The following is a 144,179-nucleotide window of genomic DNA, read 5'->3' as shown; positions in this document are numbered from 1 at the left end:
TTTGTAGCCTTTACTTGAAATTGTGGTCTGTTAGATTTACTAGCCATTTTTGCATGGAAATAGTTTCGTCCTTCCTTCGATTACGCAATGTTTCATTTATGCTTGGACAGATAGATGAAGACTACCTCGACTGAGCAAAAACTCACTGTGGCTCAATTTTAACTAAGCATACTGATAGACAAACCTGCGACAATGCTTCTTGCCATTCCATATTTCAACAGACGTAAATGCAAATGAGATTTGAGAGCTTCTGCGAAGGGTGTAAGTGGATAAAGACTTAAATCGTGGTCTGTTCCTGACCTTTTTTTGGCGTCTCAACAACCCCTGGTCACTATGCTTTCATTGTATGGAGAATAAGAGCTTAGAAATCTCTGCAAAACATCTTTTGTGTTCCACAGAAGAAATAATCAAGTCATACAAGTTTGAAACGATTTGAGGGTGAACTATCTCTTTAAGTGTTCTATAATACTCTGTTGCTTTCTTAAAAACACACTAGAACTTCTAGCGATCAGTTGATGCGTTTCAAAGTTTGAATCTGGTCTCCCGCGCTAGCTGTGGTTGTGATTGAATTGGCACAACATGTGACACAAAATAGATCCTCATGGTCCCGTGGTGACCCCGTATCTTATCGATGTCTCGCAGGGATGTGTCTTGCGAGTTCACCCAGCTCATGCCTACGGCATCCTCAAATCAGTGTGATGAATTAAGTATTGTATGTGTGAGAGTCATGGTCAGACCACTGGGCGGCCAAACGCTATGCTTGAATTCCAGTCATGAGTTCAGCCGGCCGACTAAACATGACTCCAGATCTGTTGTACAAAAATGTTTGTCTGTGATCAATAAAACAGGTTGTTGAGGACGGAGTTGTGAGGTTTCTGCATTGAGAGACTGTTTTGTTGGTATCTACTGACAACTAGTGGTGATATTTTGCTTTAGAGGAGCAATATTTAACATTGACATCAAGCATTTAAAATGGGCACTGCAGTCCACATTCAAAATATTGGAGAGAGTTGTCTCCCCCGCCCCCTCCTCCCCAGACTCAAAGCTCAGGCGGGTTTCCAGGTTGGATTTTTATGGTTCCTTTTGGTTGACTGTTGCTGGCCCCCTCTCACCCCGGCCCTAAGGCGGCTGCCCACCCTGCCCTCCCCTTGTTAAGTGCCTTACTGCAACTGTGATTTTTGGCTTCTTCTTTTTTTTTTTTTTTTACATATAAAATAGTAAAAACGGTAAATGGTCTGCACCTATATAGCGCTTTTACACTGTGTCCCATTCACCCATTCACACACACACACTCATAACCAATGATGGCAGAGCTGCTATGTAAGGCGCTAGCCTGCCATTGGGAGCAACTTGGGGTTCCGTGTCTTGCCCAAGGATACTTCGGCATGTTGAGTCAAGTGGGCCTGGAATCAAACCACCAACCCTGCGATTGGCAGCCGACCCGCTCCACCACCTGAGCCACAGCCGCCCCAATATATACCCAATAAACATGGGACATTGCACCATAGACGTCCATTCAAATGCATTACTGTAAATGTTTTTGCTTGTTTTTTACGAACTGAAGAACAAGTCAAAATGCATTTTTGTGGTCATCGACCGCACGCTAGAGATGTATTTATAGTTCTACTCTAGTCTCGGAGGCTGTAGAAATCTTTCTAATATACTGGAAAAACGTTCTAGTTCGTGTATAGACTCAAAATCATGGCGTCGTTTGAAATGTGTGTCGTTCAGCATTAGTAATGTGTGTCTGATTTTCTTCACAGGACCCTAATGCCTCTGTTTGATCCAGACTCTGGACTACTTATAGTGTCCGGAAATGTATGTAACCATCTATGTACATTCTTTATTAATGGCTTTAATTCTTTAGATGTCATTTTAATATGATATTAATGATATTTTGTCAGGGTGAGAGCGTAATCGACAGTTTTGAGGTAGCTGCCAGCGAGCCCTACCTGTCTCAAGGTAACAACATGATTTTCCGAGCTGTTCTGATGCTTTGGTATTGCTTTAAAATAATAATAATAATTATAATGTAACTTTTCACTCTTTGTTGCTCTTTTGGACTCAGTGAGTCACTGTTTGACAGACGCGTCGACCCGGGGCGTGGCCCTGGTTCCCAAACGCGCTCTGGACGTCAGCGTCTGTGAGATTTTGCGCGTGATGCAGCTCACGGATAACTTCATAGTGCCCATCAGCTACCAGGTGCCTCGCAAGGTGAGAATTAACACACTGCTAACCTCAGTGAAAATTCTGTCCTCTTTTACTCACCCTTATGTTGTTCAAAACAAAAGGGGAAGTTAGGCAGGACATTCACGCTAGTGATGGGAGAAACAAAGCTTTCCAAAACTTTGATCTTCGAAGTGCTCTGACGCTGAGGATATCTGCTGGTCACAGGCGAGTAAATGCAACGGGAAGAGTCGAGTCAGTAATGCAGCTGCAATGACAACATGCTTGGAAAAGTCATTTATTTTTAATGGTAATTTACGATATCCTGGAATACACAGATCTGAATCTTCTGCATAAATTGCAGACATTCATGTATAAGTTGGCCTTTAATGATTATTATTATTAATTCGTTTTAAACACTATATTAAACGAAACGACACAGGATTTAAACTCAAATATGGAAAATGTTCAGTTAATGGTTCAATAGGTTACCCAATATACTTAGCAGCATTTGAGTGAACACAAAGAATCAAAGTGTTATAATGAACGATTCACTTTCTGTAAAGAAAATGGATCTCTTTAAAGGTGCACTCAATAACAATTTCCCCATTAAAAAGATTTACTCCTAAAGAAATGGTCTGTAATTTGGAAACTTATGAATAAAATTATAGTCATATCGGTGACCTTATAAAAGCTGTTTTACTCTACATGGGGCGCCCTCATGGGGCGGCCATTGTAGAATCACATGACCAGCTGAATTCTACTCGTTTAATCTCAGTAACTGTCTTGTTTCTGGACACTTTCATTCTTGGATTACATCTTTGATTTTTATGGGAATTATAATGAGGCTATGAGGGATAGACTTACAGTCTCTTCAATGGGCTGTACTGCAGTTTAAAGTGTTTTTGGATCGTTCCATTGACAAATCATTGGTAAAATATCTGTCTAAGAACATTTAGTAGACAAAGAACTCCAGACAACACGAGCTGTGGAAAATCTGATGTGATCTAGGAGCTTTATACCGTTCATGCCATTGAAGAGATGGTAAGTCTATCCCTCACAGCCTCATTTTCATTCCCATTAAAAAGCAAAGATGGTGCTAGCATGAATAAAGTCTATTGATTTTTAATGATGCTGCATCCACACCACTAGGTGTCACTGTAAGTCGAAGATAACACAAGCAAAAAGTTACTAAGTGCACCTTTAAATTTCTTTTTTTTTCCAGTGGAAACAACTCAACAGGAAAATTTAAATGACTGAATTAGAATCAGCAACTCTTATTTGAATATAGATGATTTTATGGATCTACGTTATTGCTAAACTGACTCAGAATCAGTTACAGTCTGTATTTGATACATATATTTGGTTCACTGTGGAATCAACACCTCATAGCGTCCAACCACGAAAGTTTGATTTGAGCTCCGACGCACTTTTATTCGAAACAAATGATTCAGAAAGACTTAGAAACTTCGTGAAGCAGTGTTTCAATAGCGGCCATCACTAATTCGCACTGTTATTTTACATACATGAAAGTGAATTGGGGCTGTCGAGGACGAAAAAGCACCATCATTGAAGCTTATATACTTGAAATATTGGGCAAAATGCAATAACTGCACATTTTGTCAATATAGATAAAAACAGTTGATGCTGATTTGGATTTGCCTCAAAGTGTTTGAATATGTTTAATTAGATGGATTTTTTTTTTTTGGTATGTGTGTGAATTTCAGGCAGGACAGGACTTCCATGCAGACTTGTATCCGGACACTATAGGTCACACTCCGGCCATGATGGCAGCTGAATGGTGGACAGGAGAAAACAAACAGGTACTGACCAATCAAAGATGTAAACCAAACATTTACGGTCAGAAACTTGACTGTGGTGGCGTTTTTGCAAAATGATATTAGAAGGTTCATTACAAATATCGCGGCAGTTCTGAGGTGAAATGTCCGGTGTGTGGTGCTAAAAGCCAATAAAATGTTCTTGCAAACAGATGAGCTTATTAATGGTAATGCTCTATCGAGTTTTAAATCAACAAACCGAGCCCCCCTACCCTAAAACTTAAACTAACCGATTGTGTCAGAAAAAGCAAAGTGAGATGAAAAATGCAATTGCTGAAGCAACCACGTCATTTTGTGGTGCTCCTAGGACACTTTCGGGGTCACGTCAACTTGTGCGCTCTTCAGGACTCTTACCCCGGTCTTTTGTATCCTAGGCACAACGCTCATTCGGTTGAGTTACTGCACAAGTTGATTGCACTCGAACATGCTTGTAAATGTAGTTGGTTATGTAATGTTAAAATGTATCACCTCTCAAGTTATGCGCTAGTAAAAGTTTTTAGAAGTTGTAAGATAGCTTTGTGTGAGGAACAGGGCGAAAAGTACATGTTTATGGCCGTATAATGTGCCGTTTTACTTGTGATTTGTTTGGAAGTAAATAAAGATCATTGTTGTTGTAGCACCTCTCGTGTTCATTTCACCAGGAAGCCGTTGCGATACATGCATCAAGCCACGGCAAAATTATTTAGCAACAATGCAGGTATGCTAACGTGCGTTTATGAGACCAGAAAAGAATGGCTAAATTTCCTTCTCTTTAACAGGTGGAGAGAGTCAGTCTACACCCAAACAAGAGGCCAAAGCCCAACACTGCACCAACTAAAGAGACGTCGCCAAAGGATCTGCCCTGTGGCAAGAGCAAAGAGGTCCGTTAGAGGAACATGAGAAAAAATCCAAATGTTTTCTCTTTAGAAATGATCGTTGAGGATTATTATTGCTTTCTCTATTGTTCTCAGAAGGATTCGACCTCCAGCAGTCCCTTGAGCACCCCCAGCAGCAGTGCCGCCCCATCACGTTCTCCATCCTCAACCAGCGGTCTGTCGTCTGGCTTCCTACCAAGTCCAAGCCCAAGTCAGAGCGCCCGTGCCATCCAGAGCATGCTTGGTGAGTCCTGTAAAAATTACTGTTCTTTAAATTTGAAACCCAAACCTAGTAAGTCAATTAAGTCATTTTAGTTGTATCGCCCAGTTTTAGTATTGAACGCCCCTATGTCATTCTCAGGTCCGAGTTCGAAGTTCCGGCACATCCAGGGAAGCGTTCTGCATCGAGACACCCACATAACCAACCTGCGGGGACTTCACCTGACCACACCAGGAGAGTGTGATGGATTCTGTGCTAATGGGCAGCGTGTGGCAGTTCCACTCGCTATCACCGGAGGACAGATCGCTGTGTTTGAGGTGCAGTACTGCATTCAGATCTGTTTTCAATGCCAACTTTGATGGATTTATCTTATCGCTTCATCTGTTTGTTTCATGCCTTTGTAGATGTCCCAGCCAGGGAAGCTGCCAGACACGGCCCTCCCTACTGTCCAGAACTCAGTCAATGTGGCCGACTTCTGCTGGGACCCGTTTGACCCATACAAACTGGTCGTGGGTGAGTTTTTGTTGACTATTTCAGAATTACTGCACTGAAAGAAAAAGAAAATGTTAACCTAAACAAATGCATCTAACATCTAAATTGACTGGTTTTATTCAAGTCCAATATTATTTAACATCACTGTTTCAACCTGAATAGATTAGGTTACTCCAACAAAACTAATTCTGACAGTTGAATCAGGTAAAAATAGCTCCTAATCAGCTATTCAAGTGCTCGCAGAAGTGCTGTCCTCAGGCGTTTCATGAAAATAGACCTAATTGCGTAATTATATGCTGCCTAATACTGCAAATTAACTGTCAACTCTTCTCTGATGTATCTCTCTAAAAGCTGGCGATGATGCCAAAATCCGCGTGTGGCAGATTCCTAAGGGAGGCCTGACGGAGACCTTGACCGAGCCGGAATGTATTTTGCGGGGTAAGAGAGCTCCACAGATCATCTCTGAACTTCAAAAGCAGTGATTCTATATTGTTGACATGTATCTTGACCAATGACAGGACACACTGAGAAGATCTACTCCATCAAGTTCCACCCTCACGCATCTGGCCTGCTGGCATCCTCGTCATATGATCTTACAGTGCGACTGTGGAACCTGGAGACCGGAGAAGAGGTCAAACGACTCAGTGGACATCAGGATCAGGTGAGCACTGCACTAAAAACCACAAAGAACACCTTAGCAACCACATAGCAATACCCTGGCAACCACCCACAACATCCACAGCAAAAAACCGGGCCACTCACATTTTCTTGGGTTAGTTTTTTTTTCTCAATCTTGTTAAATGTACTGCTCCTTGAGCTTTCGAGCTACATCCTCTTAACTCAGCAATGTCTTTGTCCGTCCATCCATTCATTCATTATTCTATCCATCCATCTGTCAATCCAGCCATCCTTTCATCAACCCATCCATTTATCTATCCATCATTCATCCATCGATCCGTCAGTCCATCCATCCTTCTTATAATCCATTTATAAATCCATCCATCCATGCATCAATTCACCCATCCATCAGTCAGTCAATTTATTAATCTATCCATCTATTGATTCACCAATCCATCCATAAATCCATCCATCCTTCCATTAATCCATTCACAAATCCATCCATTCACCCACCCATCCACCAGCTATCCATCAATCCACCCATCCATCTATCCATTCACCCATGCATTCAACAATTAATCAATCTATCCATCCATTGACTCACCAATCCATCCATCCATCCCTACATTCATTAATCTATCCATCAGTCCATCTACCCATTTATCCATCCACCCACCAATGCATCCATTAATCTGTCCATCATCAATCTATTAATCCATCCATCCATCAGTCATCCATCAATCCATACATTCACCCACCCATCCATACATTCATCCACCCTCCCTCCAATCCATCCATTGATCCATCCGACCATCCATTAATTATCCATCCATCAATCCATCCATTCACCCACCCATCCATCCATTAATCTGTCCATTAATCCACCCATCCATCCATCCATCTATTAATCCATCCATCCATCTATTAATCCACCACCACCCGTCCAACCATTCCATCCATTAAGCTATCCATTCATTCACCCATTCATCCATTAATCATACATCCATCAATCCATCCATCCATTAATCTATCTATCCATCCATCCATCCTTCCATCCATCCATCCATCCATTCTTCCTTCATTCAACCAATCGATTCTTCCACCATCCAATCCATCAATTGATCCAACCATCCATTAATCATCCATCAATCCATCCATTCACCCACCCATCTATCAATCATCCATCTATTAATCATTCCATCAATCCATCCTTCAATCACCCCTCCATTAATCTATCCATCCATCTATACATTAATACATCCATCCGCTAATCCATCCATCCATTCACCCACCCCTCCATCCATCATCAGTCCATCCATCAGTCCATCCACCCCATTAATTCATCCATCATTAATATATCTAATAATCCATTCATCCATCCATTAAACCATCTATCAGTTAACCCACCCATCCATTAATCCATTAATCCATCAATCCATCCATCCATCTATGAACTATTTTTCCTTCAAACCATAACTTTCAAGCTTCTTAAACTATGTTAATCTTTCAGACAAAGTTTCAGAAGATGTCAAACTTTATTATCAGTAGTTATTATTGGATCGATTTGTTGGTGTGACAATTCTACTTAATGCATAAGATCAATTCTGTCTCTCTCAGATATTTGGAATGGCTTGGAGTCCAGATGGGAAACTGTTGGCCACTGTGTGTAAGGATGGAAAAGTGCGCCTGTACAACCCACGCGGATCCACTCTGCCTATCCAGGTTAGTTCAGTGTAAGGTTTTATACTTTAAATGCCAAAATAATTTTGTCTTTGTGACTTAGTGTTGTCCTCTCTGCTCCTCCAGGAAGGCCCAGGGCCTGAGGGCCAGAGAGGGGCACGTGTAGTGTGGGTACATGATGGCAAGAACCTGCTGGTGTCTGGATTCGACAGGTGAGCGGGATACCAGTGACACATGCACAATTTAACCAATAGTGTTGGTGTTTCCAGTGCTTGTCTGGCTCTAAAAATGTCTTAATATCTTATTTCTTTGATACCCTATGCAGTCGCAGTGAAAGGCAGCTGTACCTGTTCTCCGCTGACTCCTTGGCCTCCGGTTGTCTGGCTGCCACCCCCGCTGATGTATCTCCCTCCACCCTTATCCCGTTCTATGATCCCGACACCAGCGTCCTCATACTTACTGGGAAGGTAAGCTCATTGTGTGTTCATGTGGTGTTTATCATAACCTAATGTAAAACGTCCAGTGGATAACAGTAACAATACCATTAATTCAACTTTTGTCCCATAGGGTGACACAAGGGTGTATATATACGAGATTGTTCCAGAAGCGCCATATTTTATGGAATGTAGCAGTTTTAATTCCTCTGAACCACACAAGGTATTGTATTCATATTCCTCTTGCCTAGCAGCTAGCATCTTGGCAGGGACTTTTGTATGCACAAGCCCCATTCATTTTCTTCCAAAACTTTTGATCTATTGCACATTTGTTTAAGCATAAAACTTGGTTGCATCATCCGGATGCAAATTGAAGGAACTTTCATCCCTTGCTGAAGCGCAGACATCCTAGAAGTGAATCGTTTTATGTTGATCAACTGTTAAAAGTGAAAAGCCTCTTTAAAGCAGTTTTTACTGTGTCGTCACAGGGATTGTGCTTCCTGCCGAAGACTGAATGTGATGTTCGTGATGTTGAGGTTGCTCGAGCCATCCGACTCAGCAAGACCACCATTGAACCCCTGGCCTTCAGAGTGCCTCGTGTCAGAGTAAGACTCAATCCATTCAGCCACGCCTACATGAGAGAACAACATAACACAATACTGACATCTGGTGGATATTTGGGGAATATTTGTATATTTTTGGTGTGGACTCATACAGTACATATATGGGTGTTTATATCTTTTAAAAAATTTAAACTTTTTTGCAATGTTTTGTACATTTCGACAGTCCCACAGTTAATAGGCTCTGTGGTGGGACTTTCAGAAGAAAATTACAAAATGACATAAATCTCCTGTAATGCATGTGCTGATTTGATATGTCTCTATTTTATATTATATTTGACAACTTCAGTCTTTACCGTTATTGTTCTAAGCAGTTTATTTTGATTTGTATCTTCTCCTGTCACTGACCACATGGGATCATTTATGTTGTAGTATTCCTCATGTAGCCTTTAAGTCGCCATGGATCGTCATTTATCTCCTCTCTGCAGAAAGAGTTTTTCCAGGATGATGTGTTCCCTGACACTGCAGTGTGTTGGGAGTCGTCTCTGACCGCGGCTGCCTGGCTCTCAGGATCTGACGGACAACACCGCAAAATCAGCCTGAGACCCAAAAACATGACGCCCGGTACAGCTCAACCTCACCTCTCCGCCTATTGCATTCCTTCTCATGTTAAATACTCTCCTCCATCAGCTCATTTCTCTGTTTTGTTTTCGCAGTGAGTGAAGCACCAAAAGAGGCTCCAGTGAGAAAATATCTGCCCTCCTCCGTCTATCTGGAGGAGAAAACTGATGAACAGAAGAAAGAGGAGGTATCTGTGTGTCTGTCTGTCTGTCTGTCTGTCTACAGTATCTATCTATCTATATGTCTGTCTATCTATCTATCTATCTGTCTGTCTGTCTGTCGCCTCTATCTGTCTGTCTGTCTGTCTATCTGTCTGTCTACAGTATCTGTCTGTCTGTCTATCTGTCTGTCTACAGTATCTATCTGTCTGTCTGTCTGACTGTCTATCTGTCTGTCTGTCTGACTGTCTATCTGTCTGTCTACAGTATCTATCTATCTATATGTCTGTCTATCTATCTGTCTATCTGTCTGTCTGTCTGTCTATCTGTCTGTCGCCTCTATCTATCTGTCTCTGTCTGTCTGTCTGTCTATAGTATCTATCTATCTATATGTCTGTCTATCTATCTGTCTGTCTATCTGTCTGTCGCCTCTATCTGTCTGTCTGTCTATATGTCTGTCTACAGTATCTATCTGTCTGTCTGTGTGTCTATCTGTCTGTCTACAGTATCTATCGGTCTGTCTGTCTGACTGTCTATCTGTCTGTCTACAGTATCTATCTATCTATATGTCTGTCTATCTATCTGTCTATCTGTCTGTCTGTCTGTCTCTCTGTCTGTCTATCTGTCTGTTGCCTCTATCTATCTGTCTGTCTGTCTGTCTGTCTGTCTGTCTGTCTACAGTATCTATCTGTCTGTCTGTCTACAGTATCTATCTGTCTGTCTGTCTGTTTGTTTATCTATCTGTCTGTCTGCCTGTGTCTACAGTATCTATCTATATGTCTGTCTGTCTGTGTCTACAGTATCTATCTATCTATCTGTCTGTCTATCTATATGTCTGTCTGTCTGTGTCTATAGTATCTATCTATATGTCTGTCTGTCTGTCTGTGTCTACAGTATCTATCTATATGTCTGTCTGTCTGTCTGTGTCTACAGTATCTATCTATATGTCTGTCTGTCTGTCTGTTGATCTATCCATCCATCCATCCATTCTTCTATATGTCTGTCTGTCTGTCTGTCTGTGTCTACAGTATCTATCTATATGTCTGTCTGTCTGTCTGTTGATCTATCCATCCATCCATCCATTCTTCTATATGTCTGTCTGTCTGTCTGTCTTTCTGTTGGTGTTTCTATCTATCTGTCTGTCTTTCTAGCAGTTTATCTGTCTGTCTGTCTTTATCTGGCTGTCTGTCTGTCTGTCTGTGTCTACAGTATCTATCTGTATGTCTGTCTACAGTATCTATCTATCTGTCTGTCTACAGTATCTATCTATCTGTCTGTCTGTCTGTCTGTGTCTACAGTATCTATCTAGCTATCTGTCTGTCTATCTATATGTCTGTCTGTCTGTGTCTACAGTATCTATCTATATGTCTGTCTGTCTATCTATCTATATGTCTGTCTGTCTGTCTGTCTGTGTCTACAGTATCTATCTATATGTCTGTCTGTCTGTCTGTGTCTACAGTATCTATCTATATGTCTGTCTGTCTGTCTGTGTCTACAGTATCTATCTATCTATATGTCTGTCTGTCTGTCTGTGTCTACAGTATCTATCTATATGTCTGTCTGTCTGTCTGTGTCTACAGTATCTATCTATATGTCTGTCTATCTGTCTGTCTGTTGATCTATCATCTATCCATCCATCCATTCTTCTATATGTCTGTCTGTCTTTCTGTTGGTGCTTCTATCTATCTATCTGTCTGTCTGGCTGGCTGTTTATCTGTCTGTCTGTCTTTATCTGGCTGGCTATCTGTCTGTCTTTCTATCTGTCTGTCTACAGTATCTATCTTTCTGTCTATCTGTTGATCTGTCCAACCATCCATACATCCATCTATTCTTCGATATGTCTGTCTGTCTTTCTGTTAGTGTTTCTGTCTGTCTGTCTGTTTATCTGTCTGGCTATCTGTCTGTCTACTGGATCTATCTGTCTGTTTGTCTACAGTATCTGTCTGTCTGTCTGTCTGTCTGTCTGTTGATCTATCCATCCATTCATCCATCCATCTATCGTTCTGTCTTTCTGTTGGTGTTTCTATAAATCTGTCTGTCTGACTGTCTACAGTATCTGTCTGTCTATCTATCTATCTATCTTTCTGCCTGTCTCTCTGTCTATCTATTGTTCTATCTATCACTCTATCACACTGCCTGTCTGTCTGTCTGTCTGTCTGTCTTATTAATGTATCTGTGTTCTGCAGTTGCTCAGTGCTATGGTTGCTAAGCTGGGTAACAGAGAAGATCCACTGCCGCAGGAGTCTTATGAGGGAGTGGATGAAGACGAGTGGGTGAGTGGAGACCCATCCCAACATGGCACATCAACAAAACAGCTGATTCATAACAATTAAACACGGACTAAACATGATCTGATTCCTCTCTCTGTGTGTTTCAGGACGACTAATCACAAGCTTTGCCTCGCGGTCCAGTCAGGGTCCCAACAGCAGACAAAGAGCACGTCTGCTATATTTGAATTGTGCCATTCCAGGGTGCCAACAAACCTCTGAGCCACAAAAACAAACTCCTCAATGCCCCACAGCGTCACCTCCATACATCAGATTCACTCTCATACACTCCAGTGCCTCTGTTTGCCTTCACAACACTGTACACGAGATAATCACACACACACACACACACACACACACACACACACACACAACATCTTAACCAGTTGTTTTGTCCTGTGTCCCTTTTAAACTATCTAAACATCTTTCAAATAAAACAAGAAAAATGATCTACCCATGGGGTAAAACAAACCTTCATTTAAGAGATTTTCTGAAGTCTTAATCTATAACGCAGTTTTAGATGTTTCGATATTTTTAATGGACTCTTGTTGGCAAAAGAAATCTGTTATTACGGTTAAATATGACTCTTCACACATTTACCTGCATTCATATGCAAAGACATACGCTCATCTCAGATGCATGACGCACATACATCGATCCAGACTTATATTGTTATACAGGGTCAGAAACAACTGGACTTATTCTGTGACGTTTTTAATGATGACTTTTGTATTGTACATGTATGAAAACTGCACGATTCCTTCTTCTTTAACCCTAAAAATAATGGGACTGTTTTATCAGTGAAACCTGCACTTCATACTCCAAATCTGTATAAAAAAATACAAATAAATCTTTGCTTTGACGTGCCATCATTTGATTATTAAAGCGTGGTTGAATCGGTTCTTGTACTTTTATATTGTGGTAATTTGTAGGTTTAAATATCTTCACATAGCATAACTCTTTAATATGTGTGAAGCAGAATTTCTATAGAAATAATCAGGAAAATGCTTGTTTTTGTTAAATATCCTCATTACAGTATATCTTGAACAGTATTAACAGCCATCAATGCAATTACTTCATGAGATGTTTGCTTTCTCTTAATCGGGCGTATCATGTGCGGCAATACGACTAATCTAGTTTTGTTTCGTTTTATACTGAATGTTTACAAATGGCCGGAAAAGACTTCTGCATGTTATGGCACTCGTACCATGTGACGTCCTGTGATTGACATGCGATCATGTATTCAGTGGATATTAATACATATGTGGATGGTCTGGTATGTGATTTAATATGTGAGCTCATTTGTTACTGATCTGATGTTTTTTGGGGTGCTTTTTTCCCCAACACTTGTAATTGCATTTGTTTTAACACTTCGGATGCAATAATGTTTCTCACCTCTCTTGATTGAAATCTGTCTTGTGGGAATGTTGCCTCGAAATAAAATTTTAAAACTTTGAAAATGGTTTGCGTTTGATTTTTGTTAACTTTTGAAGTTTATGGGGGGGCTTTAGCACATTGCATAACTTCTGTTTGGGGTCTCTAAGAGCTCTAAAGTAAAACATGGATTTGCACATGGCACCTTTATGTGCTTTTTTGTGCTTCAAAGGTCTGGTCACCATTCACTTGCATTGTATGAACCAACAGAACTGAAATATTCTTCTAAAAATCTTCATTTGTGTTCATCAGAAGAAATAAAGTTCTGAGGGTGAGGAAATGTTGAGAGAAGTTTATTTTTTGGGTGAACTGTCCCTTTAAATGAATGTTTAAGTCATGCATATTTTATTAATATCTATAAAGGCACACAAGCAACTGGTAGAATAACCAATAAAAAAAGGATTTTTGATAACTTTGCAAATTTATTAAAAAGAAAAAACTGAAATATCACATTGACATAAGTATTCAGACCCTTTGCTATGACAGTTGAACTATAGCTCAGGTGCATCCCATTTCTCTGGATCATCTTTGAGATGTTTCTACACTATGATTGGAGTCCACCTGTCGCAAATTCAATGGATTGGACATGATTTGAAAAGGCACACATCTCTCTATATAAGGCCTTACAACTGTAAATACATATCAGAGCAAAAACCAAGCCATGAGGTCAAAGGATCTGCCCGCAGAACTCAGAGACAGGATTGTGTCAAAGCACAGATCAGGGGAAGGCTACAAAAAATATTTTGGCTGCATTGAAGGTTCCCGAGAGCTCACTGGCCTCCATAATTCTTAAGTGGAAGAAGTTTAGAACAACCAGGACTCTACCTAGAGCTGGCCGCCTGGCCAAACTGAGCAATCAGGTGAGAAGGGCCTTGGTAAGTGAGGTGACCAAGTTGGTAAGTGAGCTCCAGAGATCATGTGTGGAGATGGAAGAAACTTCCAGAAGGATGACCATCACTGCAACACGCCACCAATCTGGGCTTTATAGCAGAGTAGCCAGATAGAAGCCTATCCTCAGTGCAAGACACAAAAAGGCACCTGAAGGACTCTCAGACTGTGAGACAAGATTTTCCTCTCTGATCAAACGAAGATTGAACTCTTTGGCCTGAATGGCAAGTGTCATGTCTGGAGGAAACCAGGCACTGCTCATCACTTGCACAACACCATCCCAACAGTGAAGCATGGTGGTGGCATCATACTGTGGGGATGTTTTTCAGTGGCAGGGACTGGGGACTGGTCAGGGTTGAAGGAAAGCTGAATGCACAAAAATACAGAGACACCCTTAATGAAAACCTGCTCCAGAGCACTCAGGACCTCAGTCTGGACCTTCCAACAGGACAACGACCCTAAAGCATACAGCCAAGATAGCAAAGGAGTGGCTACGGGACAACTCTGTGAATGTCCTTGAGTGGTCCAGCCAGAGCCCAGACTTGAACCCGATTGAACATCTCTGGAGAGATCTGAAAATGGCTGTGCAGCGACGCTCCCCATCCAACCTGATGGAGCTTGAGAGGATCTGCAGAGAAGAATGTCAGAAAATTCCCAAATCCAGGTATGCAAAGCTTGTCGCATAATACCCCAAATATACTTGAGGCTGTAATTAGTACTGAGTTAAGGATCTGAATACTTATGTAAGAGTGATATTTCAGATTTTTATTTTGTCATTGTGGGGTATGGAGTGTAGATTGATGTGAAAAAGAAAAAAATATTTTTTGGGGGGATGTGATTAATTGCGTACATTTTTTACACTTTAATTATATTTAATGTAATTTATTTTATGCAGTAATTATAAATAATTAGCATCGTTGTTACTAAAAAAACAGCTAAAATAGCTCAAAATTAAATGACCAATTAAAAAAAGGACAATTTGACTCCTTGTTCTAAAGTGAAACATTTACAAGTTATTAATTAGTTTGACATGTGTTCGGTGATTACAGTATTGGCTGTAAACTTAAAAACATTTTGTAATTTAAACGTGCAAAGGTAACAATTAATAAAACCCAATGATAATTAGTCATGACAATTGTCTTAATATAGTTCAATAAACTTAAAAACGTATGTTAACAACTAACAATGAACTACCAATAACAATTGTGTTTGTATTAACTAACATTAGAATAAATAAATGCTAAATAAATATATAATTAATTGTTTGTTCATGATACCTAATGCATTAACTAATGTTAACGAATGGGACCTTATTGTTAAGTGTTGGCAATTTATTAGTAACATCTTCAAACTAAGTTTAAATATACTTGAATACCACCTAATAAATGCAAAACAAATGTGTATCATGAACAATCTTCACTTTAGATTAGAGGGTCCAGTTGTCTTTAACAGAATATTTTAATTATTTATTCATAACAGCTTTGATTAGTCTTTATTTCTGGCTTAATATTGTTCATTGATCTTGATATATAAGACGTCTGAGCATTAAGTACTTTAGACACAAAAATAAGATGTTTAATAAGATAGCATTAATCTACATTCAGTTAATCATTAATTAATCATTAATTACTGCTTTATTCATGCTTAACTAGTGCATTATTGTGGATCCCTAAAATAAAGTTTTACCAATAAGGATGATATAAATAAATTATAATATTATAGGAATAATAACATGTGCAAAATAATTAGGAAAAACAAAAATTAATTCAGCAGCTCTTTAGTGCCATCATTAAAAACCAACCCAACCTTCATTACACATTGTAACAATCTGTAATTAATTGTTTTGGTTCCTGGGTAGTAGGTGTTATTTGGTGTTATTACTAGTATGCCTCAAAAGTAACGAAAATGGCTATTATTCCACACAAACTTTGCTTTTGTGACCAGGACGGTGATATTTAGAAATTTACCAATTTTCCAGAACATTCCAGACAGATTCGGTGGCGTGTAAACTTGGAGTAACTTCTAGAACTTTCCATTAATATAAACAGTAGTATAAATACAGGGGCCTTAAGCCCACCACCTCATTTTAGTTCCAGCTGCCCAAGTGGATACATATTAAGACCTTGCTGGACACCTTGAAGTATGATGAGTACGGCTGGGAGGTCATAGGAGACTTCAAAATGGTGGCATTTCTGATGGGCCTCCAAGGAAGTTTTACCAATCTATGCTATCTTTGGGCCTTTGGGAAGGCGCATTAGCTCAGGCGGGAGTGGCCACAGCGGACAGAGCTCTCTGTGGGGAAGAACAACGTCAAGTGTGATCCACTGGTTGACCCCCGGAAGGTGCTGATGCCACCACTGCACATCAAATTGGGCCTTATGAAACAATTTGTCAGAGCTCAAGATGAGGAGTCGGCAGCCTTCATGTTCCTTCAAGACTTCTTCCCAAAGCTGTCTGAGGATAAGGTCAAAGCCGGTGTCTTCGTCAGACCACAGATAAAGAAGATCCTGGAGTGCACTGAACTCCCCAAGAAGCTCACTAGTAAGGAGAAAGCAGCTTGGAACAGCTTTGTCGCAGTGGTTCGGGGCTTCCTGGGCAATCACAAGGCCGAAAACTATATGGAGCTGGTTGAGACTTTGGTGAAGAACAACGGCACAATGCACTGTAGGATGTCCCTCAGAGTCTGTATACTTGATGCTGATCTTGATAAATTCAAGGAGAACATGAGAGCGTACTCGGAAGAGCAAGATGTATATTGACGATTCTTGGTTTGTAAGATTACGTGTGATTTCAGTGTTTTTCTCACAATAAAGTACCTGTTAAGATTAAATGGTAAATGTTTACAATGATTTGGTCATATCGTCTGTGTAGACACTGATTATCGAAATATGTGAATGGGAATACTCAGAAACGCTGTTCATTTACAAGGGAATCACTTTTTTAAATATTTTTTATTACTCAGGCAAGGATCAGGGACACCTCAAGCATAACCAAACAAATATAGTTAAACGTCTCGTTCAAGGTCCTGTGATAAAACCCTAAACTGAACGGTTTAAACGGGACCTTGTGACAAATGTAACCCTCTGTGCATGAACATTCAAAAAAGAAAAAGATGCTACAAACATGATATATCAAATGCAAATTTATTAAACATTTGTTTCCTTTATTTTCATTGACATCTTTATCAATATCGTAATAAAATTCCTCTAAAACAGGAGAACACACCTATGTTGTACCAACTGGAGACTTTTAACAGCTCTAAAATTCTGCATGTCCAGCGTCAGAACATGATGCTGGGAAAATATATATATATATATATATATATATTTATTTATTTATTTATTATATACTGTATTACATCTACATTTCAACTATAATAAAAGGCACTTGGAAAAAATTAAAATACTGATATTAAAATATCTCAAAATGTGCAACAAAAAAAAAGTAGAGAATAAAAAGGATACCGGCCTTTCCAGGCCATAGTCAATTTGTTAACCCTTTGTGCATTTCTGTGGCACTTTAAGAACCGTCCATGTTTGCTGAAGCTCAAATGAAATAATTTTACACACATTTACATACATGTTTATTCCAATGTGGTGCTTGATTTCTGTACCGTATATTTGCGGACTAAATGGATTTACTGCATTAAATATTTCAATTTGAATATCAAGCTATGACATCATCGCTGCCATTAAATGTATTGCTTAAGCATCTCCAAATTCAGAATCGTTCGATTGCACCGTCGTTTCGTTAAGGCTTTTGGATCTACTGCTTGACCGAGTTGGAAAAGTGCAGACGAATCCAGAGTGCTCAAAGGGTTAAAGGTTCAAACAGCTTATTTGATATTAAACATTGATGTAGACCTTATTGGGCCTGTGTCAATGTCAGCTTTATCCAACCAACAGTACAGAGAGAGGGGACGACGGGAAGATGCACAAAGACATTTCTTTGATTCCACGAACCACTTGTATAAAAGACATGTTGGGACAATCTTCAAAATGTTTCCTTTTGTGTTCTGGACAAGAAAGAAACTCATCCATGCTTGGAATGACATGAGGGTGAGTAAATAATGTCAGAATTGTATCTTGTGGGTCAATGTTCGGATTGTGTTTGTTCACTGCACATGTTTGAGTGTTTTGTCCCCCTGTCCCTTGTGAGAGGCGTTATAGAGCACAGTGGGTTCATCTTTCTTTGCAGTAGTTCGACACTAGGGGAGTCAAGGAAGCTCCATCTCTCTTCTGTTTTACCCAGTAAGCGCTCAGCATTTAACTCTCATGTGAACAAATAAGAACATTTGAGATGTCTCTTTTAAGGTACGGTTCTGAGATACACCCCAATTGAGACCTTGATTGGCCCCCCTGTTCAATCTTATTGGTCCAAAATCCTGTTCCCCATAAATCCTCAAGGATTATACGTTTGCACAGCAAAATTCCACAAGCTACAAAAGCATGGCCGGATGTTAAACGAGTGTAAAAGCCACAAAAACGACGAGAATGAAGTAGAAACTCACTACCAAACCAAGCAATCCCATAATGGTCAACGCAGCGAATTCGCATGCCAAAATGTACCTCACACTGTATTTGCGTTGCACATTTTTCGCCACTGAAAATCCATCAGGTTAAATTCCTGATTGTGCATATTTTGCCTCCGGAATTTCACCGTGCAAAGGTAACCATGACCGAGCCATAACTCTATATTAAATATAGAATATTTCTGAGCAGTGCGACATCATGCAACACTTTCGCATTTAATGCGTTCAGACGAATCGCTTTTGGAAGGTTGTCGCATTGTCTAGTCTCATCTCCCTCTCTCCTTTGGACTCCTCGGCTGGAGAAAGCTGACCATAGAGCAGCAATTGCAGAAACGAGAAATAAAGCAACTTCAACATCAGGAAATGTCACGTCCAAAATAAGACAAAACAAAACTGCAATAATGGTATAATTTCCACAAACAACAGAACAAACATTATGGAGTAAGACTCTTTGAAGGGAGGGCCGGGTACATGCTTAGGAAGTGTCATTAATGCAGTCGGAATGTCCTATTACATAACATTAGTTTATGCTAAATGATAGGCGGGACAATGGACAATTGTACAGAACTTCTCCAGAGTGGACAGTCCCTAAAACACGCCAGAGTTCTTTATCATAAGCGTGAATTAAATGTGAATGACATCTCGCGGAAAACTCAATGACTGCGATATAAAGTGACACAACTCACTAAAGTCCCTTACACGTGACTTGCGTTAATGCTTAAAAGCACCTCTAAACACAAGTGTTGTTTGCCACTTTGACCTCCACATGAAGCGCATTGCATGGAAGGACATTTTCACAACCTAGATATATGTAAACAATATAATTCACCTATGAAGCACCTATGACGCTATGTTGTACAACTTGTTAATGATAATAATAGTTGCTCCAATTTCTCGAAAATTTGCTTACCGTCAGATTACGCATGTATCTCAATGCACACAGAATCACTCTTCCATCTTTTGATTTACAATACGTAATACGTCATGTGGATTGTGCGTTAAGGCCCAGGGAATACTTCGTTTTTCTGCGGTCTGGATTGGATCGTGCCTGGCCGACCGTGTTGCCTTTCAGAGTATACTCTTCTGACCGAGAGCGAATATGAATGCATTCGACGCATGCCCACTACATCTGCTTTGTGATACTCTATTAGCACAGTCAATGGCCAGCGCATGCACCGACGATGTGCACAGATGAGGACCACGTCCATGGGACCGCACGGACTGTGCTGATGATTACATTTGCGTCACACATACTGTGCAAGAAGCGATCAGCAACGCGGACAACCGAAGTATACTTAGGGCTTTACACGTTGGCCATGCTCCGAAGAGTCATCGGTAAACTGGATCACAGATGTTGTAGCTTGATGCTTTGCTCCGTAGAGTTTGATGCATTGGGGAACCTTGAGCGAGTGTAAACACACAATCTTTAACCTATCCATTTGTTCTATGTAGGGTCACGGGTCATTTTAAACCAATTATGCATAACAAGCCAATAAAGTGTAAGGTCATATAAAGCCTTAAACTGGCTTTCCTTTATCGCGGTAAGTTAATAAACAGTTTAAGCAAAAAACTATCCCCCGATTCCATGTTGCATGTAAACACCTTTACCGGCATTCTTACCGGCTTATCCAATGTGTGCAAGTGTTGTGCACATGGCTGTTTACATGTTGATGTCAAAAGCAGAGAATAACTTCAAATCTCATGTAAATCAGATTTTTTTTTTTACAAAGCTAATATTTGGAAGTTATAAGCGCATTGTTGTGCATGTAACCACGCTCATTGACGCAAGTCATGTGAAAGGGCATTAATTATTGTATTTGCATTTAAAAGATGTGTCTTGGTTCCAATATTCTGCTTGGCTATCCGTTAGCTGCCTAAATTCCCTATTAAGTCCTTGCTTCAGTATTTGGGTATACATCTTCGATTTTGGCACAGTGTTTCTTACTTTTAATATGGGGCTGGGAAACTCTGAGAGCAAAGTTGCATTAACCAGGATAGGCCCTTAAACGTTGTGATACACCCATGCTAGTATACCGCAAAGCGGGGCAATAATGTTAAATCTGGGCCTTTGTTCAACCAGTAGTGTGCAGTACATCTGATGACCAGAAGATGGAACTATTTGCAACAGTGGCGTGTTATTTTACTATGAGCTTTTAGCATAACTGCTAGCTGAGTTTGTGCCCTTGTACTTGACACTCAGTTACTCTGAGCTTAGTGTCTGTAAATCTCTTACTCGTCAAAATAGAGCTAGTCAATGTTTCTGTTTCTTCCCAGTTAGGGTGCAGATTGTCATTCATACACTTTATCTATTCTTTATTCAAAGAAATATGTTTACATTGCAGTGACATAGCTAGCAGCAAATGCAAGGTTCATGTAGCTCGCAATAGCAGAAGGGAAGTTCACGTGTAAGGGTACGGAGGGTACCTGCGCCTGAGGTGGGACTCAGTGTTTTATTGTCTGATGACAGAAGCTGATTGTCATTGGAAACAAAAAAGGCTAAAAATCAAGCTCTAGTATACCTTAGTCTTGCATATTAGCACCCCTTAGCAAAATTGACCAAGATTCTACAAGAAGTTGCCAAATTTTCGCAATGAGAATATGGTATGCTTGAGCATTTTGAGTGCTTCAATACGGGATGCTTTACTGTCAGACTGGTGGAGTTCCCTTTGAGCATTTTGCCGCATCAATACAGGACACGAACAGCCAGGACACTCCCCCCCACCCACCCACCCAGGCATCCTTAAAACAAGAAAAGGTTGAGGGGAGGGGTTCCCCTTTAGCGACGTTTTTGTCTAGAATACAGGAAATATAGGTCATTTCGGACAGAATATGGGACAGCTGGCAACCCTATGTGAAAGTGAGTTTGCATCAAAGATTTCTAGCTTGCTATATGCAGTCTTAGAGGTCTTTTCATAGTGGAATGGCTTGAGGGTCCATTTCACAATGTTTTTCCCCAAAGAATAACAACACAAGATTTGTGTCCTCTGTCGTCCCAAATATCTTACTTAATCTTGCTTATAAATACATAGAAATGGTTTCTTGAAGCAAGGACACAAACTGCTAAGACTAGCGTATAGATCAGTGCTTTCAAGAAATAAGAAAAGTTCAAATTAAGTGTGAAATGAAATGAAAGCATAATGTTGAAGATGGTGTCACCTCTATGCAGTGCAGACTACATTAGCTTTGTGAAAACCCCCCATAGCCTTGCCTCTGTCCTCTAACCCCTGTTCCACCCCCACCCTTCCCTTTCCTTAGCATGACCCACCCCTGGCGTTTCTCTGGAATGTGGGGCTCAGTTGACCACAGCTGGCTTCAGCACTACTGGGCCAGAGGGGATGACCACCCAAGACAGGGGGTCATTAGACGCTCCGGTAGAGAGGTTGAGAACGCCCCCATGGATCTCATCCTTGCCCCCATCCTCTCCCCTGGCCTTGCGTTTGCTATGGTCCCTGCGCTCCGAGCCCAAAACTTGCACCATGGGTAGCCCAAATGTGGAAGATGAGAAGGTAGGTGACAGAAGGGGTGATTTGGCCAATCCAAGTGGTGAACCACTGAAGGACAAGATGGGCATTCCTCCAAGCCCAGCTGAAGGGGTGCTCGGGCAGCCCAGCATACTCAAGTCCAACGGGCGGGGATTGAGGGGTGACAAGGGGAGGGAGCCCCCCAAACCCTGCAGACCGTGACTGCCCAAGAGAGCAGCTGCAGCACTAGGGATGATGATGTGGGCCCCGCTGACGTAAGTGAACTCGGATTCTTTTCCCACTCCTGTGATCTGGCTCGGCTTCAACAGGGAGCCCACCCCACCTGGACCTCCCTGTTCCTGGGCTACAAAGTGCCCATGAGCCTTGATATGCTTCCTTAGGGAGCTGGGATCTGTGTAGCGTTTCGGGCAGCCCACCATCTTGCAGTAATAGGGCTTGTCCACATAGTGCGTGCGTGTGTGCTTGAACCGATCGCTGGAGTTGGAGTAGCGCTTGTTGCAGCCCTCGTACGGACAAATGTAGGGCTTCTCTCCTAAAAGACAAGCACTGAATTAGCCAGGACATTGGACTCTTACATGTATGGATGCATACTAGAGTGACACTGACCTGTATGTGAACGGTTGTGAATTTTGAGGTTCTCAAGGCGGGAGAAGCTCTTGTTGCAGGTGGGACATCGGTGAGGTTTCTCATTGGTGTGTGTGCGGATGTGGATTAGCATCTTGTACCTAACAAGGAAGACTGTTAGATTAAGAAAAAACTGCTTTGTAATACTCTCTAATATGGTCAATGGCAGGCACATTCTCTGACATCATACAAAGACGTGGTCTTTCCACACAAATATAAAAATAGTGGTCAACTGATATTAGTTTTTTTAATGGCCGATGCCGATATCCAGAGAGCAGGGTGGTCGATAGCACTATATTTACTCTTTGTAATCTTTGTAAAAAAGAATATTTTCATAGGTTCATGAATTAAATCTGTTTAAACTTGATATCAGTATACTTGCAGAATATTATATTTTCAGTATAATAGAAGTTTCATTGATATTTGCCTTTTATCATTAGAAAAGAAAGTTAAAGGTGACAGTGATCTGCTGAGGAGAGACGGTTAGATTACGTGCTTAAGAGGAAGATAAATGAGTGCTCAACATGAAGCCGGATTTGCTCAAGTTTTGTGAGGTTTGTTTATTACATCTGTTTAAACAAGATAAGCGCATATTTGTAGATGTATATGATATTCGTTTTATTGATATTTGCCTTTTCATCATTAGACAAAACAGTTAAAAGTTACAAGTTCAACTGTTGAGGAGAAAGATGGAGAATGAAACAGGCGAGCACTTTAACAGTCTGAGCTCAAACACGTCTTTCGCGACGGCTCTGAAATGCGGACCGTTTAATGACCGTGTTGCACGGTCTATTGGTCTTTTAGGAGTGGTGGTGGTTTAGTGGTCTAAGCACATAACTGGTAATCTGGTAATCAGAAGGACGTTGGTTCAAGCCCCACAGCCACCACCATTGTGTCCTTGAGCAAGGCACTTAACTCCAGATTGCTCCAGGGGGATTGGGGGACGCTTTTATCCAAAGTGACTTACAGTGCACTTATTACAGGGACAATCCCCCCGGAGCAACCTGGAGTTAAGTGCCTTGCTCAAGGACACAATGGTGGCGGCTGTGGGGATCAAACCAGCAACCTTCTGATTACCAGTTCAGTGCTTTAGCCCACTACGCCACCACCACTCCATCCAGAATATCAGCTGATTTATCGTCCTATGCGATATATCGGTCAACCACTTGTTACACGCACTGTGAGCAAGACATTGCGGCAAGTAGAAAACTAAAGTATACTTTGGCCTTTAGACTTATGCAGGGCTGCCGCTGGCCAAATTGATTCCCTATGCAGAGTTCCAGGTGGACGGACGCTATGAGTGTGAAGCGATCATCTGTGTTCTGCAACTGCTTTCGGGTCCTTGAATAACGTATAACGTGCGAGTAAGGGCACTATGGACTTTCTGGTGCCCTCCTAGGGTAAGATGGTGCCCCCTTAGGGAGTTGATGCCCTACGCAGACTGCATAGTATGCGTATAGGAAGCGGCGGTACTGGACTTAAGACATGCATTATGTTAAGACTTTTAAGGATAGTTTACATAAAAAAATTTATTCTGTCATCATGTCATTCAAAACTATGATTTTCTTTCTTCCCTAGAACATAAAAGGAGATGTTCCGCCAAATCTGTGTTAAGGGTAAAGTTAGTCCTGTCATTAAAAGATGGAAACAAGAAAATGCAATAAATGCACCTGGCATTGAAGCCCCGTCCTTTGCGTGCACACCCCTCCCAGTGGCAACAGTACCCAGAGTCCTTCTCCGGCTTCACGTGGAAGACATTGACATGGTCCACCAAATCTTGCAAAGAGTCAAAAAGCATGTGGCACTGCAACATGAAGACAAAAAACTAAATCACACACTTTGTAAGGAGAGAATATAGCCGTTCCTCTAATGAACTATCAATATGCTCAATTTGTTCAATTTTTATTTGTCACCTTCCTCCAATGACAGGCCAGCTGTTCATCTGCCGATAGGTCCGGAGAAGCTCGCATGTCCTTGGACTGGCGAATAAACATGGATGAAGGCAGGTGAAGCCCTCCTCCTCCTCCAATGGGCATGAAGTACTGGAAGGCCTGAGAACTAGCCCCTACCTCCATGTAACGGATATGAGTCGAATCCTGAGAGAACAAAATGAGGAAAGAGTTTAAGGCAAACATAATTCAAGCCTCTTATTTGTCTGTTTTACACCAGGCCAGCAATTGCAGTAATTGTTGTTGAACTGAGGGTAACAGCACGCTGCAGGAGGCTTGTGTTCAGTAATCACCCTCACAGCAGGAGATTCTTATGAGCGTTTTGCTGGTTATGGCAGCTCATCGCCCCTCTTTCTGCCCCCAGCTGTGCAGTTCTGAGCTAATGCCCCTCCACAGCCTATACATAACCACACATTTCACCCTTAAATGAGAGGAAGGCACGACACAAATAAACCTAACAGTACAAATCCCATGAACACAAAATCATATTCAACACATATGACATGATTATGCACAGATGCCCTCCTGTTTTTTATTTTATTATTTATTTGTATTAATTATTAAGAAAACAGGGATATATAGCTATAAAATAGATATTAACATTTTCTGAAGAATATGTTATTGGTGGTTGCCCACAAAGCTAGAGTGTTATGGGCGGTTCCAGGGCATTGCTATGTAGTTGTTAAGGTGTTGTGGGTGTTTCCAGGGTGTTGCTATGTAGTTGTTAAGGTGTTGTGGGTGTTTCCAGGGTGTTGCTATGTAGTTGTTAAGGTGTTGTGGGTGTTTCCAGGGTGTTGCTATATAGTTGCTAGGATGTTGTGGGTGGTTTCCCCAGGCATTGCCATGTAGTTGCTAAGGTGTTGTGGGCGGTTGCCTATGCATTACTATGTAGTTGCTAGGGTGCTGTGGGTGGTTTACAAGGTATTGCTATGTAATTGCAATGATGTTGTGAGTAGTTTCCAGGGGGTTGCAATGTAGTTGCTAGGGTTTTGTGGGTGGTTATAAGGGTATTGCTAAAGTATATAGTTGCTAGGGTGCTATGGGTGGTATCCAGGATGTTGCTATGCAGTTGCTAGGGTGTTGTATGTGGTTGCCAGGGTGTTATGTAGTTGTTATGGTGGTGTGGGTGATTTACCGGATGTTATGTAGTTGCTAGTGTGCTGTGGTTGATTTACAGGACATTGCTATGTAGTTGCTAGGGTATTAAAGGTGTTGTGGGTGGCTACCAGGGTGTTGCTATACAGTTGCTAGGGTGTTTTGGGCGGTTGCCAAGGCCTTGCTATTTAGTTGCTAGGATGTTATGGTGGTTTCCCCAGGCATGGCCATGTTGTTGCTAGGGTGTTGTGGGTGGTTGCATATACCTTGCTATGTAGTTGCCAATATGCTGTGGGTGGTTTCCAGGGTATTGCTATGTAGTTGCTAGGGGGCTGTGCATGGTTTGCAAGGTGTTGCTATGTAATTGGTATAACGTTGTGGGCAGTTGCCAGGGCATTGCAATGTTGTTGCTAGGGTTTTGTGGGTAGCTTCCCCAGGCATTGCCATGTAGTTGCTAAGGTGTTGTGGGTGGCTACCAGGGTGTTGCTATGCAGTTCTTTGGGTGTTGTTGGTGATTGCCAGGGCATTGCTATGTAATTGCTAGGATGTTGTGAGTGGTTTCCCCAAGCATTGCCATGTAGTTGCTAAGGAGTTGTGGGTGGCTACGAGGGTGTTGCTATGCAGTTGCTAGGGTGTTGTGCGTGGTTTCTCCAGGCATTGCCATGTAGCTGCTAGGGTGTTGTTGATGGTTGCCAGGGCATTGCTATGCAGTTGCTAGGATGTTGTGGGTGGTTGCCTGTGCATTGTTATGTAGTTGTCAAGATGTTAAGGGTCGATTTCCAGGTCATTGCTATGTAGTTGCTAGGATCTTGCAGGGTGGTTGTAAGGGCATTGCTATGTAGTTGCTAGGATATTGTGGGTGGTATCCAGGGTGTTGCTATGTATTGTAGTTTTTAAGATGTTGTGGGTGGTTTCCAGAGCGTTTCTATGTAGTTGCTAGGGTTTTGTGGAAAAGGTTCAGTGGCAAAGTTGACCCTGTTTAAAGAAAAAAAAGCTCAAACCAGTTTACTATGGTTTGCTGGTCTTAGCTGGTGTCCCAGCATGGTCTGACTTGCTGTTTTTTGGAGGGATGTTTTTTTCAATGTTGGGAATGTTTCAGCTACAGTATGTGAGAAATGTGCATGAAAAATCTTATAATGAGCTGTTTCGTCATCTCTAAATCTTGATGTTAACATGTTAAAGCCACTATGTTCCCTTGGGTATGTAGGAGAGGCCATGCATTTTGCCCTAGTGAGTAGGCACAACCAACAGGCTCCCAATATAATTTAAAGAAAATTGAATTATGCAGAGAGAGCTCAGTACTTCGCTGTAAATCTGATTTAAACCTCACGTCCTGCCCATCAGGCCATGGACAGAAAAAAGAGAGATGCTTGTGTGAGGAGACACAAAGGGCATTTGTTAAGAAACACTCCCTCACATTTGGGTCAGTGAGGCTAACACATCTGAATATCTCATGTTGAGGGAAGGGAGGTGCGTTAAATGTTCAAAGAATTATGACCTAGAAACAGAACGAGAGTCTTGGGCTGCTCCTTACCACTCGCTAAATTACTTATGGGGCCATGGTGAAAAGTGAGATATCTATTTAAAGGAATAGTTCACCCAAAAATAAATTACTCACCCTCATTAAACCAATCTTAATTTCTTCTGTGGAACGTATGATATTGGGAAGAATGTTAGTGTTAGTGGCCATTCATTGTATGGAAAAAAGATGCAATGAAAGTATATGGTGACTGAGGTTAACATACCTCATTTCTTATTTTTTGTATTTTTTAATATTTAATACATTTCAATTAATTTTCCAGGGCCTAAAAATAGCAATTCTACAATTCTTTAATATTTATTTTTAAAAGTCAGCAGATCTGGACCTAAAAAATGGCATTTAGTAGTGACAATGTCAATGTCAACATTATATATATAGCACTAATAAAACAACAGACATCAAATGAGATATATGTAACTCACCCCAGGGAAGATGGGAGTCGAGCTGTTCCCATTGGCGAAATCTGGAGAACAGGCGGTGTTGCGGGGCGATGGGGACATGCTGAGGTCCACAGCGGGGGGTGTGGGGGTCTCGTATTTGTCCTGCAGGTCACCTGCTAACATACAAACACAGATCACACACCAGATATCTGTTATACTCTAAGCTGTTGTACACTATCATATCCATACTACTCTATGCTATACTGTTAACATACTGAAGGCTCCTAATATAGGTTTTATTGAAATGCAACTTTTGAGCATCAATTTATCTGTCCTCACTGAAAGCAAAAGTGCTATGTAAAGTGATAAAATCAGCCAATCAGAACACACTTGATGATTACTATATGTGTAGTGGTCACATATACTTTACTATGGGCGGGGCTACCCAATGCATCTGGACAGAAATAGAAACCAAGCATTATTTAAAGCTACTTATGTAATTGATATTGATTTTGAAGTTACAAAATGCCCCTGAAAATGTATATGTCATGAATATATTTTTGTTTAGATCTGACACTGTCCAACATTGGCTCACTACGGTTGGACTGATTTATTTGTAGTTCTAGATCTGCACCTTTAAACCGAGTTGATCTTGTGTACCTGTGTGTGGAGAGGCGGGTGACGCAGGAACGATGACTGCGTTACTGTCGTCTGCCATGCACAGCTGCTCGGCCCCCTTGGCGTGAATGGGAGAGCTGTTGAGAGTGGCTGGGGACCTGGAGCCTCTGTCCCGCCCACTGACCCGCCTCCTCGGCACTTTCAGGTCCAGTGGCTCATCTAAGGACAGCATGGTGGCATGCGATCCAGAGCCGTCAACCTATACAAAAAAAATAGAGAGAGAGAGAGAGAGAGAGAGAGAGACAGAGAGAGAGAGAGAGAGAGAGAGAGAGGTTTTGGTTGGATTTTTATATATATATGAGGCTAGTCCAGAAATGCTCAAATATACACACAAATCTCACAAGTATAGCCACAAGATGTAATCATTATACGTGTTAACATGATTCTAGTGTGATAAAATGGCTTAAGCTTATCAGTTCTATCCAGCTATAAAGTTATATCCAATATTATAACGTCCTCGTCATACAGCCTCAAAAATAATGTCTAACATCTCAAACACCGAACCAGCACAAACGCTTGTTTTACCGACACAAATCAGCACGGACGGGATAGTTTTAGAGATAATATAACTATATGGGGTGCAAACTTCACAGTGGTTGTCATGACAACGTACCGCCGTAAATGTTATCGCACTACAATCGGGTAGATTATTGGCTATATCTTTACACAGAAAAGGCAAGTAAGTAAATTTATCTCACTAAAATCATGTTAACACGTGTAATTGTGGCTATGCTTCTGAAACAGAGAGTATTTTACATCACCTAGAACTTTGAACAAGACACAACCAATGAAGTTTTGCAAAGAACCTGCTTGGTGATCTTGTCCAAATCTTCACTCGCTTGTACAAACACAGCACACAAACGCAGGCGTGAGGTTCTTTATAAACTATACACAGTCAGCCCCTCTGAAAAAACATTGCAGATCTCACACAATTACTTCCACTAGTTCCCCTCATTCTCTCTGGCCTCCAACATGCACACACTGTCCACACAATACACACAGGCAATTGCACCAATTACAGAGTCCACATTCCTCCCTAGCACGCACAACCCTCAATGTGATATACAACATTTACAGAGCGCTATACATCTTGAACCCCCGTTTCACACCTCTTTCTGTGTGACCTCCATATGGACCCCCACATTTACACACATCGAGCGGCCTCCAGCCGTATAGAATGGCTGTCTTTGAAAGAGTTTGGCTTGTATCCACAGGAGGAAGGTCTGTGAGGTGAGGGCAGGGGGTCGCTGAGTTCAGCAACCCGTCAAGGGGGGTGCAAGTGTAACGGGAGCCAGCTGGTAGATAGCTGTGCAGTGTGTAAACCTCACTCTCCTGACCTCAAGAGGTGCATTAGTGACTGACGCTAGAGGTTGTAGCCTTTAGCCTCCTTGTTAGAGCACCCACCTCCCATGCCGGAGACTTGGGTTTGAGCCTCGTTCGGAGCGGGGCGAGCAGCACCGGTTACAATGGTGCCGTGACCCGGATGAGAGTGAGGTTTAGGGGGGTGAGTGTAACGGGAGCCAGCTGGTAGATAGCTGTGCAGTGTGTAAACCTCACTCTCCTGACCTCAAGAGGTGCACTAGCGACTGACGCTAGAGGTTGTAGCCTTTAGCCTCCTTGTTAGAGCACCCACCTCCCATGCCGGAGACGTGGGTTCGAGTGGGTTTGGAGTGGTGGTGGCGTAGTGGGCTAAAGCACATAACTGGTAATCAGAAGGTTGCTGGTTTGATCCCCACAGCCGCCACCATTGTGTCCTTGAGCAAGGCACTTAACTCCAGGTTGCTCCAGGGGGATTGTCCCTGTAATAAGTGCACTGTAAGTCACTTTGGATAAAAGCGTCTGCCAAATGCATAAATGTAAATGTAGTTATAAAGTTTGTTTTCGGCCCAACGATGGCACAATCAGAACACTAATAAAAACAAGCAAGTACAACCCCCCATTATTTATACCATGATCAATGGAAACATGTAAATGCCTCATGCCTCAACACCCCCCAACCCGCCAATGGGCCCCAATGTTCAAGCCAAATCTACGCCCTTGTGAATATGCCTGATATCAATTTCATTTAATCTTACATGCATATTGGGGTATTTCCAGAAACATTAGATGATATTAATAACCAATGTTTGAAATGCAACAGAAATTGAAATGAATAAATAGTTTATTTAATAAAGCAATTTTCATTTTATGGACCATGTTGGAAAAATTGGTCTTCAAAATAGAGCTATATATGAATATATACTCTACATCTAATTAAAATGTTTTTACAGTTAGTTATCTGTGTTAATGATTACATTATTTATGTTTTGCCAAAACATGTTTGGACAAATGAAATTCCTCTGTTGAATTTCTTTGAATTGCAGTACAGTGTCCTGAAGTGAACTGTCAACAGCAGGAGAGAATTCTTCAATGGGCCAATTTTTAGTCTTCAATGGCGTGCCAAAAGAAAAAGCCAACCTGTTACAGCAACTAAAACACAGGATGCATCATGGTAAGAGTTAATGTGTTATCTGTAGTATCGGCAGTCGTGTTCAGTGCGAGTGTCCTGAAAGGGCGAGGTTAAGCTTGTAGAGTGAACTTGTGCTCCTGGGGTAGGGTTACAACTATGAGATACCATATGTATGTCATGTTAAGGGCTAGGTTAATGATTCCCACACAGTTGTATGTCAATATTGAGGGAAAAGAATGACGCACTCCTCTGTAACTCTACTATGTGCTCATAAAAATAAAGATTTGAAGTCAACATGAAAAGACATTTGCTTTGAGTTCTCCGGTATATTATCTCCATGGATATATCACGCCTACGGTGGCAGAGTATATTTGTATATTTGTCTGAATGAACAGAGGCAGAGCTGTAAGGGCTTTATAATAGATTCGTGATTGAACATGACACATTTAGAGCGCACGCGCACGCACACGCACTCTCTGAGCGAGGGCAGGGAGATTTCATAGAGCAGGCCAGGGTATATTTGAGAGCGCATCCATGAAACAGGTACATGGATGCACTCTCACGTGCATTATGTGCTCTCGACATTAACAGTATTATAACACCATAGAGCTGCGTCCTATTAAGATGGAATATGGTCTGTAAAGTCTGTGCCTCCCCTGACATGCTCTGGCGCCTCCCAGTTTGAAAACATGGACATGGTGAATCGGCGTAAAGCAAAAACATGGCTTGGAAGACGGATTGTTGGTGTACTTTCTCATTAATTAATTGTTTTCATTTCTAGCAAATAAATATTACAGAGTGTAGCGTTAAGGAAAGGGTGCTCAGCCCTGGTCCTGTAATCTGGCTTCCTGCAGTTGAGTAAACTGCCTGTAATTTCCAAGTGAACCCAAAGACCTTGATTAGCTGCTTCAGGTGTGTTTGATAAGAGTTGTACTTAAAGTCTAGTATGCTATCTTCAAGTCATCCTGGGAAACTCAAAACCTTTCCATGGTAATATTCTGTGGGCGAAATCCAGTCATTTCAATGGGAATCGACATGATCAGGAATTTCACCTGATGGGCTTCCGGTGGCAGAGAAATTTTGATTTGGGTGAACTTTAACATATGCACTTGCAGTATTGACCAATAGGAACTTGCTTGGTTTGGCAGTGACCTGGGAAGTACTTCGTACATAGCTACACTGAGTAATCGCAATGGAAACGGAAATAATTTAACATTAAGGTTATTTTTTAGCTTCATTGTTCTCTTTCCTAGTATGGAACAAATATGCACTAAAAGCTATTCCAACATTCTGCTTAACATCTGATTTTGTGTCATAAAAAATGAGAGTGAGTAAATGATCACAGAGTTCAAATTTTTTGGTGAACTATCTGTTTAATGTCTATTTTATTGCTTCTCTACAGAAGTCAACCCACAGTTCCTGGTCTGCTAAGCATTCCCATAATATTCCTGAGCTACCACATGCCTCAGCCAGAAAAGACTCCAGAGGTTTCATAACAAAAGGCCTTCTCACACGGGTTACTGCTCCATGTGTAAACCATTACTGGTCCATGCCTAAGGGCAGCTGCAATAAATCATCCCTTCCCCATTTTAATTAGCCCCCAAAACCGTCCACATCCAGCCCCCCCACATTTCCGAGAATACTCAGGAATGGTACAGTCCAGCCAATTTGAGGAGTCTGACGGAATGTTGCAAGTACCTACGAAAGGGGGGATATCTGTAATTTTCTTTCTGCTCAAAGTTTCCTGGTGATAAATGGCTTTCGGTAATGGGACAGGTCAGGGTTGTGTTCTTTTTGACATGGTACTGATTTACAGCGTAAAACTATCAAGTGGATTCATGGTCACATGACAACATTAGTTCTTCTAGTTCTGCATGCATGCCACATCCCATCTGAGGTTAAAGATCATCCAAATTGTTACACAAATGTAATCCTTTGCAAAGTTGCACTAGAATGGAACTTCACATACACAGTTGATGGTCTTCAGGTTGTATTAATCACTGTGCTGACTGGAGAAGGTAAATATTAGCTTCAGATGCTATGGCGGCGTGACAACATCTTTCAAGCCGTATACCTTGAATGGGTTTGTTATGTCCAGATTATGTTTGAATATATTCAAACATTGCAGTTGTTTGTTCACCTCAGAAAACCTCAGAAAACCTCACTGGCTGTTAGACTAATAGTCCAACAACCAACTAGTTGATGTTTGAGGCTGGTTAGTTGTTTTAATTAGCCTGCTGACAGCGTGATGTGCTATGGCTGTTAGGCTCTAGGCTGTTGCTGTTGCATCTACAAATACATCCCCTTTAAAACACATTTAGGCAGACGTCTTTGTCTGTTGAGTCGCATCTTGTGATGTTTTTTTTTGAGCTACTTAAAAAGTAAATGGCTTTGGGAACCATTTCTGCGTTCTGTTCTGTTCCGTTGTGCTTGGTCTAGCTTTTGTTGAACGTGTCTTAAGTTGGGTTCACACCATAGACTGTAAAAAAAGATGGACGACGCCCCTTCGCTCTTTTCCACTGGTGAGAACTGAAGCCGCCAGTGTCCCGATATGGCGCTGACATCTTGGGACTTGAGTCTGCGCAGTTGCGATTTCGGGACCAGACCTGCGCAGTAGTGAGCAGGAAGTAAAGCCACGAAATCAAGGCCCCGCCCTCACTCCCGCTGAATCAATCGCAAGCACACGCCCCTGCACTTTTGACTTTTGACGGTGTGAAATAATTAAATTTAAAGCTCCAATCTCCTCAGTCCTCCGAAGATCCCGAAAAAAGTCTGTTGGTGCTTCAGTGACTACTTCGCTCAGAGAACCTGTCAATCACAGCTGTCAATCATGATGTCACAGCACCGTTTTTATAGCATCAAATAACTAAAAACAAACTTATTTTGAAAACAAACACTTGAAATGACATCAACGTGATAGAAACTTCAGTAAATGGCAGAAACTACCTTTGGAAAAAAGATATGTGAAGTGTAATTGAATTGTTTAGTCTCACGTCCATTTGAATAAAATGGGGAAGCGGGGTTTATGACCTATACTAGGACCAGTCACCGGGGGGCGATCGAAACGTTTTGGCTTCACTTTTGAGGTCTTGTGCGGCACACTTGGTTCACACAGTATGATTTTGCCGTCTGAGACTAATTTTGGTCATTGTAAAAGATTTCTCATCATAGGGCAAAACACTAATCCGTATTTGTTTAAAAACTCAATTTTCAGTTTTCTCACGTCATCGTTTTAGGTATGCGGTAAAGGAGAGCATTTTCTAAATGCTTCTTTTTCGGTGGAGAAAAACAGCATTCTAGTGTGGATGAGAGGAGTAAACGTAGCAAAATTATTGCATTTTCAAATAAAGACGTATTAGTGGCGAAGTAGCCTTGGGCTATCTCTACATTAATCCACATACATTTGAAAATGGCGTTTTCATTTTATATCACTCTCTGTCCACACTGCCATTTTTAAAACGTTTTCCAAAAGTCGCTTGTCCACACTTAAACGCATGAAAAGCCTTACAAAAATGGAGAGTTCGATGCAAATTTGCCACAAACTTGCCGCAAATTTGCCAATGATAATTTGAACATGCAAGTGAGCTTTGCTGCAAACTTTCTACAAATTGTCCATTGTAGTCCAAATGTGCCCTACTTTTGTAGGGACCAAAGTCTTGGCTATGGTGTGTATCATACAGTCTGACACAGTGTGCCGTGACACTCGCTGGGATCATTTTGTAAAGTTTGACAAGCAACAATTGTAAAGGACCATCAAAATCATACAGTGTGCACCTGGCTTTATGTAAACACTGTCTAATAAATGTTTCTGATTATGGTCTGGTGAACACAAAACCAGCCTGATTATCCTGCCCTAAAAAGCCTAAATCCAGTTACTACGCCAGCAGTGAAAATCTGAAAAATGGCTTCAAAGTTGTTCATAAAATTATAAAATAGTCTCACTATTTTCTCTGAATCGGAGTATACAGTAGTTCAGGCGTACCCATCCGTCACAGGACAGATCACAGTCTAAGAGACCCAATTTTGGCTATAATTCAGTTTTGACAAATGTGTAGTATACAAGACATACAATTAACAATAAGACTACTTTAAAGTATGTATGCACAATACTACATATTTTCAAAATGAACTAGTCAGTCTCTAAAGGCCAAAGAGTCCCTGAATGGCAAAGTGTACCCTAGCCTTTAAGTTCAACTTACTCAACTTCAAACTGTGGTGAAGGGTACAAGGGTACAAAGTTGTGTCGAATCTGCCGAGTGCCCTTTGCAGCGGAGGTGCTGGGGTGAGATGGAGCCAAGAGGTAGCGCTTCAATGTGAAGTTTTGGGAGAGGGTGTTGCTCTGCCCCATGCAGACATCCCCTCCCCGTTGTGGAGTTGGCAAGGCTTTAAAAGGCAGCATTGTTCCTCTCCCCCGCAGAGTAAAGACAGGCTGCTGAGGGAGAGTGTTTGGAACGGGATGCAGGGGATCCACATGATGCGGCGCTGAATGAAATGTTTGTGTCTTCACCGTGACCCTCACAGCCAGGGGCCACCTAACTGCCTCCTCGACCATACCCCACGCCTTTCTGAGGAAGTCACCAAATCTACCATTTCCTGGGTAGGGTGATGGTGGTAAAGAATGGGGCCGGGGAAGGGCAGGGTCAACGAGAGGGTATGGGTTTCACCGACCCCATGAGGTCAAACCTCAGGTCACTACTAAGCTGATCCTAATTAACCAAGTGTTTCAGCTCACCACAGGTAATGAAGTTCACAGTATATCGGAATAATCACATGAGTGCACATGAATGCTACCACAATGTTACATTTACCAGGAGACCAGCTAACCACCTTACGTTTCTTTAAAAAGAGAAAGACCAACATGCCCATTTATTCCTTTTATTCTTACCAAAATCACAAAGATTTCAGAAATCTTAAGTAGGACCTTTCCATGAGGACTTGAAGGAGCATATTGGCTCAAGATACTTATTGGTGTATGGTGTCTGGTGTGTGATTGTGTGTTTTATGAGCCAGCTGTTGGGTGTGAGTTTGAAATGCATATGTTATTCAGTGCATGTACCGAGCTGTGGGTGTAACTCAATATTCCCACCACTCCGGCCCTGGGAGGTCGACAGCAGGAGAGCTTTTCTTGTCTACAAACACACACACACCAGTTTGGCCCCATATCCCAACATCCATAAACCTGTGAGGTTACTAATTTCACATAGCCAGGCTCAAATACATGTCAAACCAGATAGACTACATTCACTCATTTTTGGTACACTATTTGTGCAATATTTGGAGGACAACGGACCTACGGGGGTTCAAGGACCCGGGCCTCCTCCACCTTCAAGTCTCCAGTTCAAAGAGAGCGAAGGCCGAACTCTTTCTGACTATATAGTGGCTATATAGTGTTTTTTATCCTTCAAATCCCTAATCCTATAAGTATCATTTCAATCATTAATAAACTAGAAATACCTGGCAATGGGGCAGTGGTGGCTCAGTGGTTGAGGCTCAGGGTTACTGACCAGAAGGTCCAAGCCCTAGCACCACCAAGATGCCACCATTGTGTCCTTGAGCAAGACACTTAACTCCAGGTTGCTCCGGGGGGATTGTCCCTGTAATAAGTGCACTGTAAGTCGCTTTGGATAAAAGCGTCTGCCAAATGCATAAATGTAAATGTAACTAATCATTATTAACTATGTAATTTAGTAACGAACCAACTGGATTGCATTTATATTCATCAGGCTACCCACACACTAATTCCATGTCAACATTGGCATTAGCACCAATGCTTTTTGGTTGGATTTAATGAGCATGTGGTCAGCTGGTTTAAATGCTGGTTTTAAAAGCAAGCGATCAGCTGGCCATGTTTTTAGTCATCTGTACATGTCCAAAATCATGAGCTCACATGGCGTTTTCATGAGCGACCACCTGCATGTGATGAAACCGACTGAAATTCAACACCACTGCTAAAAAATAGCTTTCCAGGAGGCTTTTCAAATATACCCCCACCTAAAGGGCTGTGTCTAGACTCGCTAAATTAACACGCTGGGGGGTTAAATGTGTGGCCACCGACGGGCTCGAACAAACACCTGTACATGCAACAAAATCGTGAGCTCAACACAAAAGGGTGGATGGATTACTCTACATTTGTAAGCCATTTTTGCATTTGAGATTTGTTTTTATTTTTAGGTGAATTATCCCATTACTTGGTTCTTTGGTTCTTTATAAAGCCATGTAGTTGTCCTGCAAAGTTCTTGTTCTTTCCTCTAGTAATAATGGATGATTTTGATTATTGATCTACCATTATTGGTTTTTCAATGGTTGGTTCCAATAGAACCAATAGAGTGTGACGGTACTTTCCCACTTTTTTAGCTGCCATAGTTCCGGAAGCATTTTTCCTATTCAAATCACAATTAAAAACCTTCATAAAAGAGTTCTAAGCCATTAGCCAAACCAGCCAGCTCTGAGGTGAATCACAACATTACACACTTTAATTTAAAGCAAAAAGACAAATGTACAAGACTGAGTCCTTAACGTCTTTAATGAGGGAATTAACTCAGTACAGCCAGCTCAAGAACCATATAAAGTGCAAAATGGTTCTCGATGTGAAGAACGTTCTAAAGTTGAAGAATCTTAATTTTGAAGAATGTACTCCTTGGCTTTATAGCTTTAATCATATTTCACTCACTCTCCTTTCCTGACCTTCCCTAAGGCAGACTGACCCCACCTCTCCTGACGCAGACATAGCCAAACCATAGTATGCATCCACCCCTACTCCGCTTACAGATACACACACAGTCCAGAAGCTGAGAGATATTTTCCTGCCCCCCTCCATCTTCAGCCCGCTGCCTTTACAGACAGGAAACCTCAGTTTCCACTCCACCTCCTCTCTCTCTCTCTCTCTCTCTCTCTCCTTGGGTTTTCTTTTCTCACCCCTGCTGTTTTCTCATCATCTCTCACTCCCTAAAGTGTTGCTTTCTCTGCACAGTTCACAGGGTGCACGCTGAACACAAATGGATGGTCTTTTTCTCCACCTCGCTTATTTTCAAGAACGCCAATCGATCCGTTTTCCTCAAAGGAGCTTCTGATAATGCAGCCTGAAATCCCTGCTGAAAATACAACAGCTTAAACAAGCCTAAGCTGGGTTGCTGGTCTCATCGAGTCTCTCAGGCGGGTCTGTTTGCTGGTTTTAGATGAGCTTTGTGTACTTTTCAATTTGTCAGACTGGTAAAATCAGAAAATAGACCAGTCTGGCCAGTTGAAAAAAGTGTCCAAATCCCCTATAAAACCATCAAACCAGACCAACTAGTTAAAAACTGCCCAAAACCCTTCTAAAACCATCAAACCAGACCAACTAGTTGAAAACTGCCCAAAACCCTTTTAAAACCATGAAACCAGACCAACTAGTTGAAAACTGCCCAAAACCCCTATAAAACCATCAAACTAGACCAACTAGTTGAAAACTGCCCAAAACTCCTATAAAACCATCAAACCAGACCAAATAGTTGAAAACTGCCAAAATCCTCTATAAAACCATCAAACCAGACCAACTAGTTAAAAACTACCGAAAACCCTTCTAAAACCATCAAACCAGACCAACTAGTTGAAAACTGCCCAAAATCCTTTTAAAACCATCAAACCAGACCAACTAGTTGAAAACTGCCCAAAACCCCTATAAAACCATCAAACTAGACCAACTAGTTGAAAACTGCCCAAAACCCCTATAAAACCATCAAACCAGACCAACTAGTTGAAAACTGCCAAAATCCTCTATAAAACCATCAAACCAGACCAACTAGTTAAAAACTACCAAAAACCCTTCTAAAACCATCAAACCAGACCAACTAGTTGAAAACTGCCAAAAACCCTTTTAAAACCATCAAACCAGACCAACTAGTTGAAAACTGCCCAAAACCCCTATAAAACCATCAAACCAGACCAACTAGTTAAAAACTACCAAAAACCCTTCTAAAACCATCAAACCAGACCAACTAGTTAAAAACTACCAAAAACCCTTCTAAAACCATCAAACCAGACCAACTAGTTGAAAACTGCCAAAAACCCTTTTAAAACCATCAAACCAGACCAACTAGTCGAAAACTGCCAAAAACCCCTATAAAACCATCAAACTAGACCAACTAGTTCAAAACTACCCAAAACCCTTTTAAAACATCAAACCAGACCAACTAGTTGAAAACTGCCCAAAACCCTTTTAAAACCATCAAACCAGACCAACTAGTTGAAAACTGCCCAAAACCCTTTTAAAACCATCAAACCAGACCAACTAGTTGAAAACTACAAAAAACCCTTTTAAAACATCAAACCAGACCAACTAGTTGAAAACTGCCCAAAACCCTTTTAAAACCATCAAACTAGACCAACTACTTCAAAACTACCCAAAACCCTTTTAAAACATCAAACCAGACCAACTAGTTGAAAACTGCCCAAAACCCTTTTAAAACCATCAAACCAGACCAACTAGTTGAAAACTGCCAAAAACCCTTTTAAAACCATCAAACCAGACCAACTAGTTGAAAACTGCCAAAAACCCTTTTAAAACCATCAAACCAGACCAACTAGTTGAAAACTGCCAAAAACCCTTCTAAAACCATCAAACCAGACCAACTAGTTGAAAACTGCCAAAAACCCTTTTAAAACCATCAAACCAGACCAACTAGTTGAAAACTGCCAAAAACCCTTTTAAAACCATCAAACAAGCCCAACCTGTGGTTTGGGCACTTATTCAGCCAAGGATACTGTTCCTGTTTGTTGGTTTTAGACGAGTTTAAACTAAACTCATCCAACAGACTAGCCTGGGAGACCAGCTAAAACCATTTATTTTATTTTTTTTGGACAGAGACAGTCAAACATCTGATTTAGCCAAAGTGGCAAATTTTCATCTGCTGTCCCTGGGCAGGTTGATGTTCAAAATTACACTAAAGTACAGTCTATCCACACAATGCATTATTTCAGCTTAACAAATCAAAACCAATCATCAAACCAATCCTAAAAACCTTTCATTCAAATACCACCTGTATTATGTACCATGTTGACAATAACCAGACTAAGAAAAAACCCCATTGACTTGTTTGATCTTTCAAATCAGCAGGAAGACCATTAAAAGCAAAAACTGACCAAAAGCACCCCTTGCACCAGTGACTTTTCCTTTTCTTTTTTTTTAAACTGTTTAAATATGGATGGGGTAATTAAGAATAAAAAATAATAATTTAATCACATTTCCTCAACTCAGGATATCATACTTTACTAGAACATAACTGTAAATGTGTCTTTTGTCCTGCTTTTGTTTTTCAAGCGCTTGTCTGTGTCTTCCAAATACTTACGCGATATTATGTAATAACCCAAAAGAGTTAAGGAGGGAGAAACCCAAAAGGATTTAGGAAGAAAAACTGGTGAGGAGAGAAAAGGCAGAGCCACGTAAATCCTTGAAGGATCTGAGGCGAGTGCAAGCGGGGGCCAAACGCAGAGAGCTGCCAAGCGACAAAAACAGTCCAATTTCTAAAAAAGTGTGGGAGAGAGGGAAAAATAGAAAAGAGAAATAGATGCAAAACAGAGAGAGAAGCTTGGTTCCAAATGCTAGTGAGCTGCCTTGGTGTCTACTGCTTACATATCCTAACCAAAATAAAACCTCACCCAGCCTAAGATGGATTTCTGGTCTTAGCTGACCACCAAGGTGGCTTCCACTACTCAGGCTGGTCTAGTCTGATGGTTTTAGAGGGGTATTGGGATGGTCAAGCTGGGAGCTAAGACCAGCTAACCCTCTTAATCTAGTTTAAACAGCTTTTCAGTCTAGCAGGGACACTGATTCCAACAGAGTTTGATGTTAGCATATTGCTAAGCTAAAGATGCGATACTCTACAGCACACACACATATTGGCTAAAATGTTTTTTAATCAAATTAAACTATTTTAGTGATATTTTCAGAATTGAATAAAAGAAAATACCAGTTGAAAAGGGCTTAAACCCCTTTAAATCCAACATACCAGACCAGTCCGTCCAGTTAGAAAGTACCCAAAACCCTTCTAAAACCAGCAAACACCAATCGACCCATCTTATGCTGGTTTAAGCTGGTCTTTTTCTCACAGGGACAATCGATTCCAACAGAGTTTGATGTTAGCATAATGCTAAGCTAAAGATGCGATACACTACAGCACACACACATATTGGATAAAACGTTTTTTTATTAGATTGAACTTTTTTGTGACATTTTCAGTATTGACTGAAAAGTGCCCAAAACCCTTCGTCTTTTTCCCACAGGGACAATTGATCCCAACATAGTTTGATGTTAAAGTTTGACGTTAGCATATTGCTAAGCTAAAGATGGGATATTCTGCAGCACACCAAAATATTGGATGAAAAGCTTTTTTATTAAATTGAACTTTTTTTATGATATTTTCATTATTGAAAGAAAGAAAATACCAGTTGAAAAGCTGATGTTAGCATATTGCTAAGCTAAACATGTGACACAAATTTGTATTTAATTTTTTAATTATTTTATATTTACTTTACTTATATATATTTTTAGGTTTTGAATAAAAGAAAAGACTTTATAGTCAACATATTTCGCTTCCGTCCATCATCTTGGATGTGCATTTTTCCACTAAAGTTGTCGCAGTTCTTCTCTCAAAAAACATTTTAGCCGATTTTTAAGATTTAAGAATTTCAATTTCATAACAAAATTCCATCAAACTGAACAGCATAATCTTTGACACAGTACACATGCAACGTGATGAATTTGGCCAAAACAAGGCATCTTAGAAGGCAACGTCACACCGCTATATACCATAATGGAGTCAGGTGGTTGGAGGGGAGGGGTTGAATAATTAGAGGCATTCATGATGTCATTCAAATAGGAAAGTCGTTTTAGGTAGAGCAAGTCAGTGTAAGTCTATGGGACGTTTTTTGCCTGTTTTATCATCTGCCAAATTGAGGCCGCTGTAACTTTAAGTAATATCATACAGCTCCTCATTTGACTCAGACTCAACAAAAACTGACCCAAACCCCAGGAGGCGGATCTATAATTACATTTTAAAATATTTTGAAAGTACAATTTGATCCATTGCACATATCAGATCATGCATCAACATTTATTTGCAATTATTTACTATTCATCTTCAGTGGCATGTTGAGTCTCCGCCCACAACAACAAGATTCAAGATAGTATTTGTAAAAGAGTGAACGCAGGCGTGTGTTTGTGGAAACGTTGATGTGTTTTAAGAGCTGTGTTACATACATTGAGTGAGTCCTTGTATTATTAAGGATCCAGGAGGCAGTGTGGGACATTGTGGGGTTCAGATCTTTGGCAAAAGGAACACAAGTGTTTTCCAAACAGCAGGAAGGATATTATATTTGACTCTTATGGTGGAGTTATGATATTTAAGTGTGTGTGTGTGTGTTGGCAGGAAGCTGTGGCTCATGCTGTTACCCTGTTTCTGTCATATTGGTTTCATCGCAATGTTGGCAAGAAAGTAAAGAATAATATTTTGCCATTTTTTTTACTTTTTTTATTATTTCAGTATTGTATTAAGAACGATAAAATATATATATATTTTATAAATGGCTTGTTTAGCATAAAAGGGCCGATATTACACAAATATGATTTACTGCTTACTAGGTAGGACCAAAATAAGTCCAAAAATATGATTCCTTAAAATTACATTACATACCTCTTAATGGCGACGTGTGCCATTTTTAAGTGTCAAAAAAAGTTTTTTTTAATTTTTTTTAAAATACTAAAATAAAAAATATTTTAAAGATTTACACATTTCAATTTCATAACAACATCCCGTTAAATTGAACTGCATGCTCTTTAACTAAATTAAATGAATGAAACTTAAATTATTTAGTTTTTATTGTATTTTGTAAAAGATTACTAAAAGACTTTGTTATGAAATAAACATCTAAATTTTAACATCTTATAATATATAATATGCCGAGACAACTAAAAGTAATTGGTAGGCCGAGTTATCTGGAAAGTGCGGCAATTTAAAAACATTGCTCTGTTTGTTTGAGCAACCCAACCAGCAAGACACAGCAACTTTGACTCAACCAATGGCGTGAGTTTGGGGCGGAGCTATCTATCTGTCTCACCGGTGTCTGAAATGAGCTTTTACATAAAGGCACAATAATTGCCCCTTGGATGTAAATACTTAAATACTTCAGTGCAATCATTTCATTTACATAAATTCTCAATTTGAATAATTAAGTTGATAATACATTGTATTACGCCCCACCCATAGAATGACATCATCAAATCATATTTAATGTGATCACAACTAATAGCTAAACTTAGAATATTAAGAACCACATCAGATGTTAATACAAAAATACAACTTATTTTTATGCTCTCATCACACAGCCATTAATTACCTTTATGATGTCATAAAGAGCCATCTTTGTAACACGGCTAATGTTAATGCTTCTTTAAAAGTCTTAATTTGCTTATTGCTCCAATCTGATTATTTACTATTCTCGTGACTTCATTTCACGAGATCATTTAGGTCGTTTATTATGCTTAGAAATAATGATAATAGTCAATGAGTCTCTTTAGAAAATGTTTTTTTTCAGGGGCATTTGGAAGATGAGGTGGGGGAGTTTGTAAAACCATTATAATTTCTGTAATTCTGTTGAATAACACATAAATGATACACTTCATCTTTAAGTGCACCCTCAACATTAAGACTTTCTCACTCCGCTTATGTAATAAACCAAATCTATCCATAAAAGTGATGGGATTACTTTGCGACTAATGCACTGCTCATCTTAAATGTATATGTGCTCTCGTTTTTCCTACTCTGTATTATTCTCTTTCTTTCCCCTCACATAACCCCCCCGATCCGTTCTGATTCCTGTCGCCTCCAGCCACAAGCAGTGATGCAATCCACAGACTCCTGCGTGCAACAACAGAGTATGGAGAGCGCAAGCAGGGCAGGGCGGTCTGAAACAAATAAAAGACGTACTGGAATAGAGCATGAAAGAGTTGGAAAAAGAAAGGGTTTGGAATGGTGAGAACCAGACAGAACAGAGACGCCTCACATTAAGAGGTCATTGTTTTGGTTTGTACTCTTTCAGTCATTTGCGCTGTTCGTGTTTTTTCATTCTTTCTTACAAGCGGTACTTTTCAGCATTAAGAATGAGGGTTGTGTGTTGTCAACGTGGTTCGTTTTTCTTCAAATGTTTAGGAATTATGACTATTGACGAAATCTTAAAAGGAATATAACCCCTATAATATTAATTATAAAACAATTCTGTCATCATTTACTCACCCTTATGTTGTTCAACACTGAGTGACTTTCTTACTTATGCAGAAAATGTTTTAATTTTTTTATGAATATCTTGGCCTTTCTTTTCAAGACAATGGCAGTGGATAGTGACTCTATTAAAGCTTAAAAAAGCACAGAAAAGTATCATAAAATGAATCCATGCGGCTCATGCATCATTTTCCAAGTCTTCAAAGGGAATACAAACAACTCTAAATTTTAGTCATAGAGCAAAAATCTTTAAAGCTTGTTCACAGTTGCCAGAACTTGTGCTGTTTAGCATATATATATTAGGGCTGTCGATTTAACGCGTTAATTCAGGGCGATTAATTTGACTAAAAATAACGCAATTAATCACAATGCCCCCGGACCGTAATAAGGAAGATTCCTGAGAAATGCAAGCCTGTAGTACCACCTATTTACTCCAGAGGGCAGTAAGTGAAGCTTCAGCTGTGTGAGCAACACACAGTATATACAGTGAAGAAAACAACCATCCAGCAGCAACAACACAAACATGCGTTACGTTCTTGCGTTCAAAACACTTGATGGAGCGCAAATCTTTAAAAAATGTAACATTTTAATTGATTGACAGCCCTAATATATATATATATAAAACATATTTTTGTAGTGTTTCCAAATTAAATTTTTTTTGTTAAACTATCACTTTAAGCTAGTTCCATTTTAACCTAATAAGCTAGTTTAAAATAGTTTGCCAAAAATTGAACATCTGTCATAATTGATTTGCAGGGAAAATCTTGTTGTCCGTTGTGCATTCATAAGCGCCTTGCAAGCTCGTTCAATGTGGTACGCATATTTATACACAAACCTGCATAGCTTTTAGTGCTAAAAACAACTCGTTTCTCTCATAACGCTCATGAATGTGCAACGGACGCTAACATTTTCACCACAACATTACTTCAATTTCAGGTTATTTCTCACTAAAACATCATATGACTTCAGAACACTTGAAATACACGTAGCAACACGTAGCATTGACTACTTTCATGATCCTTTTTATAACTTTAAAGTGAAGCTCTCGTAACTGCCATAGCATTGAGAAGACAGGCCGCGATATTCATTAAAACATCTCTTTCTGTGTTTCCGAGTCATGAAAGTCATATGGGTTTGTAACAATGTAAGGGTGAGTAAAATATTACAGAATGCTCATTGAGCTATCTCTTTAAGCTAGTTCCCCTTTAAGATAGCACGCTAGTATACAACAGTTCACAGAAAATTAACGTTTTGTCATAATGTTTGTTTTCACTGAAAAGGTCCTTGTTGTCTGTCGAGTGTTCAAGAGCGCAATAAGAGAAGCTTGTTCACAGTGGCGATGCGTTCATTGATTTTAGTGCTAAAATCAATGCAAGTTCGTGTGTGAACATGCTAGCCACAGTGAACAAGCTTTTCTCATAGTGCTCAAGAACATGCAACAGGCATCAAAGTACTGAAAAATGACTTAAATTTCTGGTTGTTTTTCACGAAAACATATCGTATGCCGTTAGAAGACTTGGAAAATGATGCACAAGTCTCAGGGGCTAATTTTATGATACTTTTGGGTCCTTTAAAGTGAGGCACTATTAACTGCCATTGTAATGAAAAGGCGGGCAATAATATTAATTCACACTAAGCCTTTTGATTTAATGCATTCATTCAGAGAGATTAATTATATAAAAAAATAACCTGTTAAAAAAAATGTACGCAATTAATCATGTGCCCGGACTGCAATCAGGAATATTCAAAGCATCTGAGCTAATCAAGCTTGAAGTACCATCTGTTTCCAGCAGGGGGCAGTAAGCGAAACTTAAGCTGTGTAGACAACACACATCTTATACAGAGAACAAACCACACTAGGCTTGCTCCAGACTAGCGACAGCACAAGATGAGGACGCGTTCTTGCGTTCAAACACGGATCTCAAGATGTGTTTTTCTTAGTTTCAAACTACGGCTAAAGCCATGAGATTTACTCGTCTGCCACAATAATGTAATGCATTTTAATTATCTGAATTATTATTTGTATAATATATATTATATTTATAGTTAAAATATAATTAACAATGTGTACAATTCAGTAATCATGACATTTTGAACACTTATTATTAGAGGGCCTTTCTCTGCAAATATTCATATATGCGATTATTTGCGATTTTATTTAATTAATCAGCATATCATGTAATTATTTACATTAAAACACCTCCTTTTGTGTTCAGCATATGAAAGAAAGTCATATGGGTTCGGAACGACATGAAGGTGAGTGAACTATTCCTTTAAAAATGTTGCGAATGTCCTTTGACTCAACAGAGCCAGTCTCTCCACTCACCAGTTAACTCTAATAGACCTTAGCGTAGATGGAGAGTGCGATTAGGGTCAGTTTATGGTAGTGTTTGTGCATATTTGTGCTGATTGTTCTTCAGATCCACCCCTCTACTCCACTCAGCCTGGTTGGCTCTGCTCAGGCAGACCTCCCCTAAAGGAAAGGCACTAGAGGTCAGCGAAGGAATTCCGGGGGATTGGCACCTGGTCGAAATCCTCTGAACATACGCTCGCTCACTTTATCCACAATCCCACTCTCTGCTGAGACCCTGTGTGGACCCTACCTATACAAACACGGCATTCCTGTGCGTGCAATTGAACGGTATTCCACAGACACTCGACACAGCTTGTGTAGACACGCAGTATGATGAGTGTGCCAAAGGAATATGATTTTAACCAAATCAAGAGGAGTATGAGGAGTAGTTCATCCCAAAATGAAAATTCTGTCTTCATGTACCAAAGTCCCTTTCAAGGCAAGTCAGTCCACTTGACACCCATTTTTGGAATGCTCCCAGGCAGCTATTGTTTCTAAGGATATAAGCGGCATAAACGTACAACTCCTATCTGCTTAAATGGAGAAAGACCAAAATCTCAAAAATGCTGATTTTGTTAAAAGAACATATTTCAAATCAGCAGATAATTCTGACAACAACAGTATCAAACATTTAGCTTATTTAGCTCAGCTCATGCTACAAAACACAATTTTTCAGGCTGGTTCAGCTAATGCCCATATGCATTCTCAAGTTGACTGACAGCCAATGTCTGTATCTAAAAAGTGATTGGCTCCTTCACCTTTAAGGCGGGACTTCCATTTCTACAACCGCCATATTGGGAATTCCAGTTTCTCCTATTCGTTTTAATACAAGTGAATGTTTGAATCAAAATTACTTCACAAATGGATTTATTTATAGCATATTGTCCAAGCTGATCTTTTCCACACAATAAAAGTGAATGGCGACTGCAGCTTATTTTTAAAGCAAAATGTTTAGTAAATAATCACTTCAGTCTGTTCTTCTCACAAAGCAGATTTTTCGATTTGATTCGATTCACATCCTCTAGATTTGATTAGATTCAATGTTATTTCAGTTATAATGTCCCTTTTGCTTATGTCAGCTGCACTAGCGACTGACGCTAGAGGCTGTAGCCTTTATCCTCCTTGTTAGTGCACCCGCCTCCCACGCCAGAGACGTCCGTTCGAGTCCCGTTCGGAGCGGGGCGACCATGATGGTTACACTTACAAATGAAAGAAATTCTCTCCCTGCTAATGCTGTTCATTATACAGGGGACCTTCTAACTAGGTACAAATAGTTTTATTCGTTTTTCCCATTTTGGACACATTTTAGCTTTTTAAAAATGAACAAATCCATGTATTCAATCAATAAATCTGATTTATATTGTATATATTACATTGTGTTACATGTTTATTGTTTAATTGCATAACTTGTGCTATTTACAAGTAATACTTTGATTTGTACATGCTAAAAAAAGTACTTTAAGAAACCAGCACTTCTGTAAAGACCGTCAGTAAATGAACGCATCTTAACTCATCCGTGATATGTGTAATTAGAATTAGATGTTTCTTTTTGTTGTTTTTGATAAGCAACTGTCTGTAAAGAACAGAAAGGGTATTACAGGAGACATTATTCAATGGAAAATGGGTTGCGTGGATCTTGTCTTTGGACAAACATTACACAAAACAAAAGGATTTTGCTGCTGAATTCTCCATTACTATCCTACACAATCACTGGTGAGTGAAATATCAACATTTACCAGCCAGTTGCCAAATATACATACTTTTAAGTCACATTTGCAATGAAATTTGGTTGCAAATATGAGTGATCTCCTTTCATTGTAGTGAAGGGTTGTGCGCAAAGAGTAAAAGATCGATCTTGGGATTTAAGAATCAATATCGTGATTTTGCCCATCCCTAATTTGGTCTATTTTTATTATGTTTTTATGGTGTTTTTTTGTTTTTGTTAGCTTGACCAGCATTGTATGGTAGAAAGCAGCTCATACATTTGGCCTAACATCTCCTTTTGTGTTCAACAGAAGAAAATGTAGTTTTGGTAGAACTGAAGGGTGAGTAAATGATTACAGAATTGTATTTTTATGGGGTGAAATTCTTTCCTTGAAATACAAATGAAAGTGTAAGAGAACTCAAGAGTCCCCACTTTTGGCTGGGGTCTGTTTGGGATTAGCCTGTCTGGAAAGCAGAACTGTGCCTCAACCCTTCGGCCATTGGGTGGGGAGGCAAATGTCTGGGGTCTGGCGTTCCTTCAACTCTACACTGTAAACAGACTATAGATTTACGGGAGCTGGCGAGGGCATGGAAACTCAGCACAATAGCACTGGCGCTCTGCCATGTTCCAGCATCACTGCGAGCAGTGGCGCCTGCAGCTTTACTACCGTACGCACTGTGCGTAACATGAGCGCTCTGACTGACCTGAGAAATATTTACTCTCAGAATATTTCACCAATCATGAAATGTGTCCCGTATTTCTGTTGGCTGTTTAAAAGAACTAGCAATGCCCAATTTGCGAATGAATAATTCTTTTGAGTCGGTTCTTTTCAGTGAATTGGCCCAACTGGCTTGCAAAACTGTCTGAATCGATTTGTGATTCAGTGCAGTTCATTCGGACCGCTCTATCACTGAATCATTTGGAGCAGTTTCTCACACGCCGTAAAACAGTATCGGGATGTTTACGAATACAGCGCTGGATACACTGTAATTTGTCCTGCAGTCAACAGAAATAAAAGGCTTTTTGAGAGTTATCTTTGAGAAACTTCAGTTAGTGCTCTGTCATGTGAACAAGGGGCTGTTCAAACTGAAATGGTAAATGCTCTGCACTTATATAGCACTTTTTTAACCTTAGCGGTATTCAAAGCTCTTTACACTGTGACTCATTCACCCATTCACACACACATTCATACACCAATGGTGGCAGAGCTGCCATGCAAGGTGCTAGCCTGCCATTGGGAGCAACTTGGGGTTCAGTGCCTTGCCCAAGGACACTTTGGCATGTGGAGTCATTTGGGCCGGGAATCAAACCACCAAGCCTGCGATTGGTGGACAACCCGCTCTACCACCTGAGCCACATCCGCTGAACAAGTTTTTCAATCATTTTTCATGTGTGATTGAAACTCTCTAGTTAGATGTCTTTTGACAACTGCCTCAAGTTTAACTGTGTTTTTAGCATCTCTCATGGGAGCTCTGCATTTTTAGATGCTGAGTCAAGTTGAAAAAACACATCTTTTTTTAGCACGAAAATGCGTCTGTCTGAATGGTTACTGGAAGAAATGCTTTAGCCAATAGATACATGAATGCTACTCATGCTCAGGAAAATAAAACAAATGCTTATTTAAAAGTCACCAGAATTGAACGATTTGGTGTTGTTTCTATGGGGGACCCCCTTAGATATAAGGTTAATCCTCAGATTTCTGTGTGTACCCTCAGATTAAATCCTGCAGGCATCCCTGACTGTACGTTATCGCTGCTGATGGCCGTGAATGCTAAGGATGACAATCCCTACACAGAGGCCATAGCGCATTTGAAGGGCCATTAAAAATAAAGCAGATGGCACTTTGAGTTCGGGCCGACATGGTGCACAGCGGGCATACTTTACATTTTGGGAGGTGCTGTCTTAAACTTGCAGTCATTTCCTGGATTCACATTTTCTAGAGTTTCCTTGACTAAAATAAATGAAACTTTGGCTTTCTTTTTCAACAACTGAAAAGCCCAAGCTGTATTCTTTTGGATGGCAAGAAACAAGTAAAGGGATAGTTCACCCAAAATGAACCCTCTGTCATCATAATGTCATCAAAGTGTTTACTCACCCTCATGTTGTTTCAAACATGTATGACTTCCATAAAATATATAAATAGTCAATATAATTTGAATCTGCCCATTTGATTCCTATTCTTAACTGAAGGTCGTCCAGAATATTATGTACAAATTTTAATCACAGTATGTCCACTGATTTAATGGCATGTATACATATACTTATATGATATAAGTAAATAATATCATACACGTAAATATTTGCCTAATTAACTCTATCCAAAAAAAAAAAACTATTTCTTGCAGGCTCTTTGAGTAAATATTAAGTATTGTAGCTAAAAGAGTAGTGTAGCTAAAAGAGTAGTGTAGCTAAAAGAGTAGTGTTGCTAAAAGAGTACTATAGCTAAAAGAGTAGTGTAGCTAAAAGAGTAGTGTTGCTAAAAGAGTACTATAGCTAAAAGAGTAGTGTTGCTAAAAGAGTAGTGTAGCAAAAAGAGTAGTGTAGCTAAAAGAGTAGTGTTGCTAAAAGAGTACTATAGCTAAAAGAGTAGTGTAGCTAAAAGAGTACTATAGCTAAAAGAGTAGTGTAGCTAAAAGAGTAGTGTTGCTAAAAGAGTACTATAGCTAAAAGAGTAGTGTTGCTAAAAGAGTAGTGTAGCAAAAAAGAGTAGTGTAGCTAAAAGAGTAGTGTTGCTAAAAGAGTACTATAGCTAAAAGAGTAGTGTAGCTAAAAGAGTACTATAGCTAAAAGAGTAGTGTAGCTAAAAGAGTAGTGTTGCTAAAAGAGTACTATAGCTAAAAGAGTAGTGTTGCTAAAAGAGTACTATAGCTAAAAGAGTAGTGTTGCTAAAAGAGTAGTGTAGCTAAAAGAGTAGTGTAGCTAAAAGAGTAGTGTTGCTAAAAGAGTACTATAGCTAAAAGAGTATTGTTGCTAAAAGAGTAGTGTTGCTAAAAGAGTACTATAGCTAAAAGAGTAGTGTAGCTAAAAGAGTAGTGTAGCTAAAAGAGTAGTGTTGCTAAAAGAGTACTATAGCTAAAAGAGTAGTGTTGCTAAAAGAGTACTATAGCTAAAAGAGTAGTGTAGCTAAAAGAGTAGTGTAGCTAAAAGAGTAGTGTTGCTAAAAGAGTACTATAGCTAAAAGAGTAGTGTAGCTAAAAGAGTAGTGTTGCTAAAAGAGTACTATAGCTAAAAGAGTAGTGTTGCTAAAAGAGTACTATAGCTAAAAGAGTAGTGTAGCTAAAAGAGTAGTGTTGCTAAAAGAGTACTATAGCTAAAAGAGTAGTGTAGCTAAAAGAGTAGTGTTGCTAAAAGAGTACTATAGCTAAAAGAGTAGTGTAGCTAAAAGAGTAGTGTTGCTAAAAGAGTACTATAGCTAAAAGAGTAGTGTAGCTAAAAGTGTAGTGTTGCTAAAAGAGTAGTGTAGCTAAAAAAGTAGTGTAGCTAAAAGAGTAGTGTTGCTAAAAGAGTAGTGTTGCTAAAAGAGTAGTGTAGCTAAAAGAGTAGTGTAGCTAAAAGAGTAGTGTTGCTAAAAGAGTACTATAGCTAAAAGAGTAGTGTTGCTAAAAGAGTAGTGTTGCTAAAAGAGTACTATAGCTAAAAGAGTACTATAGCTAAAAGCATAGTGTTGCTAAAAGAGTACTATAGCTAAAAGAGTAGTGTAGCTAAAAAAGTAGTGTAGCTAAAAGAGTAGTGTTGCTAAAAGAGTAGTGTTGCTAAAAGAGTAGTGTAGCTAAAAGAGTAGTGTAGCTAAAAGAGTAGTGTTGCTAAAAGAGTACTATAGCTAAAAGAGTAGTGTTGCTAAAAGAGTAGTGTTGCTAAAAGAGTACTATAGCTAAAAGAGTAGTGTAGCTAAAAGAGTAGTGTTGCTAAAAGAGTAGTGTTGCTAAAAGAGTACTATAGCTAAAAGAGTACTGTAGCTAAAAGAGTAGTGTAGCTAAAAGAGTAGTGTTGCTAAAAGAGTAGTGTTGCTAAAAGAGTAGTGTTGCAAAAAGAGTACTATAGCTAAAAGAGTAGTGTTGCTAAAAGAGTAGTGTTGCTAAAAGAGTAGTGTAGCTAAAAGAGTAGTGTTGCTAAAAGAGTAGTGTTGCTAAAAGAGTACTATAGCTAAAAGAGTAGTGTTGCTAAAAGAGTAGTGTTGCTAAAAGAGTACTATAGCTAAAAGAGTAGTGTAGCTAAAAGAGTAGTGTTGCTAAAAGAGTAGTGTTGCTAAAAGAGTACTATAGCTAAAAGAGTACTGTAGCTAAAAGAGTAGTGTAGCTAAAAGAGTAGTGTTGCTAAAAGAGTAGTGTTGCTAAAAGAGTACTGTAGCTAAAAGAGTAGTGTAGCTAAAAGAGTAGTGTTGCTAAAAGAGTAGTGTTGCTGAAAGAGTACTATAGCTAAAAGAGTAGTGTAGCTAAAAAAGTAGTGTTGCTAAAAGAGTAGTGTAGCAAAAAGAGTACTATAGCTAAAAGAGTAGTGTTGCTAAAAGAGTAGTGTAGCAAAAAGAGTAGTGTAGCTAAAAGAGTAGTGTAGCTAAAAGAGTACTATAGCTAAAAGAGTAGTGTAGCTAAAAAAGTAGTGTAGCAAAAAGAGTAGTGTAGCTAAAAGAGTAGTGTAGCAAAAAGAGTAGTGTAGCTAAAAGAGTAGTGTAGCTAAAACAGTAGTGTAGCTAAAAGAGTACTATAGCTAAAAGAGTAGTGTTGCTAAAAGAGTAGTGTAGCAAAAAGAGTAGTGTAGCTAAAAGAGTAGTGTAGCTAAAAGAGTAGTGTAGCTAAAAGCATAGTGTTGCTAAAAGCATAGTGTTGCTAAAAGAGTAGTGTTGCTAAAAGAGTAGTGTAGCTAAAAGCGTAGTGTTGCTAAAAGCATAGTGTTGCTAAAAGCGTAGTGTTGCTAAAAGAGTAGTGTAGCTAAAAGAGTAGTGTTGCTAAAAGAGTAGTGTAGCTAAAAGAGTAGTGTTGCTAAAAGCGTAGTGTTGCTAAAAGAGTAGTGTAGCTAAAAGAGTAGTGTAGCTAAAAGCGTGGTGTAGCTAAAAGCATAGTGTTGCTAAAAGAGTAGTGTAGCTAAAAGAGTAGTGTAGCTAAAAGAGTAGTGTAGCTAAAAGCATAGTGTTGCTAAAAGCATAGTGTTGCTAAAAGAGTAGTGTAGCTAAAAGAGTAGTGTAGCTAAAAGAGTAGTGTTGCTAAAAGAGTAGTGTAGCTAAAAGCGTAGTGTTGCTAAAAGCATAGTGTTGCTAAAAGTGTGGTGTTGCTAAAAGAGTAGTGTTGCTAAAAGCATAGTGTTGCTAAAAGTGTAGTGTTGCTAAAAGAGTAGTTTAACTGTAGTTCAACTACTTTAAGTTACGAGTAGATTGTAACTTGGGAGGTTTTGGGTAAAGTAGCTTCTTCAACACTAGTCATTACACATTGACGCAAGAACCAATTTTGACGCATGACGTTTTCAAAATAGCCGTCTTATTTGATTTCAGCGCTTTATTAATTATTTGATTCGAGAGTGAATAACAAATTACATTTGTTGCGTTCATCACACAAAGCTTCAGAAGACTTGGAAAATAGCGGATGACTCGTATCGACTACTTTTACCCTCCCTTTTTCAAGCTTCACAGACCAAAGTCACTATTCACTTGCATTATGGAAAATAACCCATGTGAAGACATATGACACTAAGGTGAGTAAACAAATAACACAATTTTAGTTGTTGGGTAAATAATACATTTAAACTTAAATGAACCGTAATTGAATGGGAGATGTGTCTCTTTGCAGCTTTGCCTCAGAGAGTTTCTGAGCTTTACACAAGATCTGCTGCTCCTGGTTTGTGGTATGTTGATGGACACTTGCAAACAAACTTGAAGGCTTCAAAGCCACATGTGGAGCAGGAGCTCTAGGAGAACACAGGGCGGGATTTTACATAATGTTACAGAATTACATGTTACATAAGAACATAATTTGTTGAAGAACATCACCAATAGGGTTATGTTAACTTGGCATGCCAGTGCTAAGATTTGAAGGAGGTGATCGATTAACCACACTGAGCACACAACTTATTTTAACTAATACTACCCGGGTTGGATTATGGACCTGGCACCGGATTCACTAAAGGAATTATGAATGTTTAGACATTTTACATATTTTAAGAATGTTTAGATATTTTTTTTTACAGGAAAATAAGACAAAATAGCCAACTGATTATAATTCCATGTAGTGTATTATCACATAAATACTTTTTGAGTCGACAGGCTTCTTTTAGTTTGCCACATTATGATAAAATGTGCAACATTTTTGTTCTGCTAAGATGTTTGATTGGTGTAATTCTCCTGTTCACACACATCCCTGAAATTTTTGACCAATGAGAACTCAGCTAGTAGAAGAATGTTGATGATTGGTTAAAACTTCTCATGGGTGTTGATTTGATGTCATATCCATTATTTATTTATTTTCCTAAATAAACAACATGATCACACGGGAAGTCGGCATGTTGTTTCCGAGAGTCCCAGTACCCAAGGATTGGCAACATTATGCTGAATCACAGACAAGCGCCATCTTTGCATCAGCTCCAGTGTGTTTACCCAGTACCGCCGCTCCCAATTAGCAGACTACGCAGTCTGCGTAGGGCACCAACTCCCTAGGGGGGCACCATCTTACCCTAGGAGGGCACCAGAAAGTCCCCCGGCTGCCCTTACTCACACGTTATATGTTATTCGAGGACCCGAAAGAAGTTGCGGAACACAAATGATCGCTTCACGCTAATATCACACGAAACAATTTGACATCAATTCTAACCCTGTGTTTATCTTCTTCTGCAAGTAGGTAGAGCTGCTGGCTGGAGACCTCCAAATGGGGGAGGAATCTCCAATAGAGGGTGGGGTTATTCCAAAAGGGGCGTGGTTACTCCAAAAGGGGGTTGTGCCAACTCCAAAAGTGGGGCATCACTTTCACTCATGGTTAAGGTTATGGAAAGGGTTAAATGGTCTGCACTTATATAGCGCTTTTTTAGAGGTTACCAAAGCGTTTAACACTGTGAATGTGTGTGTGAATGGGTGAATGGGACACACTCACACATCAATGACTGCAGAGCTGCCATGCAAGGTGCTAGCCTGCCATTGGGAGCAACTTGGAGTTCAGTGTCTTGCCCAAGGACACTTCGGCATGTGGAGTCGTGTGGGCCAGGAATCAAAGCGCCAACCCTGAGATTAGCAACCGACCCACTCTACCACCTGAGCTACAGCCACCTAGCCGGTTAGGTAAGAGTTTCCCCTATTTCTACAATGGCGGTTTGAAGGGGCCACCCCTTTTTGGTGCAATGCCTGCAGCATTACCCTTCTCTTCTCCTGTGGCACGACCGGAAGCATTTTGTCAACAGTATGGGAGACCTGAGTTCAGATGGCGCATTGAAACCGGGAAGTAATCACGTTTGCATAATCTGCGACGAGCGCGATTCGGAGGTTGTTTTTTTCCCTGTAACATTATATTTCCTCTGTACTGATGGTTTGGTTTAGATTTGAGTTTTGAGCTCAAAACTAGCTCCGAGGTGAATAAAACGTTACAAACTTTGATTTGTAGTAAAAAAAAGTATTTAAAAATTGAACAAAAAGGCAAAGGTACATGACTGTGTACTTAATGTCTTTGATAAAGTGAAGGAACTACAATCCCATGAAGCACTGCAAATGCAAATAGGTATAGGAACAATATGTTTAAAGTATACAGCAAAACAGCATATGCAAATATATAAGTAGTTTAGGAAGGACGAGAGAGCGACTTGATTCTCATATGCGACTCTCTTATTGGTGGTTTTTCTCCCTCAGCATCATGGGTAGTGTAGATCCTAACCAGGAAATCCACTATTTAAGACTATTTTTTAAACATTACGTTGATACAAAGTGGGCTAATGGCTTCAACAGAAGCATTTACCATCGATTAACAACCTCGGAGCTCAAGGTAAGTCTGTCTTTAAAAGTTTATAAGTAATAGTTAATGATGAAAACCCCTATGGAAAAATAATAATAATTGTTTGCACTCTATTGTATGACAGCCCTGGGTAATGCCATAACCCTTGCACTCGCCCATTGTTGCTGGCCTTCCAACCCTTTTCGTTTTCAAGCATCTGCACGCACACACACACACAAACACATTAATTTCTTTACGCCTCTGATCTGCTTTCCTTCTGTGGCTATGCCAGGCTCACTGTATGCCTGTGTTCTCTCGTTCATCTCACATGGGGCGCCTGTTTTCTCAAAGCGAGACCGCTCTCCCCTCAATACTCGCCCCCTCCAATGCCTGGCAGCCAGACAAGGTCAACATGACAGCATTTTTTCCTCCTCCTCTCTTTCTCTCACCCTTTATCTCTTGCCCAGCTCTCTCTCCTTGCCTTAGCTCAGCTGAGCGGCAGGCTCCTCCCAAACATGAAGGGCCCTTTCATCTTCTGTCTCCACAAGAGAGCAAACAAGGGCCAGGCAGAGAAAGACAGTAGGAGACGGGTACACCAAAAGGTAGAAATTGTATAGAGGTTAATCTTATGTGTTAGACGGATTGATAGATTGGTGTGCAATGTAAAGGTGCAGCAGATGGGATCAGAACAGTGTGCAATTCACTGCTAGGTTTGTCACGATACCAACATTTCTGTAGTCGTTATCAATACCAGGAAAATGTCACAATTCTCGAAACCGATTTCAATGCACAGCAAAAACGCATCAATAATGCATTATTTAAAAACTATAAAATGTAATGCTTGTCTAACACATCCTCATACATTTACACACTTATTCCAATGTGATTAGCTTCCATGGTAGCTCTCCTCACAGAGTGTTGGACTTTGGACTTGAAGTGTGCGATTCAATTCCAGCCACACACATAAGCTGAAACATGAGACCAAAGTGTCATGGAAGCAAATGAAACGATGTGCTTGTTTCAGAAAATGTGCTTTTCATTTCGCATTTATTTTTTTGACACTATCGGTTTGGTAAAGGACACCATTTCACTCGTTTTGGCGCCCCTTTCTGGACATTTCACTAAAAAACTGCAGCAAAACATGTAATAAAGCATGTAATTTCGTACTTGCAAAAATGTTACCATGGTCATATAATGTTCATGAGACCAGGCTGAAATAAATTAAGAGCATTGAGTGATTTTCTCTCTTTTTTTAAATTTATATTGTTTGATTAATATTAATGATCTTGTCCAACATACAGTGAGTATTTTAACCCTTATGGATTGGCCCCATTCACTACCATTGTAAGTGCCTCACTGTAACCCAGATTTTTGCTTGTTTTAAAGAAAAAAATTGAGCTTAACTTGTATTAAACACAGAATTTTCATTTAATGCTTCACCAAAACTGCCTTTTGACCAATAAATGCATTTTCAGTTTTGCGGGTTGGCTACTAACCGCAAGGTTGCTGGTTCGAATCCTGGCCCACATGACTCCACATGCCGAAGTGTCCTTGGGCAAGACACTGAACCCCAAGTTGCTCCCAATGGCAGGCTAGCACCTTGCACGGTGCATGAATGTGCATTGGTGTATGAATGTGTGTGTGAGTGGGTGAATGAGTCACAGTGTAAAGTGCTTTGAATACCGTAAATGTTAAAAAGGCGCTATACAAGTGCAGAACATTTACAACGAAGCACTGTGGTTGTAATTGATGTATCATTTAATTGATGTAGCACTTTGATATTTTTCATGGAAGTCAACTGTATGATTTCCAAACCACCATAGTCACATAAATTCCAAAAAACAAAGTAATACCTTGTTACTCTTTTGTAAGGGTAAATTCCCTTTTGTAAGGGTAACGTTTGCTGAAAAAGCAGTTCACAACCGATTTTCCTACCATAAAGTTAAAAAGATTATTTTTTCATCATGAATTGATTGGAACAGGGAAAAGTGGGCATGGAATACCAGAATGGAGTCGTGTGATTGGAGGGGAGGGGCTAAAAGTAGGGGGGATTTGTGAAGGAAACAGAAAGTTGTTTCAGAGGCGAAGCAAGTTATAACATTTGATGAAAGATTACAAACACAAACATTTATTATTTCTTTGAATAACACGCACTGGTGAATTGTAAAAAATGAAGTAAGGAATGATGCGACGGGAGCCAGGAGAGCAAAAATGCGAGGACAGAGTGCAACTACTGGACTGAGCTTCAAGCTTTTATAACCCTATGTATGTGAGTAACTTATCTAGGGTATGTGTGTGGAATGTGTGTGTTCAGCCAAGAGACTTGTTTTATCTAATCTCAGGCAAGATTTGCAAGGCATGTGACAACCCCTTCCTTGCTGGCACAAAAAGGTAAAAGTGCAACAAGAAATGCAGCCTAATCACTGAATACTTTCACAGTTCTTCACAAAAGCAAAATAGCATTTACCACATTTCCACCCTCGTGCTAATGAATAATATCACCAGTACCTCTTTTCTGTTATTGGAAGGAAAGGGGTAAAACTGCCACTTGAGGAAAACATTTTAGAAACAGCAAAGCATATTCATTCGTAGACAATCCATATAAAGAGACATATCATTAACGGTGGTATTAACAATTGTTCAAGTACTCTAAATAGGGAGCTGAACATGCCTGTCAGACAATTCTCAATTGTTGTGGCCAGTGGCATTGCCGAGGGTGGGCCGGGTCCGGGGAGGGTCTGGGCCCACCCAAATTAGACCCAGGTCCACCTCGAATATTAGAGATTATTCTTTGACTTCAAAAATATATTTATAAAATAGTTAAAAATGCATAATTTCTGAAAGTGTTCAAGAACTGTTTGAATGCACCGCTTCTCTGTTGTTTTGGGAGAAAAAATTGGCCCATCCATTTTTATTGAGGCCCAACCAAAAGTCATTTCCTGGCTACGCCCTTGGTTGTGGCCCAATCAATTGCAGGTGGCGGATTTGGCACCATGTCTCTCATATGTTTGATTAAATTTGTTATGTTGGAGGTATAGTCAGGTATGTAGAAACAGCATGATGTATTAATCATCTGACACACCCCTCCTTCTTTTGCAATAAGTATATCCAGGACCATTCTATTATTACAGGCTTATTTCATACATCTCATCAATGTTTATTAACCTTGTCATATGTACCATCACACATATATGTTTCTACAACAGCCAGTTGCATTACAAGCTGCCAGATTTAAATCGTCTTTCACGCCGACACATGCTACACTGGTCAAGCGTCTATAGTTTATATTCACTCAAAAAGTTACTCATATGTGTGTTTGTTTTTTAAAACACAGAATAAGTTTATTTGATATACATACATCTAAATCATCACCAAAGTAGCACCATAAAAAGTTTATAGTTCTTATACGCACAGTCAATACATCAAACGCGATCTTCATCCCATGCATGCTGCTATTTGTTTACATTAGTAGCGATTGTCACTCATCAAACAAACAACTATTCAAAGAGTCTTTTCAAGCACATAATAGGTTTATTTTATGCAAAAAAACAGCCTATTTATCACCAAAATACCAGGATAACCGTTCACGGCTTGTTTAAGCCATCATATCTAAACGTGATCTTCCCATGCATGCAGCCAAGTCTGCTTATTATTAGGTGCAGATGCGGTTTTCATTCACACAAACAGCAACTCAAACAGTCTTTTTAGGCATATAATTTGTTTATTTTCTATAACAGATGCCCAACTATCACAAAAGCACCACGATTACAGTTTACAACTCACAGTGAAAACATGCAGATCGAGTGCGATTATCTGATGTTCGCAGACAAGTCTGTTTACATTAGCACTTGCCTCACACACACACACACACACACACACACACACACACACACACACACACACACACAAAATGTCTGGGAAGTCAAACAGCACACATAGGCAAACCGGACTGCTGATGTTATTTGTTCAATTGTTTTTTACAGCTATAAAAACTAAATAAATAAAACATATATAGTACAACAGATATAGGGCATTTGTTCAATGCTGTGCATTGTCACATGCAAAAATAACTCACACCAGGGGGCACTGCAGGGGAATTTAGGCACTGCTAATGAAAAGGTTACGAAAGTAAATGGGTTCATTTTGATTTCTGTTGACTTTAGACCATCAATGACCTGTATTACAGTAAACAGAATTTCAGGTAATGCTTTAAAGCTTTTGCGATAGAAATGCATGCATCTTCAACTATGAATCTATTAAATGATCCGCTTATGATCCGTCTAATTCATGGTTGAGTAGACTGTGAAAGAGGGTTAGAATTTACTGTTGAATTTCCTGAAAGTACCAAAAGATTCCCATTCAGCTAAGTGCCAAAGTTAACAAAGATACGAGAGAGGTGGGATGTGGTATCTGGAAAAGATTTATATCCTCTGATCTCTTTATAATGAGGCGCAACACATGAACATTTAACTTTCTTTGGGCCTATGGAGCTCTTATTGTGTTGTGATGTACAACTTAAGAGGAACTTTGGGGAACTGGAGACCATGGAAAGTGGGAGGGAGACTCGGACTCTCGCACACATATTGACAGGAATGAATTTGCCCAGATAGGGAGCCAAACCCAGTCCAGACTTGAGAAAGTCTTGTTTCTCTACTGAAATATCCAACTCCCTAGTCACTACTTCCTGCTATTACTCTTTTTTTATACTTATACACTGCAGTCATATTCCCATATTGTGTTTCAGCTGCATTATTGTGGGTATACTGGAAGATTCAGGCTTAGCAAGTAAATAATAATATAAAGCAGCTGTGCTTCTGCTGGAGCTTTTGGCCTATTACGATACAGTGCAATGCTTACAGTTGGGAAACAATTGTACTGATGTGGCTCTGCGATTTGGAGTCATATGCATCAAAATATTCAAACTATTCTCTCGGTTTTTTAACTTTACCGTTTAGCCCGAAACATACTCTACGCAAGTAGATGAACGAAGCTGCTTCTAGATACATAATCACGATTTTGTGTGTTGTTGCATTCCAAAATCTTTTAACCCGCACTAATAATAACACAACACAAGAACACGTTGCATTCTCAACGTTGCCACAAGGGGCACTATAGCAAACATTAGTGTGAAATGTCTGCTTAAGTCAACTACTATAATAGCGGAGCAACAGTTTGAAGCAGGGCTGGACTGGTAATCTGGCATACCGGCATTTTCCCGGTGGTCCGATGCACTTTGGGGCCAATCAGGGTCGGACTGGCCATCGGGAGAACCGAGCTGGCTGGTGGGTCAGCCGCGAAATGGGCCGAGATAAGGTAAATGAGCCGCCGCATTATGCAGAACGGACCACAAAACAGTAGCGGACAGCAGAATAGAAAAGGACTGCGGACCCGCCACCAACTTTTGGGCCAGTTGCTATGTAAAATCCTGGGCCGATTTCTCTTCCCAGTCCAGCCCTGGTTTGAAGAGAATATTATTGATGAGCAGGTAAGGTAAAGTCAATAAACCTGAATTATAAAACATCCATTTTAATGCCGCAGACTTTTGAGGGTAACTCTATTGCCCCCTTGTGAACTGAGGTTTGTTACCGCCAAAGTAATGAGAGAATGGACGTTAGTATGTCCAACCGGACCACTAGTAAGCAATGTATGTTTATGGCCTTAGTGGTCATTTTTACATACATTTTCTTACATAGTCACAATTTATATAATTTATACTTGTCTACAAAACTAATCTCAAACATTTTAACTCAGCCAATTAATCTGCCTAGCCAATATATATATATATATATATATATATATATATATATATATATATATATATATCATATTTTCAAATTCAGAACTTTTCATCTAATTACTTCTTTTCAGTTTCACTTCCAGTTGTGTCACATTTTGCTATTCGAACTTCCTCCCATTGTGTTGCAGTGATTTTAAGGAGAAAGTGAAAGATCTAAAGGCAGAAAAGAAGCCAGGGAAAGTGGAAATAAGTGGAAGAAAGGAGGGACGTGAGCCTTGAGTACACAGAACTCTGTCTGTGTTTATTTTGGAGATTTTGCAGTCATAGTCCAGGCCATAAGCAGCAATGTGACGCATGGACGGGTGGTGTAGACCATCTATGAGAGTAGATGGACCCTGAAGGTGCCGAGGGGGTGAGAGAGGGGTCCTCGGACCGGGGTGGGACCAGCCTCAGCGCAACAGGGAGGACGTGAGTGAAACGTTCCAAGAGGAAACGGTGAGGCCATGCTGTGATTAGTGGTCGCAGTTTAACTGCAGAAAAATGCATGATCCAAGCCCAGCGAGAGAGGGTGGTTTTCACTGGTCTCATCTAGCCCGTATGAGTCAAAACTCTCTCTGCGCTCATATCAGCTTTATTTGTGCAGCTCTGTTCTGCACAACTGTATTTAAAACTGTGTATTGTGGCATTTACAAGTTTAAAATAAGTCAAGTGTGAAAATGTCTACATTTGTATTTCTGTGAGATATATATATATATATAGGCGTCAGACAGACACTTTTGGTGCGTCTCACTTTGGTTGTGTCACAAACATACTGTTTGAGGTCACTGTGTCAAGTTTAACATAGTTTGAAACTTAGAAAAACACATCTTGAGATCCCTGTGTTAAGATATGCGCTCCATCAAGCTGTGTTTGAACCTAAAAAGTGTTGGATGTGTCTCGTTTGGAAGGCTGCGTGCTAGGTAGGACGCTTCCTTCGAAGGCTGCAGTATACCGAGTGTCCTCCTTTAAACAAGCCTCGGCCTTCGTAGGACAAACGGAAACGTAACGTAACATGGTTGCTATGACAGTAAGCCACTCTTTAACAACTTGGGAATTTACATTACTTGCGTTTGAACGTTTACGGGCAAATTGGCGTAATTTTTTTGAGACATTATCGTTGCAAGCAAAGAATTGTCGGTTGTGAGTGCCCATGAAGGATACACCTCATGCATCATCCGAATTCCTGTGAAATTAGGGCGCATTCGAAGGCTGCATTCAAAGTGTCCTAATTGCTTTTATGAAACGAGACAGCCTTGATGAGGTATGCGGCCGACAAATGCGACCTCCGGAGGATGCAGCCTTCCAAACAAGACACAGCCGTTGTCTGCTGTCAGAAAGTGTGGTTTGTTCACTGTATAAGATGCAGCTGGAGTTTCACTTACTGCCCCCTGGAGAAAACAAGTGGTACTTCAGCTTGAACTGCTCCGATGGTAGAAATATTCCTTATTAATTTATGGGGACATGATTAATTGCATTAATACTTTTAAAGCATTATTTTTTTTTTATAATTAATCACATTAAATTACCACGTTTAATCAACAGCCCTAAAAAAATAAAAAATAATATTTCATAGGCCAGAAACATACTCTATGCCAGCATGTGTATGCAGATGTGAATGCTTGTCCAGTGCTTTACCAATGTGCAGTCCAGTCGAACTTACATAACGTTCACTCTTGCATTACTGTGCAGTAACCATCCTCAGAACTCAAGGGGCGACAGAGTTACCTTCAAGATTTGTGCCGTAAAACTGGATGTGTAATTCAGGTAAGTTGCGATAAATATACAGTACTGGGCAAACGTCTTAGGCACATAAGATGTTTCACAAAAGCATTTGTCTTAAGATGGACGTTTGTGTGTCAATAGGAAATATAAATGTTAGACTCCCAAATATTACTTTTGCATATAGAAAAGATTAGAATAGAAGAACAGGGAGCCCTGCAACAGATGTCATGTTCCCCACAGAGACCCCCACTGAACATCGAGTCAGTCTGAGATTACATATAGAAATAAAAGCAATTGAGACAACCGAAATAGACAGAAGAACTGTGGAGTATCTCCAAGAAGGTGGATCATCCTATCTGCCAACAACCAAGAAAGTCCAGGTGTATCTAGATTCAACCAATCTTGGAGAATTGGTGTTGTTTTAAAGGCAAAGGTGGTCACACCGAATACTGATTTAACTTTGTTGATGTTTACTGGACTTTGTATGACATTAATTGATAAATGAAAACTATATATGGCATTAGTATTGAAGACATTTTCCACAAATGCCAAAAACTTGTGCACAGTACTGTATGTTCTCTTCAAACTTCACCAGCTTCGCCATGACAGCAGTTGAGTTGAAAGAGAAAACTCAATGTAGAAGTGAACAGTTTGCTCTAATACCAGTTTCAACATTGATTTTTCAATGTCAACTACTGTAATAGCAATAGCGCCCCTTGTGGCAAGCGCCTGCGTTCACGTACTTGCATAGAATATGTTTCGCACTTAAAGCAGCACTAACACAGATTTCGTTCTTTCACATTGCGTTACTGTTTGTACACCACAGTTTTACCTCTACTATTCTTCATCCTCACTTTGTCAGCTGTTCCGGTAGTCGAATTCTTACCAGATTCTCAAACGCTGCGATCATAATCATTTCAGTAAGGTATTTACATTTTTAGACTGTTAAATTATCAGCCAAACTGACCTCCCCAAACTCCCCTCCACATTTTAGCAAATGTTCAACATGTATTCCTAAGCTGGCCGTCAGTTATCCTAAAGGCAGAAATCTCAGCTAAACTGGACTTTCAGACACATCAAATTCCCATCACAGAGATCTTCTCATACACTCAATTCTCTTCTATTGCAGAGCTCTACTGAGATTGTACATTTAGCCAATTATGAGGCATGTTTGCAAGGGTTGTAATAACTTTAAAATACTTAACGTCTTCTAAACACCACACACAGCAAACTACTTAGTACTACTAGATTGTTGCACTCTTGATAAGGAAGTGTCATGGGCCTCAGTCCCTTTATTTCTTCTCTCCGTTTGGCCCCACATGTCAGTTCAGTCCAGATTGGGGCCCCTTTTTAGTGACTGAGCATTAGAGAGTGTAATGATTCACAGAAGCTCTTCAGGGTGGGTCACATTTGGCTTCTGATTCTGAGCATAGAGAGGAACAAGCAGCATATTCAGTCGCCAGACCCCTCAGAAGTACGCCAAAATCTCAGTGTGCTGAGATCAGATTTCAAAAACTTCTAGAAGTGCAGCAGTTTCACATTATAAGAAATGTACATGAGCCAGTATTCGCAAATGTAGTGAGAGGGTTTTCTTTTCAATATTTCTTTATAGGCACGACGAGTGCAGTTTTCTGTCCTGAGCTGACGCATTTCCGATTGATACAGGATGTTTAGGTAGGACATATCGAAGGCAACTTCCTTTAAAAAAACAACCAAAAAAGCCAATAGGCTTTTCACGATTCTTCACACCCATGTATCACGATTTGTTACTTTGTCTGCTGCGTACATACAGTATTAGAGGCGGGACATTCTCATTCTAGAGTGCATTTGATTGGACCAAATTCTGTGTAGTGCAACATGAGTCATCAATAGGCCTATTTTTTGTCAGTATTTTCTCAAAAACAAATCCTGTGAATTTTAAATGTGTCTCTATCTGCTAAAAGATCCTTTTGTCAACTTTTAGAAGTGCATCAAAGCTAACAAGCAAGAACTAAAAGCCACAAGACTCAGATATTGATTTCATGGAGTTTTAAAGCACATTGTGAAACACAGAGTCCTATTGCAGAGCTGTCGGTACGCACCATGAAAACACAAGTCAAAGCCAGCATGCACAGCTGGAAGAGCACATTCGATGAAGCGAGGACTCACGGCAATAATATGCAATGTTTGTACAGCAGCATGAGGCACAAAGCTGTGCACATACACACACACATAAGATGGACATTATCCACTCCACGGGTCTGGATTTGGCCAGGCAGGGCGTACAAAGGACATCTGGCCAGTTTGGGTCACTTTAGTGCAGGGATTCTTAAATGTTTTCAGTTGGCAGACTATATTTGCACATTTGCGATATTTTCAGCCCTGTCTCATGAACATTACGTGACCATGGCAGCACTAAATTACGTGCTTCATTACATATTTTGCTGCCATTTCCCAGTAAAATGTCCAGCGGGGGGTGCCAAAAGTGGAGAAATGGTGTAGTAATCAGACGCGGTTTTTAAGGTGAATGTTAAATGGCATTATTAATGAGAAAAGTGTACTTCCGTAACCTAAAACTTTCACCTAAACCTAACCGATAGTGTCCTGAAGCAAATGAGAGGTAAACATTTTTACCCTAACCACTTATCAGTGGTTCTCAATTTGTTTGGGTCACGCCCCCCTTTGAAGAAAAACTAAATTATTTATTGTTTACTGAAAAAATGCTTTTAAAAGATTCAAGTACATTTACATTCATCTTCATTTGACAATTTTTTTTTTTTAATTTAAAATACAATGCAAACTGAATGGTTACACTTCACTCCAGGCAGATCAGAAAACTGAATTCTCCATTCATCCGCATTTAACTACCAGAAAGTTTTATATCTCATTGGAGACAATTTTACTCTAGAATAGTTATTTTTTTTATAAAAATTGATAATTGCAAGGATTCATAGCTATGAATGGAAATCAGCTTCAGCAGTCTCTGAACAAGACTTTTAAAATCCTCATCCAGTAATAATAAATGACTGTTGATTGTCGCATCCTAGCCAATGCTGAAAAATGTAACACGTATCACGTGACAGTGCTGTCTATGCACTATTTCGGTCACCGTCAGAACCTCTAGACAATAATTAACACCAGATTAATGATACTGATAATCTTTAATAAAAAATGATCTTTACGCCATCATTTACTCACCCTCATCATTCAAAATCAGTATTAGTTTATCATAAACCAACGCCTAAACCTAACCGATTGTGTCCTAAAAGCAAATGAGAGGTAACCATCCTTACCATAAACCAACACCTAAACCTAACTGATAGTGTTCTAAAGCAAATGAGAGGTAACCATCCTTACCATAAACCAACACCTAAACCTAACCGATTGTGTCCTAAAAGCAAATGAGAGGTAAACATCCATACCATAAACCAACACCTAAACCTAACCGATTGTGTCCTAAAAGCAAATGAGAGGTAATCATCCTTACCATAAACCAACACCTAAACCTAACCGATTGTGTCCTAAAAGCAAATGAGAGGTAACCATCCTTACCATAAACCAACGCCTAAACCTAACCGATTGTGTCCTAAAAGCAAATGAGAGGTAACTATCCTTACCATAAACCAACGCCTAAACCTAACCGATTGTGTCCTAAAAGCAAATGAGAGGTAACCATCCTTACCATAAACCAACGCCTAAACCTAACCGATTGTGTCCTAAAAGCAAATGAGAGGTAACCATCCTTACCATAAACCAACACCTAAACCTAACCGATAGTGTCCTAAAGCAAATGAGAGGTAACCATCCTTACCATAAACCAACACCTAAACCTAACCGACTGTGTCCTAAAAGCAAATGAGAGGTAACCATCCTTACCATAAACCAACGCCTAAACCTAACCGATTGTGTCCTAAAAGCAAATGAGAGGTAACCATCCTTACCATAAACCAACACCTAAACCTATCCGATTGTGTCCTAAAGCAAATGAGAGGTAAACATCCTTACCATAAACCAATGCCTAAACCTAACCGATGGTGTCCTAAAGCAAATGAGAGGTAACCATCCTTACCATAAACCAACACCTAAACCTAACCGATAGTGTCCTAAAGCAAATGAGAGGTAACCATCCTTACCATAAACCAACACCTAAACCTAACCGATAGTGTCCTAAAGCAAATGAGAGGTAACCATCCTTACCATAAACCAACACCTAAACCTAATGGATTGTGTCCTAAAAGCAAATGAGAGGTAAACATCCTTACCCTAAACCAACGCCTAAACCTAACCGATAGTGTCCTAAAAGCAAATGAGAGGTAACCATCCTTACCATAAACCAACACCTAAACCTAACCGATTGTGTCCTAAAAGCAAATGAGAGGTAAACATCCTTACCATAAACCAACGCCTAAACCTAACCGATTGTGTCCTAAAAGCAAATGAGAGGTAACCATCCTTACCATAAACCAACACCTAAACCTAACCGATAGTGTCCTAAAGCAAATGAGAGGTAACCATCCTTACCATAAACCAACACCTAAACCTAACCGATAGTGTCCTAAAGCAAATGAGAGGTAACCATCCTTACCATAAACCAACACCTAAACCTAATCGATTGTGTCCTAAAAGCAAATGAGAGGTAAACATCCTTACCCTAAACCAACACCTAAACCTAACCGATAGTGTCCTAAAACAAATGAGAGGTAAACATCCTTACCCTAAACCAACACCTAAACCTAACCGATAGTGTCCTAAAACAAATGAGAGGTAACCATCCTTACCCTAAACCAACACCTAAACCTAACTGATAGTGTCCTAAAAGCAAATGAGAGGTAACCACCCTTACCATAAACCAACACCTAAACCTAACTGATAGTGTCCTAAAAGCAAATGAGAGGTAAACATCCTTACCATAAACCAACACCTAAACCTAACTGATAGTGTCCTAAAAGCAAATGAGAGGTAAACATCCTTACCATAAACCAACACCTAAACCTAACCGATAGAGTCCTAAAAAAATGAGAGGTAAACATCCTTACCATAAACCAACGCCTAAACCTAACCGATAGTGTCCTAAAGCAAATGAGAGGTAAACATCCTTACCATAAACCAACACCTAAACCTAATCGATTGTGTCCTAAAAGCAAATGAGAGGTAAACATCCTTACCATAAACCAACGCCTAAACCAACACCTAAACCTAATCGATTGTGTCCTAAAAGCAAATGAGAGGTAAACATCCTTACCATAAACCAACGCCTAAACCTAACCGATAGTGTCCTAAAGCAAATGAGAGGTAACCATCCTTACCATAAACCAACACCTAAACCTAACCGATAGTGTCCTAAAAGCAAATGAGAGGTAACCATCCTTACCATAAACCAACACCTAAACCTAACCGATAGTGTCCTAAAGCAAATGAGAGGTAACCATCCTTACCATAAACCAACACATAAACCTAACCGATAGTGTCCTAAAGCAAATGTGAGGTAAACATCCTTATCCTAAACCAACACCTAAACCTAACCGATAGTGTCCTAAAGCAAATGAGAGGTAACCATCCTTACCATAAACCAACACCTAAACCTAATCGATTGTGTCCTAAAAGCAAATGAGAGGTAAACATATTTACCATAAACCAACACCTAAACCTAACCGATAGAGTCCTAAAAGCAAATGAGAGGTAAACATCCTTACCATAAACCAACACCTAAACCTAACCGATAGTGTCCTAAAGCAAATGAGAGGTAACCATCCTTACCCTAAACCAACACCTAAACCTAACCGATAGTGTCCTAAAACAAATGAGAGGTAACCATCCTTACCCTAAACCAACACCTAAACCTAACTGATAGTGTCCTAAAAGCAAATGAGAGGTAACCATCCTTACCCTAAACCAACACCTAAACCTAACCAATAGTGTCCTAAAGAAAATTAGAGGTAACCATCCTTACCCTAAACCAACACCTAAACCTAACCAATATTTTCCTAAAGCAAATGAGAGGTAAACATCCTTACCATAAACCAACACCTAAACCTAACCGATTGTGTCCTAAAGCAAATGAGAGGTAACCATCCTTACCATAAACCAACGCCTAAACCTAACCGATAGTGTCCTAAAGCAAATGAGAGGTAACCACCCTTACCATAAACCAACACCTAAACCTATCCGATAGTGTCCTAAAAGCAAATGAGAGGTAACCATCCTTACCATAAACCAACACCTAAACCTAACCGATTGTGTCCTAATGCAAATGAGAGGTAACCATCCTTACCATAAACCAACGCCTAAACCTAACCGATAGTGTCCTAAAGCAAATGAGAGGTAACCATCCTTACCATAAACCAACACCTAAACCTATCCGATAGTGTCCTAAAGCAAATGAGAGGTAAACATCCTTACCATAAACCAACACCTAAACCTAACCGATTGTGTCCTAAAGCAAATGAGAGGTAACCATCCTTACCATAAACCAACACCTAAACCTAACCGATAGTGTCCTAAAGCAAATGAGAGGTAACCATCCTTACCATAAACCAACGCCTAAACCTAACCGATTGTGTCCTAAAGCAAATGAGAGGTAACCATCCTTACCATAAACCAACACCTAAACCTAACCGATAGTGTCCTAAAGCAAATGAGAGGTAAACATCCTTACCATAAACCAACACCTAAACCTAACCGATTGTGTCCTAAAGCAAATGAGAGGTAACCATCCTTACCACAAACCAACGCCTAAACCTAACCGATTGTGTCCTAAAGTAAATGAGAGGTAACCACCCTTACTATAAACCAACACCTAAACCTAACCGATAGTGTCCTAAAAGCAAATGAGAGGTAAACATCCTTACCATAAACCAACACCTAAACCTAACCGATAGTGTCCAAAAGCAAATGAGAGGTAAACATCCTTACCATAAACCAACACCTAAACCTAACCGATAGTGTCCAAAAGCAAATGAGAGATAAACATCCTTACCATAAACCAACACCTAAACCTAAACCTAATCGATTGCTCTCGAAAGCCATTGTTCTCATGATTTGGGTGAAAGTCAACAAAATGCACAGTTGTTGAAGCGCCTTGTGTTCTTTTTTTTTACCAGAAAACTGTAGAGAAACATAGAACACGGCACGTAAAAGTTTGCAAAATGTAGTTATACTGTATTCAAATTAATTCTAGGAGACTAGGTTGGCTTTTTTCCTGAACCATCTATAGACTTACACTTATTTTGTTTCTATTATGTTTGTGCATAATGGCTCATTTGAAACAGGTGCAGACAATCAACAAGATGAGTACTAAACAAGGAGGCGTGGCAAGAAGGCAGGGTAAGGAGAGCACATGGCAGAGAGAAAACACAACAGAGCCATGCGCTCAAACGCAAGACAAAACAAACACATTCACAGACAACAGAAAGGAGAGGGCTGTCAGGTATCACACGATCAATCTTTTACTTTAAAGTTTACTTCAGTTTTGGTTGTGTTGTGTATTATATCTGTTAAATAAATAGCAATTGAACTGCATAGTTTTTCAATATGTACCAAATCATAATTTGCGATAATACAAAAAGACATTATAACTGAAATATACCCAAATGACTCGGAAATCAGAATCTAATCAAATCGGGAAATCTGTATCAATCCCCAGCCCTATTGTACAATCTAATTCAATGTGTTTTTCACTGATCCTGTCTTGAATCACAATCTATCATTTTAAAACAGCTGTTTTGTTCTTATTTCTTTGAAAATGATCTAGATTGTTAGTTTTAGCTATTGAACCCAAATGAGCCAGACACATAACTGTGAGAATGTTATTGAAGTGAGACAACACACTTTTATCTTAAAATGAATGTCACCACAATCGGTTTATTCATCGTTATGACTGATTATTTGATTAATTGAATTCTATGTTGCATTTTGTCAATTATAATAATTTATTTAGCACTATTAGTTTTTTTAAATCAGCCAATCAATGCGAGTTTGGAATCCATCATGGACAACTGTTTGAGAATCACATTTTTAGTGAGATCTTAATGTGTTCAAATGCATTTATAATAAATATCACAATGCAAAAGATTTAGATTTGGATGTCAATTAAGCATGTTCGTTACAGGTTTGGAGAAATTCACTCTAATGATTACATAAAAACAGGTAGTCTGTCAAAGCAAGGGAGGGAGAGGTCACAAAGAGCTTTTCGGCTTTGGCAGCACTTTGGCGAACCGGAGAATCAGAATTAAAAGCAAAAACGAATTCCTGCTGGGTCCATTTGTGGTCGAATCGTTCTGTCACAGTTTGCTTAGCAGGAAGAAGGACCCAAGCGCAGGAATGGGTTTAAGTAAATATTTTAATTTAAACAACAGAAAACACACAGGCAACTCAAATCTCTTACAGGGGAGAGAAAACTAATGAAATATATTATTATATATTAATAATATATTCAATATTCTGCAGCGTTTTTGTCCCCATCTGCAAGCTGCCACTTCTCTCAGTTGATTAACTATGTCCTGGCAGGCATCTTCTTTATCAATGGCCCCATGTGTACTAGCCAATAAGGACAGGCTCTGTTCCAAACCACATCTCAATGTGCTCACAATTAAGCATGGGGACACTGGAATTGCCTAATTGGATGATGCCACTGACTCACCCTCTTGTTCTTTCAAAATGACTTTCTTCCATGGAACATAAAGGGAGTTGTTTATAGCAGAATGTACAAGCTGCTCTTTTCCATTCAATGAAAGTGAATGGTGACTGAGACTGTCAAGATTTTCAAGGCAAATGAATAATGATCGACCTGCACAAAGCTATATGGCTTCAAAAGACTTGAATGTAGCGCACAAGTCATATGGACAACTTTTATGGTACAGGTAGGCTTATACATTGTTTTTTCCAATTAATCGTGTCGATAGTTGCTTTCTGGAAATGTAAGCGCAGCGTAGTTCTAGCAGGAAGACAAGCAGCTGTACATCATCACACCATTAGCTGGGTAATTCCCAGCCAATCACATGTAAGCCATTGCTTTATAAGTCTGCTCACAATAAATCACATTGCTGTTTCAGTGTGCTAACACTGCAACCTCCACCACCCCACCAGCACAGGTTTAGTCCCGTACTGCACGGGGGAATACTCCTCGCCCCTGCCTCCTATCTCCGGCAGGATATGACGGTTCCGAGTACAACTTCTTCGGAGCGCCAGACGGGGCTTACGCCAAAGAGAGACATTACTATTCTGTTTTATATTCATCAAATAAATGTCATCTTAAATGTGCTAGAACTATCGTTATCGACGAAAATCAACGGCAATAGTTTTTTTTATTATTATTCCACATTTTTTCAATTAATATAAATGCTTCATATATATATATATATATATATATATATATATATATATATATATATGAAGCACTAAATCTAGTGACTAAATCTATAGTCTATAAAAAGTTACATTTTGTAAATCAGAATCAGAATGAGCTTAATTGCCAAGTATGTTTCCACATACAAGGAATTTACTAGATTTTCTCAGTGCAATCTGTTACTTTGAGATCTCCTACATGCTTTCAGACAGTTACAACATTGGTGGAAATTGGTGGAAACACAGTTTCTCAACTTCTGTACTTACTATAGGTGCCAACTCCTCAAAAATAACAAAAACAAGGCTGAAACTGGGCATAAACTGGCAGCACACTCTTGGAAAATAGGTCAGGGTTTTTACGCAACCCGAACTGACTGTGCTCAAAGGACAAACACTAAAAATGCAAGTTTGCATTGACACATATCCCCCAAAATCTGGCATGTATATGCACCCAAGAGCAATGATGCAAGCTTGCTGTGCCATTTGAGTTCATTAGACTGGCTTACCTTCAGAAAAACCTCGTGGATGTGTTATGAGGCACTGGTCTCCACCTTTAACTTTCCAGGGACAATGATTGATCCAATTCCTTTTAATTGCAAAATATAGAGTCAGTTTTAAGGAAGTCCTTCCAGGTTATATAAATGGAGAAAGAGCTATAAGACACTGTCACCAGTGGCTGAATAATCTAATGCAGTCTGTAAGCAAGCAGACCCGTTGTCGGTATACATGTGACAGTGTAACTAAAAACAAAAAAATACAAAAATACAAAATGAGAGTGAATTCGACAGATCGATAGTTTATGTTAGTTTTAGACCATGAGAATATTGCAATGAGTCAGAAACCCGTTAAATGAGCGTCAACACCAAGTACAGTGTCCGTAATGTTATTATCGATGCTGGAATGAAAGATTAAAAACTATGCTCATAAAAAAATATAAAAAAAATAACAATATGTCGTAGTGGATTATAGTGATCGTTGTCTTGACATCAATGTGCATCGCTTGCTCGCGACGCTGGTCCAGAGAGGGGTTTAATGGGTGGTCGTGCGCAAAGCCGATGGAGAGGAGACGTCCCGCTTTTCAGCTTCGTGTCCGGATCGTGTCTCCGTGTCGGGTTCGGTATATTTTAAAAGTCGTTTCCTGTCCAGGGGCCTGAATATTGTCCGTGGAGACAGTGAGTGGTGAGGTGGGTCTCCAGCAGCACCCTGGACGCAAGCCTGTCCGTGTCTCCCTCTCCTCTCCTCGGGCGCAGCGAGCGCGGGCGCAGGGGATCTGCCAGCTAAGCGCATGTGTGCTGCTCCGCCCCATCCAGCGATGAGGAAGGCCGAGCTGGGCTCACATCCAAACAAACTCCCCTCCCTCTCTCCCGTCAGCTCGCTCAAGGTTTTTTATAGGCTTGGTAATAAAGCTTAACATTGCCAAAGTATCAAGAAACATTACCTTTCGGAGACCCTCTTAGCGAGCCTAAGAGCCATTCATTTTTGTCCTATAGTGGCCATTGGTTTAATTAACTTCTCTGGGATCATACATGCTACTATTTAAAGTCCGAGTGTATCTTAAAGAGGACATCCTGGACTTTTCTGTGATGTCTACAATTAAGATAATAATAGGGTTTTTTAATAGAACAGAATAGAATAGAATGTATATTTACTCCATGCCAACGGGTACCCCCACACCAAGAATGGCCCACATTCGCCCATAGGTGGCGCTACAGGCCACGCCCAAAAATATTATTTTCAAAGGGATGGCATTTCCACCCAATTTGTCCAGTTCTTCTTAAACAAAAAAGCCTCAAGGACCCATAACTTCCGCCATGATGGATTTCCCTGTATAGTGAAAATTTGGGAAAACCTACAAAAATCTTCTTCTTCAACCGTGGCTCCAATTGACTTGAAATTTGGTACACATGTGAAGAATTGAAGTCTTTGAAAACGTTACTTAGCAAAAATGAATATGATACCAAATGGCTGAAAGGGGCGTGTTTATGTAAATGTCCACATTTTATCAAATGTAATTGTGACTGATGGTTTTCAAACCTAACATGCTTCAAGATGACATCACTCTGAAGTACTGCACAAAGAATGGCCCACAATCGCCCTTAGGGTCTGTTACAGGCCACGCCCAAATTCCCATTTTCTGGTCAAAAATGTTCTAATTTGGTACATTGATACTACAGGCCAACAGGAACCCACAAACCAAGAATGGCCCACATTCACCTTTAGCGGGCGCTACAGACCATGCCCAAATGTCCCATTTTCAATGTTATTTTCACCCCATTTGTCCAATTCTTCTGAAACTTGGTGTACATGCCTCATTTCTCATTAGGAACAAATCCTAAACCGTAGCTCCAATTGACTTGAAATTTGGTACACATGTGTATAACTGATGTCTTTCAATATGTTACTTGATGAATAAAATGGCTGAAAGGGGCGTATTTATGTAAATGTCCACACTGCCTCAATATATATGTGTCAGTAAATCAAATGTCATTTTGACTGATGGTTTTTCAAACCTAACATTCTTCAAGATGAAGTCACTCACAGTACTGTGCAAAGAATGGCCCACATTTGCCTTTAGGGGGCGCTACAGGCCATGCCCAAATGTCCAATTTGTGGGTAAAAAATGTTCTAATTTTGTACATTGATACTACAGGCCAACAGGACACCCCACACCAAGAATGGCCCACATTCTCCCTTAGGGGGCGCTACAAGCCATGCCCAAATGTCCTATATTCAAAGTGATGGTATTTCAATCCCATTTATTCAATTCTTCTGAAACTTAATGTACATACCTCATTTCTAATTGGGAACAAAAAATCCTCAAGGATCCATAAGGTCCGGCATGATGGATTTTCCTGTACAGTGAAAATGTTTCAATTAGGATTCAGACAGAAAGACGTGTTTTTTGGATTCTTCCATTGGGAGGGTTTAACCCCAACCCTCTACTGATCAATTTTAAATGATTTGCCATTTTGAGGAGGAATCACATTGCTGCTTGCAGCTATATTTTTTATTGTTTTTATCTTTGCTGTTATTTCTCATGCCACACAAACTATAAAAATGTTTGACTATAAAAAATTGCATACGATAATAAATCCTATAATTCTGTGATGGGATAATAACATTGATTTAAGCATAGTTCAACACAATATACAGTACTCTCTATATTATGTTATATTATATACAACAGTTAGTCACTGTGTGTAAAGTGAAAAAAAAATACTTTAGTGAAAGTGTAAGAGCAGTGCAGATGTGTTAAAAGCTTCTGTTTGTCTTTTTTTTTTTACATTACATATGTTAGCCAGCAGGTGGTGACAAAAGATGATTTTTGTGTGTAATATGAGCCAGTTGGTGACGTGAAGTGAATCTGTTTACACACAACAGCTCACCGTGATCACTCATATTACTACAAAAGCTAGGAAACAGCTTTAAACGACTTTATACAAACAACTTCAGCATTAAGGCTCATCACATCTGAGAGACACAACAGGCTGATTAATTACACCGGCTACTGCTAAACAGGGAGAATTACCCCCGCTTGGACACTATTTTTTCACTGAGAAAGCTGATCTTCAGAAAGCTGACAGCATCTCTGCTTGGGAGTGGCAACAGGCCATTGCACACACTCCGTCTTTCTCTCTCTCTCTCTCTCTCTCTCTCTCTCTCTCTCTCTCACACACACACACACACATCTTTGTTTATCCAATAACTTGTTAGAAACAGCACAAGCCATGATAATATTTCTGAAATGGCATTTTTGAATTACTAACGGTGGTTTGGACGCATCATTTGGTTTGAACCAGCAACGGCAGATTCTGATTGGTTGCGTAAGAAAGTAGTTCCCTACACAAATGCGTTTTTATGACCATACTCGGGTTTTCCTAAATTTGTCAAAAGTACTTGTTCATTAAACTGTTGTATATAAGCAATATCACACTCGCAATTGTGCGATATGGCTGTACATCATCACTGCTGTAATTACCAACGACACTCAACCAGTGGCCAAATCACAGCAGTGCTGATGTAGGGCCATATCGCACTCTTGCTCGTGTGATATAACATAAATATTATATAATATTATATATGTGCCATACCTGAAATTTTGTAATTATTCTACATTATATTATCATTCATATTATAATTGTATTATAATTAAGTCTATAAAATAACAGAATATAATATAAATTATAATATACTGTAGAATAATTACAAAGTTCCAGGGCATGACACATAATATAATATAATATAATAAAGAGAATATACTGTAATATAGAGAGTGTACAGTATATTTTGTGCTTTTCTGTGGGGGGTTATGTTTGCTATAATAATATAAAAATAGACATTCAATTAATTATATTGATATAATGCAATGTAACGATAAGGCTATGATAATAAAATAACATAATAAGAGTGTATACTAACATTCATAGTTGTAATATAGCCTAATATTAATTAATTACATTATTAAATACTTACAAAATGACAAACCATGCACACTTTAAAACATTTAAAAATCTGGTAAATGAAAAATGTGCTTAAGTCACATCTAAATTAAAAGTTTTTTTTTTTCAAGTACAAAAGTATTTCATAAAACTGAATCAACTCGACTATGTGCGATTACGCCAGTATAACGTCATGTCTAAGGGTCAGATCTGATAGAAAGAGCGCTTTAGGATAATATCTGCATATTTGGATATTTTTCAGTGTTTGTAGATGTTTGTATGATGTCTCACATATAACCTTCTCTATTGAGATATCTGTGGTGATTTTTAATATCTGGGAATTTACTGCTCGTTTCATTAAAACTAGATTTTTCTAAATTATGTTTCTGGTAGCTACTGACTAAAACTACTTCGATTCTGAACAAATACTGTACATCTTAGTAGACTAAAGCAATTAGATTACATTAATGACATAGCAATTATCATTTGATATATCCCTCTCAAAACTCTTTTAAATGCCCTCAAAATTCAACTCAAGATTTGAACTAATGTTGGGCACTAGAGGGCAGATGTCTGTACCTGCACACAAGCTCTGCTAATCAACAACTACAGCAAAATAATACAATAAATATATAACAAGATAGAAACAAAGTAGTTTTTTTATCCTCTTGAGTAGATCATTTTTGTTACGTGTTTAAAATAATTATAGGCCTAATTTAAAGACTTATCTCAATTGGTGCATAATATTGTAATGATTATGATGTCACCCTTTGCATTATTCCCTCTTTGCTGCTTTTAACTTGTATGAGTTATCCATTTATTTTTCCATATTAATAAATATATTTGAATATTATGTGCAGTATACATTTGGCAGATGCTTTTATCCAAAGTGACTTACAGAGCCCTTATTACAGGGACAATCCCCCCGGAGCAACCTGGAGTTAAGTGCCTTGCTCAAGGACACAATGGTGGTGGCCGTGAGGATCGAACCAGCAACCTTCTGATTACCAGTTTTGTGCTTTAGCCCACTACGCCACCATTTGTATGTTATTTGTCAATGAACTTTTGTATAAAAGTGATGGGATTTCCCAAAGATTTCTCCAAAGAGTCCAAAAGTCTAAGGCCAATGGTGAAAATGGAGTGGTGGTGGCGTAGTGGTCTAAGGCACATAACTGTTTACCAGAAGGTCGCTGGTTCGATCCCCACAGCCACCACCATTGTAGTGCACAAGTGCACTGTAAGTTGCTTTGGATAAAAGCGTCTGCCAAATGCATAAATGTAAATGTGAAAATGCTTCTATTTTGCATGCATTTCTCATTTAATGCAACAGATTTAATCACAAATTATACTATCAGTATTTTCGTGCGTCCTTCTTTTGCATGCGCTCAAGCTGGCTTTAACACAACCTGATGATCCACATTTTCCAGCGAGATTTTCTACATGCTCCAAGACATCGTGTGTGCTTCAGTGGAGGCAAGGAAATGCAACAAATGTGCTAATTTGATGAGTGACCCAAAATAGTGCAAAGCCTTAATCGAGTTTAAAGGTGCACTCAGTCATTTTCCCTCTAAATAAAAGGTTTACTCTAAAGAAATGAAAAGTGATTTTGAAATAATATGTATAAAACAATGCCCACCAACATGAGCTAAAGACTCCAGTCATATCAGTAACCTTATAAAAGCTGTTTTATTCTACATGGAGGGTCTCCTCATGGGGGCGGCCATATTAGGATCACATGACCAGCCGAATACCACTCACTTAATCTCAGTAGCTGCCCTGTTATTGGACACTTTCACTCATGGAGTTAATCATGAATGACTGTGAACAGTGAATTTCTACAATGGCATTGGGGACTTAGCATTGATGCAGCTTCATTCTAAGACGACATGAACAAAAAATGACCTAATTTGTATTGTTTATATAGATAACAAAAAAATCTTTATTTCTATGTTAAAAAAAGAAAATCAGATGAATAGAATTCTAATCACCCATTTTAAACAATAAATAAATAAAGCAGATTTTAGAGATTGGTCCAAAAGGCATATTTTATGATATGGACAGGTCAAAACCAAACACTTGTTACAAATATTTAAATACAATAATAATGCAAGTGTCAATCCATCAGTTCCTGTTCGTAAATCGTAGATGTCCTCCGTCGTCCACGATCATGCCGTTGAGTCACAGTAAAACACATTTCCGGCTTCTTCATGACCGCTCCCATTTTGTGTCTGTGTGTGATTTCTGCTTCGAGCAGGCAGCGATTAGGTAACTCCTGTTCCTCCTCCTCCAACAACTACAACTTTCATGCACCCAAAATGGTGTGCACACATTCAGTTTGAGTATCAGCCCTCTTTCTTCTCTCCTCCTCCTCTGGTTGGTGTTGTTGTGAAGCCCTGCCAGCATGTCAGCTGATCCGCATGCTTCACCCCCCAGTCAAAGAAAAATCATACCCTATTTACATGCGCTTTTACATGCACCGACCAATTTAATAGATCTAGACCAATACTATAACATAAGCATCATGCATCGGACCATACATCGACATTTTACATGTTTACATATAGATGCATGCTTCAAAACACACGTATTTAATATAAAACTCTCGTTTTAAAATAAATCTATTTATATGCACTGACCAATTTAACAGATCTAGACCAATACTATAACATAAGCATTATGCATCGCACTATAAATTGACATTTTACATGTTTACATATAGATGCATGCTTTAAAACACACGTATTTAATATAAAACTCGCGTTTACTAATATATATATATATATATATATATATATATATATATATATATATATATATATATATATATGCACTGACCAATTCAACAGATCTATGCATTATGAATCACACCTTAAATAAACGTTTTACATGTTTACATTTAGATGCATGCTTTTCAACACGTTTTTTTTTTATTATTATTATTATTTTTGTTTTTATAATAAATGCGTGTTTAGCCTACTACAAAATAACAATCTGTTTTCATGCACTGACCAATTAAACAGAATAAATCAATAGGCTATTTAAAATATGCATTATATAGTGCCTCGTGCATTGATATTTTGTACGTACAAAAATCATAATTGAGGCTATTTAAAAAGCGCGCTTATTAAAAATAACACATTAACGCATTTTTACGTGCGCTAGTCAATTTAACATATACAGTATGTGCCAGGAATTTAATATATGCATTATGCATTGCACGTGCATTGTGATTTTACGTTTACATTGAGATTCACGCTTTACAACATCAGTCTTTCATTTAAAGTCCGAGTTTAGCTCTTATTTATAATGCACTTGAAAAATCTATTTTAAACCATATTAAATTATATTTTGCGTACGCACGAGATGCTAAAATATAAAGAGCGCTTACTTAAACATATTCACACGTATTTTACGTGCACTTACCAACTTAACAGATCTTTATTGATATATTAATACATGCATTATGCATTTCACCGTGCATTGGTGTTTTACAGTAGAATCAAGCTTTAAAACGCCCTCTCGCGCATACAAACACAAATCTAATTACATACACTGACTAATTTAACACACTTATGTTTCCCGTTTTATGAATGCATTGTGCAATGCACCGTGAGACTGATATTTGCATGCATAGCAATCCGGTTTCTGCCATGCAATAAGCATCAAAGAGATTTTTGTTGAACATGGCTGATGTTTAAATGCTGTTGCAATAGTCCTTTGTTTACATGCAAGTCCTGTTTGGCGGAAGGACGCTTTTTGGTAGTGCTGTGATGTGTGTGATTCCTACCAGCTGTTTCCCGCCTTGAAAGACATCCGATCAGCTGCAAACACACACACGTCCATGCAGAAGGAGGGACGGAAAGAGAGCAAGCGAGAGCAACACACACACACGTCTACACACTACGAGGGAACCCCATCAGCTGGGAGAGTAGAGTAACCTTTACAACTCAACACTCATGCCCAAAATCCACAGGATACCCGCAGATCTGCTTCTTAAATGCGAAACAGACACGGAGAAGGTGTTTTATTTGTAAACAAATAAAAAGTAACAGAACAATCAAGGAGCCCGAGCTGGAGAGAAGAGGAAAAGCATGGAGTATTTCATGGTACCAGCTCAGAAGGTGCCCTCCTTGCAACATTTCAGGAAAACCGAAAAAGAAGTCATAGGGGGCTTGTGCAGGTATGTCGGACCCTGTTTTATTCATTGCACTGAACACACACATACAAATGTGCTTGATTCTGTAATCGCGCGCCAATAGCATCAGCACTACTACTGGTGTATCATGCAATACATGGTGTGATTTCTGTGTTATTGTGTACATGCGCCTATCTAGAGGGTTAAGACGGGATTTAATCCGCGCGAGACTCGATTTTCTCTATTTAATCCATCTCTTGGGGGTCTATGGAAGCCCCTTGGCTTGTCAAGTCAGTGTTACCCGGGTAATATCTCGGGGAAATCGATGCATTTTGTGTGTAACCAACACAAACCACGTGCTTGCATGAACAGCGCCACGCCGCTGGTCTCGCGCGTGTGTTTAATACGATTATTCCTGTATATTTCAGTATACGTGGGAGTCAGATGTTAAATGTAGAAGTCAATGTAGAAGTCGTTAGGTGAAAAGCGTGTTCGAACTGAAGTTCGGGCGTTCTGTTGCGTGTTTTCAGGAGTCAAGTTATTGTGGGCAGTGCGGCCATGCTTGTGGCTCGTGCATTAAAGCCATTGAGCATTTGGCGTCGTCCGTTTCGCATTGCAATTAAGCATTGAAAGTATACAGTGCAATTTCATGCGTGTATTTCCGACATATGAGGCTGAAATGGGTATAAAGGGTGAGAAGTGGAGCAGAGCGTGCGGCGGATAAGAGATCAGATGATATTTGAACTGCGTCGGTGCTGCCGCATGGACGGAGGAAGCGCGAGAGGCGCATTGTTGTAATGGCGGACCGCTTCGTCTGTGAACACGATGTTTTTTTATTTAGGCCAGAGATGGTGTTGTGTATCTCGACTAATAGTTCAGTTTCGGCCCATTTTGAATGGATTTTGCGAGTGTTAGAGGTTAGTAAATTAATAACTTATGTGTTTTAATAAGGGGGTGTGTATATTGATGAAGGAAGGCCCCGTCAATGCGTCTGCGATCCATTCTCGGGAGGGGGCGGGGCCATTGAGCCGATTAGATCGGGGGCATTGTGGGAATTGTAGTTTTTGGTAGTACGGTGAAAATTGGCCTACAATGTGAAGGATATGTTTATTGGAATTAAGTTTCTTAATTTAAAAAAATGTAATTGTATGTCAGCCAAGTATAGAATATAAAAAAAACATTGAAAATGACTGTCCAAAGAAATTTTAATTGCAAAATCATTTATTTTCTTCATTCTTTGTATAGGTTCATAGTTAATAGAGTGTAACAGTGCCCGTCCTATATTTCAGGCATCTTAGTTCTGGAAGTTTAATTTTTTTCTCCATTAATTGTATCCATCCATTCATTAAATCCTTTGTAAAACATTTCTAAGTCAAAATTCAAATGAAATATCTCTAGAGGTTGACCTATAGTTGATTTTACCGATATCTAAGTTGGGCATTACCTGCTGATAACTGATTAATCAACTGATTAAAATTGATACTGAATGAAAAAAATAACACTCAAAATAAAATAGTGCTTTATAACAAAAATAAACCGTACTGATGTATTGTACTTTTTTTAAATGAAATAAATAAATATTAATATATATATTAACTAATATTCAAATTTTAAAGTCAGCTGATTTTTAAATTGGCATGGTTTCCTTAGTCCACAAGAGGATGCAATAAATACATAAACCATTCAGCACCGTTATATTATTGCATAGAGCATCCTATCCAAGCTGTTAAAAAAAGAGCATTTCATTTTCAACTAATGTGCATAAAATAAATAAATAAATAAAAAGTTTTAGTCGGTCCATATTCTCAAATGTTAAGTAAAAAATTAAATGAGGGAAAACGTTCCAATAGACAGTTCACATGTCGTTACACTTGCACTGATTCCTGCTCCAGGCTCATGCTTCATAATAACAGTGAAATACCACATTGTGTTTTGTTCAGTACAGTTGTATGTAGAGTAGCAATATTCACAGACATCAGTGGTATTCGGCTGCACTCAGTGGTGAAGCGGCTCAGAATATAAGCAGAGGCCAGGGGCTGTTCACACTGAACGCATCTGCAACACAACAGACTGGAACCGAACACGAGAATCTCAACACCCATTTCCAAGTTGAACATCTTTCCTGACAAAGCATTTAAACAACTCATTGCTTAATCTGAGAAACACTTATAAGAGTAAAACGCAACAGCCAAAGACCTCCACCAACTTTAAGGGGCTGTTCACACTGAACACATCTGCAACCATCCATTTGTTTTCTATGTAAACGTGCCCTATACGAACGACTTTGTTTCGCTTTGTTTTTGTTTATTCAGCGTCTCGTGTTTTTTAGATGCTGTGTCTGATTAAAAGAACTTCAACAGCATATTTAGCCACCTGCTTTCTGTTAAACTGCATTTGTTGTGCTGTGTCTAGACTTTTTTAGCGCAAGAATGTGCTCGATCTGAAGTCATCGTTTTGCAGTGAGGATGAAAAAATATAATTTAAATCAGATGCATTTCTGATTTGTTTATACGTTTCTCTTGGCTAATTAAGATATTAATTAGCTTTCTCAAATCACTAACTTTTAAATATGCAACTTAGCTGGCTAATGAATGCATAAACGTGACCAGCTGGATATAAACTAATGCAAATAGATGGTGACAATCGTGACATTTAACCATTTGGGTTGGAATTGCGTGTATTTTTGTCCCATTCTTCTAACCGCTTGAGGTTAGCTTTTAATGTTAGCGTCCTTTCAGCCTGGTAGGCAAACATACTTCTGTCATCTACTAATGCAGCATCTAGTCAACAAATTAATTACTTTATAATGATATGACAATGTGTACAGTAGTGTACTGTATAGATACCTTTTCGTTGTTGATGTTTTAAATCCGCATCTGAAGTGTGCCGCTCCATGCAGAGTGTAGCCTCATGTGTCAAAACAAACACCACAAGGCATCAGTGAAGTGATTTTATTTTGCCTCTAGAGGGCGCTCTCATACCGCATAACGACAGCGGACCCTTCCCAGCCGCTTCAGCGCCGGACACAACGGACAAAACGACATATTTTATGTTTATTGCAAAATATCCAGATATTCTCAAGTATGCAAGTAGTTTGTGTCATTTGCAGTGCATCACGGGAGCGGGTGCTTCGATTTTCTCTGATTGGTGGTTTACTCTGCTGGATCATGGGTAGTGTAGTTCTTCACCAACTCCGCTATTAAACACGACTTTTAAACAATGATGTTGAAATAACTTGGACTGATGGCTTAAACAGTAGCACATATCACCATCAATTTACATCCTCGGAGCTCACAGTATTTTTTGTTTTAATTTTTACTCCGATGTGATCCATGTAAATAAGCATATTAAAAATGTAAGTAATTTATATATACACTTAATTTGCATATTCAGTATTTACTAAAAGCAGTTATCATCCAATGTCGATTGTCAATAACTAAATACAGTCTGATTAATCGGCTTGGCCTTTATATTAGTCTATTACAATGAGGAACATCCTCCAAAATGCCTTTTTCTGTTTCTTCATGGTAAACCATGTAAATTTAGGCCTATTGTTTTTTAATATTCAATTAGTATTATTGAAATATTTTATGTAAATGCATTTTAAGGGCAGCTTTAATCACAGTGCAAAGCCTTATGCCATGATAATATTACACATTTCTTTTGACCATATCATCGTTATGCATACAAAAAAATAGGGTGATATTCCTGCGAATGGCTGAAAGTGGCCGCTCCATATCTCTCGTTTCACTCTCTTGGCTCTAGTTGTGATTTGGCATGTGATCTGTTTGCTGGATTTTGGATTCAAGGAATCTAGCTGGGGAAGCCTATCTCTCTCCTCTCAAGTTTGTGCACAATTGTTCCTGTGTTTGAACTTAAGCAGCTGAGTCAGTACTGATAAGAGAAGCTTTCCAGAGCTCCTCCGAGAAGCCCAGACAGGGAGGAAGTTCAATTAGGCTTTGATTTCCTCGTCCAAAGCACGCATGTGGTTGTGTGAAACAGAGATTTCCAAGGACTTGAATTTGGAGACAAAAAAAGTTGAATGAGCATCCAGGAAATTCAACAGTTTCTCTTTCACAAGCTGGCGTCCTGTTTTAAAGTAATACAAAAATGTGCTTAAGATAAACATGTTAAAAGTCAGTAATTAAAATTACAAAACTCAAACCATGTTTATGCATTCAGCACAAGCAAGTACCAGCATCATTATCTTGACTCCCAAGTGCTCTGGTTACATGGAAGCTAGTCATTCTGCGTAGAGGATGCACATACGCGGTTTTGTGCCGCTCCGTATGAAGCCTTTCTTATTTCTTCTCTTACTTTGATTGTTTTGTGCAATTAGGTGTTTTAGTTATTTAGCCTATATTTTTGTTGAGTTGCCATCTTGAAGTGCTGTGCATCCCTATATCCCTCTGAAAAGTGTTTGATAAGGGTCACGTAACATAACGGAGCCTAATGATACAAATGATCATTATTAACGCTGAATAGTCGACTAGTCGTTCAAACAACAAACGGACTAGTAGTAGGCGATTATGAAAATTGGTAGTTTTTCACATCACTAGTTGCAGTCTGATACCTCTAAACCTTGGTACTGCCAATGTACTTTTTTGATTTACCAAATTACTGCTCATTTATTACAGTTACTTTTTAAGTAATGTTCACTAAATTAGGGTAACATTTCTCCCCACAGCTTAGCGAACATTCCTCTCACGCCAGAGACTGCACGGGACCAGGAGCGGCGCATTCGACGGGAGATCGCCAACAGCAACGAGCGGCGGCGCATGCAGAGCATCAATGCTGGTTTCCAGTCTCTGAAAACACTTATACCGCATAGTGATGGAGAAAAACTAAGCAAGGTGGGTCAGACACTATGCATGCATGGCTGGAGTGAATGTTGGGGGGCAACAAAAGAAGGGGATGGTTGTAGAGGTCAACCGATAGTGGATTTTTCCGATACTGATAACTGAGGTGGTTGGAAAGGCCGATAACTGATTAATCAGCAGATCGATTTATAGAATGTAAAAAAGAAACGTATTCTTTCCATACCATGGCGGGCACAAAGAGCCCTAAATGAATAAAATCCCAGATGCAGTTTATTGTTCAACCAAAATACCCAAATATCTCAAAATAATGGTAAATAGTCTGCACTTATATAGCACCTTTTTTAACCTTAGAGGTTACCAAAGCGCTTTACACTGTGTCCCATTCTCACACACACACACACACACACACACACACACACACACACACGCATTCATACCAATGATGGCAGAGCTGCCATGCAAGGCACTAGCCTGCCATTGGGAGCAACTTGGGGTTCAGTGTCTTGCCCAAGGACACTTCGGCATGTGGAGTCATGTGGGCCAACAATCGAACCGCCAACCCTGCGATTAGTGATCGACCCGCTCTACCATCTGAGAGGACTTTTAAGTATAAACAAGCCCGAAACACACTGGGGACTCTTATTTTGAAATGATTCATAGGAAATTCTGAAAAAACTATCGGCAACTATTGCCATAGATACGATAACGATAGTTCCAAAAAGCAACAATTGCCGCGATTAATCTGTGAAACCGATATATCGTTCTACCTATAGAAGGTTTAGCACAAGCCTGTTTCCTGAACTTTTAGTGCTCATTGGTTTGATTAGATTAATAGATTTAATATGAAGATGTATTACAGCTTATAAGGATAGTTCAAATGTATATTTGCTTTGATCATTGGAACACAAAAACACGAGTCCATGTTGCTTTTTACGTACAATAAGAACATACAGTTTCCAGGGACGGTCAAGCTCCAAAAGGAACAAAAGAGCACCATTAAAAAGGGTTCCTGCGGATCCTTAAAATGTCTTAATTCAGTTTTCTAAAATTGAAGGTCATAAAAAGTCTTAAATATCTTATATTGGGGCAGAAAAGACAGGAATCATGATGTGATCTAATGTGATTATCAAATTTCAGTTAAATAAATGCATGCGCAGTGTCCTTTTCTCCAAAAAGCTGTTTCCAGCTGTTGCAGAGTAATTCGCAATCATTAGGCCAATTCGGAAATGTATGACGAACTATCACTAAAGATCAACTGTTGATGATGGATGAGACAGTATAGTGTTGATGAAAATCACAATGTTTATATTTTAACACATTTGTTGTTATTTTTAAGTGCACATTTTATTTCCCATATCTGTTTGAAGGAGCAGCTGGAGGCAGTGAAGCGCAAACATTTCAAAATAAGAGTCTCCGTTGTATTTCAAAGTTAAAGCGAATTTAAAGTTACAAATGCTGCACTATGAATCAAATCTCCCACCTGCCCCCACTGGTTATTGGTATTTTGGTTGCACCATAAACTGCATCTGAAATTTGGACTCGTGTAGCCTCTGTCTGGCCCTTCCATCACAGGAAGGAAAGACTAAGAACATTTATTATAGGCTACCAATTAAAGAAATGATTGGCAGATTAAATGCCTTTCATTCAGCATATCGCATCAGCAAAATCCAATATCGTATTTATTTATATAATGGTACATAAACCAATTTTAATTTGCTACATACACTCACCTAAAGGATTATTAGGAACACCATACTAATACTGTGTTTGACCCCCTTTCGCCTTCAGAACTGCCTTAATTCTACGTGGCATTGATTCAACAAGGTGCTGAAAGCATTCTTTAGAAATGTTGGCCCATATTGATAGGATAGCATCTTGCAGTTGATGGAGATTTGTGGGATGCACATCCAGGGCACGAAGCTCCCGTTCCACCACATCCCAAAGATGCTCTATTGGGTTGAGATCTGGTGACTGTGGGGGCCATTTTAGTACAGTGAACTCATTGTCATGTTCAAGAAACCAATTTGAAATGATTCAAGCTTTGTGACATGGTGCATTATCCTGCTGGAAGTAGCCATCAGAGGATGGGTACATGGTGGCCATAAAGGGATGGACATGGTCAGAAACAATGCTCAGGTAGTCCGTGGCATTTAAGCGATGCCCAATTGGCACTAAGGGGCCTAAAGTGTGCCAAGAAAACATCCCCCACACCATTACACCACCACCACCACCAGCCTGCACAGTGGTAACAAGGCATGATGGATCCATGTTCTCATTCTGTTTACGCCAAATTCTGACTCTACCATCTGAATGTCTCAACAGAAATCGAGACTCATCAGACCAGGCAACATTTTTCCAGTCTTCAACTGTCCAATTTTGGTGAGCTCTTGCAAATTGTAGCCTCTTTTTCCTATTTGTAGTGGAGATGAGTGGTACCCAGTGGGGTCTTCTGCTGTTGTAGCCCATCCGCCTCAAGGTTGTGCGTGTTGTGGCTTCACAAATGCTTTGCTGCATACCTCGGTTGTAACGAGTGGTTATTTCAGTCAAAGTTGCTCTTCTATCAGCTTGAATCAATCGGCCCATTCTCCTCTGACCTCTAGCATCAACAAGGCATTTTCGCCCACAGGACTGCCGCATACTGGATGTTTTTCCCTTTTCATACCATTCTTTGTAAACCCTAGAAATGTTGTGTGTGAAAATCCCAGTAACTGAGCAGATTGTGAAATACTCAGACCGGCCCGTCTGGCACCAACAAACATGCCACGCTCAAAATTGCTTAAATCACCTTTCTTTCCCATTCTGACATTCAGTTTGGAGTTCAGGAGATTGTCTTGACCAGGACCACACCCCTAAATGCATTGAAGCAACTGCCATGTGATTGGTTGATTAGATAATTGCATTAATGAGAAATTGAACAGGTGTTCCTAATAAGAGTGTATGTGGAAAACATGTCTTGTATGTACCCTACCCTGTTTTACCGATAAGCAATGTTTAGGCCATGTTGAATGTGTGCCTGCACCTGCTTAAGTAAGAGTCTGATCATTCCTGCCAACATCGGATTGTGAAAAATAGGGAGATTTCTTTATGGGGCGTGTTTCGTATGTGTGAGGAACGGCAGCCGGTGGAGTTTCTGGTGTACTCCTAGGGTAAGATGGTGCCCCCGTAGGGAGTAGGTGCACTGCGTAATATGCATATAGGGAGCGGCGGTACCGGTCAGTAATACTACATTGAAGATTAATAATTCCAAGCAATTGACCTTGTATTCAGATGGTCCCTTACCACATCCTTTACACTTTTAGCAATAAATACTTTTTGAGTTATTAATAATGAAAAATGTCTATCCTTTCCTATGTGCTGAGAACTTTCCTGACACATGACTTATACAAAATACAATTATTTTTATTTCTTCGATAATTTATCATCTTTAGGTGTACATCTGTTTTTCCTTCATATGTACTTGTTGTCTTTATGACTCAGTGACTATATTCATACATTGCTGGATCTGTGTAATTTTGTACATCTTATTGAACATTTATATCGATCCTTCTGTTTTTCAATAATAATAAAATAAAATCAGTTTTGGCACAATGTGTGGACTTTTCAGATGACCCATAGACTGTAAAAAAAGATGGACGACGCCCCTTCGCTCTTTTCCATTAGTGAGAACTGAAGCCGCCAGTGTCCCGATATAGTGCTGACATCTTGGGACTTGAGTCTGCACAGTTGCGATTTCGGGACCAGACCTGCGCAGTAGTGAGCAGGAAGTAAAGCCGTGAATTCAAGGCCCCGCCCTCACTCTCGCTGAATCAATCGCAAGCACACGCCCCTGCACTTTTGACTTATGACGGTGTGAAATAATTAATTATAGAAATTTAGATATTACATTTAAAGCTCCAATCTCCTCAGTCCTCCGAAGGTCCCGAAAAAAAGTCAGTTGGTGCTTCAGTGACTACTTCGCTCAGAGAACCTGTCAATCACAGCTGTCAATCATGATGTCACAGCACCGTTTTTATAGCATCAAATAACTAAAAACAAACTTATTTTGAAAACAAACACTTGAAATTACATCAACGTGATAGTTTCTGTCATTTACTGTCGTTTCTATCTTTGGAAAAAAGAATAACATGGGGAGGCGGGGTTTATGACCTATACTAGGACCAGTCACCGGGGGGGCGATCGAGACGTTTTGGCTTCACTTTTGAGGGCTTGTGCGGCACACTTGAGATGACCCCTTACCCACCGCATGACACATTTTCAACTTGTATCAATGTTAAATGAACAATCTGGAGCGATGTCGCTGTGACGCTATCTGACCATCATACGGGACAACTCGTGTCACATATTGATTCGATACGGGGTGATCCCATATGAGCAAAATGTGGATGCGGAACGTCATGAATACAGCGGGAGGTGGGGTGGAAAAGTGGGATAAACCTGGTAAAAACGGGAGGGTTTTAAATGTGATTTTTAACTCTGCAACCCTGGGTAAAGTGGTCCATACGACTTGTGCACTATATAGCAAGTCTTCTCACTTTTATTTTAAGGCTAGATGCAATCTGAGTGTAAATGCCACTACAAAATGTAAATATTGCAATGGTTGTTATTGGTTGTTTTCCATTCTGGCCTTTGCTCTGTTAATTTTTTACACTATTATTACTGCACGCCAGATGCCAGTGCTGTATCTGGTATTTCTTTCCTGCATCCATCACAAAAGATGCTTGACGATGCTTTGACCAAAACCTGTTCAAGCTGCTCTGATATGGTCCATTATGCCTGTGTATATTGAGAATGATGTAGTGTCTGTCTCTTTCTCTCAGGCTGCCATCTTGCAGCAGACAGCAGAATACATCTTTTCTATGGAGCAGGAGAAGACGCGGCTGCTTCAACAGAACACCCAACTTAAACGCTATATACAGGTGAAGCCCATGAGCTTGGAAACCTGCCATGAATCTGGTCTGGATCAGTGGTGGTTAACCAACATGTCTATTAGCCTGATTAACATCGGCCAGTGTTTGGCCATATTGAGTTCAACATACTCTCTTTCCTGCCTCATGTCCTATCTCTTGTTTTCCTCCCATCAGAAGGAGTTCAGCGGCTCCTCCCCAAAGAGGAGGCGTGCGGAGGAGAAGGATGAAGGCATCGGATCTCCAGATATCCTGGAGGAGGAGAAGGTGGAGGATCTGCGGCGAGAGATGATCGAACTCCGCCAACAGCTGGATAAAGAACGCTCTGTTCGCATGTTGCTGGAAGAACAGGTACGTCTGCCACTGTAAAAGTAGGGATGCATGATATACTGTGAGCATAATGGGATCTCCCAGCATTGTAACTTAATTGGGCAATATTGGAAGCAGTTGTATAAATCAATGCTTAATCTTTGCCCAATTCAGACTCCCTTTATGCCAGGTTACAAAAGTATTAAACAGTCAACCAGTGTTATACGGTCCATATGATGGTTTGATGGCTGATGTCACATACCTGTAAAATGGTAGTTTTAGATTATTATAATAATAATTTTAATAACCAGAATATACAGGGGCCTGGGTAGCTCAGCAAGTATTGACGCTGACTGTCACTCCTGGAGTCGCAAGTTCAAATACTAGGGTGTGCTGAGTGACTCCAGTCAGGTCTCCTAAGCAACCAAAATGTCCCGGTTGCTAGGGAGGGTAGAGTCACATGGGGTAACCTCCTCAGGGTCACTATAATGTTGTTATTGCTCTCGGTGGGGCATGTTGTGAGTTGTGCGTGGAGGCCGTGGAGAATGGTGTGAAGCCTCCACGCGCGCTACGTCTTTGCGGTAACGCGCTCGAGCCACATGATAAAATGCGCGGATTGACAGTCTCAGATGTGAAGGCAACTGAGATTCATCCTCCGCCACCCAGATTGAGTCACTACACCACCACCACGAGGGAATTCCCGCATTGGGAATTTGGGAGAAAAGTGGAGAAAATAAAAACAAACAGAATATACAGTATATTTACCTTAAAAAAAAAACAATGTACATTTACCTTAGCAGCTTTACTGCAGAAGAAACAATTGTTATCTGAGAATGTTGAATATAATATTAAAAATACTAATATTCAAAAATTTCTAAAAATCCTTGGGGAAAAAAAGATGCATTGACTTAAGAAGCAGCATATGAGATATTTAGACTTGCTTTTAGAGAATATATCTTGAATATAAGGATATTTTCTCTTTACTGCACTCGCAGAAGTGATCCAAGTAAAAATACACTTAAAAATAAAAACACTTACTGTATATTTAAGATACATCCTCTTAATGCATGTTTTTAATTTTTATCCCCTTTTCTCCCAATTTGGAATACTTTGTTGGTCCTCATGGTTGCGCAGTTACTCACCTCAATCCGGGTGGTGGAGGACGAGTCTCAGTTGCCTCCGCTTCTGTGACCATCAATCCGCACATCTTATCACGTGACTCGTTGTGCATGACACCGCGGAGACTCACAGCATGTGGAGGCTCATGCTGCTCTCCACAATCCACGCACAACTTACCACACACCCCATTGAGGGCGAGAACCACAAATCGTGACCATGAGGAGGTTACCCCATGTGAGACTACCCTCCTTAGCAACCGGGCCAATTTGGTTGCTTAGGAGACCTGGCTGGAGTCACTCAGCACGCCCTAGATTCAAGCTCATGACTCCAGGAGTGGTAGTCAGCATCTTAAAGCAAGTCTAAATATCATATATGTTGCGTCTCAATGAGATGTATCTTGTTTTAAGGATATTTAGACCAATCTTTAAATGGAAAACAAGACAAAAACACTTGATAACGATAGGATAGTATGCAGTGAATTTCTTTACCGAATTAAACTTCAAGTATTTTTTTCCCCCTTTAATTCAGTGAATGTCATTTAGAGGTATTTTTAAAAGATCATTTGTCCTCTTTATTGTTCGTAAGCATGTTAATAAAAATTTAAGTCGGGGCACAAGCTGAATAATCAGTTAAGAGCAAATGATTAATCGTTGCAATAATCGCTGAATAGTTGAATGATCGTTCTAATAATCGTTAGATTAATCGATTATCAAAATAATCATTAGTTGCAGCCCTACTTGAAATGCAAATTCAACCCCAGACTTTTGAGATCCATGCAACTCTATAAACAAAAGCATTCATTTCTGATGTGTACTGACCAAGGGGCTCCATGATCCCGTTTACACCTGTCTGTTTCGGTCCATTTGATCACGCAGATGTCCAAAACATCTTGCGATCGGATCACTTCAAACCACATTCTGAGGTGATCAAAAACTGTGACCAGATCTAATTTGTAGTGTAAACGCTAATCTCTCCTGATCTGATCTTAAAACCAGGTGTATTGTGCGTTTCTATCAGATCCGTTCGTTGGATGCTCACCTGTACCCTGAGAAACTAAAGGTGATCGCCCAGCAGGTACAGGAGCAACATGTACAGACGCAAACTCTGCTCCACCTACAACAGCAACAAGAACAGATGGAGAGTGAGAGCCCCCCTTCCCGCAGCCCACTGGTCAGACATATTTCTCTCACATAACATCTGTAGTAGGACTAACATATATCAAAAAGGTTAAACGGTTACTTGCTGCATTGTGGACTTCAGGGGAGTCTGTAATATGTGTTGGTTTGATGTGTTGGTCCACTAGAGGGCATTAGAAGAGTTAAAGGCAGCATGAATCTGCATTTGCAACACATTTAACTCATGTAATGTGGCACATGTTTGAGTGAAGCACAATGTTGAGCTGGAAATATTGTAGGATTGCGTCTTGATTTGTTTTCTAATCGGGATGTATTTCACGTAGTTGTGAGGAGAGTGGTACTTCAGTACTCTGTTGAAGTTTGCTCATGCAAATGATGTCAACGATCGTAATGCTTGACTCTGGCCTGCTTTATTCCTCAGGTGTTATCCCCTGCCACGCCGCCTGCTCCCACCCATCACGCCACAGTAATAGTTCCCGCCCCAGCGCCGGCTCCCCATCATGTCACTGTGGTCACCATGGGCCCCACCTCCGTGATCAACACAGCATCCACATCACGACAGAACTTGGACACCATTGTGCAGGTAGAACATGTTTCTACTCCGTTTAGATTTTGCTTTGATTTTTAATCAAAATCAGGCTTTATATCATTTTCTGGAATTTTCCAAGCTGCTTGAAGACACAGTTAACTTGGTGTATGTGAACTTCTGACCCACTGGAATTGTGATAGTCAATTAAAAGTGAAACAATCGGTCTGTAAACAATTGTTGGGAAAATTACTCGTGTCATGCACAAAGTAGATGTCCTAAACGACTAGCCAAGACTTTAGTTTGCTAATATCAAATCTGTGGTGAGGTTAAATGAGTTTTAATGACTTCAGCCTAAGTGTATGTAAACTTCAACTGTATGTGTTTGAGTAAAATGAACATTTTAGTTTTATTCTATAAAGAAATGACAACATTTCTCCCAAATTCCAAATAATTTATTGTCATTTATTTGCAGAAAATGACGACTGCTCAAAATATAAAAAAGATGCCGTGTTTTCAGATCTCGAATAATGCCAAGAAAACAAGTTTAGATTAAGTTTAAATAACACAATACAAATGTATTAACTTAGGAAGAGTTCAGAAATCAATATTTGGTGGAATAATCCTGATTTTCAATCACAGCTTTCATGCGTCTTGGCATACTCTCTGCCAGTCTTTCACATTGCTGTTGGGTGACTCTATGCCACTCCTGGTGCAAAAATTCAAGCAGCTCAACTTTGTTTGATGACTTGTGGCGATCCACCTTCCTCTTGATCACATTCCAGAGGTTTTCAATGGGGTTCAGGTCTGGAGATTGGGTTGGCCATGACAGGGCCTTAATCCGGTCATCCTCCATCCACATCTTGATTGACATACAGTAGCTGTGTGGCATTGAGCATTGTCCTGCTGGAAAAAACAATCCTCAGAGTTGGGGAAAATGTTCATTTTACTCAAACAAATACGTATAAATAGTAAATCCAGAGAAACTGATAATTTTGCTGTGGTCTCTTAATTTTTTCCAGAGCAGTATATACACCAATCAGACACAACATTAAAACCACCTGCCTAATATTGTGCAGGTCCCTCTCGTGCCACCAAAACAGTGCCATTCCACATCTCGGAATAGCATTCAGAGATGATATTCTTCAGCACAATTGTACAGAGTGGTTATCTGAGTTACTATAGACCAGTCTGGCCATTCTCTGTTGACCTCGCTCATCAACAAGCTGTTTCTATCTACAGGACTCCCTCACTGGATGATTTTTGTTTCTGGCACCATTCGGAGTAAATTCTAGAGACTGTTGTGTGTGAAAATCCCAGAAATGCTCAAACCAGCCCATCTGGCACCAACAATCATGTCACGGTCCAAATCATTGAGATAACCCCCCCCCAAACATTCTGATGGTTGATGTGAACATCAACTGAAGCTCCTGACCCGTATCTGAATGATTTTATATATATATATCAAGTCAGCGTCACTGATCACCTAGTGTGTTGTTGAACATGTTAGCCATCCAGACCCACCTGTAGTTAAAACCAAGTCATTAATCCAGGTGTGAAAAATCTTTGTTGGTTTGGTTAAGTAAGTAAAAAATGTTGAAATGTCACCTTACAGTTTGTTCTTGTTTTCCCCTATAGGCTATTCAGCACATCGAAGGCACACAGGAGAAGATGGCCGTGCCAGAAGAAGAAAAGCGTCGGGTAGTTATTGTCACCCCAGGTCGTGTCTTTACGGACACCGCCGACTCAGACACCGCCTCCGACAACGAAGGGTCTAAGGACTGTTAACTGGCCCACTACCCTCAACCCCCCCCCACCTGTAACGGGAGCACGGAAAGGGGGGATCTGAGGGAAAGAGCCTCCCACAGAAATGCCCTTTATTTCTCTATCTGCTCTCCCTGATGCTCTCTTCACACTTGCATACGGGACTCTTAACGTTGACAGACTGAATGACGTGAAGGTTAATTGACATGAAATTATCTTGCAAGGTGTGCTGCAAACAAACAAGCACTCTCATGTAGACTCACACAGTACACTAGAACTCCATAGCACTCTGGTATCTTGTTGATATATTCATATGATACAGATATAACAGGCTTTTATTCATACTCTATTGAATTGTCTTCTTTTACACCAATGCACGCTCATATGTACATGATTTTGTGGGTGAGACAAAATGTACTTGGAAACTGCCACCTGAAATACAGAACTAATAGGCTTTCCCTTCACCGCTCTACTGTGGAGGTATAGCTGACTGATTCAGTCCTTTTTAATGCCTCTGCTACATCATTTTCTGTCCTACATCCTGTTCATAAGAGGGCAGGAGAGTTTTCTGATTGGAGGAACCCAATCCCCACTCTGCAAGAGGGCATCTCCATCCCTCAAAGTCTTATCTTTCAAAACAAACTTTTTAACCTTTGCCCAGTCCCTTCTGGTCCGTCAAAATCCTCTTTCTGTTCTGGGGAGGCTTGAAGCGTCACTGTGAGCCAATGAGACTTTAGAAACCTGTTTCCACACCATGGCTTCCAATACCTTAGAGGAAATGTTACTTTTTTCTTTTGTCATTTTTGGTGCAGATGCGTTCCTAGTTCATTGCCAGTGATCTGTAGGGGAGCGCTTTGGGTCACTTTTGAATCAGTAGTCAATGCTTAAACATAATCCTGAGCTCTCAGTTGAGGGCCAAAGACCGCCACTGCTTAGAGGGGCTTCTTGTTGTTTGCACTTTGTAAATAACGCTAAGCCTGTCCTGTATGGATGGAGGGGGACGGTGCACTTATTGTTGCTCACCTTTACTGGGCTGGGTTCCCAGTATGCACATTTGGGTAGGTGAGGCGCTCCCTCCGTCACATCAAACACCCAATTTTTTCCTCAAGCCCTTCAAATTCTGGCCATATTTTTTGTGTCGTTTGTATGTAAGTGGAATAAGCTAATGGACAGGTAGTTGTACCTGCAAGGAACTTTGTGTATTTGTGTATGTTTGGTTTTTTTGTGTGTGTGTGTGTGTGTGTGCGCGCACGCGCAACTCAAGCTTGTAGAAGCTTAAAGGTTTTGTTTTTACGGAAGTGTAGAAAAGGCACTACCAGGGATGTCATGGCCTGATTACCGCCTATGCAGCTTCACACCTTGACAACTCTTTCGTCAAGTCCCTCTTGGTTCTTGCCCCCCAAAAAAGGACCCTTTTTGGTCCTCTTGGCCCAGAAGTTTGGGTGTATTCTAAGTATTGTAATATCCATCTGTCCTCTAAGTAGACACTTTGCGGCTTGTAGTAATGTTTACAGCAGCGCGGAAGAGTGACTAGCCTGTAATCTCGCGCCCTTGCTCTATGCACTCGCTGGTTCTCTCGCCTCGCTTGAATGTTTTATTTTTTCCTCTTTCTTGCAGTGTATGAAGATGGCATTCATACATGCACCACAGATAATCCCATGGACAGTGTCCACTTTAAGTGTTCATGACACTTTTGCATTTCCATATGAAGCCATGTGATACTTTGAACCCTCTTGGCCCCTGGTGGGATCAGAAGAGGGTACCCTGTGGCAAACAACAGCCAGGTTTGTGGAAGGAGTTGGTGGCTTGCCTTAACACAGCTTCAGTGTGTATTGAGGCACAGAGGCCAGCCTTAACTAGCCCTGAAAGTGGCATTGGGGGGGCAGCAGAGACTGCGCTCCTTCCAGCAGATGCACATGGCTTGACCGTCGTGAAAGAAGCTTGCCCCCATGTTCAGAAATTCTTGCAAGAACACCGTAGATGTTTCCGAACATTCCAGAACATTCTACCACTGTGTAGTTGTTTTTGTTGGGTTTCCGGTGGCAAGATACATGTTTTCACTATTGAAGAAGAAGTGTCACACCTCTTATTTGTAATTCGACATAAGTTTTTTTTGAAGTGTGCATGTCACCCTTCCCTCTCAAAAAATTACAGGGAATCCTTTGCTGCTGGACAGATTGTTTTTCCTTTTGGATTTTTAAGGCGCTTTCGGCATGCTGGCTCCGTGGACCTTGTCCTTCGTGTTGCAGTAGAAGACTGCAGGGAATCAGGGCTTCCAGAAGAACGGGCTGGTTGATTGACACATTATTTTATTTCTTTTATTTGAAGTCACGCTTTTCTATTTGAATAATGGTTCGCTTGGGTCGTAGAGACTATTGTCTTGCTCGTGCTGTCTTTTTGTTTCATGTAAAATCTGTATTAACGGTTTTGTCTTTTGGAAAACAAAAAAAATCTAAGACTCTTTGACCTCCCAGATTCATTGAACATTTCCTCTACTGAAGCCACAGGGTGTCTCTCTTTTTTAATGTTTTACTTTCTACTCACAGATATCACTGTATGAATTATAGAGGACATATCAGAGGTTAGGTGTGTTTAGGGGAACAGACGAACAGGGGGGGGGCGAATATGAACCTGAAGCACTTACTGTAGTATAACGAGGAGCATCTCTTGTTTTCAAAGAGATTGCTCCTTGATCAAAGCTCTTCTCGCTGTGATTTGAACCGCACAGCTATGTAACTCAACGTTTTCCCAGCACACCACGTCTCTATGGACGTCTCTGTCTCCAGACTTGTCCTGTTTCTCATCCTCTCCCTCCTATTCTTTTGTCATCTCTTTATTTTTCGTTTCTGTTTTTGTTGGACAGTCAGTCCATTTGGTTGAGAAGCTATTGTATTTGTTTTGTTGTTTTTTTTTAACTGGGGAAAAGAGGCTTGTGCCTTTTGTAAAAACAGAATAATAAAGTTTGTACTTTGTTTTTTACAACTTTGCTTTGTAGTGTGTCATCATTTATCTGTCTTCGGTGTAATACTGCACTAGTTTTACTATTTGAAACTGATGCCAGTGGCACCAAGAGGAATTGGATGTGTCCCGACCACGATGTGCTCCAACCAATGCCATGAGTTTGGGTTGGAGCTACCTGTTTGCCTGAACAAATGAAAGGGGTGTATTGTCTTTATTTTAGCCATTTTGTTTGGTGGTGCTGCTAGTGGTGCATAAACTACACACTTCAGCTTTAAGATGGTACTTAAATTGCACTGTACTCATTATCTGCAAGTCACTCCATTGGTCATTAACACTATAAAAGGCCATGCTGATGGTCTTGCACTATATTCTAAGTTAGGTATCATGTAACTAATGGGGCCAACTTTAACATTCAAAAGATTATTTTTAAATCTGACAGTAACGTTTAGCAGGGATGTTTGAATTGGGTGTGGGTGTCTCATTGATGGCAATTTAGCACCGTGAACAAGAAGATAAGTTCAAATTTCTGTTGGGTTATTTTGACCAGTGCAATGTGAGCATAAGTATTGTGAGTGAGTATTGTCAAGGAGTAATTTCTACATACTATATTTGCTTCAGTACCATTTTTGATCACCATTTCAGTAGCTTTAGAAGTTAGCCACAGCTCTTATTTTCACCTGATGCTAAATACTGTATATCTATCACTTTATTTTGCATAAGGGTCTAACCTTACTAATAGCAGACTACTTTAGCACTTTCCATTAGTTTGCCTTACTGTGCTAGAGGTGCCAACGTTAATGTGGCCAATTTTTGGCCAGACAGATTGCATGAGGGAAACCTCTACAGATTGCCGAAAACTACTGATATCTAACATCCTTTCCAAAAGAGCACATGTGCATTATCCAGAGGCCTATTTGATGTGTGCTTCGTCATTTAGAAGGTGTGTGCGTGCGTGTGTGTGCGTGCATTTGCAATACACCTTTAAGACGTTTCCTCCAGATTAAATGTTCCTAAACATACATGAAGATGTACGTGTGCCATCTTGTTCGCACCGTTTGCTCCCGAAAGTTTTTCCACCCCTTTCAAAAATCAACCAGGTATTCGCACTCTTTGAAACTATTAAGTTTGCACAAGAATTTGATCCTGCCAAACGTGTTCATACTGTGACCGTATTATTATTGCTTCTGGACAGTTTCCTAATTCCAACCCCAAATAGCAGAAATAACCTCCTGCTGTTTGCTTCGGTTTTGTCTTTTACAGTTCATGTAAGTGCGATATGCAGTATATTCCCAGATTAATGCAGGGAGAGTGAATGTGCCTGTTCAGTCTGCATCTGTTGTGGAATGATAAGCTGTTAATCTCTGCTCTCCAAGGAAATGATGATGCTGAATTTAACACCATATTCCCGTCTGTCAACTCCTTTCATCCAGCGCTGCACGACTGCAATGGTGATGATGACCAGTGCTGACTCTGACAGACTGTTGATTTAATTCATTAGCTTTATTTGTAATTGGTATTTAATTGCTATAGGGTTATAGACACAAGTTTAAGATGAGCAGCAAAAAAGTGTTTTGTTTTGAATTTTTTAGATAATTGCATTTTTAATTTCTGAAATGACTTCTAATCGAATTAAATGATTAGTTCACCCCAAAGTGCTTTTTAGGATACTTTCTAGGCTTTTTAAGCTTTTAAGTGAGTCAAAGAGTGTGTTTACATGCACAGCTATGCTATAATTACCATTAAATATCACAATGGAAGGTCCCACTTTATATTAGGTGTCTTTAACTACTATGTACTCAAAATAAATACTTACAGTTCAATGTATTTAGTGTGTAACTACATGTTGTTCTGCATAATTCTTACAAGATTCACATTTGCTACTGAGGTTGAGGAATGGGAAGGTTTAGGAGTAGGGTATGGGTGCAGTTTGGGTAAGGGTTAGGGTTTGGGGTAACAGTGTAACTACAGATGTAATTAAAAGCAGGTATTTTAAATGTAAGTACAAGGCAAAAACACATGTACATAATGAGTACATAGTAGTTGAAGAAACAAAACTACTCTGCAGTTGCTAGGGTGTTCGGGGCGGTTGCTTATTGGCCCAAATGAAGAGAGCCCAGTCTCTATTCTGGTCCCTAAATATGTCTCGGCTCCCTCCTGATGTCAAATCCACATCTGTTCAACACACACAGCCAGTATAGAGACTATTTCAGCTCTATTGTGGTTTAAACTGCGTTCAAGTCCTCCTAATACGTTTGTACTTACGAGGTCAGAGGTAGAAACTGTGATGTAATGAGCATTCAAATGATTTTAGTTGGACAGAATGGGCACGTTTCGCAATTCTTCGTCTTTTTCACTCTCTGAAAAGGCATGAAGCTGCACAGTCACCAGTTTGCTTGATTCTTGCCATGCTTCTTAAATTGGCATGCCCCCCTCCCATCTCAGAAAATAGGCACTCCAAGACAATCTCGCTGGATTTACAACTTTTGGTGTTGTTCATGTACACTAATCTCATAAATATGATCATTCTGACGTGACTTGAACACACCATTAAAGGGTTAGTTTAATCAAAAATTACAATTCTCTCATTTCCTTACCATCATCCTATATATGTATGACTTTCTTCTACAGAACACACACACACACACACACACAAAAGATTTTTAGAAGAATATCTCTGTTTTGTAGGTCAATTCAATATCAGTGAATGGTGGCCAGACCAAAAATCTCCAAAAGCCAGCATAAAGTAGTCAATAAGGCTCCAGTGGTTTAATCAATGTCTTCTGAAGCTATCCAATTGGTTTTGGGTGAGAACAGACCAAAATACTGTATATCTTGACATCAACATCCTCCTTGGTGATCATGATTTCAAGCTCAATTACACTTCCTATAACGCCATATAGCTCTCTGCACATATTCCAATCACTAGGAAGTGTAATCGAGCTTGAAATCATGATCCTGCCTAGAGACTGCTGTCAAGATTAATAGTGAAAACTTTGTAATATTTTGGTCTGTTCTCACCCAAAACTGATTGGATCACTTCAGAATACACAGATTAAACCACCGGAGTCGTATGGATTACTTTTATGCTGCCTTAATGTGCTGTTTGATGCTTCAAATGTCTGGCCACCATTCAGCTGCTTTGTATGGACCTACAGAGCTGAAATATTCTTCTAAAAATCGTATTTTGTGTTCTGCATATGAAAGAAAGTCATACACTTCTGGGATGTCATGAGCGTGAGCAGGGCTGGACTGGGAAGAGAAATCGGCCCGGGATTTTACATAGCAACTGGCCCAAAAGTTGTTGAGTGGGGATTTTACATTAACATGTGGGTTGGGGGGTGTTCGCTGTCCTTTTCTGCATATCGCGATGCCGTTTTGTAAATGGTAATGGTAAATGGTCTGCAATTATATAGCGCCTTTTTAACCTTAATGGTATTCAAAGCACTTTACACTGTGACTCATTCACCCATTCACACACACATTCACACACCAATGACGGCAGAGCTGCCATGCAAGGTGCTAGCCTGCCATTGGGAGCAACTTGGGGTTCAGTGTCTTGCCCAAGGACACTTCGGCATGTGGAGTCATGTGGGTCGGGATTCGATACACCAACCCTGCGATTAGTGGCCGACCCGCTCTACCAACTTAGCCACAGCCGCCCGGTTTTGTGGTCCGTTCTGCATAACGCGCCAGCTCATTTTAGCTTATCGCGGCCTATTTGGTCCGTTTCGGGGCCCCAAAGTGCTAAATGATGAGCACTGCAAATCAAATAAGTTGCTATTAGCTGTTCCAAAATGTATGCGATCTTATGTAAATTTACTTTTTTTAAAAATACTTTTACTTCCATGAAGGAAGTCAGTTTCCATGAAGGTATCTTTACTTTTACTTTATACAACACAGATCATTTGCTCATCTGCAGTACGTCTGTAAGACGTTCCCTCTTGAATGTCAATAAGACATTCAGCAGATGTCTTTGAGATGTTTATGATTTAGAGTGTTTGTAAATCTGATCTTTCTAAGATGTTTAGCAGATGTTCATTAGTTTGCAATGCTTTCCAGATTAAACGATCTTAAATAGAAATCTTGGAGATTTGGTAATGAACCATTTATGACTTTACCCTGATAAAGAAAAGCCATTTAAAGTGTTTACATGTCCTCACATGTTGGCATAGTCGGTGAAACAACGTGCTCACTTTCAACTGCCATTGTATTAATATATATATATATATATATATATATATATATATATATATATATATATATATATATATTACATGTTAATAAATGCATATTACACATTTTAAGTGACTTATTTGATTGTATGCATCAATTTTAGTCTATTAAAATGAAATGACTTGTTATGTCACAACAGTGTTCACTTGTTATCCTCTAAACTATGCTTTCTCAGTTGTCAAAATTGGCACCAGCTGAAGTGCCAAAGCTCTCGTGTACAAACAGGCTGGTTAAGATGGACATCCACCCTTCATTAGATGTCACCCTTCAAGTGACAGTCAGCTGCTTGGGTGCATAGAGTGCCGTTTCGTCCCGTACTGACACGTATGGCACCAGCCCCTTCCAACCCAGCAGCCCTGTCTGTAAGACCACCCTCTTGGTGGTGCCCTCTGACCTTCTCTGCCTGGTATATATAGCCACTGAAGCTACCAGAGGTCTCCTGGCAGCCAATATGAAGGTCTTAGTCTCGCTCTACGTCTTTGTGCCCCTGCTGGTACTGGCCACAGCAGGTAAGAGCATTTCATTTGTTCTTAATTGTTCAAAAAGAAGAACTCAAGATAAGGTTTACTTTGTTTGAAGTGACAAATGAAGGACACTTTGTAAGATCTTCAACATAACTGGTCTTCTAGATTGTGAGCTAAATGCATCAACTTGTTTGTTTGGACTTGAATAGCTCCGTGTGGACTGGAGAAACTTTGGTTTGAGGGCAAATGGCATCAATGATCACATGCTTTTTGTCTCCTGAAAATAGAACAAGAAGATGAATACAAGCTGTTGGTACAGCATTGCTTGTTGTTCAATATATAGGCTTTTCTTGTCATTTCGACATGGTTTGCAGGAACTGTGGACCTTATGAATGAGTGAGGCATGGCAGTGTAAGTAGGGGGCATGAAATAGTCCTTAAAACTGACGGTCACCATCTGCTGGCGTCCTACACTGGTCTAAGCTATTTAAACCTGCAGTGTTCAGTTATATCTCTGGTCTCTGCACAAGTTATTCTAAGGACTCAGCATGCCCAAAGTAACAAAAAGACACTTCTAAATGATTAACGAATCCTCTATATTTTTAATTTGTGTTGTGTATTCCATAATAATGGAATAGTTGCTGACTGCTTCACAGTAGGGGAAATGGGAAGGGGTTGATTTTCATACAGTCGAAGGTTTAGCCCATGCATTGTGTGTCAGCTGTTGTGAGGCATTAAACCAGCTGATGGAAAGACCTAGAGATTGGGGATGAAAACCTCTCTGGCGGACTGTTTTTCTTGAGTAGCGAAATGTCCATTATCATCAAAAAAGTTATTTTATAATCATTTTTGCATTTTTACAGGTTGACAGTCATTGCTGAAACCAAATGGCTTAAACCAGCCTAAACTGGTTTGCTGGTCTTAACTGGTCTCCCAACCTGGGTTTTGGGCACTCGTCAAGATTGGAAACCAGATTGCTCACCAGCTAAACCAGCATGACAAGGCTGGGAGAGTAGTTAGACTTGCTTGCTAAGTCTAGAAAGCAGCTTAGGCTGATTTAAGCCATTTAAACTGGTTTGCTGGTCTTAACCGGTCTCCCAGCCTGGGTTTTGGGCACTCTTCAAGATTGGAAACCAGATTGCTCACCAGCTAAACCAGCTTGCCAAATCTGGGAGACCAGTTAGACTTGCTTGCTAAGTCTAGAAAGCAGTTTAGGATGATTTAAGCCATTTATGCAGGGTATAAAAACAGCTTAAACCAGTATAAACTGGTTTGCTGGACTTAACCAGTCTCCCATCTTGGGTTTTGGGACCTTGTCAGACTTGGAGATCATATTGCCAACCAGCTTGTCCAGGCTGGGAGACCAATCAGACAAACTGAAACCTCCTAAAAGCAGAAAAACTGTTGAGGCTTGTTTAAACTGGGTTTTTGTTTCAGCAGGGTATAAAAAACATCTTAAACCAGCCTATACTGGTTTGTTGGACTTAAATGTTCTTTTCACCTGCGTTTTGGGAACTTAGAAGGCTTGTAGACTAGATTGCCAACCAGCGGAAATATCTCAGTTAGACCTTAAACCTGTAATACTAAAAAAAGCAGTTTAGGCTGGTTTAAGGTGTTTTTAGAAGTATATAAAAAAGCTAAAAACATTTTAAACTGGTTTGCTGGTCTCGACTGGTTTCCCATCCTGGGTTTTGGCAACTTTTCAGGCTTGGAGACCAGATTGGCGACTGGCTAAACCAGCTAAACACCAGCGTTTGTCCAGACTGGGAGAATAGTTAGACCAGTTTTTTTTTTCCGGCTTTGAACAGAAAACCAGTTTTATATGGTTCAAGCTGTTTTTTCAGTAGGATATATATATCTTTTGATCTGTTGTTTTCATTTCTGCTGTTTTGTTGTTTATATTAGTTACTCTTATTCATATTTTGCTTATTCTAATTTGAGACTTGATTCATTTTAAAAAGGTTCCCAGGCTTTAAAGGTCTAAACCAGTTGCTCTCAGCCCGGTTCCTGGAGCCCCCAACACTGCACATTTTCCCATCTCCCTAATCAAACACCTGATTCAACTCATCAGCTCGTTAGTGGAGACTCCAAGACCTGAATTGGGTGTGCCAGTAAAGGGAGATCTGCATAATGTGCAGTGTTGGGGGGGCTCCAGGAACAGGTTTGAGAACCACTGGTCTAGCCCTTCCACCTTCAGCTATCAGACTTTAGCTTCGGGTGAGATTTCCGAGGGTTCTATAGCAGTTGCGTTACCCTTGCTCTGTCCTTGTACTCCACTTGGCCCAGTGTTGGACTTCATTGCCCAGGCTCCTGTCAGATGTCTAAGATTGGAAGTTGTCCTGTAACCGGACTCTGTCTACTAAAGATCCCCCATCCTCCTCTTCCTTTCTCCCTACCCCTCCCCTCCGTGCTACTCTCTGGGTCCAGTGCACAGCTGCTGTCAACCTGACACAATCGCATTTATTTATTCCCAGTGACTGGCCATATTAGGACATGCATTATCTCAGCAGGCGGGGCAGTGGCTATCTATGCCAGGCCAGCTCCATTAGTAGTTGTGTATATGCCACAAGATAGCACTGTCTCACCTTGTGCTCAACAACACTGTTGTGATTTGAGCTTTGTGCTGGGCAGCCCTCATGTGCCAATGGCCTCAAATGGGCAACAATGTCGCTCTTTAGATAATCATCATACAACTGTCGAACAATAGTTAAACTACATTTTGACTGTGGCTAAATATTGCCTCCTTAGTCATATTGCAACAGTTCCAATGTGAAATGGCCACTGAGTGGCACTAAAAGCGAGTTCAGTTTTCCCTCAAACCGATGGAGTTTTTTAAGGTTATTGCTCTATAAAGATTTAAATCAACAGAACCCTACAGTGTGTCCCTACCCTAAACCTTAAAACTAAACCTAACCGACAGAGTCATATAAAACAAATGTGACATCAATAACACAACTTCTGAAGCAGCCACGTCATTTTGTGGTGCTTTTACGATTACGATACTCTCCGCTCACATCTCGACTTGCGAATATACGTTTTTTGATGTTGGATTTTTTTGATTATTGCATAATAAGCCTTTTGCGATTACTAAATAACCATCCAATTGAGGTTATTTGATCTAACTGTGTTTATTTGAGACAACCGTAATTATAGGGCATTCAAATTCCGATCACATATTAATGTCTAAATAAGGGAATTTGAAGCGTATATACTGTATAAATGCCATGAACGGCATGTTTGTGTATCATTCAGTTGAACTCCGAGTCCGAGCGTCACTGAGCCGCTCTGCGGAGGTCAACCAGTTCCTGTCCTGAAGAGCGCGAAAAAATAAACATAGAATATCAACAAATAAGTATAAACTTTGATAGTGAGTGGAGAGTGCTCCCGTTTCAATTTAAACGATTGTGTAATGGCAAATGTTCCTGGTTCATACACGCTGTGTTAAGGATATGTGGTGACAAAGAGGAGACACAAGCTATTTATGTGGTGATAAAATAATTATATAAAAATCTCAAAGGTTTTGCTTCATGGGGAATAAGGGCTTGTAGGTTAATCAGAGCATTAAAATAACATGTGAAAGTGAAGAAATTAGAAAATAAATATTTTCGGTTGCGTAATATAATAAAATATATATATATATAAAAATGACATTTGCTATGTAAAAATGTATATAATATAAGACTTCAAAAAACAAGTGTACATGTAAAATTTACCAAAACTAAAGTTTACCAAAAAGAGAGATGTATTTTAAGTATTCAGAAATATTTTGGTATTTAAAACATTATTTTTCATGCCATTTATACATATTTAAAAGCTTAAAAGGAAATCATAGTTTATTCCAATTGTATAATTTGATTTATATATTTGAAGTTAAATATGTAAAAATGACTTCTCAAGGTGCACACATGCTGAAAAAAACATGACTTAAAATGTTTTTAATTTACGTGACAATTATTTGTGAAAGCTCTTAACGAGACTGTGACAGGGCGGAGGGCGGGGCCGGGTTGTGATTATACACACCTGGTCCCTTATCAGCCTCCGAGAGGGATAAAGGCCGATTGCGGACGGACATGTGTGTGTTTGTCTTTTGTTTAAGTTAATCATTAAAATATTGTCTATTTCGCCAGGCCGGTTCTCGCCTCCTCCCATCCATTGAACTGCTTTACAGAGACAATTATTCGTCACAGCCCTACAACAGACAATTAATCGTCATAATCGCAATTATTTGTTTGACAATTAATCCTCAGCCAAATTTCATAATTATGACCGCCCTAACTGATAATCTTTCCTTATACTCATGATTTGTGTGAAATGGAGTAAGACATCGTTGCTTTAGCGCCGCTAGTATTCAGGAAAGGTATATAAATATGTTTCTATGAGACCAATAAGTGCCTTATAAGTTTATCTTAGTTGTCTTTTTGCTAATTGGTCGTTAAACAACAAATCAAATAACGAGACGAGTAAATATCACAATCTTTGACTTTATCAAAATGACACTGGTGCAAATCAAAGAGTTCACTTTAGCATCTTTATTTGTGAGACACATTGGGCGGCTGTGGCTCAGGTGGTAGAGTGGGTTGGCCTCTAATCGCAGGGTTGGTGGTTTGAATCCCGGCCCACACAATTCCACATGCAAGTTCTTGGGCAAGACACTGGACCCCAAGTTGCTCCCAATGGCAGGCTAGCACCTTGCATGGCAGCTCTTCCGCCATTGGTGTATGAATGTGTGTGTGAATGGGTGAATGAGTCACAGTGTAAAGCGCTTTGAATACCGTTAATGTTAAAAAGGCACTTTACATTTATGCATCCAAAGCGACTTACAGAGCCCTTATTACAGGGACAATCCCCCTGGAGCAACCTGGAGTTAAGTGCCTTGCTCAAGGACACAATAGTGGTGGCTGTGGGGATCGAACCAGCGGCCTTCTGATTACCAGTCATGTGCTTTATCCCACTACGCCACCACCACTCCAGACAAATTTACCATTTACCATTAAAACACAGTCTTTTTGTCTCTACATACCTCTGGTGGCACGTGAAGCTGCTATGTACCTCATGCAACCCAGTAAGTCATAGTTACTACAGCAGTACCGGACAGATCCCCCTTGGTTTTAATCTGTAACAAGAGAACAAATGGTTCCCTATGTACATTTTTTCATGCATATGATAAAAGGAGTTACATTTCACCATAGTCCGAGGGTTTATACCTTTTGCTGTCTTCTACTGCACAAACTCACTAACAAACATCATTGCTGAAGGGTCTCTCAAAGGTTGATTGAGTTGGGAAGTGGATTCAGTTGACAAAACATGCTCTCAGTCCAGTTGCTTTGTAGTATGTCAAAGGTTTTATGACCTTATGACCTGGCATGGCCATCTGTTCGGCTTTCAGAGGATCTCGCCTCTCTCCTGTTTAGCTACATCAAAGCGTCTTTAGGGTGACACGTTTTCTTGCTTTGCAAGGATATAGGGGCCTGTTCTTTATTAACATTTGTGTACTAAATTATGACACAATTCAAATTTTGGGGTGAACTATTTCTTTAAAGGTCAAAACATCGGTATCATTGGCTTGTCCACAACTCCTCTATCAAGTAGCTCGTAAGTGTGGAGAAAGTCGTTTGCATTGACTATGCATTTGATACGGGTACTCACTGAGAGTAAGGGCTCTCCCCACCTTTCAGTAATGCAGTACAGATGGCATGCGGTGCCCCTGCTCCATTGGGAATCCCCTCGGACAGGAATTGTGGGACAGGCCGCCAAATACTGATTCCATAAAAAGAGATAAGCTTCAACACTAAGGTCATGCAATGTGGCTTTATAGAAACGAGTCATGCCTCCTTCAGTCCTCCTACCCCACTGTCCCCAGTGTCCTAACTCTGATACCCATGATTCCTCTGTGGAATTACCACCCGGTTACAATCCCTGTTCTCAAATTCAAAAATGTGTCACACCAGGCACTGCCATTTTGTGTCGTGCTATTAAAAGCTTTGAAGTAAGGAGTTAAAAACAGCACAGAAGAACTTCTGGAATCCTTTTCTACTCCAAAAATATGTTCCCTTTTTAAGATTGATGTTTGATCTTGGGTTTTGAGACATGCTAGGAGTTCATTTAGATTCTTTGGCATTGATTGCATATATGTGAAAAGCTGAAGGTATCGACTGGGCAGCCCTGATTTATGAATACCATAATATGCACTATGTGTGATTATTCATTTTGAAACTATTGATTTCAGTAATGTCTTTGAAAATTAGCCTCAATCTTCTGGTTGACAGAAGTCGAAAATCTTGGCACCTGTTGCTATTCAGTTCCCTCAGTGAAATACATTGCACAGATAACAATACTGGGATGGATGGATGGATGTATGGATAGATGAACAGATAAATAGCTAGTCGGATGTATACCTGGGAGTATCTATAAATACCATGATGATAATGGAAATCCTACAGTACCATGGTACAGTATAGTTACTGTACCATGGTTCTGCCACGGTACATTTTTGTAATAGTAGTTACAATCTAAGCAGTGAAAGTTTGAGTTTTGAGAAGTTTAGCTAGTTTGTAATTTAATACTCTTAATCCCAATGCAGCTTTGTTTAACTGGAAATCCCTTGGCCCATTTTAAAGGTTGTGTGCACCTCTCCCGTGCTCCTGGTAAATCCGCTGGGTTAAGATGGGGCTCAAGGCTCAACTGCCTTAATGATGTTCATATTAATTCAATTTACCTCATGCATCTGCCAAAAAATGGGATCGCCAGGCTTTATTACACCAAGGAACATACCTATGCGCCATTGGAAACATATTAGATCATTGGTATGATGTTACAGTATTACATGGCTAGGTAGAGATTAAGCAACCAAAGTTGTTTTAGTAATTGCTTGCTGCTCAAATTAAAATCTCTGTTTGTGTTTATGGAATAAATTATCATCATATAAAAAGCCATCGAACAGTCTTCCTAATTAGATACAGTGACGTCATCCACTGTTATTGGAGAACATTAAACCTGTCTCAATTTCCCCCCCAAAGCACAAATGTGTGTATTTGATGAATACGCCCCAGACTACAGTAGTCCGGTCGTGCATTCCAACAGAATGAGCTATAGCAACAGCTGTGTTTTTTCCAAAGCTACCATCGCCAGGCGACAAGCTCATTGAACGTCCGTAGTCTCTGCGACAGATGCTAGTTGTTTGTGTTTTTGTCCTTCCGGCATGTACAGGGTTAAACTAGAGCCCACTATTCATTGACGGACTTCATGTTAGCCTATCCATGTATCTGCACATTAGCAGTTATCAAAGATCCCTGCATTTTTTGAAGTTCATACATTTAAACACCTCGCTGCACACCTTTTGTAATTTTAGCGCCGTGCTGAGCTCAACATTACAGCGCAACCCTTTGGTGCTGAGAGCTGTGGCAAAACAATGTGCCATCATGTTCTGAGGGACGTGTCCTCAGCAGGCTGGAGAAATGTGTGAAATGCTTCGCTGTAGATTTTGAACACAATGAGAGGTTTACAGAAACTGAAATATAAATTAGATATGGGAAATCTTGAGATCTTTGTTGACCTTCTAGGTTGGCTTATCTTCAGATTGACTTCCAGCATAAGCTGGTAAAAACCAGGCAGAAGACCAGACTGGGTTGACCAATTTAGGTTGGTTCAGTAGGGTATCTGGTCCAAGCTGGGTATTTATGGGTCGATAGATGGTCCATGCTGGTCTGGACGGTTGACAATTTAGACTTCCAGTAGATGGACCTGGTTGACTATATTGGTCAAGTTGGTAGGGACTGGTAGACCACCTTCAACCAGCAAGAAACCAACTAACATCTTCCAGAAGCCAGCTTGACTAGGATAGTATGAGGTGGGTTTTTTTCAGCAGTTTATGCTGGTTATCCAACTGGTGGACCAGCATAGCCGGTAGACGCTTTTATCCAAAGTGACTTACAGAGCCCTTATTACAGGGACAATCCCCCTGGAGCAACCTGGAGTTAAGTGCCTTGCTCAAGGACATAATGGTGGTGGCTGTGGGGTTCGAACCAGTGTACTTCTGATTACCAGTTATGTGCTTAGACCACTACACCACCACCACTCATTTAGAGTTGCCGCAATCTATCTGCAAATTCACCACTCGTTATTTTGACATGCAAATGAGCTTTGCTGCAAATTCTTCATAGCTGCTGGTCCACCACAACCGGTGAAGAGCTGCGAACTTCAGGCAAACATTTGTGGCCAATAGCAAGCTCATTTGCATGTTAAAAAGTGTGAGTGGCAAGTTTGCAGGAACCAAGGATTCCTTCCTAGTTAAGCTAGTAAAGAAGATCAATAACCCCCAAATAAATAGTGACAACTGTTTAGCTGTTTGTTACTCATTGCAAACAACTTGAACCCCTTGCTCATCTGATCTACCTGAGAAATCAGCCTCAACTGAACTGTAAGTATATATCGTGCTAAGATGTAAACGGATGCTTGGCTCTTCAGTATCTTGGCTGCCTCACATTCACAGACGGTTTTTACATTTGTGCTGATGCTGGTTGATTAAGCATTTATTACTTGAGCGGAGTTATTTCAGTCAAGGTTCACAGCCAACTAGGAAGGCTAATGTTTCCCTAAACAGTTTTCAAATAAGTAAATAAATGCCAATGGACACCTGAGAACAAAATAAGTAGGCCGTTTAACTCTAAGAGCCACTAGGTGGTTTGTGGAAGGGTTGACGCCAGTACAGGGTTTTCAGGAACAGGTACGAGGTGACTGCATGCAACTGAGCCAAACTAGAGATTTCCTGACAATCTAATAGTTGTTTCAGATCACTTTCACTGTATGCAAACAAAGACACTATAAATGTGAATGTTAACTGAGGCTAACATCTCCATGGGTCTGTGTGGTAATTAGCTGCAACGAGAGAAGGAATGCTAGCAGCATTTCCCATGTGTTTGACTCCGATTTGACTATTTCTGGGCTAATAAAATGGTATCCATCACTGGCTGTGAGCTTTGTGGAGAACTATGGAGACTTTGATGGTAAAATACTTGGAGCATTGTAGAGCCCAAATCATTCATAGAAAGTTTACATTAGGAATGGCATTACTTATTTAGTTTTTCTGCTATGTTTAAAGTTGGAAAGTTATGATTGGAATTAAAAGCCAGCCCTCACAAAAAAGTACTGTGGTGCTACTATGGCACAAAGATCTGATGGTAATAACATAGTACTTTGATATTTACCATGGTGCTGAATGATTATCATATTCTGAGGTACTGAAAATAATACCATGGAACTGCTATGCCTTAGAAAAAAGTACCACCACACCACAAAAATCCATGTTAGTACCCCAATCTTTGTCTCAATCCCCCCCAGAAACATCAGATGTTTCACTGACAGTGAAACAATCAAGGGGCACTCCTTCCCACCCCAGACTGATGGCAAAACAATCAACGTTGTTGATACAAGTGCCCCACCAAAGTTTGTATCCTAGTACCGCCCCTTGCCGTTCAGCAACAGAGCCCCACCGCTACTGGGTAATCACAATCACACCAAAAATAATATTTCACCTGAATTGTGAGATTGCAGGCTTCATTGAATGTGTTCATTCAAGAGAACATGTAGTGTGAGATAATGGCAAAACAACATGTCTTTCGATTGCATCATGTTTGCTGGCTGCACTCCAAAACAAACATAAAGTGTGACTAGTGTAGTCTGATTCATGAGCAAATGACTATGATGGGTTGGTTCTTTTAATGAATCACCCCAAATGACACACCAATACACTATTGGTTTGACTAGCCTAATTAGAACCAGACAGAAGACATGAAGTATTCCATAGAGAAACAAGCATAGAAAGCAGTATGAACACAGAGATGAGAGGTGAAGCCAAAGCAAGTAATCCCTTGAGGTGTGAAAATGTCAATCAGGAAGCCCCTATATTTAACCCCATGTGTAGCGGCATACTAAAACAGAAGTCCAGTTCAGCCATACAGTGGCCATAAAATGTAATGTGGTCTTTTGGCACACAAGGACAGTCTTGACGGGCAACCCCCCACTGCCAGTTATATTTAGAATGGAGAAGGGCTTTTATCTTCATATCAACATATAATCCAACCATTTGGTAGCCATGTGTCCCCACACCCCTGAGGGTCTAACCTGTTATGAAACCAGGGAGTCCCCCATATTCAACAGCCCATGTTATGCAACCATGGCTACATTACACTCGGCCAATGTTAGATTTTATAAAGATTTGATAGATTAAAATAAGCAGAATCAAAGTTCAGAACATAGAACATACTGTTTTGATCACTGTGCATACCAGCAAACACGGGGGAGATTGTGGTGTGAATATCAGTATCAATGGTATGATATTAATAGCACAACAATGATGAGATGAGTAGTAGAATTACTGAAATCAATATCGACAGTAAATAACTAGACCTATATATAACCGTAAATAATTTGAGATGCTTGCTAAGATATGGCAATAGCCCAGCAGTGGAAAGTTTTGCACCGGAAAGCACCACTTGGATTATCTTTAGGAAATGTTGAAAACTAGTTGATTTTGAAATTGCAACTAAAAAGGCTAAAGAGTAACATCCTGTCTACACCAGACGCAAGCGTTGCATCAAAAGCAATAGAACCCCATTATAATCAATGGCGCTTGCGACACTGGAAGCCGGTGGTCCGTTGCGGCGCGGTGACAATAAACGGGAGACCCGTTCCGTTTTTCGCTGCACGCACTGGCGCTACTACTCAAATGATATGGGTTAGAACGTTCGTGTCGATGCGTCCAGTGTACCGTGCCTCAAGCCATTGCGACACATTGCATCAACGGATGCGCCCGGTGTAGACAGCGTGTAAAGGCCCAAGTATTCTTCGTTTTTGCGTGCTCTGGTTCGGCTCGTGCCTTGTCAACCGTGTTGCCTTTGTGAGTATACTCTTATGACCGCGAGCGAATACGAACACGTTGTGATGCATGCCCACTATAACTTCTTTGTGATACTCTTTTAGGTGAGTCATTGGCCGGCGAGTGTCACGCATACTGTGCGTGGAGCGATCAGCAACGCAGTCGCACCAAGTATACTTTGTCCTTAAGCAGTTATAAGCCATATTCATACAATGCAAGAAGCCAGACCTTTTCTCTCGAATGAACTTCAGCAGAATGTTACATCTAAACCCCACCCACGATTCATTTTTACCAATTATCAACACTCTTCAACTAGCCGAGTTCTCCTAGGTCAAAAATGTTAGGATGTGCATGAACAGGAGAAATATCACTATATGAACACCTTGCAAAACAAAAACTTTGACATTGACTTTCTTTAGCTAAAAACGGTCTAAAGCGGCAAGTGTTGTTGGGCGTATAGGCACGTTTGAGCTCAATTTTGTGGGTGTAATGTCCACAGATGGGTGCCAAAAGTAGTTTTAAGCTATACAGACTGCAATACAGTCAAGAGGAATGCATGCTTTATCAACTGTAACACCAACCCAAATCTAAACCTAACCATCAGTCGAGTAAAAATATAATGTTAGAGGGAAAAATGCAACTTCCTAATCAAGGTCATCTCTGATTATCTGAACACGAGTACTTCCTGGTTACAAAGCACGATCCAAAACCGGGTCTCCCATGCTGCTAATGCAATGCACTTCTGGTCGCTCCACAAGGGAATGTAAACACATTGGAGCCAACGCAAAAATGTCTCATGGGAGATGCCGCTTGTCTGTAAGTTGGCATAATGTGACCGATCCTAGGGCTCCGTCATAATTTTTAGGCAAACAGTGTGTTCATGTTTTCAACACTCAATGTGTTCGCTCCGTAAGTATAATTCATGCATTTGTTATTATATTTGACCTGCTTAAAGGTCCTTTTATAATCCCATACACCAATGCCACAGTTGGCCAAAAGCATCACCCTTTTCTCATCATAGTAACCGTTTAGTCGATATGTTAAGTTTTGAGCCACTTTACATTTCCCTTTTTATTTAGCAGACCAGCTGCGGACTAGCTCAGGCAAGTTTAAGATTTTGTTTCAGGGTTCTTGGTTCTTGTTCTTTGATTAAAGTTTTAACATGTCTGTCATGTGTTTTCTTTAGAGGAGGAGGAAGTCCTAGATTCTATCCTGAGAGACAGATCTCACATTGAGGAAACTCTACGGCTCGCAGCGGATGACGAAGCAGGAGACTATGCTGGTAAGGAAATGAAGCTCATTTATGATATACACACCCATAGAAAGTCCATTTGCATAGTACTTCTTTCAGAAAAGCCCAGCACATTTTGTCATATGTTGTCTTTGCTGGTGTCTACTCCAGATTGTTAACTAGCAAGAATGTCTTACTCAACTCCAAGTTTTGACGCTGAAGATAATGGTTATGCTAGTCCACCAGCATTAACCAATATAAACTTACCTGGAATAGCATGGGAATTAGTGCTGGTCAAACCGGCCATTTCAGCAGGGCTAATATCAGTCATCATATACATTGACTGGTCAACTATCTTGAATTGTAGAGCCTTCCAAAAATTTTATTTTTGTTTAATTTGTTATTAAATCCAACAAGCATTCACTTTACAAGTGCAGTTTTCTTTCCTGTGAGGTTGTGTTTACTTTTTAAATGAGCTACTTGCTAGTTAGTAGCAGGTGGCTTTAGTGGGAGGGACATTCTCATTCTCGAGAGCATTTGATTGGACAAAAACCTGTGCTACATAATTCAACAATGTATTTGGCCCATTTTCCAGGAACAAAAATGGCAGCAAATTATAAATGTGTTTATATCTGCAAAAAGTTAGCTTTGTTAACTTTTAGTGGCAGTGGTGGCTCAGTGGTTGAGGCTCAGGGTTACTGACCAGAAGGACGGGGGTTCAAGCCCCAGCACCACCAAGATGCCACTGTTGTGTCCTTGAGCAAGGCACTTAACTCCAGATTGCTCCGGGGGGATTGTCCCTGTAATAAGTGCACTGTAAGTCGCTTTGGATAAAAGCGTCTGCCAAATGCATAAATGTAAATGTAAATATACGTATATATATGTTTTGAGTGTGCATTATCACATCCATTATACCTGGTACTGGTGGAGCATTGTTACTTAATTCACAGAACGGATCTACTGAACGTTTTATGCATTTTAACTGAACAAATGGCTCATAAGGAATAATGACCAACATGTCGAAATACACTTTTAGGTTTGTTTACTTCACAGTCTTCTCTCAATTCCTCTCCAAACACTTTATCCACAACACCATCTTGCACTCTTTCCTCTCCCCCATTATTTCCCCCATCTCTTGAGTCTTTTAGGATGTCTTTCTCTTTTATAATAAACTCTTTCTTCAACTTTTCTTTCCTCAGCTGCTTTGCAGAGACTGAGAAAGATCTACCACAATTCCATCAGGCCCATGGAACATGCCTACAAGTACAATGAGCTCCGGCAACATGAGATCTCAGGTATCAGCCTGTTTTCCACTGACGTCATGTCTGCAGTTTTTCTAATTCATGATCATATCTGAATGTTGATTGGTTGTTACATCCCTACACCACCATGACATCATTCTCCTCAACCAATCAGTGCTCACACTAGTTAGTTCTGCAAATCACCTGGCACACTCAAATGATCATATTCATAAGGACCAACCCATGGGTTGCTGTGTAAACATGTAAATGTGTTTTAATGCTGATGTAATAATGAACGGCCACATACCAAAGCTGTCAACTATTGAATTTGTTAGCCTTCTTCTTAATATTATTCTGCTCCTGACTGGGAATCAGCAAATGTGGTTCTCATCAGCAAATGTGGTTCTTCCCAATGGGTATTTATTTTAACTCACAAAGTTACATATACATCACAGCTGATAAATAAAATCACTCTACACAATGAACTGCACATCTGTTGAACTGATGCACGTGGGGGCCTGGGGGGCCGGACCAGAAACAGAGAGAAAAAGAGAGAGCTAAAATAGACAACACATTCTCATGGTAGAAGGGTCCATCTGTAAGCAATTAGGAATTTCTCAACAGCCCTCACTTTATACAAGACATTCATGTGTTCAAGTCTGTTTTTCTATGTGATTAAATTATAACAATTGCTTAATAAGGGGAGGTGCAGTACTTCAGGGGAGATTATGATTTTGTTGGGGTTAAACAGTTTTGAATTCTTATAATATTTTGCAACTTTACTCAAAAACATAATTTTAAGTTTTACGCATTTCAAGTTCATAACAGAATTTAATTCAATCAAATTGAGTAATCCTTAACTAAATGAAAACAAAAAATGTGAATAACATTGTATTGATTTATTTAGTTAAACATTATATTAACATTATATGTTTGATAATACACAGGCACAAATCTAATGTTTTAAAAGTTACGCATTTCAATTTCTTAATATAATTCCATTAAATTGAAGGAAACTTTAACCAAATAAATTAAATAAATTCCCAAATATATTGTTTAGTTAATTTAATTTTTGTCAAAAAATTACATAATTCAATTTGATAGAATTTTATTATTAAATGTAAATGCCAAAATCTTAAAATTGGCCATTTCTTTTTCTTTCTTTCTTTCTTTCTTTCTTTCTTTCTTTCTTTCTTTCTTTCTTTCTTTCTTTCTTTCTTTCTTTCTTTCTTTTTTGAGTGTAGATTAAGCTTAGATATTTCTGGTAATTGTCAGAGTTTTTTTTATTTATCTTTAGCTCTTTTCTCATTAGCATTTTATATTAAAACGGCAAGAAATATTTGTATTTATTCATACACTGTAAAAAAAACTGACAGCTGTGGTTGACAGAATATTTTGTAAAAAATACAGTAAAAATATAAACAACTTTACAGAACAACCTGTACATTTTACAGTTTAAAACTGTTGTTTTTACAATATATTTTATGGCATCAGGGTAAAACTTGGGAAATTATAATAATGTAATAAACATATAGAGACAGCACTCAGTGTCACTCACACAAACACTAAACACCATCAGGATAACATTGTGAAATTATAATAATGTACTAAACATGTAGAGACAGCACTCAGTGTCACTCACACAAACACTAAACACCATCAGGATAACATTGTGATATTATAATAATGTAATAAACATGTAGAGACAGCGCTCATGTCACTCACACAAACACTAAACACCATCAGGATAACATTGTGAAATTATAATAATGTACTAAACATGTAGAGACAGCACTCAGTGTCACTCACACAAACACTAAACACCATCAGGATAACATTGTGAAATTATAATAATGTAATAAACATGTAGAGACAGCGCTCATGTCACTCACACAAACACTAAACACCATCAGGATAACATTGTGAAATTATAATAATGTACTAAACATGTAGAGACAGCACTCAGTGTCACTCACACAAACACTAAACACCATCAGGATAACATTGTGAAATTATAATAATGTACTAAACATGTAGAGACAGCACTCAGTGTCACTCACACAAACACTAAACACCATCAGGATAACATTGTGATATTATAATAATGTAATAAACATGTAGAGACAGCACTCAGTGTCACTCACACAAACACTAAACACCATCAGGATAACATTGTGATATTATAATAATGTACTAAACATGTAGAGACAGCACTCAGTGTCACTCACACAAACACTAAACACCATCAGGATAACATTGTGAAATTATAATAATGCAATAAACATGTAGAGACAGCACTCAGTGTCACTCACACAAACACTAAACACCATCAGGATAACATTGTGAAATTATAATAATGCAATAAACATGTAGAGACAGCACTCAGTGTCACTCACACAAACACTAAACACCATCAGGATAACATTGTGATATTATAATAATGCAATAAACATGTAGAGACAGCACTCAGTGTCACTCACACAAACACTAAACACCATCAGGATAACATTGTGAAATTATAATAATGCAATAAACATGTAGAGACAGCACTCAGTGTCACTCACACAAACACTAAACACCATCAGGATAACATTGTGAAATTATAATAATGCAATAAACATGTAGAGACAGCACTCAGTGTCACTCACACAAACACTAAACACCATCAGGATAACATTGTGATATTATAATAATGCAATAAACATGTAGAGACAGCACTCAGTGTCACTCACACAAACACTAAACACCATCAGGATAACATTGTGATATTACAATAATGCAATAAACATGTAGAGACAGCAGCTCAGTGTCACTCACACAAACACTAAAAACACATCAGGATAACATTGTGAAATTATAATAATGCAATAAACATGTAGAGACAGCACTCAGTGTCACTCACACAAACACTAAACACCATCAGGATAACATTGTGAAATTATAATAATGCAATAAACATGTAGAGACAGCACTCAGTGTCACTCACACAAACACTAAACACCATCAGGATAACATTGTGAAATTATAATAATGCAATAAACATGTAGAGACAGCACTCAGTGTCACTCACACAAACACTAAACACCATCAGGATAACATTGTGAAATTATATTAATGTAATAAACATGTAGAGACAGCACTCAGTGTCACTCACACAAACACTAAACACCATCAGGATAACATTGTGAAATTATATTAATGTAATAAACATGTAGAGACAGCACTCAGTGTCACTCACACAAACACTAAACACCATCAGGATAACACTGTGATATTATAATAATGTACTAAACATGTCGAGACAGCGCTCAGTGTCACTCACACAAACACTAAACACCATCAGGATAACATTGTGATATTATAATAATGCAATAAACATGTAGAGACAGCGCTCAGTGTCACTCACACAAACACTAAACACCATCAGGATAACATTGTGATATTATAATAATGCAATAAACATGTAGAGACAGCACTCAGTGTCACTCACACAAACACTAAACACCATCAGGATAACATTGTGAAATTATAATAATGCAATAAACATGTAGAGACAGCACTCAGTGTCACTCACACAAACACTAAACACCATCAGGATAACATTGTGAAATTATAATAATGCAATAAACATGTAGAGACAGCACTCAGTGTCACTCACACAAACACTAAACACCATCAGGATAACATTGTGAAATTATAATAATGCAATAAACATGTAGAGACAGCGCTCAGTGTCACTCACACAAACACTAAACACCATCAGGATAACATTGTGATATTATAATAATGCAATAAACATGTAGAGACAGCACTCAGTGTCACTCACACAAACACTAAACACCATCAGGATAACATTGTGAAATTATAATAATGCAATAAACATGTAGAGACAGCACTCAGTGTCACTCACACAAACGATAAACACCATCAGGATAACATTGTGATATTATAATAATGTAATAAACATGTAGAGACAGCACTCAGTGTCACTCACACAAACACTAAACACCATCAGGATAACATTGTGAAATTATAATAATGCAATAAACATGTAGAGACAGCACTCAGTGTCACTCACACAAACACTAAACACCATCAGGATAACATTGTGATATTATAATAATGCAATAAACATGTAGAGACAGCACTCAGTGTCACTCACACAAACACTAAACACCATCAGGATAACATTGTGAAATTATAATAATGCAATAAACATGTAGAGACAGCGCTCAGTGTCACTCACACAAACACTAAACACCATCAGGATAACATTGTGATATTATAATAATGTAATAAACATGTAGAGACAGCTCAGTGTCACTCACACAAACACTAAACACCATCAGGATAACATTGTGATATTATAATAATGTAATAAACATGTAGAGACAGCGCTCAGTGTCACTCACACAAACACTAAACACCATCAGGATAACATTGTGAAATTATAATAATGTACTAAACATGTAGAGACAGCACTCAGTGTCACTCACACAAACACTAAACACCATCAGGATAACATTGTGAAATTATAATAATGTAATAAACATGTAGAGACAGCGCTCAGTGTCACTCACACAAACACTAAACACCATCAGGATAACATTGTGAAATTATAATAATGTACTAAACATGTAGAGACAGCACTCAGTGTCACTCACACAAACACTAAACACCATCAGGATAACATTGTGAAATTATAATAATGTACTAAACATGTAGAGACAGCACTCAGTGTCACTCACACAAACACTAAACACCATCAGGATAACATTGTGATATTATAATAATGTAATAAACATGTAGAGACAGCTCAGTGTCACTCACACAAACACTAAACACCATCAGGATAACATTGTGATATTATAATAATGTACTAAACATGTAGAGACAGCACTCAGTGTCACTCACACAAACACTAAACACCATCAGGATAACATTGTGATATTATAATAATGTACTAAACATGTAGAGACAGCACTCAGTGTCACTCACACAAACACTAAACACCATCAGGATAACATTGTGAAATTATAATAATGCAATAAACATGTAGAGACAGCACTCAGTGTCACTCACACAAACACTAAACACCATCAGGATAACATTGTGAAATTATAATAATGCAATAAACATGTAGAGACAGCACTCAGTGTCACTCACACAAACACTAAACACCGTCAGGATAACATTGTGAAATTATAATAATGCAATAAACATGTAGAGACAGCACTCAGTGTCACTCACACAAACACTAAACACCATCAGGATAACATTGTGAAATTATAATAATGCAATAAACATGTAGAGACAGCACTCAGTGTCACTCACACAAACACTAAACACCATCAGGATAACATTGTGATATTATAATAATGCAATAAACATGTAGAGACAGCACTCAGTGTCACTCACACAAACACTAAACACCATCAGGATAACATTGTGATATTATAATAATGCAATAAACATGTAGAGACAGCGCTCAGTGTCACTCACACAAACACTAAAAACACATCAGGATAACATTGTGAAATTATAATAATGCAATAAACATGTAGAGACAGCACTCAGTGTCACTCACACAAACACTAAACACCATCAGGATAACATTGTGAAATTATAATAATGTACTAAACATGTAGAGACAGCACTCAGTGTCACTCACACAAACACTAAACACCATCAGGATAACATTGTGAAATTATAATAATGTACTAAACATGTAGAGACAGCACTCAGTGTCACTCACACAAACACTAAACACCATCAGGATAACATTGTGATATTATAATAATGTAATAAACATGTAGAGACAGCGCTCAGTGTCACTCACACAAACACTAAACACCATCAGGATAACATTGTGATATTATAATAATGTACTAAACATGTAGAGACAGCACTCAGTGTCACTCACACAAACACTAAACACCATCAGGATAACATTGTGATATTATAATAATGTACTAAACATGTAGAGACAGCACTCAGTGTCACTCACACAAACACTAAACACCATCAGGATAACATTGTGAAATTATAATAATGCAATAAACATGTAGAGACAGCACTCAGTGTCACTCACACAAACACTAAACACCATCAGGATAACATTGTGAAATTATAATAATGCAATAAACATGTAGAGACAGCACTCAGTGTCACTCACACAAACACTAAACACCGTCAGGATAACATTGTGAAATTATAATAATGCAATAAACATGTAGAGACAGCACTCAGTGTCACTCACACAAACACTAAACACCATCAGGATAACATTGTGAAATTATAATAATGCAATAAACATGTAGAGACAGCACTCAGTGTCACTCACACAAACACTAAACACCATCAGGATAACATTGTGATATTATAATAATGCAATAAACATGTAGAGACAGCACTCAGTGTCACTCACACAAACACTAAACACCATCAGGATAACATTGTGATATTACAATAATGCAATAAACATGTAGAGACAGCGCTCAGTGTCACTCACACAAACACTAAAAACACATCAGGATAACATTGTGAAATTATAATAATGCAATAAACATGTAGAGACAGCACTCAGTGTCACTCACACAAACACTAAACACCATCAGGATAACATTGTGAAATTATAATAATGCAATAAACATGTAGAGACAGCACTCAGTGTCACTCACACAAACACTAAACACCATCAGGATAACATTGTGAAATTATAATAATGCAATAAACATGTAGAGACAGCGCTCAGTGTCACTCACACAAACACTAAACACCATCAGGATAACATTGTGAAATTATATTAATGTAATAAACATGTAGAGACAGCACTCAGTGTCACTCACACAAACACTAAACACCATCAGGATAACACTGTGATATTATAATAATGTACTAAACATGTCGAGACAGCTCAGTGTCACTCACACAAACACTAAACACCATCAGGATAACATTGTGATATTATAATAATGCAATAAACATGTAGAGACAGCGCTCAGTGTCACTCACACAAACACTAAACACCATCAGGATAACATTGTGATATTATAATAATGCAATAAACATGTAGAGACAGCACTCAGTGTCACTCACACAAACACTAAACACCATCAGGATAACATTGTGAAATTATAATAATGCAATAAACATGTAGAGACAGCACTCAGTGTCACTCACACAAACACTAAACACCATCAGGATAACATTGTGAAATTATAATAATGCAATAAACATGTAGAGACAGCACTCAGTGTCACTCACACAAACACTAAACACCATCAGGATAACATTGTGATATTATAATAATGCAATAAACATGTAGAGACAGCGCTCAGTGTCACTCACACAAACACTAAACACCATCAGGATAACATTGTGATATTATAATAATGCAATAAACATGTAGAGACAGCACTCAGTGTCACTCACACAAACACTAAACACCATCAGGATAACATTGTGAAATTATAATAATGCAATAAACATGTAGAGACTGCGCTCAGTGTCACTCACACAAACACTAAACACCATCAGGATAACATTGTGATATTAAAATAATGTAATAAACATGTAGAGACAGCACTCAGTGTCACTCACACAAACACTAAACACCATCAGGATAACATTGTGAAATTATAATAATGCAATAAACATATAGAGACAGCACTCAGTGTCACTCACACAAACACTAAACACCATCAGGATAACATTGTGATATTAAAATAATGTAATAAACATGTAGAGACAGCACTCAGTGTCACTCACACAAACACTAAACACCATCAGGATAACACTGTGAAATTATAATAATGCAATAAACATGTAGAGACAGCACTCAGTGTCACTCACACAAACACTAAACACCATCAGGATAACATTGTGATATTATAATAATGTAATAAACATGTAGAGACAGCACTCAGTGTCACTCACACAAACACTAAACACCATCAGGATAACATTGTGATATTATAATAATGTAATAAACATGTAGAGACAGCGCTCAGTGTCACTCACACAAACACTAAACACCATCAGGATAACATTGTGAAATTATAATAATGTAATAAACATGTAGAGACAGCACTCAGTGTCACTCACACAAACACTAAACACCATCAGGATAACATTGTGAAATTATAATAATGTAATAAACATGTAGAGACAGCACTCAGTGTCACTCACACAAACACTAAACACCATCAGGATAACACTGTGATATTATAATAATGTACTAAACATGTAGAGACAGCACTCAGTGTCACTCACACAAACACTAAACACCATCAGGATAACATTGTGAAATTATAATAATGTACTAAACATGTAGAGACAGCACTCAGTGTCACTCACACAAACACTAAACACCATCAGGATAACATTGTGATATTATAATAATGTAATAAACATGTAGAGACAGCACTCAGTGTCACTCACACAAACACTAAACACCATCAGGATAACATTGTGATATTATAATAATGTACTAAACATGTAGAGACAGCACTCAGTGTCACTCACACAAACACTAAACACCATCAGGATAACATTGTGATATTATAATAATGTACTAAACATGTAGAGACAGCACTCAGTGTCACTCACACAAACACTAAACACCATCAGGATAACATTGTGAAATTATAATAATGCAATAAACATGTAGAGACAGCACTCAGTGTCACTCACACAAACACTAAACACCATCAGGATAACATTGTGAAATTATAATAATGCAATAAACATGTAGAGACAGCACTCAGTGTCACTCACACAAACACTAAACACCATCAGGATAACATTGTGAAATTATAATAATGCAATAAACATGTAGAGACAGCACTCAGTGTCACTCACACAAACACTAAACACCATCAGGATAACATTGTGAAATTATAATAATGCAATAAACATGTAGAGACAGCACTCAGTGTCACTCACACAAACACTAAACACCATCAGGATAACATTGTGATATTATAATAATGCAATAAACATGTAGAGACAGCACTCAGTGTCACTCACACAAACACTAAACACCATCAGGATAACATTGTGATATTACAATAATGCAATAAACATGTAGAGACAGCGCTCAGTGTCACTCACACAAACACTAAAAACACATCAGGATAACATTGTGAAATTATAATAATGCAATAAACATGTAGAGACAGCACTCAGTGTCACTCACACAAACACTAAACACCATCAGGATAACATTGTGAAATTATAATAATGCAATAAACATGTAGAGACAGCACTCAGTGTCACTCACACAAACACTAAACACCATCAGGATAACATTGTGAAATTATAATAATGCAATAAACATGTAGAGACAGCACTCAGTGTCACTCACACAAACACTAAACACCATCAGGATAACATTGTGAAATTATATTAATGTAATAAACATGTAGAGACAGCACTCAGTGTCACTCACACAAACACTAAACACCATCAGGATAACATTGTGAAATTATAATAATGTAATAAACATGTCGAGACTGCACTCAGTGTCACTCACACAAACACTAAACACCATCAGGATAACACTGTGATATTATAATAATGTACTAAACATGTAGAGACAGCGCTCAGTGTCACTCACACAAACACTAAACACCATCAGGATAACATTGTGATATTATAATAATGCAATAAACATGTAGAGACAGCGCTCAGTGTCACTCACACAAACACTAAACACCATCAGGATAACATTGTGATATTATAATAATGCAATAAACATGTAGAGACAGCACTCAGTGTCACTCACACAAACACTAAACACCATCAGGATAACATTGTGAAATTATAATAATGCAATAAACATGTAGAGACAGCACTCAGTGTCACTCACACAAACACTAAACACCATCAGGATAACATTGTGAAATTATAATAATGCAATAAACATGTAGAGACAGCACTCAGTGTCACTCACACAAACACTAAACACCATCAGGATAACATTGTGATATTATAATAATGCAATAAACATGTAGAGACAGCGCTCAGTGTCACTCACACAAACACTAAACACCATCAGGATAACATTGTGATATTATAATAATGCAATAAACATGTAGAGACAGCACTCAGTGTCACTCACACAAACACTAAACACCATCAGGATAACATTGTGAAATTATAATAATGCAATAAACATGTAGAGACAGCGCTCAGTGTCACTCACACAAACACTAAACACCATCAGGATAACATTGTGATATTAAAATAATGTAATAAACATGTAGAGACAGCACTCAGTGTCACTCACACAAACACTAAACACCATCAGGATAACATTGTGAAATTATAATAATGCAATAAACATGTAGAGACTGCGCTCAGTGTCACTCACACAAACACTAAACACCATCAGGATAACATTGTGATATTAAAATAATGTAATAAACATGTAGAGACAGCGCTCAGTGTCACTCACACAAACACTAAACACCATCAGGATAACATTGTGATATTAAAATAATGCAATAAACATGTAGAGACAGCACTCAGTGTCACTCACACAAACACTAAACACCATCAGGATAACACTGTGAAATTATAATAATGCAATAAACATGTAGAGACAGCGCTCAGTGTCACTCACACAAACACTAAAAACACATCAGGATAACATTGTGAAATTATAATAATGCAATAAACATGTAGAGACAGCACTCAGTGTCACTCACACAAACACTAAACACCATCAGGATAACATTGTGAAATTATAATAATGCAATAAACATGTAGAGACAGCACTCAGTGTCACTCACACAAACACTAAACACCATCAGGATAACATTGTGAAATTATAATAATGCAATAAACATGTAGAGACAGCGCTCAGTGTCACTCACACAAACACTAAACACCATCAGGATAACATTGTGATATTATAATAATGCAATAAACATGTAGAGACAGCGCTCAGTGTCACTCACACAAACACTAAACACCATCAGGATAACATTGTGATATTATAATAATGCACTAAACATGTAGAGACAGCGCTCAGTGTCACTCACACAAACACTAAACACCATCAGGATAACATTGTGATATTATAATAATGCAATAAACATGTAGAGACAGCACTCAGTGTCACTCACACAAACACTAAACACCATCAGGATAACATTGTGATATTATAATAATGTAATAAACATGTAGAGACAGCACTCAGTGTCACTCACACAAACACTAAACACCATCTGGATAACATTGTAATATTATAATAATGCAATAAACATGTAGAGACAGCACTCAGTGTCACTCACACAAACACTAAACACCATCAGGATAACATTGTGATATTATAATAATGTAATAAACATGTCGAGACTGCACTCAGTGTCACTCACACAAACACTAAACACCATCAGGATAACATTGTGAAATTATAATAATGCAATAAACATGTAGAGACAGCACTCAGTGTCACTCACACAAACACTAAACACCATCAGGATAACATTGTGAAATTATAATAATGTACTAAACATGTAGAGACAGCACTCAGTGTCACTCACACAAACACTAAACACCATCAGGATAACATTGTGAAATTATAATAATGCAATAAACATGTAGAGACAGCACTCAGTGTCACTCACACAAACACTAAACACCATCAGGATAACATTGTGAAATTATAATAATGCAATAAACATGTAGAGACAGCACTCAGTGTCACTCACACAAACACTAAACACCATCAGGATAACATTGTGAAATTATATTAATGTAATAAACATGTAGAGACAGCACTCAGTGTCACTCACACAAACACTAAACACCATCAGGATAACATTGTGAAATTATAATAATGTAATAAACATGTCGAGACTGCACTCAGTGTCACTCACACAAACACTAAACACCATCAGGATAACACTGTGATATTATAATAATGTACTAAACATGTAGAGACAGCGCTCAGTGTCACTCACACAAACACTAAACACCATCAGGATAACATTGTGATATTATAATAATGCAATAAACATGTAGAGACAGCGCTCAGTGTCACTCACACAAACACTAAACACCATCAGGATAACATTGTGATATTATAATAATGCAATAAACATGTAGAGACAGCACTCAGTGTCACTCACACAAACACTAAACACCATCAGGATAACATTGTGAAATTATAATAATGCAATAAACATGTAGAGACTGCACTCAGTGTCACTCACACAAACACTAAACACCATCAGGATAACACTGTGATATTATAATAATGTACTAAACATGTCGAGACAGCGCTCAGTGTCACTCACACAAACACTAAACACCATCAGGATAACATTGTGATATTATAATAATGCAATAAACATGTAGAGACAGCGCTCAGTGTCACTCACACAAACACTAAACACCATCAGGATAACATTGTGATATTATAATAATGCAATAAACATGTAGAGACAGCACTCAGTGTCACTCACACAAACACTAAACACCATCAGGATAACATTGTGAAATTATAATAATGCAATAAACATGTAGAGACAGCACTCAGTGTCACTCACACAAACACTAAACACCATCAGGATAACATTGTGAAATTATAATAATGCAATAAACATGTAGAGACAGCGCTCAGTGTCACTCACACAAACACTAAACACCATCAGGATAACATTGTGATATTAAAATAATGTAATAAACATGTAGAGACAGCACTCAGTGTCACTCACACAAACACTAAACACCATCAGGATAACATTGTGAAATTATAATAATGCAATAAACATGTAGAGACTAGCGCTCAGTGTCACTCACACAAACACTAAACACCATCAGGATAACATTGTGATATTAAAATAATGTAATAAACATGTAGAGACAGCACTCAGTGTCACTCACACAAACACTAAACACCATCAGGATAACATTGTGATATTAAAATAATGCAATAAACATGTAGAGACAGCACTCAGTGTCACTCACACAAACACTAAACACCATCAGGATAACACTGTGAAATTATAATAATGCAATAAACATGTAGAGACAGCGCTCAGTGTCATTCACACAAACACTAAAAACACATCAGGATAACATTGTGAAATTATAATAATGCAATAAACATGTAGAGACAGCACTCAGTGTCACTCACACAAACACTAAACACCATCAGGATAACATTGTGAAATTATAATAATGCAATAAACATGTAGAGACAGCACTCAGTGTCACTCACACAAACACTAAACACCATCAGGATAACATTGTGAAATTATAATAATGTACTAAACATGTAGAGACAGCGCTCAGTGTCACTCACACAAACACTAAACACCATCAGGATAACATTGTGAAATTATATTAATGTAATAAACATGTAGAGACAGCACTCAGTGTCACTCACACAAACACTAAACACCATCAGGATAACATTGTGAAATTATAATAATGTAATAAACATGTCGAGACTGCAGTCAGTGTCACTCAGACAAACACTAAACACCATCAGGATAACATTGTGAAATTATAATAATGTACTAAACATGTAGAGACAGCACTCAGTGTCACTCACACAAACACCATCAGGATAACATTGTGATATTATAATAATGTACTAAACATGTCGAGACAGCGCTCAGTGTCACTCACACAAACACTAAACACCATCAGGATAACATTGTGATATTATAATAATGCAATAAACATGTAGAGACAGCGCTCAGTGTCACTCACACAAACACTAAACACCATCAGGATAACATTGTGATATTATAATAATGCAATAAACATGTAGAGACAGCGCTCAGTGTCACTCACACAAACACTAAACACCATCAGGATAACATTGTGAAATTATAATAATGCAATAAACATGTAGAGACTGCGCTCAGTGTCACTCACACAAACACTAAACACCATCAGGATAACATTGTGATATTAAAATAATGTAATAAACATGTAGAGACAGCACTCAGTGTCACTCACACAAACACTAAACACCATCAGGATAACATTGTGCTATTAAAATAATGCAATAAACATGTAGAGACAGCACTCAGTGTCACTCACACAAACACTAAACACCATCAGGATAACACTGTGAAATTACAATAATGCAATAAACATGTAGAGACAGCGCTCAGTGTCACTCACACAAACACTAAAAACACATCAGGATAACATTGTGAAATTACAATAATGCAATAAACATGTAGAGACAGCGCTCAGTGTCACTCACACAAACACTAAAAACACATCAGGATAACATTGTGCTATTAAAATAATGCAATAAACATGTAGAGACAGCACTCAGTGTCACTCACACAAACACTAAACACCATCAGGATAACACTGTGAAATTACAATAATGTAATAAACATGTAGAGACAGCGCTCAGTGTCACTCACACAAACACTAAACACCATCAGGATAACATTGTGCTATTAAAATAATGCAATAAACATGTAGAGACAGCACTCAGTGTCACTCACACAAACACTAAACACCATCAGGATAACACTGTGAAATTACAATAATGCAATAAACATGTAGAGACAGCGCTCAGTGTCACTCACACAAACACTAAAAACACATCAGGATAACATTGTGAAATTATAATAATGCAATAAAAAATGTAGAGACATCACTCAGTGTCACTCACACAAACACTAAACACCATCAGGATAACATTGTGAAATTATAATAATGCAATAAACATGTAGAGACAGCACTCAGTGTCACTCACACAAACACTAAACACCATCAGGATAACATTGTGAAATTATAATAATGCAATAAACATGTAGAGACAGCGCTCAGTGTCACTCACACAAACACTAAACACCATCAGGATAACATTGTGAAATTATATTAATGTAATAAACATGTAGAGACAGCACTCAGTGTCACTCACACAAACACTAAACACCATCAGGATAACATTGTGAAATTATAATAATGTAATAAACATGTCGAGACTGCACTCAGTGTCACTCACACAAACACTAAACACCATCAGGATAACATTGTGAAATTATAATAATGTACTAAACATGTAGAGACAGCACTCAGTGTCACTCACACAAACACTAAACACCATCAGGATAACATTGTGATATTATAATAATGTACTAAACATGTCGAGACAGCGCTCAGTGTCACTCACACAAACACTAAACACCATCAGGATAACATTGTGATATTATAATAATGCAATAAACATGTAGAGACAGCGCTCAGTGTCACTCACACAAACACTAAACACCATCAGGATAACATTGTGATATTATAATAATGGACTAAACATGTCGAGACAGCGCTCAGTGTCACTCACACAAACACTAAACACCATCAGGATAACATTGTGAAATTATAATAATGTACTAAACATGTAGAGACAGCGCTCAGTGTCACTCACACAAACACTAAACACCATCAGGATAACATTGTGAAATTATATTAATGTAATAAACATGTAGAGACAGCACTCAGTGTCACTCACACAAACACTAAACACCATCAGGATAACATTGTGAAATTATAATAATGTAATAAACATGTCGAGACTGCAGTCAGTGTCACTCACACAAACACTAAACACCATCAGGATAACATTGTGAAATTATAATAATGTACTAAACATGTAGAGACAGCACTCAGTGTCACTCACACAAACACCATCAGGATAACATTGTGATATTATAATAATGTAATAAACATGTCGAGACTGCAGTCAGTGTCACTCAGACAAACACTAAACACCATCAGGATAACATTGTGAAATTATAATAATGTACTAAACATGTCGAGACAGCGCTCAGTGTCACTCACACAAACACTAAACACCATCAGGATAACATTGTGATATTATAATAATGCAATAAACATGTAGAGACAGCGCTCAGTGTCACTCACACAAACACTAAACACCATCAGGATAACATTGTGAAATTATAATAATGCAATAAACATGTAGAGACTGCGCTCAGTGTCACTCACACAAACACTAAACACCGTCAGGATAACATTGTGATATTAAAATAATGCAATAAACATGTAGAGACAGCGCTCAGTGTCACTCACACAAACACTAAACACCATCAGGATAACATTGTGCTATTAAAATAATGCAATAAACATGTAGAGACAGCACTCAGTGTCACTCACACAAACACTAAACACCATCAGGATAACACTGTGAAATTACAATAATGCAATAAACATGTAGAGACAGCGCTCAGTGTCACTCACACAAACACTAAAAACACATCAGGATAACATTGTGAAATTAAAATAATGTAATAAACATGTAGAGACAGCGCTCAGTGTCACTCACACAAACACCATCAGGATAACATTGTGATATTATAATAATGTAATAAACATGTAGAGACAGCACTCAGTGTCACTCACACAAACACTAAACACCATCAGGATAACATTGTGATATTATAATAATGTAATAAACATGTAGAGACTGCGCTCAGTGTCACTCACACAAACACTAAACACCATCAGGATAACACTGTGAAATTATAATAATGTAATAAACATGTAGAGACAGCACTCAGTGTCACTCACACAAACACTAAACACCATCAGGATAACATTGTGAAATTAAAATAATGTAATAAACATGTAGAGACAGCACTCAGTGTCACTCACACAAACACTAAACACCATCAGGATAACATTGTGAAATTATAATTATGCAATAAACATGTAGAGACAGCACTCAGTGTCACTCACACAAACACCATCAGGATAACATTGTGAAATTATAATAATGTACTAAACATGTCGAGACAGCACTCAGTGTCACTCACACAAACACTAAACACCATCAGGATAACATTGTGATATTATAATAATGTAATAAACATGTAGAGACAGCACTCAGTGTCACTCACACAAACACTAAACACCATCAGGATAACATTGTGATATTATAATAATGTAATAAACATGTAGAGACTGCGCTCAGTGTCACTCACACAAACACTAAACACCATCAGGATAACACTGTGAAATTATAATAATGTAATAAACTTGTAGAGACAGCACTCAGTGTCACTCACACAAACACTAAACACCATCAGTGTGACACTTATTTTTAGACTATAACGTCTAAAAATAAGTTGGGATCTAAAGTGTTATTTTTTACTTATAAAAATGCCCCCTTAATCTGCTCAAACTGTAGAGGGCCCCAGTGTAGGTTGGGTCCTCTGAAGGTTGATGTTCATGGCACATGAGTGTCCTGCTAACCTCTTAACACAACACTAGGATCAAGCTTGCCCCCTTGTGGTTCAGCATGGTACTTAACCCCTTCACTCACCACAATAATATACACTGATACAAAACTGAGCTACTACTCTAGTGAGGGGACTGAAGGAAACTGGAAAAACGTCTTACAAATATTATCTAAGGATCTATGTGGATAATGGCTGCTGCTGGTGATTTAATAGGAATGATAGTTTAATGGGAGTACTTCCCAGCCAAGTCTAAGTGGGTGTCGGTGTGGTGGGGCTAGAAGGGGCATTGCCCCCCTAGATTTTCATTGTGCTTTTGATTCTGGGGTGAAACATGACCCAGACATGTTCTTGACAGCTTTCATGATATTCACACATTTTTATATGTTTTAATAGAAAACATGACAAACATACTGATAAAGAATCCGTTTTAATTGTTTATGAACAACTCTCAAACATCTTACACACACATTTTAGCTCATCACTCTCTCCTACTTCATAGGAAAAGTGTCACTTCTTTCTTTCTTTTATCCCTACACATTCTCTCTCTCTCTCTCTCTCTCTCTCTCTCTCTCTCCTCTCCACTATTTCTCACACTTTACATCTTCTTTCACTCTGCCTGTGTCTCCTCCCCCTGACATCACCCACATGCCCCCTCCACTAAACAGCCTATCCAGGACGCACACTGGGGGATTCGGCAACAGGTGGGTATGACGGGGGCGTTTACTGCATGGCACTGCCTGCATCTGAGCTCCCCTGTAGTGTAATTGCAGCTAGCGCGCATCTGCACAATTACCATCAGCATGACAAGATAATTATACATTTCTAAGTAATAACATTTTCTAAGTAAGTTGTTGCTTAGTAATCATTCAGCTATTTTAAAGTTGCCAGAATATAAATAATTTAAATTCACTCACCAAATTGAGTGTCAGATTGTCCAATCTTATACACAACAATATTTCAGCAGATTTAGTACCAGCATATTTATGGTTTAAAGTCTTGATTTGGTTCTGGTGTTTTTATTCACTTAACTAAGTAGATACATTTTCAAATGAATTAACAAAATAACTTTTAACCCAATGAGATGTTTGGACTTTTAATTTAGTTAAAAATTTACATAATTCAATTTGATGGAAATGTATTATGAAATGTAATTGCCAAAAATATCACAAATTGTCCTTTTCTTGTATAGATTATGCTTAGATATTTCTTGTAATTGTCAGTTTTTTTTTTATTTATCTTAAAAAAATTTTTTTTTTAGCATTTTATGTAGCATTTAATATTAAAAAGGCAAGAATTTTTTTTATTTATTCATACCCTGAAAAACTGGCAGCTGTGGTTGCCAGAATAATTTTGTAAAAAATACAGTAAAAATATTAACATCTTTAAAGAACAACCTGTAAATTTGACAGTTTAAAGCTGTTGTTTGACTATATATTTTATGGTGCAGTACCGTCGTTTATACACTCACACGTTTATAAACTCACACAAACACTAAACACCATCAGGATAACACGAGCGAAAAACACAGAAGAATCTGTATTTGTTCAATGTAAAGTCCTGGCATACACCCGTGGGTGGGTGGGATGGGCGGGATTGGTGAGGGGTATGTGGCACTGACAACCTTCATAAAAATAAATTGCAATATCAGTTTCTCTTCTAATTCAAGAAGTGTCCTTATGTGTCTTATTGTGAGACTTTATATCACGAAAGAGTGAAGCAGCCTTCATTGTCATGTTTGGGGGTTTATAACACATTCTTTAGACAGATGCGATTAAATAAATCATGCAAAGCTGTGCAAAACATGTTCCCCACAGTCAGATCAACTGCAATACATTCTAGCTTACCCCAACACCAATTTCTTTCAATGCATTCATTTCAATGTATCATACTTTATTTTCTGTATTTATTCATTTTTATGATTGATGCAAATGGCACATTTGCTTGTTGCTTTTCGATTCTAAATGCTGACAGTGATGCTCCAGCTAAAAGATCAGAACTGAGGCCAATTTCCTCTCTTTTGAAACAGCTTCTTTCTGTAACATTGAACATGCCTGCATAATTTCATCACACCACAGTCAATGGACATTATCAAATGAAATTGCTTTCATATGCCAGAGCTAAATTACTTGATTGAAGAAGGGATTGGCCAAATCTCTGATCTGTTTCACTATGTTTTTCAGCATGGAGTGAAAATCTAAGAAATCCAAGCGAGATTCGTCATAACCTATAACTTGCCAACTAGAAAACTAGCAGAAACTCAATCAAAGGTACTGGCGTCAAAAGCGGTTCACCCAAAAATTTTAATTCTGTAAAATTTCTTTAAGTGAACTGTCCCTTTAACAAAAATGATATTCCCATATAAAGGTATGGTATGGGATTAGAGGAAAGTAACTCATTTCAAATGTCTGAAAAGGTCCGAAAGTAAGTAACACATACAATATAAATACTATATATATGAGGAGCCCCTGCAAACAATTACTCTGTCATTGGTAAAGGAAGACTTTAAAAAGATTAACTTGTGTTTTCAAAAATAGCTCTTTATTGTAATCGTTATATTGTAATTTATTTGTTTAAATTTGCTTTCGAACAAGAAATCGTTCTTCCTTGAGTGGTTTGATTTTTGCTGTTTTTGTTGCTGATTTTGTAACTGCATTGCACTCTTACTGTTTTTAAAAGATGGAGAAATCACCTCAAAACCCATGGTGCTGTTACTTGGACCCTGGAGCGTGGGCAAATCCTCCATGATCAACTATCTGTTGGGTCTGAAGGACACTCCCTACCAGTTGTACACAGGTAAACCAAATAGATAATTAGCAGGAATTCAAAGGGTTCCCATTGCTGTCCACAGGCTTGTGATCATCATCTCAAGTAGTCTTTGGTATTTAAATATTTGAATTCAGATTGGTTAAGTGATAATTGCTTTCTGTCTTTAGTTTCTTTGTTTCCTTTGCACTGTTACTGGAATTTCCCAACTTCTGTTCTCCAGGTGCTGAGCCCACTACTTCAGAGTTTACCGTCATCATGCACGGCGAAAAGATCCGCACGGTGGAGGGCATAGTCATGGCTGCTGACAGCTCTCGCTCCTTCTCCCCTCTAGAGAAGTTTGGCCAGACCTTTTTGGAGAAGCTTGTAGGCATCGAGATGCCCCACAAGCTCCTGGAGCGGGTGACATTTGTGGACACACCTGGAATCATTGAGAACCGCAAACAGCAGGAGAGAGGTAAAATGATAGAGGAATGCAAAGAAATAATATGCTAAAAAATTTTCTTTTGTTACCGCATGTTCTGACCAGGTGCGACAAGACCAATTTTCAGCAAAAAGAAAATACTACACAGTGTGACAATAGTGCCACCCATTGAAAATATTTAGCTATGTGCAGTGCAATTTTGGACCAAAGAGTTCCTCCTGTGGCTGGGGCTAAATCACCAACTAGAGGTGCTTCAAACTGACAGGAACTTGAGGTGAATATAGGCTAAAATATACTTCAGTTTTCCACGTGCTGCTACATGTCCACTTGCAGCCCAGGTCTGCACATGCACCTGCTGTTGACTGTAAACTAAAAGAGTAACACAAAGCAGTCGTAGTTTGCATGTGTCTGTTTGACCATTAACGAGACCGAATGACACGTGGAAATATTAGGTATACCCTAGACTTTAGCAACTGGACTCCTCCATTTTCAGTAAGGATTTGGCAATTGTATATTACATTAGAGAGCACTGGTGTTGTGACAAAGTTGAGCAGAGTTCTACCAATGGGAGTGCTGACAGTGAAGCGCACGGGATCCACCGCCTGATACAATTGGATAAAGCAGTCAAGTTGGAACTCATACTAGCAACTAAAAGTACAGTGACTTGGCGACTTCGATTTAATCGCTGTTAGTCAGAAGACCCCTAGGCACCAATGTCTTGTCGATTCATCGCATTGCACCGGGATAGGGCACTAAAATATGTCAATTAATTCCATTTTCATTATTAAGCATTTTAATCTAATCTATCATAATTAATCTCCATATATCTTCTCTCACTTCAAGGCTACCCATTCAACGATGTGTGCCAGTGGTTTATCGATCGAGCAGACCTGATTTTTGTGGTCTTTGACCCCACCAAGCTAGATGTTGGCCTGGAGTTGGAAATGCTCTTCAGACAGCTAAAAGGTCGAGAGTCCCAGATCCGTATCATCCTCAATAAGGCCGACAGTTTGGTGACCCAGGATCTCATGCGCGTCTACGGCGCTCTCTTCTGGAGTCTGGCACCCCTCATTAATGTGACCGAACCACCCCGCGTCTATGTCAGCTCTTTCTGGCCCTATGACTATGCCTCCGACACCAGCCTTGAACTCTTCAAACGTGAAGAAATATCTTTGCTAGAAGACCTGAACCAAGTGATCGAGAACCGGCTGGAGAACAAAATCGCCTTCATACGACAACACGGCATCCGTGTCCGTATTCATGCCCTCTTAGTGGATCGCTATGTACAGACCTTCAAGGAAAAGATGACCTTCTTTAGTGATCCTGAACTGGTGTTCAATGAGATCATAGATGATCCCGACAAGTTCTACATTTTCAAGTCTATTCTGGCAAAAACCAACGTCAGCAAGTTCGACCTGCCAAACCGGGCTGCTTACCGCGACTTCTTCGGGATCAACTCAATTAGCAGCTTCAAGCAACTCTCTTCTCAATGCTCCTACATGGGTGGTTGCCTGCTGGAGAAGATAGAGAAGGCCATCACCCACGAACTACCAGGCTTGCTCAGCAGCATCAACTCCGGAAAGAACCCGACTCTGTCCTCTTGCGAGGCCACTGGTTGTGGGGAGAAGCCTAAGAACCGCTACCGGCGAAACTGAGAGAAGATAGAGGTGGAAGGGAGATTGAGGAGGAGGAAGAGTGCAAGAATGGAGGGGATGTGGAGTAAACAAACAGAGGAAGAGCAGTAGAGCCATTCCTGCCCTTGCCGCAGGTCCGAGTCAATGGAGACGGATCTCAAGGGACTTTTTTTCAGAAAAACTAAGAGGTTGTGTGTTGGGAAAGTTTGAGGGAAGGGGACTCAGGGTTTTGGGTAGAGGGAGTTGAGGTGGAGCTACTTCTGAATGTGAGGGGAGTTTGCCAAAAATAACTCTCCTCTCTTTCCGCAATACTTTTATAAACTATCCACAGTTTTGGAGGGAAAATGCGTATGCACGTAAAACAAAATGGCTGACACACACTTAAAACATGTAAACAAAATTGCTAAAATAAAATATCCAGTGACTGAAAATGTGTTGCAGCTGTGAATGTATGCTAAAATGAACTTTGCTTGCAGATGTTGTATCCAAAAAAACATAAGCTTGTAATTTTTTCAACATATTGCCCATACAGTAGCCTATACAGTCAGTTCCCTGGTTGTACATTTTTATGATGTCTTTAGCACTGATTTCATCACTTTCATTTGTTAGTAAATATGGATTTTATTTCGCTCTCTCTTATGAGATATTGATAAGCTAAGTCTCTGGGTTTTACAGAAATCATTTTTACACGGCATGGTATAGGAGAAAGAAGATATTGAAGCTGCGTTTGATTTCTCTCACACATTTCCATTCATCCACTTTGTATACAGCCAAAAGGCCAATCTTTTCAGAATTCCCCAGTTAAAGTCAAGGGTATACTGTGTTTATCCACGTGCTTTTACATCTCACGGACAGTCTAGCGCTCTAGCCTTTCAAAGCATGCCTCAAAAGATGACTGTGTGGCTGCGTGGAAGCGTTCGCCATGCTATAACTGCTTTGTGAGGCTCTTTATGCCCAAAGTATACCACGGTTTTATGCTAGTGTATGAATACAGTCAAAGAAACCAACTTATTATTCTTCATTTGACCATGTGAGCGTATACAGGTGGACAGAGTACAAACATCTAGACAAATCATGCTGTGCACGTACAGTGCTCGTGTACCCTACTTGTGATTCATTTTACGTCCTTCACCCTCTTCACTTTGGGCTGAACGCAGAATTCAATATTTCACGTGAGATGTAGCGGCAAATGGAAAACCAAAGAACACTTTCGCCTTAATAGCCAGGTCTTATGTGATGGTAGGTTCTTTGCGTGGAAGAATGATTATAACTCTAGATGACTAGATATTATTCAGAAGTGTTTAGGGTGAGTTTATGTACATGTATGCTTTATGCTTTTCAAATCTGTTTGCCTCAGTCATGATGTATGGTGAATCGAGTAATACTTTGACTTCTCTGTGAAAATGGGCAAACATTTTCTATGGGAGCGACTTATAGCAATAAAAGTATTATTAACTCGAGCTGTCTGTTTATTTGGAGTTGGGTCATTGCAATTAATAGACTCTTTATCTCTTTTGAAAAAGCCCTGTTCAGTGTCAGCTAAATATTAGGGTTACTCTTTGTACCCACTTCCAAAAATAGACACGAGAGATGGGGGTCAACGCTGGGGTCAAGCTTAGACATAAACCGCAGGTATTGTTCAAAGATGAAGTCAGCTGGATCTATAGAGGGTTTGGTCAGGACGGCAGGTGAACGAATGTGGTGGCTGTATTAATGAAGTAAGCCCATCACACATGCAGAGGATATACTTTTCACTGAAAATGCATCACATGGTTGCAAGGTTTTATTAACAAGTTTCTCAACAGTTTTCCTGAGCAACAACTGGTCTGTGTCATCATGATTCTGATAGCCTGTTTTCTGTTTCTGGTCTCTATAAGAAGCAATGTCAAAACTACTAAAACGAGCGATCCAGACGGAGAACAACAAGCTCTGGAATAAAACTACATTTCAGATTTAGCTGTTGGGTGTCATAGCAACTCAATGTAGTTAAAATATCAAAATAACTGACTTTGGACCATCGCTTCATGTCATCTACCAGTTTAGGTGAAGCAATGTCAAAAGAAAATTTCAGTACTGTGGAGCTACATAATTTTTTTTGACTGATTTTACAAATGTGATACTCTAAACATCACATTATTCGCTTCTGTGATTGAAAACATTGGAGACCTGCAACTGAAAACAGGTGGCCGTTAAGAAATCGTGTTCAGGATAATGGTGTATACCATGCAATTGCAACTTTATATCTCTCAATTTCATTTTTATTTCTTGCAATTGTGACTTCATGTCTAATAATTACCTCTTTTATTTTTTTTTTATTAGCATCTGACTTACATAGTTCAGGAGAAGGATATAGCTGCAGGCATTGCTCCAAAATGGGGCGGGAGTGAGTCCCTAATCTAACTCTAACCATGCGTGGAAGGGACGCCCCCTTTTGGAGTTGGCGCAAACCCCTTTTGGAGTAACTCCACCCTCTTTTGGAGATTCGCCCCATTTTGAGGTCTAGGGCCTGCAGCTATACCTACTTGTAGTTCACGGGTTCCTTGCGCTGCTAAAAAAAATTAATTAAGACTTGGGCGTGGGCTCTTCAATTTTAGCCAGTAAGCAACCACACAAAAATGTCTCAGTTTGCATTCTTTTGTGTTCTTATGATCTCGTGGACTTGCTCGACATCATCATCCACTGTCATTGGAAGTTAATTTCCAATACTCAAGAGCGCAAGTACAGACAAAGCATAAAATTACAAGGATGTGTTCTTAATCTAAATATACAGGATGCATCTATGGTGACCTGTGGGCAAGAACCTGGTACTACTGTGACAAACGAAGGACATTTATCATTGTGTTTCCCCTCAAGAGATTGTCGCTGTAAGCTTACAAATGTCTGATGGCCCGTTGACTACGTCAACATTTGTTGTGCTGTTGGGCATGATTTTAATAAAGTAATAAACACATGCAGGAAACTAGTATTTACAGACTTTTTCTTTTAATGTGTCACTAGTCCTGCAAAACCTCACTGGTGTGATGATAATAATGATGCTGTCATGAATGTGATAATGCCAATAGTTCTCTCATTGGTTTCAAATGTGCTGGGACGGGCAATTGTGCAACTGGAATATAGCAGCACATCTCAAAGCTCACAGTCGATGCGTTCTACGTTCTCATGTCCTTTCAAGTTTGTTCTTCCATGGTAGATTGGCAAAACTAGTCTTCATAAGAACACAAGTCCATTCTGCGGTCTTTGCGTCGAGAAACACCCCCTGTCTACACCGGACGCCCATGATATGTGGTATTTCAATGCCAAGAATGCAGATAACAAGCTTGCATTCTTATGAAGACCAGTCTTGCCAAGCTACAATGGAAGAATGAACTCAGAAGGACAGGAGGATGTAGAAAACATCTATTGCGAACTTTGAGATGTGCTGCAATCTTCCTGTTGTGCCAATGAGAGAACTACTGGCATAATTACACACCAGTGACGGCATTTGCAGGACTAGTGACATGTTAAAAGAATAAAGTCTGTAAACACTCACTTCCATGTGTATATTGATGCCAAAACAATACAACAAATGTTGATGAAGTATGACGACTCTCATGTGCCATCAGACTTTGCCGAGCATACAGCAGAGAAATCTGGAGGGTAAACTAAATAAATGTTCTTCGTCTGCCACCGTAATGCCGCTATGACTTCTGGGACTTCAAATGGGATTTTGCCCAAAAGTCACTATCTAATGCTTTCGAATGAGTTCACAAGACCGCAAGAACACATAAGAACGCACATTGAGAATCAGCCATGTTGTCTACACTGGATGCATCCATTGCATTGCTCCGAAAGTGCACAGATGCCCCGTTCTATTTTTGACTCGCTGCGGACCAACTGTGGAACCACTTCTAGCATTATATCAATAGTTACAGTATATACAGTAATAAGTAAATTTGGAAATGGAAATGGATTTCCATTGAAAATAATAATAATACAATCTGATTATTCACTCACTTCAAATCTAGCCTTGAGCTCACAGCTGATTGGTCCATGATTGGACCATGTCAGAAGTTTCTGGGGGGACACACCCCCAGCCCGCCCTAGACCTAGCCATGTTCCAACCCCTTATGACTTTCTTACTTCTGTTGAACACAAAAGGGATTGATGTAAGGCAGAATGTTAGCCTCAAACGCCATATCCTTTCACTGTATGGAAAAAAGATGCGATGACCTCCACAATCCACTGTAAACTTGCTTTCAGGTCTCGCTCCATTCTGAGCACTTTTCACAATCTAATCAATTCCTGATGGACAAAATAAAGTCTCACCCTAGATTTTTTAGGATCAACCTAGATCCTGTTTCACTCAAACCTATGGCACATTCCACTTCATGAAACCTATTCCCTCATTGCATTGTTTAACGTTAAATAAAAGACAATGTGCAGCATTGCTATAGAAGCAAAGCTGCAACATAGCAGTTGCATTCAATATCAAAATAAAGTCTGTGTCCCGTTGCCAAACTATATTAATCTTAATGAGTTCATAATTGCTTGGGCCTGCCTGTGTGAGGATACAGCCCAGTGATCACAGCTTCATAAAGACTGCACTAGATTTCGCCCAGAGCGAGGACAACCCCAAATAACAGTCCCTGAAAGCATGTGAAAACACACTTGCATACACCCACATTTCACATTACAGGCTGAAGTTTGCCTTGTGCTCAAATGTGACTGGAGAACAGGTTAGGAAACTGCATTGCACCAGCACACAGTCAGTCGTGACTTAAATTCAGAAGGAGGTTAGAATACAGAAACAGGACTCTTAAGAGGAAATTGGATTTTCTCAAGGCCTCAAGATTTCATCATGTTGTGGCCAAGCACAAATCATAGTTAAGGTATAGAAGTACTTGAGTAATACATTTATTGATAGGTTTTAATAGAAATGGCATGTCTTATCGGGAGAATCTAACCATGACATGCTCCGGTCACATTTCATTAC

At 39.3% G+C, this 144,179-nt stretch overlaps 4 protein-coding genes across 10 annotated transcripts in view; 3 read left to right on the top strand and 1 right to left on the bottom strand.

Annotated features, from left to right (window-relative positions):
* The window catches only part of coro7 (coronin 7), a 157,193-nt gene extending 143,852 nt beyond the window's left edge, over positions 1 to 13,341 (top strand). Inside the window, exons 10-28 of one of the 2 annotated variants that reach the window (XM_052131344.1) lie at positions 1,764 to 1,818; positions 1,905 to 1,962; positions 2,069 to 2,214; positions 3,894 to 3,989; positions 4,763 to 4,864; positions 4,958 to 5,102; positions 5,220 to 5,395; positions 5,483 to 5,591; positions 5,922 to 6,008; positions 6,089 to 6,231; positions 7,806 to 7,910; positions 7,995 to 8,080; positions 8,194 to 8,335; positions 8,436 to 8,525; positions 8,791 to 8,907; positions 9,351 to 9,486; positions 9,579 to 9,670; positions 11,828 to 11,914; positions 12,019 to 13,341. In XM_052131344.1, the coding sequence (XP_051987304.1) occupies positions 1,764 to 1,818; positions 1,905 to 1,962; positions 2,069 to 2,214; positions 3,894 to 3,989; positions 4,763 to 4,864; positions 4,958 to 5,102; positions 5,220 to 5,395; positions 5,483 to 5,591; positions 5,922 to 6,008; positions 6,089 to 6,231; positions 7,806 to 7,910; positions 7,995 to 8,080; positions 8,194 to 8,335; positions 8,436 to 8,525; positions 8,791 to 8,907; positions 9,351 to 9,486; positions 9,579 to 9,670; positions 11,828 to 11,914; positions 12,019 to 12,027 (1,981 nt within the window). In that variant the 3' untranslated portion in view covers positions 12,028 to 13,341. Of the gene's footprint in view, positions 1 to 1,763; positions 1,819 to 1,904; positions 1,963 to 2,068; positions 2,215 to 3,893; positions 3,990 to 4,762; positions 4,865 to 4,954; positions 5,103 to 5,219; positions 5,396 to 5,482; positions 5,592 to 5,921; positions 6,009 to 6,088; positions 6,232 to 7,805; positions 7,911 to 7,994; positions 8,081 to 8,193; positions 8,336 to 8,435; positions 8,526 to 8,790; positions 8,908 to 9,350; positions 9,487 to 9,578; positions 9,671 to 11,827; positions 11,915 to 12,018 lie in introns of both variants that reach the window. The other variant, XM_052131343.1, reaches the window with a different exon arrangement.
* Positions 13,342 to 17,192: 3,851 nt separating this feature from the next.
* glis2b (GLIS family zinc finger 2b) lies at positions 17,193 to 74,269 on the bottom strand. 2 transcript variants are annotated; one of them, XM_052131354.1, is made up of 7 exons: positions 73,490 to 74,269; positions 28,492 to 28,708; positions 27,874 to 28,007; positions 24,781 to 24,963; positions 24,538 to 24,671; positions 22,850 to 22,968; positions 17,193 to 22,775 (listed from the first exon to the last, which is right to left on the bottom strand). In XM_052131354.1, the coding sequence occupies exons 2-7, from the start codon at positions 28,679 to 28,681 to the stop codon at positions 22,054 to 22,056; spliced, it is 1,482 nt and encodes a 493-aa protein (XP_051987314.1). In that variant the 5' UTR covers positions 28,682 to 28,708; positions 73,490 to 74,269; the 3' UTR covers positions 17,193 to 22,053. The 2 variants fall into 2 exon arrangements, with proteins under 2 accessions (XP_051987314.1, XP_051987315.1); XM_052131355.1 differs by having other exon boundaries at positions 27,874 to 28,004.
* A 6,863-nt stretch (positions 74,270 to 81,132) lies between these two features.
* tfap4 (transcription factor AP-4 (activating enhancer binding protein 4)) lies at positions 81,133 to 99,086 on the top strand. 4 transcript variants are annotated; one of them, XM_052131363.1, is made up of 7 exons: positions 81,163 to 81,602; positions 86,245 to 86,410; positions 91,195 to 91,293; positions 91,462 to 91,632; positions 93,727 to 93,879; positions 94,267 to 94,428; positions 96,010 to 99,086. In XM_052131363.1, the coding sequence occupies exons 1-7, from the start codon at positions 81,514 to 81,516 to the stop codon at positions 96,157 to 96,159; spliced, it is 990 nt and encodes a 329-aa protein (XP_051987323.1). In that variant the 5' UTR covers positions 81,163 to 81,513; the 3' UTR covers positions 96,160 to 99,086. The 4 variants fall into 4 exon arrangements, with proteins under 4 accessions (XP_051987324.1, XP_051987323.1, XP_051987322.1 ...); XM_052131362.1 differs by having other exon boundaries at positions 81,178 to 81,602; positions 91,459 to 91,632; XM_052131365.1 differs by lacking the exon at positions 81,163 to 81,602 and adding an exon at positions 82,051 to 82,474 and having other exon boundaries at positions 91,459 to 91,632.
* Positions 99,087 to 103,776: 4,690 nt separating this feature from the next.
* srl (sarcalumenin) lies at positions 103,777 to 140,682 on the top strand. 2 transcript variants are annotated; one of them, XM_052131356.1, is made up of 7 exons: positions 103,777 to 103,838; positions 115,852 to 115,947; positions 117,096 to 117,191; positions 135,052 to 135,087; positions 137,063 to 137,179; positions 137,373 to 137,606; positions 138,417 to 140,682. In XM_052131356.1, the coding sequence occupies exons 1-7, from the start codon at positions 103,781 to 103,783 to the stop codon at positions 139,226 to 139,228; spliced, it is 1,449 nt and encodes a 482-aa protein (XP_051987316.1). In that variant the 5' UTR covers positions 103,777 to 103,780; the 3' UTR covers positions 139,229 to 140,682. The 2 variants fall into 2 exon arrangements, with proteins under 2 accessions (XP_051987316.1, XP_051987317.1); XM_052131357.1 differs by lacking the exon at positions 135,052 to 135,087.
* Positions 140,683 to 144,179: the final 3,497 nt, after the last annotated feature.

This window comes from Xyrauchen texanus, chromosome 8 (genome assembly GCF_025860055.1).
Source record: "Xyrauchen texanus isolate HMW12.3.18 chromosome 8, RBS_HiC_50CHRs, whole genome shotgun sequence".
In the NCBI taxonomy this organism is placed as follows: domain Eukaryota; kingdom Metazoa; phylum Chordata; class Actinopteri; order Cypriniformes; family Catostomidae; genus Xyrauchen; species Xyrauchen texanus.
The sequence above is the reverse complement of the archived record's forward strand: the minus strand, read 5'-3'. Positions and strand labels throughout refer to the sequence as shown.

What these genes read in the sequence shown, in the direction of transcription:
- glis2b (XM_052131354.1), bottom strand. Translation starts at nt 28,681, where the DNA reads ATGCTGTCCTTAGATGAGCCACTGGACCTGAAAGTGCCGAGGAGGCGG. An exon ending in CGACTCCCATCTTCCCTGGG is followed by an intron (nt 24,964 to 27,873) that starts GTGAGTTACATA and finishes TTGTTCTCTCAG; the next exon opens with GATTCGACTCATATCCGTTA. An exon ending in GGACGGGGCTTCAATGCCAG is followed by an intron (nt 22,969 to 24,537) that starts GTGCATTTATTG and finishes CTTCCTTGTTAG; the next exon opens with GTACAAGATGCTAATCCACA.
- tfap4 (XM_052131362.1), top strand. Translation starts at nt 81,514, where the DNA reads ATGGAGTATTTCATGGTACCAGCTCAGAAGGTGCCCTCCTTGCAACAT. An exon ending in ATGGAGAAAAACTAAGCAAG is followed by an intron (nt 86,411 to 91,194) that starts GTGGGTCAGACA and finishes TCTTTCTCTCAG; the next exon opens with GCTGCCATCTTGCAGCAGAC. An exon ending in AACTTAAACGCTATATACAG is followed by an intron (nt 91,294 to 91,458) that starts GTGAAGCCCATG and finishes TCCTCCCATCAG; the next exon opens with AAGGAGTTCAGCGGCTCCTC.
- srl (XM_052131356.1), top strand. Translation starts at nt 103,781, where the DNA reads ATGAAGGTCTTAGTCTCGCTCTACGTCTTTGTGCCCCTGCTGGTACTG. An exon ending in ACTGGGGGATTCGGCAACAG is followed by an intron (nt 135,088 to 137,062) that starts GTGGGTATGACG and finishes TGTTTTTAAAAG; the next exon opens with ATGGAGAAATCACCTCAAAA. An exon ending in TCCCTACCAGTTGTACACAG is followed by an intron (nt 137,180 to 137,372) that starts GTAAACCAAATA and finishes TCTGTTCTCCAG; the next exon opens with GTGCTGAGCCCACTACTTCA.